At 41.0% G+C, this 144,179-nt stretch overlaps 1 protein-coding gene across 2 annotated transcripts; it reads left to right on the forward strand.

Moving 5' to 3' along the window:
* The first annotated feature begins 1,450 nt into the window (after positions 1-1,450).
* TUBGCP3 (tubulin gamma complex component 3) lies at positions 1,451-61,345 on the forward strand. Of its 2 annotated transcripts, none has more exons than XM_082065238.1 (22): positions 1,451-1,775; positions 11,017-11,124; positions 11,813-11,880; positions 15,201-15,278; positions 15,877-16,094; positions 17,386-17,558; positions 20,033-20,151; positions 23,316-23,441; positions 26,871-26,939; positions 31,916-32,048; positions 33,279-33,445; positions 35,347-35,457; positions 35,863-35,971; positions 39,924-40,113; positions 41,403-41,538; positions 42,338-42,406; positions 43,237-43,372; positions 45,863-45,951; positions 46,087-46,218; positions 47,235-47,375; positions 47,958-48,074; positions 60,950-61,345. In XM_082065238.1, the coding sequence occupies exons 1-22, from the start codon at positions 1,700-1,702 to the stop codon at positions 61,106-61,108; spliced, it is 2,724 nt and encodes a 907-aa protein (XP_081921364.1). In that variant the 5' UTR covers positions 1,451-1,699; the 3' UTR covers positions 61,109-61,345. The 2 variants fall into 2 exon arrangements, with proteins under 2 accessions (XP_081921364.1, XP_081921365.1); XM_082065239.1 differs by lacking the exon at positions 60,950-61,345 and adding an exon at positions 49,531-50,644.
* The last annotated feature ends 82,834 nt before the right edge of the window (positions 61,346-144,179 follow it).

Genomic DNA, 144,179 nt, shown 5'->3' on the forward strand with positions numbered 1-144,179 from the left:
TGCAGGATGGGAATCTTCCACATACAGACTGAGGAACAAGATGCTGGAAAGCAGCTCCATGGAGCAGGATCTGGGTGTTCTGGTCGACAGCAAGGTGGATGTGAGCCAGCAGTGTGCCCTGGCAGCCAAGAGGGCCACCTGTGTCCTGGGTGCATCAAGCACAGCATGGCCAGCCGGGCCAGGGAGGTGACTGTCCTGCTCTGCTCTGCTCTGCACTGGTGCAGCCTCACCTGGAGCCCTGTGTGCAGTTCTGGGTGCCACAGGATAAAAAGGATATAAAGCTACTAGAGAGTGTCCAGAAGAGGGCTATGAAGTTGGTGAAGGTTTTGGAGAGGAAGCTGTGTGAGGAGCAGCTAAAGTCACTTGGTTTGTTCAGCCAGAAGAAGAGGAGACTGACGGGAGACCTCATGGCAGCTACAGCTTCCTCACAAGGGGAGGAGGAGGGGCAGACGCTGATCTCTTCTCTTTAGTGACCAACAACAGAAAGATGTGCCAGGGGAGGTTTAGGTTGAACATCAGAAAAGGTTCTTCCCCCAGAGGGTGGTGGAGCACTGGAACAGGCTCCCCAGGGAGGTGTCACGGCCCCAAGCCTGACAGTGTTCAAGAAGAGACTGGACAACACCCTCAGACACATGGTGTGAACTGTGGGGTTGTCCTGTGGAGGGACAGGAGTTGGACTCGATGATCAAGAGTTCAAGGACAGGGAACTGCTGGAGAGGGTCCAGCGTAGGGCAATGAAGACGATTAAGGGAGTGGAGCACCTCCCTTATGAAGAAAGGCTGAGGGAGCTGGGTCTCTTTAGTTTGGAGGAGACTAAGGGGGGACCTTATTAATGTTTATAAATATATAAAGGGTGAGTGCCATGAGGATGGAGCCAGGCTCTTCTCGGTGGCAAACAATGATAGGACAAGGGGTAATGGGATCAAGCTGGAACACAAGAGGTTCCACTTAAATTTGAGAAGAAACTTCTTCTCAGTGAGGGTGCCAGAGCACTGGAACAGGCTGCCCAGGGGGGTTGTGGAGTCTCCTTCTCTGGAGACATTCAAAACCCGCCTGGACATGTTCCTGTGCGACCTCACCTAGGTGTTCCTGCTCCAGCAGGGGGATTGGACTAGATGATCTTTTGAGGTCCCTTCCAATCCCAAACATACTGTGATACTGCGATCCTTGTGGATCCCTTCCAACTCAGGACATTCTGTGATTCTACTTCAATTTGGGGGACTTTTTCACTAGGACTGGTGCCCACCACAGGCCTCACAGCAGTGTCCTAGGCCTTCTCACGTCCGCATCCCCTCAGGAGGCCGGGGCCTCCCTGAAACCCTCCGTGCCCTCTCCGCGGGGTGCGCCACGCCCGGCGGCAGCTCAGCCCCCGCACAAGGCGGCGCGGAGCGGCGGGGGGCGGTGTCTGCCCCGGAACCTCCGGGCGGCGGCAGCGGCGGCGCGGCGGAGCGTGTTGTTGGCGGCGCGCTCCGATGCCGCCCGGCGCGCAGGGGCATTGTGGGTGCGGGGCTGCCGCCGCTGCGGCTTTCGGCGGGTTCTGTTAAAATGGCGCCCTAAGGCGACGGCCCGGGCGGGAGGTGTCACCGGGTCCTTGCGCTGCTAAGCGGGCGGGGGGCGTCTCCTCTCCTCCCTCGCTCTGCCATCACGTCGTGTTCCCAGCTCTCCCCCCCTCATACCACCTCCTGCCTCCCGGGCGGCGATGGCGACGCCGGACCAAAAATCCCCCAACGTTTTGCTGCAGAACCTCTGCTGCCGCATCCTGGGCAAGAGCGAAGGTAACGGCTCCCAGCCTCCCTCCCTCCCCATCCCCGGTCGTTCCCCTCACCGACAGCCTTCGGAGCTCGCCAGCGGGGGCATGGGGGAGGGCAAGAGGGGGCGAGGAGGGCGTGCGGGCCCCGGAGTGGCTGCCCCGCGTGGGGCGAGGGGGTGACGGAGGGGGCGAGCGTCGTTGCCGAGGTGTGGAGAGGTGCCGGCCCCGCCAAGGGCGGCCCCCTCAGCGGGGAGCGTGTTGGCGCCCGGCGTGGCCAGGCAGCCCGGGCGATCCGCCCTAGGCCCTGGGGCGGCTGTGCTGCCGGCCGGCGGGGCCGTGAGGCGGGAAGGCGGGCGGGCGGGTGCCCTGCGGCGCGGAGGCGGCTTGTGGCGGCTTGGCGTCCTCCGCCCGCCGAGCGCTGCGCGGGCTCCTGCCGGCGCTCAGCCTCCCGTGGGGAGCGGGGCTTCGCTCCCGGCGTGTTCGCGGCAAAAGGTGGCTGCGCGCACGTTCGAGAATCTTGAGCCTCCGGTGTCTGCTCGAGTGGAGCCATGGGCATGTGGCAGGTCCTCTACAGGCCCTCTGCGTCTTGATGCTGCTGTGAATCCTCCAAGCAGGGGAATCAGTCCCTTGTCTGTTTACATAAGTTTTTATCTGTTGCAATCGAGGCAAAAGACACTGTTTTTAGTAAGCGGTTGGAGGGTGGAAAGGAAAAGGTGCATCTGCTAAGTCTCCTTTTTAAGTTGCTCTGTTTATATGTATTGCTCAGCAGACGAATTCATGCCACAGCTTATGTTCTGTCTGTTTTCTTGTATGAAAGATGTCTTTCTTCTTCATTAGTGGTGGCTGTAAAGCCTTTTATGCACTTTTTTCTCCTTCCATGTCAGTCTCTTCTGACAAGTCACTCCTGGTTACCTTTATGTATTTCTATGACAGTAATTTTGAGTATTCACTTATTGTAAAGAATTAGGTTCAAACTGACAAAAACACAGCCTATAAGTGAATGACTGCTATCTTAGAAGTCTAGAAAAGAAGTGACAAGGTGCAATTACACTTGCTATCTCCATCCCCCAAACTTGGTGTTTCCACCTGTTGGAGACAGCACCTCATGTTCTCACAGACCATCCTTGTCTCTAAATTGGAAAGGTATAGGTTGAATGGATGAACTATTTGATGGATGTGGAACTGGCTGGATGGCTACATCTGAAGAATTACAGTTAATGTTGAAATGGGGATCACTAACAAGTGGTATCCCCTCAGGGGTCTGTATTGGGACTGATGCTGGTCAATATCTTTATTAATGGCATAGACAGTGGGATTGAGTGTACCCTCAGCAGGTTTGCTGTTGCACCAAGCTGAGTGGTGCAGCTGATACGCATGAGGGAAGGGATGCAACCAGAGGGATCTCAAGAGGCTTGAAGAATGGATTCATGTGAACCTCATGAAGTTCAACTAGGCCAAGTGTAAGGTCCTGCACGTGAGTTGGGACAATCCCCTGTATCAGTATGGACTGGGGCATGAATAGGTTGAGAGCAGCTTTGCAGAGAAGGATTTGGGAATACAGGTAGATGAAAAATTGGTCATGAGCCAGCAATGTGCACTTGCAGCCCAGAAAGCCAGTTGTATGCTGGGCTCCATAAAAAGAAGCCTGGCCTGCACATGGAAGGAGGTGATCTTTCCCTCTGTTCTTGGGAGACCTCACCCGAAGTCCCCAGTGTAAGAGGGATGTGGCCCTGTTGGAATGAGTCCAGAGGAGTGTCATGAAGATGCTCAGAGGACTGGAGCACCTCTGCTGTGAAGAAAGGCTGGGAGTTGTTCAGCCTGGAAAACAGAAGGCTCCAGGAAGACCTTATAGCAGCCTTCTGGTACTTAAAAAGAGTTTATAAGAATGTCAGAAGGAGGCTTTTTACCAAGGCCTGAAGTAACAGGACAAGAGGTAATGGTTTTATACTGAAAGAGAGTATGTTTGGATTTGACATAAGAATTTTTTTATTTTTTTTTTTTTTTACAACGAGGGTGGTGAGGCATTGGAACAGGTTGCCCAGAGAAGTTGTGGAAGCGTTCAAGGTCAGGCTGGATGGGGCTTTTAGCAACCTGCTCTAGTGAAAGATGTCACTGCCGATGGCAGGCGCATTGAAACTAGGTGGTCTTTGAAGGTCCCTTCCAACCCAAAACATTTTGTGATTCATCTGAGAAGCTTGGGAGGGTTGGGAAGAAGTTGGAATCTCTTTGTGTTCACCAAAATGTTGAGTAGGGACTGCTTCACAGAAACATTCTGTTTATTGGTTGAACTTGAGCATCTTAAGGGTCTTTTCCAACCTAAATGTTTCTATAATTCCGTGATCAACAGCTGTTGATAGCTGTGTTTTGGTTTGGTGTTTTTTTCATTTTTCTTTTCTCCCTCAAAATAATTTCCCTCTCCATTGCATGTTCAAGTCTTCTGCAAGGCCATAATTTTCCTGTATCCCGAATTGTCAAACTGTAATAATTCTGTGACAGGAGTTCCTGGTGTGAGATTTTGTGAGTATGTGGCAAGTTTCTACTCTTCCCCTATCTCCCCCAAATCAATGATAGCTTCTGAACTGTTTAATACCTCTTGTGTTTTTATGTAACCACATGTTTCTTTTAGCAACTGGTTTAATTGTATATTAAAAGGTATTTCACATCAGCCTACAATTCTAAGTGCTATTATAGCTTTGCTTTTAACAATCCTAGGCAACTTTTTCTAATACAATTGATATATGTTCTTGCTTAAAAGCTCTTCAAAAATTTTGCTACAAGAAATCTCAAATTATTTTGCTAGTTCTACTTCAAAAAAGAAAAAGAAATTGTCTTGCTTTATTGGAGCAGTGGAGGCCTCTGTGAGGACGTTATTTATATATTTCCTTATCTTGTTTTCTCCATGACTTTTTTTCTTAGATATGAGAGGGCCTGCAATTTAAACTCAATTTAGGCTTATTTTTTGTATTGAGTATCTTATCTAGGTTTGTGGTGTTTATGGAACTTAAACTGACCACGAGAAGAAACCTCTGCATTTATCAGTCAAGGTATGAGTATTGAGGACAATGGCTCACTTCTACCAATTTTGGATCTAGCCTTCTTCTTTAAGCCGTAGTTTCTATATACCTCTGTCTCTTGTGACTGGAATGATAAGTGTATTTGCAAGCTGGGATTCTACTCACATAACTGAAATCTTGTGTATGTGTATGACTAGTGAAAGGGGAAATTTTGCCCCAAATCATGGTAAACTGTTGCGTGTAGCCTGTAGCCCCTTATGTCTGTTCACTTGTTGGTTATCTGAGGACTTCTTTGAAGTAACAACTTTAAAAATATTGTGTGAGTTGTCTGCCATGTTTACCACCACCCGTAATTTTATGCGTGTGACAGATAGGATGCCCATCCTTACCCTGCTTTTTATTCCTATGTTATGAGGGGCTCTAGCAGTGAAGGCTCACCCTTCTAACGTAAGACTTCTTTTGAAACAATCAACTGTAGTATGTGTTAGTTTGTCATCAGCTCAGATATTGATTTGAAGTGCATAGACTGATAAATCAAAAAGTCTGTGGAAGAAATCTCAGTCGTGAAAGGTGTCTATGGTGGTTCTTCCCCCTCGCCTACGGTTTCTGTGTCCAAGAAACAAATAAAGACAATAAGGAAATTTTGTTAGTAGCAGCATCCTCTGTGTTGAGGATGCATGTATCCCCTAGGTGGTAGGGAAACCACCAGCCAAGTTATTTAGCATCTTGCTGTTTTTCAGGCTTGTTAACTTTAATTTTCTTTCAGCACAGGATAAATTTGAAGTATGGTATTTGTGTGTGGTTAGTGCAGCTTCTCCCCTCCTTGTGTGCTGACATAGTTAGGCTGCTTTGTGTATACACATTCTCATTTTTGAGGCAAATTATACAAGTATTATCAGTTCAGTCTGTGGTAAGTAATTTTTGATGTTCAGTTACTTCTACAGAGTTTAGGGGGAAATAAGTTTAGATAATTAAGAGATCTTTAAATTTATTAGCGAAATTTCTAGTAAAAATCAGTAACAAGAAGCTGAAGCTAGGTACAAACAGTTGTCTTATCCATTTGTGCAGTTAGCCTGCTGTGAATTTCCTGAAATCTTAGCTTTTGATACCTTCCTGGAATAAGTGCTCTAGTGAAATACAAGGTGCTGCTGTAATTGGATGAAACATAACAGGTAAATAATAGAAAGGAGTTGAGATTTGAACATCTAGTGGTTCTTCCTGCTTGTGCGTTCCCTGAGCTTGTACTTCAAAAGGTTTGATCTACTATGTTCCTTCTCAGCACTTGTGTTGTGTTACATTTGTGAGGGAGCTATGACTTCAGAAAGAAGCGGGGGATTCTGTTTATATGTCCGTATCATAACAGCGCACTTACAGCTAATGTGGGATGAGCGGTCTTACTCTGCATCCATGTCTACATTTTGCCATCTCATGCCTGAAGTCATCCATAAGCCCAGCAGACAACAGGCTCCATCAAGGATTCTTTCGCTTCTGCCTGTGATGGCCTTAGAAGGCCTCCACCTTCCCCACTTGTTAAAGATTTATGTTGGAGTGAGTTATTGCTATGATGGAATGTGACTGCAGAGGCTCCCTGTGGTGGAGCTATCCCCTCTCTCTTCCCGCTCTTTTGAGACCATCCACTTACTGTATGGCTTTCTCAGTTTGCAAAAATCAGTCAGCTGCATAGGCCTACTTACTGGTTTTTAACAAACATCTCTGTTTCTGAGAAATTCATTGCATTGTCTACTGAGTTATGTGGAAGAACTCTATTTAAAAAAACCCTCAACCTTTTTTGTAGTGTGCTGTACAAGCTTGTCAATAATAAGAAGTCTTAGTGCCTCCAATGGAATCAAATTGTATTGCTATACAAATTCAAGCTACATCTATTTGTTTTTGAATCCTAGAAGGATTTTTGTGTGCCACAGTCTTTCTGGAGATGTATATGCTCTAGAAAGTAGTATTTCAGTCTCGAGAGAGCAGTTTGCTACATGGAGTCCATAAAAGGCCTTAATTTAATCTCTGTAATCTTAATGGGGATTTTGTTGTTGTTGTGTTTGTGGCTATTTTTATTTTACCTCTGAACTATTGGAATAGTTCTTAAATTTTCATGGTGGGGGAAAGTGCTGTTTCTCTGTTCAGCTGTATGGCTGGTTACCAGTATCATTAATTTTGTATGTATGTGTGTATTACTTAAGGAATACAGCCTGAGTGGGGAGGTGACTTTATCTGCATTCATGGCTCTGATCAGATCTCTGTAAAACAAGTCATGACCAGTATTGTTTTTCCTCCTTACCCTGCAAACAGTGGCATTGGTTTAATGCATCAGAAATGTTGAGTTTGCTATTACATGATAGATTCATGCCGTAATCACTTTTTGATGAAGGAAGATGTACACACACATAGATACATACCTGTGTATTTTAAGCCTATCTGCTGTCATAATGACTGCTCTTTGAGAAGGGAAGTTATTAAATGTGTCTATTAGTTACAAACCATGTGAATCTATATTTTACTGACAGATATCCATATTAAGTTATGCTTAATCACTTTAGGAACTGAAGTTATTTCACAGACTTATAAGAAATAATCTACTGAAGAAACTCCCACAGCAGGGAGTTTTGTTTGTAGAAGAGAAGCTGGACTTGCTATGAATAAAACATGAAAAGCTGAATAAAATATAATATAAAAATAGTCTTGCTACAATGCTGTTGAATTGCCTGTACAAATCTGTGTGTGTAAAGAGCAGATAACTTTCTTCCATATCATTAGTAGTGTAATTCCCTAATTGATATCTTTTGATGGAATTGTAGTCTTTCAAATAGAGATCTTTCTTAGATACCTTGTTAGGGCACTATGGAAAAGACTACTAAGTTTCTGTGCTTTAACTAGTCTTGCTATGGTTGGTGTTGAAATATAAGAGACAAATTGGAAAACACAGAAATGACAAAAGTCCATAATTTTCCTCTGTTGTTTTGAGGAAAATCCCTGTTCCAACATCATCAACAAAAACAAAAATCCCCACCTGATCCCTTGTCAATGTATAGCTGTCTTTCTGAGTCAGTTCTTCTGGAGACATGAAATTCCAGAGAGCCTCTAGAGCCCTTTTACACATATTTACTGGATTTTGTAACAGTAAGCCCTTTTGATTTCTCATTATGTGTGTCTTGGTTCACTTGAATTTAATCTAAACCCCCCAAACCACAGGGAACAACAGAGAGAAAACATAGTGCTTACGTCTTTTCGAAACACTGATAGGAAACATTTTGTTCAGAAACCAAAGAATTTCTAAAAAGTGAATCATCACAGTAAATACAGCATTGCTTTCATGGAAAAACTGTGCATTGTTGTTCAGTGTAAATAAATAAAATGTAACGCTTCATGTGGATTTGTGTCACGTCTTCTCTTCAGTAAACCCTCTCCATTCCTGCTTCGCAATACTGCCAGCTTGTACTTTCATTCCCTGTAGCTCTCTTCAGAAATCCCTCTTGCCTCCTTCTCCAGGTTTCTGTTCCTTCATGCTTGGTGGCTGCAGTCCGGGTGGGAATCAGTGATATTGCTAATTCTGTGCTGGTAGACCAGAGGGAATACTTAACCACTGAACTTTTGCTGCAATATCTCCCCCAGGGAGAGTTGCTTGGATATTTGTTCTACCAGTCCTCAGTTCTATGAAATGTGGTTAACTTCATATCCCTGAGACCTCTAGCACATTTGTTTAAAAAATAAAAAAGTATAAAGTTGAAGGGCAATCCCTGGGGGATAGGGTAGTGCAGGTGGACATAAAAGTTAATTTCAGAACAATTTTCCTTGGAAAACCAGAGTAATGCATCTATCTAGTGAGTGAGGAAGAACTGTAGGAGGAAGTTCTTGTGGCTTTGTTGTGGTAGGTGTGTGTGTGTCTCCATGTAATTTTTTTCTTTTTTTTTCCTAATGAAGACGTCTATTTTTTTCAAATTTGCTTCTTTCTTTTATATATTTTCCTATAGCTTTTATTGAACTAGTTTACTGGAAATCCATTCTTTCCTGCTTTTTAGTGGATAGTCAGTGAGGGAGTTTATTTAATCTAGATGCATGTCATAACTGGTAAAGTACTTTGGCATCAACCCTTGATCCTTCTCCTGACTCTAGTTCACCCATGATGCTTGACCTGGAACTCTTTTAGCAATTTGATTTTTTTTTAGTTGTAGCCAGTGTTAAGTCACTATAACAATACACCAAAAAAATGTAATAATTACTAGAAAAGCCTTATTCTTCCCTAACTGCTCTAGGTACACACTTGAGGAATTAATCAAAGATAAGACTTTTACTATTGTTTGGGACAAGTTAGTGCCAATATTTGACTTCAGTTGGCCTTGCAGAATACTTTTGAAAATCTTGAGTTGTTCTGTAATGACATGCATTATACATAAGAATTACTCAGAAACACTCATATTTACTCTTCCTAGTTCATCTGTTCAGTTGAAGCCATAAATAGCTGAACCATTAAATTATTTTAGAATTGTATTTTCAAGTCCTTATTGCAAATGAGAGATTGCTCAGTCTAACAGTAGAACTATTCTTTTTGAGAGGCATTTAAGTCACGCAGATCTGTGACTTAACAATAGTCTGGATCTTGACGTTATCTTCCTGGAAAGTAGAGTGATACCCTTGCTCCTTTTGTAATCCAGTGTTGTCAGATACAGTTAGAAGTTAATGATTCTGCCTGAGCAGACTTGTTTCCTGGTTGTGTTAAGTGCTGCTTTGTGGGGAACTGGTCTACAGTGGCATTCTGGAAGATTAGGACCATTTATAACACATGCAGTCAAAAACGGGTATTCAAAAAGAACATAGCACATTCTGATTTTGAATTTCTTCTTCCTTAAATTTGTGGAGATTTTAATGCATTTAATCAATAATTGACTCCAAATATCTCCCAGGCAATTTTTTCAGTCGTAAATATTAGTTAATTCAAGAGATGATTCAACATTTAAAATATTTTTGCTTCTGGGGGATCTTTATAATCTTCCATTTTTCTGTTCCTTTTATATATATTTGTCCAGACCGTCATCCTTTCTTTTTCCTTGGCTCAACCATTGCTGTGTTACTCTACAATTTTCTCTGAAAGTTCACTGCTTAACTGACTAAATAAAACACATGGGAAGTCTGATGTATCTGGAAGCAAAACTGTTTTTTATATATTTGTATTTGTATTTTTTATATATATATAACCAATAAGACTTGATTATTATAAACACATAATTGTTTGGATGATTTTTTTTAACCTGAAGTCAGGAATTGTAAGGATTTAAGTAGCTGACACCACACATTTACACCTAGTTTTTCTTATGTACCTTTCCCCTCATATTATTACACTTTGTATAAGAAGAGTAGAAATTTATCTGACACTTTGTAAGGGCACTTGACATGTCTATAGTGTTATCATTTAATTAATTTTTCAGGTTAAGAAGTGTGACCGTGACTGTGCTGTAGTAATACTGAGCTGGCCCTATCTCAATGTCACCATGCTGTTACCTTCTGAAAAGCAGAGATTCTTGTACTAAAACAATACTGTTGAGCAACAATATTAAAACCAGAATTATTGCATGGTGAAGGAGCAGGGGGGGAGATCACTGGCTTGTGACCTCTTTGTTAGTATCTATATTATGCTCTGGAATGTGATGCCAGTGTGTCTGCACTAGCTTTGAACCTAAGTGGTGAAACCATGTAAACTGGTTTAAAATCAAAATGGAAAACCTAAAGCCAATATACAGACTGGTAAACCACCATTGTGGGTATCTGAGTAAAGATCCCTAGGAAGGATCATCCAGTTTTGGTGCCTGGTGAGAGAGTCCTTGGTGGATGCGTCTGTGTCGCTCCTGTGTGTGAGCTGAATTGTGGGACTTTGTGCCAAGTCCCACAGCGTTTTGGTCGGTGGGGAAGGGGAGAGCCAGTTGAAGTGTGCTGATGCTCTCTGATAACTGGGTGGGCCTAAGTGCCTCTTCTGCCAGCACAGAGTAGGAAGGGCTTATTCACAAATTTAAGTGCAATTGTTTTGCAGAGCGTATACAAGTGAGTGTGTTTGAAGTTTAGCATTGATAATATGCTCATGGGTAAACTTGACTTTACTGCCTTCTGGTTAGAAGTGTGTTTAAGGATTTTAGTATAATGTTATCTGGTCTAAGCCGTTTATACCACATTGAGCCATAGTTTTTTCTTATTTTAATAGAACTTTAACATTGCTTAACTGAGTAGTATTTTTTTTTTTTTTTTTTTTTTTAGCTGATGCAGCCCAACAGTTTCAGTATGCAGTGAGAGTTATTGGAAGCAACTTTGCTCCCACCGTTGAACGGGATGAATTTCTTGTAGCAGAGAAAATCAAGAAGGAACGTAAGTGCATCTTTGTTTCTTTCTTAGAAACAGGAATGGAAGTTGTTCATTACCTGATCAGTTTATTCCTCTGAAAATGGGATAACCCTGCCTCACAGATAGTTACCTAATTAAAGCTCAGTCCCCGAAAGTCTCATGATGTCTGTTAATTTCCTAATTAGTATTTCTGAGTGGCTGTTTGTATTCAGAGCTCTGATTTTCTGAATGCTCAGCTTAGACTTCTCTTGCTGCCATTTACTTCATATCCTAGCCACCATGACAATAAAGAACAATTCATATTGCACTCCTTTCACTTTAATACCTTCATGAATTCATAGTTCTTTTTAGAAAATTGATATGCTTTATAGCATTCTTTAATCCGTGTCTGCTTTCAGTTATATTTTAATTCCCTAAACTTACAGACTGGCTGACTAGATGGTGTTTATTTAGAAGGTGTATATTTCTAGTGCTCTAAGAAAAAGAGGTGACAGGCGCTTACATTACATCACTTCTGATGCAAGAATTTTCAGGGCTGGAATGCAGATAACAGGAAAATAAGCAAAACTGTATGAGTAAATAGAGTGAAACAGTTAAGCATCATTATGCTTTCTTAGCTACGTTTTCCAATTCACTACACATGTATAATTTCAGACATTACTATTATACTTCATTCAATTTTTTAATCTGTATATTTTCTTTTTTTTAATAGTTGTGCGACAAAGAAGGGAAGCAGATGCTGCTTTGTTTTCAGAACTGTACAGAAAACTTGGTTCACAGGTAGTGTAATAAATTTATGAAGAGTAAAGATACTGAAAGCACACATGTGCATCTTTCTGATACTATAGAGTTGAAGAGTGCTTGGATTGTTAACAATGTTTTTACAGAGAGGATGGTTGAATACTGGAACAGGTTGCCAAGGAAAGCTGTGGAGTCTCCATCCTTGGAGACAGTCAAAACCTGGTTGGAGAGCAGTCATGGGCAACCTGCTGTAGATGACCCTGCTTTGAATAGAGGGGTTGGACTAGATGGTCTTCAGACATGCCTTCCAACCTCAACCATTTTTTAATTTCTTTGTGAAAATGTTTATATTTTTTTTGTTTTTTTTTAGTATGAGCTGTTCACTGTCAATTAGAAATTAATTTTAATTTAATTGTATATCAGAAGAGAATAAAGGATACATTTTGAGTACAGTTATGGAAAGGAGCGCTTCATATGAAAGAAGGAATTCTGTAAAAATAGAAGTGTTCCTTTTTTTATAAGTAAATATTGGTTAATCTTTTTGTAATTTATTTTACAGCTATGACTTGCAAGTATATTGTGTGGTGGGGTGTTTTGTTTTTTGTTTTTTTTTAATCTAGGGTTTAAACAGTCCTCGTGCTTCTGAATTTTTAGGTGCTTCAGGTCTTTAATGTTGAAGGTTAAGCGTTTGCTGACTTTGGTTCTGCTAGCACCAGTGCTAGTACTGCATGTTGATATTCTGACATACGATGTAGTGTGCAGAAAGTCCACGATGCAGGAAGATGGGTGAAAGGTGAAAGGGGAGAAAGATGCAAAGATAGAAATTTAGCTGAGGTATTTGAAAAGTGACTGCTGCTGATTTGTTCTGGATTCTCCATAAAACTGAGTATTTAGCAAGCTAGAATGTGGTGGCTAGTAATAAAATAAGATTCCCAGTTGTCATTTGCACATACCTGATTTTTGACAATAATAATTAGTTAATGTGAAGTAAGATGTTTTCTGTATAACAGAAAATTTGTCCTTATTTTGCTCTTTGTATTTAGGAGAATGTTTTTCCCCTGTTCTTCTGATTTTCATTTATCAATTTGTATGTAGATCATGGCTGAGTTTTACAGGACAATACTAAGATTTTAAGATTACAAAAAGGTGATTTTGTGGAGAGTATGACTAGAACTCGGTTCTGCCCCTCATCTCATCCATTCTTAACTTTCTAGATTTTTAATGCTTGGAGCTAAAGTTACTGTGTAACTCTTCCTGCTTTCCTGTGGGTTTGTGTATTATTTGTTTTGGTTTGTACAGTGAAGCAAGTGTCTGGTTTGCAGACATCTGTGCTGATGACAGTCACTGGTTTCAGCCTCTTCTTTCATGTATTACACTGTGTGATCTTGCTCTTTTAGTACAGATTTTCTGCAGCTTACGTAGTATATTGCCATAGTCTTGCATTTGGCAAGCAACATAGCTGCAGAGTATGATGGCTGTAAACTTTGAAAATGTGTTCGTATCAGTTTGGTTGTTATTTTGAATAGGTGATATGAACTAATGTCAGTTATCTCCTTATATTTTTCTGCCTGCTCAGATGTTTGAGGTTCTTTTAACCTTCTATCTTTTATTTTTTTCTATGCTATCATCTTGTTTACGTGAAGTGGTATCATCTGAGTACAACCATATTTAAAATTCACTCTACCAATAATTATTCTGTTTGCTGTAAGGTTTATTACTAATGGTGGACAATCATTTATTTTCCCTATGAACTTAGGGAAGGGCACAGGGGGAATATGTGTTTTCTGAAGCAACGAAGCATTTTCTTCCTCCATCAATTCTCTTGGAAGCAACTGGGAGAAAGAAAAAAGCTCGTATGAATGTGTTTTAACTTTGTTTCATCCATTACTCTAAAGAGAAAAGGAGGTCATCTTATTTTTGTGGCAGCTTGCCGGTTGAGCAAACCATACTGCTTGAGGCACTTAGACTTATTCTATCCTGGCCAGTAGAAGAAGTGGTAATATTGCTGCTTCTTCTTCACCAGTTGTTAGTGAGTTGCTGGATTAGTTATTTGCAACAGATGCAATATCTCTACTTTTTGTTTGTTGTTGAGATCAAAGCAGAAGATAGGAGACACTTGCTCTATATAATAGTGTAGCATGTCTCCTTCTAGTCTTACATAATAGTAACGAGCTTGGTAGGTTTATTTAGTGGACTCTGTCCTGAAGAAAAATGTTCTATGGCCAGAATTCTTATATAATACAATGTAACATATACACACAAAATGCATAATTTGAAGAGAAACAGGAAGAACAGAAAATGATGTGAATTAAAATGCGTTCTAAAAAGAGAATTTCAAAGTGAACTTGATAGTGCGTTTTGCAAGACTGAGAGCACTGAATTACATTGCCTCGTAAGGGCTGGAATCTGTGGAGTCTTGGTACAACTGAAGCTTCTTTTATATTCAGCATTACTTAGTATTCCAGACCATGGCCTCATTGATGATGTGAGGAAACTTGTATGAGTTTCTTTGACTTACTCCACTACTTCATCTCCATTATAAGGTTCTGTTTCCTTGATCAATTCAGGTGCAAGTGTCACAGAACTATGGAGTAACATACATACAAACATATGTATAGCGAAAATATTTCAATATCTGCCATAATTCTTCCTTTGAAGTGTTCTTTTTGTAGCTTGGGCTTTAGTGTTGTTTCGTCTTCTGCTGCTAAGCTTCATGCTGGGATTTAAAGCTGCTGAGAGTGTTATCCTAACAATCTGTATGTGTCTGTCTATTTGTCTGTTTACTAGAGACTATATTGCCTATTCCTCAAGTTTCATGTTAACAGTGTCTGTATCTTAAGCTGTGAAAATTTTGGTAGCTCTCTTCAATGGCATTTAAAGTAATAGAAACTGAAACCATCAAACTTTTGAAGCCTCCCTGTAAAGGAGAGTGAAGGGGAAAGTAGAGGAAAGACAGTTCTTTGCTTAAAATTGCACCAAAAGTTTTCCTTCTTCATGTTTAGGATCCGCATCTGAGATCTTTTAACTGGTGAGTGTGTGGAAATGGTGAGTGCGATAAAAGTTCAGCTCTGTATAAACCTCTTTCTGTGGAGTGATCAACTTTAAACTGAGTTTACTTGCTGATCTCAGAGCAGGTGAGGGTTCGTTGGACACAGTCAGTGGAGAAAACTCATAAAACTAGCAATACAGAGGCTGTACTGCGCATTTCCAGTTTCCTCAAGAACGTGGCTCTAAGGAGTTTTAATTTGGGTGGAAAATGGATTTATATGTGTACCTGTTAGTAGGCTGGAGAATTTTAAAAGCATCCATTATTATAAAGAGTTAAACTAATTTCTGTTTGTCTTCATCTTTTTTTAAAGGGCATTTTGAAAAACAAATGGTCAATACTCTACCTCCTGCTTAGCCTTAGTGAAGATCCACGTAAGCAGCCTAACAAGGTAGGTGAGACCACCTGTGTTACTCCTGAGAAACACTAAATGTGTGTCACTTATTTGAGTTGACATTAGGAACTGCTGTCCAGACTTCACAAACACCTCAGGTTGTGTTTGTGGTGGTTGTATGTGAAGCTGAAAGGAAGAACAAGCTTCACACAAGTGTCTGCTTTTTTTTCTGTGTAATTTTTTATACTAAATAAATGTAAAATTATGAGCTGTCCAACATTTGTAGCTGAAGTTGATACTTGATTAGGTGGATGGTGTAATGTCTGCTCATGTGCTAATGAATTTGAAATAGCACAAATTTCCTCCTTTTGTTCCAGCTCTACTAATCCCAGGGTGCTTTTTGCAGCTATTACTAATGACAATTTGAAGGCAAAAATAAGCTATATTGCTAAAAGTACTTTTGCTCACTGTAATGGACTTTTTTTGGTTGTTATAACTGTAAAAAAAAAAAAAAAATCTTCTTCGCATAAACATAATCTTCTGTTATTTTCTTGCATCTTTGAATGTTACACTTCCATTCGCTATATACATGACTTTAAGCAACTCACAGATCTATTCATTTTATTCCTCCCTTTTCAAATTCTCTCCTTCTCAGGTATCAAGTTATGCCACGCTTTTTGCTCAAGCATTGCCACGGGATGCTCACTCGACCCCTTATTACTATGCCAGACCTCAGAGCCTTCCCCTGAATTACCAGGACCGCGGCACTCAGTCTGCCCAAAGCTCTGGCAGCATGGGCAGCAGCGGGATCAGCAGCATCAGCCTGTATGCCCTGAATGGGCCAACGCCAACTCCACAGTCACTCCTTCCAGGGTAAATTAAACTGTTTTGCCTTGCAAATAGGTTTGAGGAAAATTAAAGATATTACCTTTTCCTTTTTTTTTTTTTTTTTTTCTTTTTGTTTCTTCCTTCTTTCTTTCCCTCACCCTTCCTGTTTATATGCCGTTCAAAATTCCACCGTAGGTGTTCCTCAGCTGAACAGTTCTGGATATTAGGTGACTTCACATGACCTTGTGAAGCCATAAATGGCCGGCCAGGTGTATCCATTCTTAGGCTTAATCTTAGCTATCTGCTGAACAGCTGATATATTACTGGATCCACTCTTCTGGATTCTAGTGTCCTTTTCCAAATTTCTCAGTCTTCTGAAACCGTTTAAAACAGTCTTTATCTTTGTTCCCTAAATACCTTGGATTTAAAGTCCTCGCTCAAGTTCCTTTTAAAGGATTCCTCAGCTAGTATCAAATCAGTAGAATTAACATCCTCCATTTTCAAATGGGTGACCTTTCTTGCATGGTCTCACTTTCTTTTAAGCATGTTCACAGCATGCTGGCTGTTGCATTAGAGCAGTCTTGCATCTTGAGTGGACAGGGGTTTTCCTGAAAAAAGTGTATACAAGAGTTGACTAAAAGATTTCGCTATTAGAAAAAAAATAAATCCTGAAACACCTACTGTTCAGCAGTGGTTTAGTTGTCTGTTCATAGAAAGAAGAGTCTACATTTGGAACTGAAACATTAAAATACCAAAGAGTTCAGATCTTTGAGTAGAAGCTAGCCATTGTAAACCATAAGATGATTATCTGAGTATTGACTTTGTTAAATAAGCCAACACAGGCAGTAACATGCAAAATCTGAGCCCTTCTTTTGCCATTGGATAGCATGTTGTATCACGCCTGCAGCTCTACAAAGCCTGACAGAGATGCACTGCACAGAGGGAAAATTAATGTGTTCATCATCTGTGAGAGGGAGAATATTTGCTCTGTATTATGACTTGTTTATTATTATTATAGTTGACCACTTTTGATCCAGTTCAGCCTATATACACAGTTCATTGTGAACAAAGTCAGTCTTTGATATGAAATAATATTTTTCAAATTTGTACATCCTTTCTTTTCTACCATTTGTTTTTTTGAAAGTGTAGGGTTATAAGAAGCAATAAATAATTTGTATATTCCGCACCATTTTTTAAGGTTCCTTTATTAAAACAAACAAACAAAACATTCACTATAAACAAATTCAAGCTTGAGGTGTTTTTCAAAATTTGTATACAACAAACCAGAGTGTAGAATCAAAGTTTTTAAAGATGTTTCTTCTTTTTGTCCTTTTAGACAATCCTACCAAGCTCCAGGAGTTGGAGATTGCCTCCGTCAGCAACTAGGGTCCCGTCTTGCATGGACTCTAAGTGCAAACCAGCCTTCTTTACAAAGCGCTACCTCAAAAGGCTTTTCGAATGCTGTGTCCCGTGGTGTGCCAAGGTCAAGGCGAGAAGGGGATACAAGCGGTAAGCAAAGATGCATTTGTTAAAGAGAGCTTCTTAGAATTGCTCTCTGCATCCTCAATTATTTTTTAATAATTTTGAAATAGCTTTATTGTGTGTCATATTTTTTGAGGAGTGTTTTGCTAGAATGTATACGGTAGAAACAAATACGCAGGGCTAGTAGACTGGGCCACAATCTCTTTTGCTGGTTGTTAATTCCTTTTTTGCAATGGTTGGTTTGATAATGTGTTCTAATCCTCTTAAGACTGACTCCATTGCAGTGTTTGTCAGCATCAAGTGATTGTGGCTTGTGAGTAATGATCAGTCTTTTGATGATTAGAAGATGCTATTGCTTTTAGAAGGTCAGAAAGAGAGCTCCATGAATAGAACTTGTTGAAATAGACTCATCCATTTGTTAAAGTCTGCTTTGCAAACTTGGAAATGTGCACTAGAATATAAAGCTCTTAAAAGTATTTTTATTTAAATTAGCACATTGTTTACAGTGGTGGTATTTAGAGCAACTGACACACAATATTGTCAGTAAAATAAAAAATATATATTACCAATTTATTTCCTTGATTAAGTGGCTACGAACTTGAAACCGATGCCTAGAGGGTCTATTCTTAGTTACACTCATGTAAATTCAGGAGAAATTGTTTAACAGATGATCTCTGTGGCAGTTGTGTAAGTTTCAACCCACTCTACTTTTACGGTAATAAATGGGAGACTTCTGAAGAAGAGAGCTAGTGGCAGATGTACTAATCCTACAGTGCTGTTACTTTGGCAAAGAAAGATAAGAGATGTGGGGTTTTATGGTTTTTGTTTTTTAAGAACTCCTATATAAAGAAGTGTGGATAATTGGAAGCTAAAATATAGTCTATCTAGCAGTGCCTATATCTTTGAGTAACAGTGCACAATGCAACAGCTTTTACACCAGAGTTGGACTGGTGTATCTGAGGGCAGCAGTTGGCATTTAGAAGCTAATTAACAATACTGTTCATGTGCAAGAGCATGCACATACAGATATGTATGTGTATATATGTGTTTATAAACATATAAACATCTAGCACTGCCTCTTATTTTTGTTGTACTAATTGCCTTAAAGAGCAGTACAGCAGCTGTGGCTCTTGGCTCTCATGTGGGGTGGGTATAAGGACTGACAGTTTTCTTAAATGTAGTCACTTGTTGATGTAGAACTGCATTCAGTATAGAAAAGGCTATTGTCAAGATGATGTATTTCTACAAATATGAAATTCTTCTAATTAAAAGTTGTGGGTTTTTTTCTTCTAAAGTTGGTTGCTGTTAATTGGAGTTTTCTTATTGCTGCATCTACGCAGACAGTATAATCAGGAGCATTGTATGGTTGATGTTAATACTTGTTCTATTATTTACCATTTAAAGAAAAGTGCACTTGAATCTTCTACCATTTCACTATGAGTTCCTAAGAGGGACTAGCTTCTCATGCACACCTTAGTATTATGAGAGGAGTCTGAGTTTTAAACAGCATCTTGAGGTGAGGGCTACTTTTGCCAAAATAAGAATACAATTTTTTTTTATTGTTTTTATTCTGGGAAAGTGGATTGTTGGGAATGCAAACTGATGAGAGTAAGAGTGCTGTCAAATCTGGGAGAAGCATGTTGTAGCATCTCAATTTCTGAATGGTCGTCATTGAAATTGTTTTGGGTTTGATATCTTACATGAAGTTACAAAAGCAGATGGTGCTGTTTTGCCTAGAAAAGGTGGGAGTAGTTGCAGTGGCCTGCATAGCACCTTTTCCATCTTTCCTTTAAATCAATAAATATCCTAAATCTCAAACATAATCTGACCTCTAACTAGAGTTACGAGCCAGAAGCAAACTGTATGCTGCAACAGCAAAAGCTTTACTAAATCAAAGGTATATCTATCTTCGGAAGCAGTATTTACACTTTTCTGTTTGCCAGTGTTATGGCTGTAATACAGCTGGCAGTCTGGTTTTGATCAATCTTTTCACTGGGCAGTAGCACATGTGATTGAAAGCCAGTTTTAAATGAGCAGCTCTTCCTTCTGGCTTAACTCTGTTTTTCTAGCTGAATGTAGAAGAGATTATTCTGTAAATCTCATTTAACAACTTCAGCTGTTTGGTTGAAGAAAGGTAAAGTTATTATGATGCTTGCCTTGGAAGTCACACTGATTGAATCAGAGAAGATAAGTTTAAGAACTGGCTGAAGTGTTGGTTAAAATATAACATGCCCTGTGTCATACAAGCTGACCTGCTCCGAGAGAATCCCAGCTACCAGTAGAGGCAAGTAAAGGGAATTCTTTGCTTTCCTGTCAGGTTGTTAAGAGGACTTAAAACATAAGTCATAAACACAGGCTTTCTCTTTTCTTTTTTTTTTTTTTTTTTTGGCTGGGCTTCTAGATAGCTTTTTGAAGTTGTATTCAAAACTAATTGTCCCAACAAATCTGAATGCTATTGTGTGTTGTGTTGTTTGTTTTGTTTTGTTTTTTTTTTGTTCTAGGCTCTGTTGAAATAACCGAAGCAAACCTTGTAAGAGATGTTTTGTATGTCTTCCAGGGAATAGATGGCAAAAACATCAAAATGTGCAATTCTGAAAATTGCTATAAAGTGGAGGGAAAGGTACTGTCTGGTGACTTGTATTTCATATGTGAACAGAGAGGTACATTGGAGAAAAACAGCTGTGAAAATTATGTTAAAAAGTTGAAACATTACCACAAGTCTTTATTCCCTCCCCCAGCTGCCTTTAACTTTGTTTGTTTTTTTTGTTGTTTTTTTTTTTCTTTTTTAAATCCAACAGGGTAGTTTCAATAGTTCTAATCTAAAATTGGTTGGGTAGATTAGGTCCCAGAAAGAAACCGTAGCATTTCACAAGGTGTGAATAGCCCCCCAACTATTAAGCCAGTACAAAGACTCCTAAGTTATGACTTAATTTGAGGATTCCTCTCCCCAGTGTACTAGAATGAACATGATGCAGATGCAGGCTTTTGATAACATTAATATTATTGGATTAAGTTTAACAGCCTGACATGTGGAATAGATGCTAGCCACTTGATGTTATGGTCTTGATTACAACTTAAAAGTGATTAGATGAGATAATGCAGCTCACCCAAGAATGGACTGCTGATAGAACTGAATAGAGTGCTTTCAACTGTTACTGCTGATAGAAAATCTGACTGATGCAAATTTGAAGGAAGGTGTTAAATAAGGGTCAGAGAAACTGAGAGAGAAAAGATCTCGTCTCTTTAAGGTGGTGAGATGTTAAACATATTTCCTTGTTCAACAGTACTGCATCTCAGTTCAGTTTCATCTCACTAATTGATTCTCATGTTCTCGTTCAAATGAAAGACAGTGCTTCTGATTTTCACTTGTATTAAGAACTTTATATTATGCAATATGACATAGTCCTAAAATGGTGGGGACTTGGATTTTTGGGTCATTTCATGTGCCAAGAGTATGGTAGACTTATCTTAATGTTGATGATAACTGAACTGATTTCCTTTTCTTCTCCATAATAATTGCAAACAGTGAAACATATAGTTGTTCCTCCTGTTACTTTACAGTAACATTTAGGGCTGCTTAGCGGAGGGAAAATATAAAAAACTTAAATCTTGTCAAATCAGTTAAATGTTGTTAATAAACAGATTCTTAACGATGCCATCTTCTGCACCTGTAGATGCTGCAAAGTTTAATTCCTCAACACCTGCACCAAGTTAATTATGTTCCATCTATAATTTTGACTATATATAGCAAAGGAAAAGTAGCATAATAGATTTTTCCAGAGGAATAGGGAGAAAACTTAATCAGTGATTGGAAAAAGGACACTATGGGTTTCATTAGTTCTCTGTGTAGTTTTCATATCAAACAGGCTATTTTGAGGTGAAAACCTGTTGTAGATAATTCTGTTTATACAGAGAGTGTGATTATTGACCACAAAACATCTGAATAATGCTTTTTTCTGAGAACTTTGTCTTCAGTTATTTCTGTGAAATCAGTTGTCTTCCATCCTTCCTCCTTATTGGCACTTGCACTGACCTACTGGACCCAGTGAGGATGAAATTATTTGACTGACTAGAGCTGCTGGTGAAACTTTTTCTGATGGACAAGGAGGACCAAGATCATACCTCCTATAGCTGTGTTGACTGCATGTTAGGCAAAATAGTAGTCAAAGCATGTAGCTTTCCCTCAGCTGGGCAAAATAAAGTTATTGTACACAGTCTGTTTTTTCCAGAAAGAAACACACTTTCCAAGCTGTTTTTCTTGCCTGAATGTTTTCTAATGTCAACATTAATATTAGACCTGTTGGTGACATTCAGCACTGTGTAAGTTAGCTGCTTCTGATTTGATCTCAGAGATACAAATGTAATAACACTAAGCCAATTTTGCTTGTTCCTCATTTGATTCCAGCGGATGCGTGTGGTACTTAATGCTTGCCAAGCGCTCTGTAGTTGCAGAATTCTAAATAATTCATATGTCATCGCTTTGATTTTTAGCTGCAGGCAGAGTTTTTGTGTCCAGTTTTGCTGCCTTGGGCTAGAATTTACCCTATAGAAGTTGTTCGAGAAGTTAAAGCTGTGCCTGTGTATCTAAACAAGAGTGCCAGGGACTGAACTCTGGTCTTAAAACTAGTTGCTGCTGCCTGGTTCAAGCCCCTGCTGCTGTGCCTAACACTGTAGCTGATTTTTATGTTAGGGAATGCCTGTACCGCTAACTAAAAGGCTTAATGAATTAACTTGATTTCTAGTTCTTTGACAACCTGTTTAGCTTGATAATGCTTTTCCTTATTTTGTCTTTGATTGTTCCAGCTGGCTTTCCAAGTTAAAATGGTCTGTAGAGGTCAGATAGGCCCAATCACTCTGGACAAAAGTCAATCTCTGCCTCTTGTCTTAGCATATCTGTCAGATTGTTTGTTTTTCTTTGCCCGATAAAATTTTGAAAACTTAATGATGGTGTTCTTGGGTAATGTGACAAAACGTCGTAGAAGCAAATCTCAAGTATAGGAACGAGAGGAACAGTGTTTTATCTGTTGGCAATTTAAAGAAAAAAAAAGTGCTGATTCAGATGCAAGTAGTAGTAGTTAAATAGGGTTTGGGACTAAGGCAGGCTTGCAGGGTGAAGTGAGATATGTGGTGTAGGAAAAGTAGAAAGATTAGAATTGCTCAGAGAGGCACATGATTAAATAGTTTATAAAAACTGTTACTGATGGATCTCACTTAAATTTGGAATTTGGATTCTATAAGTTTTGGTTCCTGATAACCTAGTCTGGCATTGGGTAATTTCTCTTCTATTAGTTTCTTTCACATGTAGTAGTAGCTAGTTATTTTCTCTAGGTTTCTTCATGACTTTCAGTCATTGACTCCTCTTCTAGAGCTCTAATATTTTCAGTCCTGCTGATTATCAGTATAAGATGAAGTGTGATTCTGCATCATGAAATTTCAGATTTCTTCTTTTCTGAGGACCTTTTATTATGACCATTATTGCCTAACATAAAAAGAGTGTATGAATACCATTACATTAAGATTTCTAAAAGAGAAGATCACAAAGTTGCTAATAGTTTGTTACTGCTGCCTTTTCAATGCTTATATGTATATGTACTTCTGTGTTTGCCCGGGTTGTTTGTTGAGGGTTTTTGTGGGGTTTTTTTGCACTATCTCTACTGTAGAATGTAAAATGATTGTTTCCTGAACTAGCTTGGTTTATGAGAAAGGGGCTTTTGTGAAGAAACAAGTATTGGCATGGTAGATTTGACCTAAAATTGCAAGTCATTGTTTCTGTTAACTTTGTAGGTGTGCTTGTCCAAATCTCTCAGAGATACTACAAGTAGACTTGCAGAGCTGGGATGGCTACATAACAAAATAAGAAAATACACGGACCAGAGAAGTTTGGATCGTGCGTTTGGACTTGTGGGACAGGTAGGTCAGCTAAAAAATTGATTTTGCTACAATAGTTTGGTCTTGTTTCCCTTATAAGTTACTGAGTAAAATGCAGTACTAGAATGGTGCATAACTTTGGAGCTTGGATTTATTCCTGTTACGGATTGCCGCTTTTGGTGTGGGTCATAGTGTGAAAGGAAGGGAAAGACATTTGCTCTTACTGGTCATAAGAAGGAGTTGCCCCCATCATTTGTGGCTGGAAAGTCTCAAGGCTCCTTTTCTTAATCTCTTTTTTTTTTAAAAAAAAAAAAAAGTCTTTTTTTTAAGTGGTCATGCATGTTTTATAAACAAAAGCACTGCTTACATGGGCTGGTGCATCTCTGAGCTCATTGATCGCCAGTTCATTTCTTGGGATGATTTATGCAGGAGGCACTCTTGTTGGCTAATGCTGATGTTCACATGTTAATACTGCACTAACTTACATAAAATGTAAATACCCCATTATCTTCCGCCCTTTCTTTTGATTACAGCATCAAAAGAATGTCAATTTTTGTTTTTATAGGTTTCATCATCATGATTTGTAGTCTACAGTAACTTCACAGCTGCTGTAATACCCAAAACCACATTTACTGCTAAGGCATTCCCGTTTCCTCTCACTTGCTCCCTCTGTAAAACTGGATATTATCCCTTCTGACTCGACAAATGTTATCCTTGCCTCTAGCCATAACATCCTACCTAATCTGCCAAGAAATTGAAGTGCTTCTCCCTTCAATCTAATTTTTCTTAAGAGGTCAGTAGAGACACTGTAGTGCTTCCTACTTTTCTAATGTTTTATTCTGTTCCCTTCTGTCTCTTTTTCCTAGTAACCCTTTTAGTTACATAGAAATAATTATTTTTCTAGTGATCCAATGCTGATATTCATGTTTTATATGGTAGTGCTACTGTATATGTATCTTTTATCAGATTCTCCCCCTTACATCTGGCTGAAGTTTCTTGTTCTTTATGTAGTAGCTCCCTGCTTATGCTTATTTGTACCGTCTCTGGCTTTAATTGTCAAGTTTACAGCAGGGGGAGAACTTCAGTGAATTTAAATGTGCAATATCTTAGCTACCATATGCAGATTTCAGATCCTGTGCAGAAGGCTGTGCAGTTAGTTAGCCGAATCTGCATAGCTCTAATGCTGTTACTTTTGCTCGAGTCAAGCACTTACATGTATTTCTAGGACATAAGTGTACAAATAAAAGCATATATTCTACTCCTGCTCTCAGTATCTAGGCAAGAAGAGTATATACTATTGCTCTTCGTGGTTTTATAGCTGACAATTTCAGGTACTGCACACTATGCGTTAAGAATTTAGCACAAGGATATGTGTGTTTGAAAGCATCTTCTGCTTTTTAAAAGAACACTTTTGTAAAGCCGTGCTTAAACCACATGCAGGATGACATGCCTGTCACCTCTTATGATTCTGGTGACTGTTTTTACCATGCCAAACGTCTGGTATTGACAATTATTAAGAGTAAAGATAGAATAATATAAAGTGCAGTATGTTGTTATACTTTTGCTGCTTAGTATCTAAGTTCTGAGAAAGCAAAAAAAAGTCAGCAATGAAGTGTAACTTGCCTTATGTTTTGACATGTTGCCCATTTAGATCCAGTTGAGATAGTGGGCATTTTCATTTTTTTCCCTTGAACAAGCATTCTCTTTCCTCCCTGATTTCTCTTTTTAGACCAAATCAGAAGTCTAAAATAATGTCCAGTTTTTTGTAACAGTTTGGGAAGCAAAAATCTGTAGATTGTAATGCAGGAATTGGCACTGGATTTAATTTTTAACTTCTAAGTCTTATCTGAACAGTTGATGGCCAGTTAGATCCTAAATCTTCTTGGATACTAGAGTCAATGATTACTGTTCTTACTTTTTGAGTAGATGTATAGTGCTTTTGAATATTTTCTTGGAGGCTCTACTCTGCCTTCTGTCTTGGCAAGTGCTGCTTTAATAGGTTCAAAAATGTACTGAAGAAGCAAGTGAGAAGAAATGAGAAGCGGGGTTACATGTAAGGGGATTTCTTTTTGCCCTTCAGTATCCTCTGGAATAAAATTAATTGCAAATTTCTTTCTCATTTATAACGTTGAAGAAAGGAACTCTCTTTCTTTATAAAGGATATAATGGCAAGATTAATGATATTTTTTTCCTAGGCTTCTTAGCCTCTTAGCAGATAGGCCTCTTAGCAGGAATGAAGATGTATTTTCTCCTTGTGCTTGCAGGAATAATTTCTCCCTTGTACATGCTCTAGTGAATAAACGTTTTACTTCAAGCTCTTGGGTTCTTTTTGTGTGAGGCTTTCCATATTTTTTTCAAATTACTTAGACTGTGATGATTTGAAAAGAGATGGAGGGGATCGTCCTGGGGAATTTCCTTTTTTTTAAAAAAAGTCTGTTAAAATAGATACCAAAATGATTATCTGAGAATTGCTTAAGAAATCAGTTCTGAAGAATTTGTGTGTGCAGGGAAATACTATTAAAAAAAAAAAAAGTGCTTCAAGTCAAAAATTCTCAACTCAGTCCAAAATTAATGAGCCATACTTTAAATTCTACTTTAGAAAATGTGTTGCAGAAATATCTTTAGTCTGTGTTAGGTTAAAAACGTTACAAAACTAAAGCAAAACCCCAGGACCGCAAACTGTGCAGAACCATCCATTACTCCATTACTAAACAAGTATTCTTTCAGGAATTGTTTTTAAAATCTACCTTCATTTGTTTATTTTTGAATGACCCAAAGCAGCTGTGCTTAGAATTGTTTTACAAAGAGGAGTCTTTGCTTTAATTCAGGCCTGTTAACTTCTGCACATTTTATAGATTTCTTGGGGTATGCTTAGAGTTATGCATTTTTTCCATGTCAATTCAAGAATAGTGTATGACTGTCAACTGATAAAAGGCCAAGAATATAGAGTACTTGATCCAGCAGCTGTGCATCATACAGTCTGTACTGTTAAATATAATGATGGTTGCCTGATGTCTGTGTTCTGTTATTAGAGGCCTTCCTGAAATTCAAACTCTACTACATACTGTATTTTAAATAATTATTTAGAGAAAAATTCTTCTGGATCGTGCAATTATTTGCACATTCCTGTGGTAATTATTAATGTCTTTATTGAGATGATGTGTATCTACTTAGAAAGTTAGCACTTGTCATAGTTTAATCTGTTGGTAGAATTAAGACAGCAAGAAAACAAAGTCACTTGACAATGTGCGTTCTTGGAAACACTCTGCATTTCTTAGGGAAGTGCTTGTATGTTGGCCAGTTGTAAGAGTTGGCTTTTATGCTGAAACTTGTAGCTTGATTTGTTTTAATGAATTTCTGATTACCTTCACAGTGTGGTGATAGGATAAAAGTAGTTCTAGATTAAACCAGAAAGACTTTTCCTCATTTGTTTTCTTTTTTCTTTTCTCTTTTTTCCTCTTTTTCTTACAGAGTTTTTGTGCAGCCTTACATCAGGAACTTAAGGAATACTACCGACTTCTGTCTGTTTTGCATTCTCAGGTAAATTAAGTGGTTCTTATTTGTCTTTCTTATTTTGCTTTATTTTACCCAAATATCTCCTAAAAGATATACCTAGGTATCCCTTTAGAAAGGGAAGGAAGTACAGCTCTTTCTGTGGACAGTGGGCACAATTCTCTGTAAATGACATTTCTTACTCTTTGGATGTATGTGCCAATGAATATTTTTCTCTTGGAAATTCACTGTTAATTGATTTCTTACCTAAGCAAGGAATATAATGTTAATTCCTAAGCCTCTCTCCCTTTTTTGCATAATTTTTCTCAGTTTCATCTTGCATGATATCTTTATCATTCAAATCCAAAGCAGCACGATCTTTGAAGGGAGAAAGAATATCCTTCTGTATTTAAAGTAATGCACGGTTCAGCAGTTAGAAACAACAGTTTCAACTTTTTGTTCTGTCTGGGACAGTTTGTGTATTTTCCTTGTCTCTTCTGTTGTATTGAGAGAGTAAGATGTTTCGGTGTTCTGTTAGTTTTCTTTGATGTATAGAAGAACTCAGTGCTGATAATTTTGCAGTTTGTCCACAAATGTTTGTAGGTATGTGCACCTAGATGCTAGCTCTAAAATAAATTTTTTTAAAAATTGAATTTTTATCTGCTTGCTTTTTTATAAGGGACTTTCAAGGAGTTCATTCTTTGTAACTGAGAAAAAATTATTCTGAGAATAACCTGAAGTTAAATTAAAATGCCATTTAAAATTCTGATTTAAAAAAACCCTGTAGATAAGTCATAGGCTTCTATAAGCATTTCCAAAGTATCTGTTCCTTTTGAATCACTTGCAGTTCTTTAATATTCCTGACTTTTGGAATACCTGTCATACCCACTTTTTGCTAATTTTTCTTTTTCTAATTATTTCCTGCTCTGTCCAAAACATGTTTGCTCTCTTGGTTTGCTGGAACACTGATGTATTCCAACTTCTAAGACATCTTGCCCATGAAGATATGTATGACTTCTTTGAAATGTAGATTCTACTTTTCTTGCCCCACTAAACCTTTCAAAAGAAGAGATGAGTCTGATGGGAGGGGAAGCATGTAAGGGGAAAACAAAAGGAAAGTTCTGGCATCACTTACTTTCAAACTGCATTTTGTCTTTGTGGTGGGTTGACCCTGGCCAGCAGCCAAACACCCACCCAGCTTCTTGCTCACCCCTGTCTCTTGGGGAATGGGGAAAAAAATAGAAGGAAGGCAAAAACACGAGTCAATCAAGTTAGTCACAATTTAGTAGTGAAAGGAAATGTTGTGTGTGCAAGCAAAGCAAAGTAAGGAATTCGTTCACTGCTTCCCATTAGCAGGCAGATATCCAGCTGCTTCCTGGCAAGCAGAGCCTCTACACACTTAACACTTGCTTGGGAAGACAAACTCCATCACCACAAATGTGTCCCCTTCTTTCTCCTTTCTGTGAGCTTTTTTTTCCTGACATTTTTGTCCTCCATACATTTGGAAATGGTTTCCAGGATTAGTCGCTCTGTCAGCATCCCTGGGAATGAGGTGGGTCTCATTGGTGTGTAGTTCTATGGATCCCTCTTCTTGAAGAGAGGAGTGACATTTGCTTTCTCCCAGTTGTCAGGATCCTCCTCTGATTGCAATGATGTTGCGAAGACAATTGAGAGTGACCTTGCAGTGGCATTGGCCAGCTCCCTCAGCACTTGTGGGTGCATCCCATCAGGTCTCATAGACTTAGGTATATCCACTTTGTTTAATGTTTCCTAACGTGGTCTTTCTCCAGTTGGAGTAAGGCTCCCTTGTTCCAGACTTCACCTCTGATCTCAGGTGATGCCTGGTTTTCCCAGTGGTAAATCCTACCCAAAAAAAGGAGGCATAGAAATCATTAAGTACCTCATTTTTTTTCCATTTTTCTGTCACCACTCTCCCAGCACCATTCAGTAGTTGGACCCACATTTTCACTAGTCTTCCTTTTTCTGCTTTTCTTCGTGCTCTTCATGTTCCTTGCCAGATTAATCTCCAGTGTTAGAGTTTGTGAGTGTATTCAGCACATTGATTGTCAATACAGTGTCTGTAACGTAAAGGTTTGCTCCACTAGCAGACTGGAGCTTCTGGGGATGTCCCTCAGCACCTTAATTAAGGGGATCCCAGAGGTATATTATGTTTGGATTTTCAAGAAGCCCCTGGCAAAATTCTTCCTCAGAGGCTGTGAAAGAAAGGAAGGAAGGAAAGAAGGAGAGAAGGAAGGAGGGAGACCCAGCAGTGGAGGAGAGAGTCTCTTTTGACTTGAAGGCTGGGAAGCACAAGGTTACATTGCAGGATGGGGAAGGGTCAGTAGTGTGCTCCAAAGGTACATGCTGGCACTGGTTTTAGTTGATGTTGATGGTCTGGAGAAGATAAGGCAGAGTGAAATGTTCCAGTCTGTCAGTAAAAGGTTGCTAACATTGGTACTCTGGATGCTCTGTCCATGGCAAGGAGCAACATGAAATGGACTGTGTGAGCAAATAGGCAACAGCGAGCCCCTGCGTGGGAAGTACAAGGTTTTTTTATAATATCTGAAAGGAAGCTAATCTAATGTGTGCTTCCCTGGTGCCAAACTTGGCATCAACAGGCCCAGTTTGGGAAAAATCTTGGTGTCCTCACAGGTGGTTGTCTGCACAGTCGGACGTGGCATGCAGTTGGGTGTCAGGGAGATGGGCACTGAGAACAAGGCAGGGGGTGTCAGTGTGACACTGGAGCACGGTGTGCCGTCCTGATGGCAGCCTCTCAGACATCGGGGAGGTAGCGACTAAGGAGGGAGAAAGTCAGATAAAGTCCTCAGGAACATGGGACAATTGCTGTGTGAAAGAGGGAAGATGGGCCGAGTCTCTTGAGGCTGAAGAGGAACAGCCGCAGGGGGGCTATGGCTGGGGCTTCCAAACTAGGGAAGGAAAAGACAAACACAAAGTTGTGGCATATGGTGAATGGTGACAAGAGGAAAGGAGGCGCTCTGAAATTAGCAGGAGGTTAATATAAAACAGAGAAGAGGAGCCAACTTCCAAAATTTGTTTCCCTAACATGTCAATGCAAAAGGCACTATCAACAGGTTGAAAAAGGGATTATCCAAATTTATGGAAGGCATGTCTGCAAACTGCCATTAGAAGGGCTGCACAAGGATTCATCCTCTGATGTCCTGAAAACTGCAGCTGGGCTGCACGGAGCCTAAGTGGGACAGACTGCAGAGAGCGATCAGCTTTGCTTTCTCTTCTTGTACAACACTTCTTTTTGTCATTACTAGAGATAGTGTGGTAGATCATCTAGCCAGGGTTCTGACAGAGGATGACATTTCTTATGTTCATAATTGATGGAGCAGAAATCATTCAGAAAGAAATCAGCATTCTCAAGACTTGTGCCAGATCATCCCAGAGGTGAGCTTTGTAACTTACAAGTTTTAAAATAAATGTGATGGAAAAAAAATCTACTCCTTTGAAAGACATTTTCTTTACAAAACTGTACATCTCAGTTGCTTGATAACATGTTCAAAATTATGTCTTGGAATTAAATGCATGCTGGATTCTTGTATTCAGGAGATCACACAGGCTGCCAGCTTAAAAGTTGTTAGCTGCAGTTCCAGTTATCATTTCAGGCATAATAAGAATACCATCAAAGGGTTCTGTGTTGTCTTTTTCTCTGTAACTTTTTATTATGCCTTCAGAGCCTTCCACAGATGTGTTTCTTCCTTTGAAAAGAGTCTTCCCGAGTGTAGTGTGTGCTATTCCATAAGCTTTTAAGGTCTGTTCCATCAAGACTGTTCAAATAGTCACCCCTTTAAAACTTCCGTGATGAAAATGCGAGTTTATAATTTCTTCCCTAAAGACAAAGGGCAGTTCTTGCTCATATATCTTTCTTGTTGCCAATTTCCATATTTTTACCACATGAGTTTAAAAAGACAAAGCAAAATGTGGATGCAGGAACATCCAGAAGCTTCTGAATTTCTTCACCGTGAGGGTGGTGAGGCATTGGAGCAGTTTGCCCAGGGCGGCTGTGGATGCCCCGTCCCTGGGAGTGTTCACGGCCAGGCTGGATGAGGCTCAGAGGAACCTGGTCTGGTGGAAGGTGTCCCTGCCTATGGCAGGGGGTTGGACTAGGTGATCTTTAAGGACCCTTCCAACCCAAACCATTCTATGATTCTATGAATTCAACTGACTTTAAGGCTCAGCTTAATGTGGATGACTTTAGTCTTAACTGATACTTTGTATTTGGCAAAAAAAATGTGCTAGACCTGGAGGCATGGGGTGGTGGATTGGTTGTGGCACAGAAGAAGAAACAGAGCATCTTTTCTTAGAGTTGATCTGCTTGGACTGCTGGAACTTGCCTCTGTATTCTTAGGTTGTGTTCTTGACCTTGCTTACCCATCTGTATTTGTATGAGTTATCGGAAGATTCATGGTAATCACATTGTGGCAGATTTTTCTTTTCATAGCTTTTAATTTTTTATCAGTGGTAGAAATTCCTTAATCTCTCTGTGTACCTAGCTGAAGTTCTGATGGCTTCTGGAGGAAGACATTGAACAGAATTTGTCCCATGTTGAACTAAAATAAGCTGGCTGTGCAGTAATAGAAATTTTACCTCCTGCACTGTTCCTCTCCTTTAGGTGTTTGTCTTCACTCTTTTCTGAGCATCTCTTTGGCCAGTAGTTGCTGTCTTTCAGGATCTCTGTTCTGTTTTTCTTTTCCTTTTTCTCTTTTTTGTTACTATCTGTCACCTTGCTTTCTTTAACTTTCTTGTCCTTTGTTGTCTGTTTGCCCTGTTCCACTTCTGCTTGTCTCCATCCTTTCAGCTGCACTTGATTCTCTATTACCACTCGTGTGGCTTTTGGGTTTTGTCCCAATGGTTTAACGTGGGAACATATAATATGGGGTATTTCGAGTGTATTAGTAGAAAGCTAACTTTGGAACAAAAAACTATGGAACAGCAGTTCTGCTTCAGTTTTGCCATTTTTGTTCCTTGATATGTCTTTCTGTTTCTAATTTGAACAGTTGCAATTGGAAGATGATCAGGGCGTGAATTTGGGACTTGAGAGCAGTTTAACGCTTCGCCGTCTTCTAGTCTGGACATACGATCCTAAAATAAGGTTAAAGACCCTTGCAGCACTTGTTGATCACTGTCAAGGTCTGTTTAACATTCATTTAACATTTCTGGAGAAGCTATGTAACTTTGAGTGGTTGTCATGCCAGAAGTGGATCTCAGTAATGTTACTGTTATGTTTTAGAAATTTTTGAGTAGCTAATCCACAGATTCTTTCTCTTTTAGTTTAAGAAAAAACATGATGAATTATAGTGGTTTTTTGGTACACTTTCTGGATTTTTTTTTTTTTTTTTTAAACCTGAACATACTTGAGAAATCAGTCAAATTTTAAGCACCTACTTTTAGTCATCTTGCACTGTGGAAAACTCCCCACTAATACCGTATGAAATGGTTGGCTCAGTCTCTTTACTGTGTATGAGTACTACTCTATTCCTCTCTATGTGATGGCATATAGGAGTGATTTGCCACTTCTCTGCAGATTAATGTGAAACAGTGAAACTTTACAAATCTGTGAATAATGTGTGGCTGTGTTGGCAATCCACAAAAAAGAGCTGAGCAGTGGTGTTAGAGTTAGCTAGAACTTTGGCCAGCAGGCTGTGCTTCTTGAGGGATACTTCAGTTTTGCTGCCTTCAAAAAATAGTGGAGATTGTGGCTATTGGGAAAGAGTATCTTGAACAAGAAAGGCTCACAACATCTGTTTTACATTGATTATTGGAATTGGTAATGATTTAAAAAAAAAAAAAAAAAGAAAAGGCTTTAAGACATTCATGAAAAATTTTAATGCTACAGCCTGTGCTGCAAGAAGCTTTAAAGCTGTGCAGCATAATAACAAAACAAGTACTAGATCTATTTTTTTTTTTTTCAGTATCTTACTCTTCAATTGCAAGAAGAGATATTGCTTAAAGGAGCTTTTGGGGGGAATGATAACCAAGAGGCAGGAAAGGTGTGTTTGTATGCACTCAGAATATCTGAGACAGCATCAGGTACAGGAGAGAAGGAAACATACTAAGGTTCCTTAAATACTCTTCTGGTGGGGGTGTTGAGGAAGAAAAGAAGCATAAAGTCAACCTTTGATTCCTCCAAGCTACCATAAAGTAGACAGAACACAGTGTCAGAGAATTGTGCTTAATGCTTCAGTGAGATTCATGCCCTAAAACCTGGGAATTCCCTGTCAACATTAAAAAAATGTGCTTTTGCTGTTTTTTTTAGAATTGCTGTTCAGCAAGCTCTGAGTGACATATGACTAGTTAAAATCAATGGCTTCGGAATTTAAGTCTAGTACATTTCTGTTCTTTTCCACTATGATCTTACAGGGAGAAAAGGGGGTGAACTTGCCTCAGCAGTTCATGCCTATACTAAAACAGGGGATCCCTACATGAGATCTCTGGTTCAGCACATTCTTGGCCTGGTATCCCATCCTGTACTGAATTTCCTTTATCGCTGGATTTATGATGGAGAGCTGGAAGATACATACCATGAGGTAATGTATGTGATGCAATAAATATTTTGTCATCTGTTTGTTGGCTTTGTGGGAGTATAATCTGTGAGAGGCTTAGAGGAGAATTTGAAAAGTAGACTGTGGTAGAAATGTATAACATATGAGTAAGTAACATATACAATAACAATGTGAAATGTGACTCTCTTAGTGGATTCAGTGAGTGTGATATCTGGAGGTTGCAGCGATGTGTGTTGTCTTCAGTGAATCATATCCTGAATCTGTTTATTAGAGGCAGAATGGTGGACTAACAATAGATGCTTGCTTCTGAAGAGAGAAGTGTGTAATGTGTATAGTGTAATGATAATAAATATATGCAGAGTTCTTTGTACTCGTTTAGAATGCAAGCCTTGCATTTGGAATAAAGTTCAAAATATTCTGCTCTGACTACTTACTGTTATCCTCAGCTTCATAAATGACTTGGGGTTGTCAAATTGGGTAGAAAAGGTTTATTGTTCCGGAGTTCCTCTAGAAACTCTATAGAGTTATTTGTTCTGACTTCTGTAACAGCAAGTTCTAGTAACTGCCCTTTTTCTTCATAGAAATGGTTTTATGGCTTTTTAAGCTCTCCTAACTCTTAGTCCTGTCTCCAATCAGTACACTGTTGTTAAAATGGCTTTTTTTTTTGTCTGAAAAAGCCAAAGAATCATTTTTTAAAATGAACTGAGCACTTCTGAGACACATCTGAGTAACTTCACTTGAGTGTGAAATATGATGTGTGATTTCTGAAACTGTCCATCTGAGTCAAAATTAAAATGAGTACAAATATCACTCACAGCTGATCTTTAAGGTCAGCATTAGGAGACTTGTGTGAAATGTCTATGAATCTTTCTGGCTGTAAAATAGTCACTTTTTTTTCTCAGCTACTCCTCAGTCATGTGAGATGGGGTTTTTTGCTTTTTATGTAATTCATTAGCTTTCAACTCTTTGTTTAAAAATTTACATTTGCACTGTGAGAGTGTTCTGAATACTGAAAATCTGTTGGATGTGGTCTACTGAAAGCTACAATTTTCATATCATAAATACAGTTGTTGAGCAAATACATTGGTCATTCTTGGTGGAAATGGTATTTGGAGGCAGTGAAAAAAAGGTCTTGTCCAAGAAATGGTTATCTTGTTTTACAGGATGAAGACAGAATCCATCTACAAGTCATTTTAACAAAACTAATCATGTAGTTTTAGTTTCTTACAGATGAAAGTATCCTGTTATATGGAGTTGAGGACCTTAGCATTTGATCACCAGTTCAATTGCAGGATTTCTTGTGTGTGGTGTGGGGTTGTGTGGTTTTTTTTTTGTTTTGTTTTGTTTTTGTTGTTGTTGTTTGTTTTTGGTTTTGGTTTTTGTGTGTGTGTGGGGTTTTTTTTGTTTTTTTTTTGTTTGTTTTGTTTTGTTTTGTTTTGTTTTTGTTTTTTTTTTGTTTGTTTGTTTTTGTTTTTTTGTTTTCTGCATCTATTACAATAGGAGGAAGTCCAAAAGTGCTTGGCTAAAAATAGGACCAGTAAAATAGAAGTATATCTTGTATTCTGAACTTTATCTCCTACCATAACTGTAGAACTAATTGCTGGAATAAGCTATACACTTCCATATTTCATAGTGGATATTTTACAGATAGTACCCTTTACCCTCAGGTCATCAAGGTTTCATAATGTACAGGGGAGATTAAATTATGCAAGCTGTTCTTTAACTTTTTTCTTCAGAGTTCATATTGGGCAACATACAATTTACTTATCAATTGCTAGGACAACTCTGCAAATTAGCTCTGATTTTTTTTTTTAAGTTAGAAGAACAACTTGGAATATTTGTACAGTTTTCTGAATACAGAAATGAAACACTAGGGGAGAGTTTGCCTTCATCTTTTCTTTTTTAATATTTGTTTCAATCTACAGTTTTTTGTAGCTTCAGATCCTACAGTTAAAACTGATCGGTTGTGGCATGACAAATACACTTTGAGGAAATCAATGATCCCTTCTTTTATTACAATGGAGCAATCAAAAAAGGTATGAATTTGAAAATTAGCCTTCTGATTTGTTTGCTCTATGCTGCTGTTAGATTTCCATTAAGAAAATAGAGATGAAAATTAACAATTAAGATTTTTAGAATTGTTTGTTGAGGAAGACTGTTTCTGTGTTTGATTCTCGAACTGATAAACTTTGTTTAAGGTGGTCTCAAAGGGGGGAAAGAAGTTTGTGTTTAAAAAGATTTTGTGTTGGCATTGAAGTTCTGGGTTGCTGTGCTTGGGATTGTGAAGCTAAGGCCACAGAAACATGACAAAATATCCTGTTGTCCTGGTGGTTGTGGGTGGCTTTCTGTTTGGTGTTGGTTTTTGTGTGATGTTGCAGGTGTTTTGTTTTGTTTGGTTTATTATATGCAAATCACTTTAAAAAAATCCTTTTTTTGTTCAGGTCCTACTAATAGGAAAATCCATAAACTTCTTGCATCAAGTTTGTCATGATCAGACTCCATCCACAAAGATGATTGCTGTGGCCAAATCGACAGAGTCTTCAAAAGACGGTAGAGTATCAGTGTTGTGAACTTCTTCCCTTTGAACTGAGCTCTGGGCAATATGCGGTTTAGACTGTAAACTGACACGGGGTTGGAAAGGAGTATGAAAATCCCATCTGCGTTAGAATACAGGTATTCTAATGGATATTTGCATTTAACGAAAGATTTATGAAGATGCATGTGTGTCAATTTATTTTCTTAATTTGATGGGTTTGCTGGGTGTTGGTTGGTGTACTGGATTTCTGAATGAAACCATTCAGAAACTAGTCTGCCTTCAGCTGAATTTTGTTGAGAGGGCTGAGGTGGGGGCAGGGATATTCTTGAGTGCCACAATAACAATTTAGTACTTGTGACTTCTCATCAAAGATACTTCATTGGATGATTCCATAATAATACTGAATTAATTCTGTGATTAAAAAAATAATAAATAGTGCGTTAGTTATAAGTAAGAGAATGAGCATTAAAAACAGGCGTGACAGAAGCCTTTCTGTAAATGAACTCTAACACTATAATATGTCTGAAGAAAACTGAGTATGTGGAAGGTTAATAAAATTATTTTTGAAGATTACTTAAAATTGGGGATGCCAACCGAAACTTAACTATCTGGATTCCTTCAGGTTCTTCTAAAAAGAAACAAATATGATTTCAGTCTTAATGAATGAAAAGTTATGTATCATTTGTGTTTATTCTTTGGTGCCATTTTCTTTGTAATTAAATGAACATTGTTATGATGAAAGATTGCAAATAAGAAATCTGTAAAAAATTGAGACTTCTTGTGTAAATACTAAGAAGGAGGGTAAGGTAATGCAGTGGGTGCTGGGAGAAAAGACAACTTGCTTTCTTCTGGTGAAGGTGATACTTTACTACAATAACTTCTTTTTATAATTCATCTAATATATCAAAAGGAGTCTAATAGTTAAGATGTAGATCACTGGGATAATTTCTCTGATGCAATTTTGTTAATAGTTTTTAGAAGTATAATGATGTCTTACTAGTAAATACACCTTTTGCCAAGAGAAGAATTATCTAAACATTTGTTTTTCTGTCTAGTTATTGACTTAGTTTTCTAAGAACATCTTCCTTGCACTTTGGACACCTTGTACAACGTCTTCTCTGTTATTCCTCTTCTCAGATATGTTTTTATTATATGTGACTTCAAAGCTTAGTTTTGTGAGATTTTTTTTTTTCTTCTTCTCCAGATTAATCTTGGACTAGTTTTTATATTAACTCTTCACGGCATGGACTTTAAGCATGAATGAGTACCTCCGTGAAAGGTGTTCTAATAATAAAATCCCTTTCACATCTGCAAGAATATTTTGTCTAGTAGTGTGGTATTTGTACAATGTATGGTGCTTGCCCAGTCAAAGATGTGCTTAAAGTGCAGAAGGGGGTCAAGGTTAAGTGAATAAGGGCTGTAAATGCATTTGAATCATCATCTTGCGAGCTACTCCTGAAAAAGGCAAAACCATTCTTTGGCTACACTACTTCCACCACTTTACAGGGTTTATGGCCGTGCTATTCCAATATTTTTTTGAAATTTTCACTTGTTTCTCTCTCCTTGAGTGAATGGATGATCCGCACAAATATAGGTTCTCTATTATGTAGGGGATGAGAGCTTCAAAGCAAGCACATTATCTTAAGTGCTGAGAATATGTGTTTCCAAGAGAAGTGTAGTTTTAGAAACGGGTGTTACCCACTCTATCTGCAGTGTGCTGCAGGCGTGCTGAGCTTATGGGCTGCAGCTTAAATACCTCATAGTATTGCCCTGCCTTAATTCTGCATGGAACTGCATTTGTGTTTACGGCACTTTACCCATTCAATACAGAAAGAACATTATGCATCACTGGTGCTGGAAATGTCCTGTTGTCCTTGTCTGTGCCATATGACAATATCTTGAGACTGCCCTTTGGATATTTACTTGTAATAAGATGATGGAAAGCTAGGGTGATAGCCTCAATTCTGGATGCTTTTTTCATTTTTAATCCGAATGTTTGATGAGTCTGGCTGATTTTGGGTGGATTTGGTTTTTGTTTTGATTTGATGGTGTGTGGGCTTTTTTATTATTATTATTATTTTTTGGTGGTGGTGGTATTTATTTCTTTAATTTGCTTTGGAACCTTAACTCATGTTTCCGCAGTTTCCTTTTGATGCTGAAGGAATCATGATGTAAAAAGCTGTTTGAACATTTGTTAGAACAGGAAGCCAGAGGTGAAGAACAGTGTAGAAGTTGGTCATGTTGCCTGACAGGGGATTGTAGCAGGCACTTAGGGAAGAAGGACAGTAAAAAAGGCAGATAAAGTGATCCCAGATCTGACCTTTAGCTGTCTGCAGTTTGGGAACTCCCAAACCAGGCATGACATGAGACCATTACATTTAATAGCAACCCATGGGACCTGTCTGTCAGTGCCTTTTGCCTGACCCTTTCTTGACCCATTTCTGTCTTTTCGCAGTGTCCCGAGATAACTTTTCACAGCTTTATAAACTTGGGCTTAGGCCTCTTGGTTGTTGATGTAAGCGATTTACTTTTTTTTTTTTTTTTTTTTTTTGTCGGTACTTTTGCATGTCAAACAGGGATGGTGCATCACTTGTGTTGGCGTGTGTGTGTGTATGCAGAGAGATGGTACATTACAGCTACACATGTAATCTTGAATTTTCCAGTCTCAGAGATAAAGGGCTGTGGCCAGGTCACTTCCCTCCAGGCAAGGGGCAGCACTAAGGAGAGGAGAAAGTTTGTGGTTTGATTTTTTTTTTTTTTTTTTTTCTGCTTGGGATAAAAAGAAATTGAGGCTGCTCCATGTGTCCTTAGCCATAGGTGCTGCCTTAGACATGATCACCCCTACTTGAGCGGAGGCAGGACCAGCATGTGTGACTTGGTAGGCTTGCCGTGGGCAAACTGGGCAACTGCCTGCTGGCTTTGCCTGTGCCTTCAGCTAGTCCTAGGCCCAACCTCTGTGTCCAGTAACTGAAGGTGTATTAGCTTATAACTCTTTTTTGGTTGTCTTGTTCTCTCTTCTGCTTTGTCCATGAGGCTGAGAGCATCTCATGGAAAGATACTTAGAGCAGGGGTGTCAAACTCATTTTAACTGGGGACCACATCAGCCTCATGGTTGCCTTCAAAGGGCCGAGTAATTAAATTTATACAGCCCTAAAATTACATTTGGCACTGTCCTGTATCAAAAATAACATGGTCAGCAGGACAAGGGAAGTGATCCTTCCCCTCTACTCTGCATTGGTGAGGCCACACCTGGAGTATTGTGTTCAGTTCTGGGCCCCTCAGTTCAGGAAAGATATTGAAGTGCTGGAGCAGGTCCAGAGAAGAGCAACAAGACTGGTAAAGGGATTTGAACACAAGACCTATGGGGAGAGGCTGAGGGAGCTGGGGTTGTTTAGTCTGGAGAAGAGGAGGCTTAGAGGTGACCTTATCACCCTCTGTAACTATCTGAAGGGAAGTTATAGCCAGGTGGGGATTGTTCTCTTCTCCCAGGCAGTTAGCAATAGGACAAGGGGGCATGGGCTTAAGCTCTGCCAGGGGAAATTTAGGCTGGATATTAGAAAGAAATTCTTTACAGAGAGAGTGGTCAGGCATTGGAATGGCCTGCCCAGGGAGGTGGTGGACTCACTGTCCCTGGAGGTTTTTAAACTGAGACTGGACATGGCACTTAGTGCCATGATCTAGTAAATGGACTGGAGTCGGACCAAGGGTTGGACTTGATGTTCTCTGAGGTCTTTTCCAACCCAGTTGATTCTGTGATTCTGAGAGTACAAGCTGGGCACAGGTTAAAATAATGTTGAAGTATGGGCTGCTTTAGACTTGCTTTCACTTTTGCTGTACCAAATGTATAATATAGTGGATCAGAATAGATAACAATTTCTCTATTCGTATGTTTTGATTCCAGAGCTTGTTTGCCCCAATTTTGGAATAATACTAATTTAATTTTAACTTTTTTTTTTTTTCTTTTAGCTGCTGATTTGTTCACAGATCTGGAAAATGCATTTCAAGAGAAAATTGATGCAGCTTATTTTGAGACCAGCAAATACCTGCTAGATGTTCTCAATAAGAAGTACAATTTACTAGAACACATGCAGGCCATGAGGCGCTACTTACTACTTGGTCAAGGAGACTTTATCAGACATTTAATGGACTTGCTCAAGTAAGAGAGTAGGAAGGGTAGTTCTGTTGAATTTCTGATGCTTGCAAATATGCACGATCAGCACAGAAATTGTTTTCCTTTTGGAAGAAGACCCTTTAAGTATCTTACTACTCGAAGGTTTAATTGAACAACTTTTAGATTCTATTTTTGTGTTTAATTTCTTTGACCCTGAGGCTTCAACTTTGTTTTTCCTTTTTGATGGGAATTATGTACAAGTACCATTTCACAGTGTCTTGGGAAGCTGCACTAGTACAGATATCTTTATGCTTGACCTTGTGAGAACCTCAAGGATGTTAGCACTTCTCTCGTGCTTGTCAGCAAGTTTAAGCAGAAATGTTTTCTTGCTTTTTATGCCACTAGTTAGCGTTACTGTGACTGTTAGGCTTCTCTATTTTGCAGGTATTTGGTCCAAAACATTGTGTCAATGCCTCAGTGCATTTTTAAAAATTTAATTGATGCCTCACCATCCTCTGTTTTAAGAACTCGAGTGCACCTACAGGTATCACTTTTAGTTCTGAAAGTGTATTTACAAGCTCAGTGCTTGTACATGCCGATGCTACTGATGAAACTTAGTCTACCGAAGATGTCTCTTACAAAGCTTTCCTTTGGTCTAGAAGGCAGGCTTTGTAATAGAGCTCCCATTAACTTGTTTGTAAATCAAAATTAATGTGGTCTGGTGGTGATTTGTACATGACCATGCTTTTTTAAATGAAAATCAGTGTGAAACAGAATAAGGTTGGTTTGTGGAGTAAGTATCACATTTGAGGAAGTAGTAGTGAGGGTCTTTCTAGTAGCGATCATGGGAGAGAGGAGCAGCACAAGGTGCTTGTTGCAGCTCTTTGGAAAGTTTAAGTTCCATAGAGGGGGTGTGTTTGTGTGCTTTTGCCAGCAGTTCTAGGCCCGTGAGGTGTCTATCAGTAGATCTCTCAGAACTGAAATGAAATGAAATTATTGGTTTGGTATGTTAATGCTGTCATCTGCCTCATTTTAGATATGAATGCAACTAAAGTTACAGAATAGTTATGCTAGCAACCCTGGTAATTTCAAGTTACTGTTATTAAAGGAGGATAAAATTACTCCTCATGCTGATGTTTGGGTGTATAGCTGCATGTGAACAGACAGTTGGAAATATTTTGCTCATTGATTATTTTTTTTTGTGGTTAAGAGTGAGGGAGTAATATGAGAGGCTTTGGCAGAGAAGTGTTTCACTATGTGTTGCAGTTACTACCAAACTGCTGCTGCAGAATATCTCAGTAATATACCATGACTGTTTGTTTCATAACCACCAGACCGGAGCTTGCACGACCAGCTACAACCTTATATCAGCATAATCTGACTGGAATCCTTGAGACAGCGGTGAGGGCAACTAATGCCCAGTTTGATAATCCTGAGATTCTCAAACGACTGGATGTTCGACTTCTGGAGGTCTGTTGCATCATGGTGACTCTGACCTGAAACATAGCCTTTTTTTGTGTGTGTATACATGTGGACATCTATATGAAACAAGATTTTAATATCTGCATATAGTAAATACATTCCCCCCCCTTCCACTGAAGTCTACTTTGAATCATGTAAACCTCATTTAATAAGTCTTCTCGTGTTCCCATTTCCTTCCTATTGTCTATTTGTATTTCAAGCGGTGCGTTTACAGCCATTTCATTGACAATACAAAGTTGAGTATTTGGGGTCTAACAGTAACTGATGTTCTTGGCCCTCATCTGAGGTTCTGCAAACAGCTCCTAGTGCTGTTGCTCTTACAAGAACGTGGGGGATGGTCTCTTGGTCACCAGTACTTACAAAGAGCAAAGCAATGATAGTGTGTTTCATAAAACAGACCTCTGGGTAAGAAACTTGAGTTAACAAGAAGCTCCAGTCCCAGAGGTGGAAGTTAACTTAGGTACTGTAGCATCTGAAATAAGTCTATACCTTAGGCTGAGTCCTGCCTAAGAAGTTTTTCCTTCCCTTCATTTACTTTACTAGCTCCAATGGAAAAACATTGACGTTACAAACATCAACATTTTGGTGAGACGAATCCTATCCTTGTGTCAAACTTCATCCGTTTTTGCTTATGGTACTACTTTTGACAGAGAAGTCCTGTATTCTGTATGGATGTGGATGTGTGGGTTTTTTATAGGCTGTGGAGAATGAAAAGTAAGCAAGAGTTGCTCTTTGGCAATGGCATGGTCTGGTTATACACTGAAAGTGGTGTATCTTTTTAATACAGGTATCTCCTGGGGACACTGGATGGGATGTCTTCAGCTTAGACTATCATGTTGATGGGCCAATAGCAACGGTAATGTATACTGCTGACTATGAACATATCTCAGATACTGAGTTAAATTGCTAAATATTTTTTTAATGAAATAACCTTTTGGTTTTTATTCCCAAGTGTAAGATCAGAGCAACTTCTTTTTTCTTTTTTTTTCTGGCATTTAGGATACACCCACTGTATAAACAATTGAGCCAAAATCTCAGTTTTTATAAAGTAACTGTGAGTGCCAAAAAGCTAAGTTTAAAACAATAATTACTGAAAATTGGTAATTCATTTGTTCCAGCAGAGATTTTAGCAAGTACTTAATAAATGGAGTGCTCCCCTTCTTCTATTATTACTAGTCTGTAGCTGCTAATTCAGGATAATTTGCAGGGAACTGAAGAATGTATATGAGGATAACCTATTTGTACTGTCTAAATGACATTTGATAGGTAGTGTTCATTAGAACTACCGAGAAAATAGCTGGAGTATTGATCAGAAAGCATTTATCCTCTATAAAGAATTTGTGAAGAACTTTTTTTAACAAGACATCAAAATGTGAGTCTGACCAACAGAAGGAATATTCACATACATACATAGTTTGAAAACAGCGGAATGTTTAGGCTTTGTCATGTTCACCCCCTTCTTACACTTCCCACAGTGTTCTGGGCCTATGTGAATGTTGGGTGACGCAGTTCAGCCCTTGAGGGAGGATCTTCCCTGAAGCTCTGGGGTTTCCGGGGATTTTGTTTTGACAATATTAACCAATAAACTGCATGGGTCAGATAAGATGGACTGTGAAGAGGTTCTTAGTCCTTCTGAACACATGGTATGTGTATTAAATTTGGACTGATGTTTTGTTTGTGTTGTAGGTATTTACACGGGAGTGCATGAGCCACTATCTAAGAGTATTTAATTTCCTTTGGAGAGCAAAGCGAATGGAGTATATTCTTACTGATATATGGAAGGGGCACATGTGCAATGCAAAGCTTCTGAAAAGTATGCCAGGTGAGAGAGGCCCAAAGGAATGACATGCTTATAAACTGGAGTTAGCTGACTGCATCTTAGTTTAAACTGTATTAAGAGGCAGGGGGTAAGTTTATTGGGACAGGTAAATTTTATATTTTGTTGCTCCTCTTGATTGACTTTAATTGTAGATGGTGATGAAGATAAAATAACATTACTGGAAGTGGAGGTTTTCTATTTGTTTTACTTAATCCTTGGTTGTGAGTTCTTGTAGCAGTGAGTGAACAAAACCACCATGTCTCTGGAAAGAGATTGTTACTCTCCCATTGCCTTTTGTTCATCTCTGGTTCCTTGCAATCTGTACTCTGTGTCTCCCTCTTGTGCTGGAAGTAGTTAAGTCTTATACATGCACCCTTCTGAATTTACTAGTTTTACCTTCATTCATTCCCTGTGCTTTTGTTTAGCTAAGAACAGGAGAGGCTAAGATAAGAAAAACTGATGTTTGAGAAGAAAAAAGGAAAACTACTAAGTACTCTTTTCTCTCAGTTTCACTGAGGGGTTTATTGAGGGTTACACTTCTTTATGGCATAGTCATATTTACAAAAATATATTTATCTTTTCTCAATTAGAAACTGTTTAGTGGGTGGGAGTGGACTCCTTGGCCTCAGAAGGTCATGGGGAAACAAGCTCTGGTAAAATCTGCTCCAGTGCACAAGGCTGAACTCTGGAACTGTATGGAATGACTAGATTTCCTTTCTGTGAGACAGGATTCAGCTTACTGACTTTTCCCTGGCCTAAATAAGTGCTTGTTTGACTCAAAACCAGTGGTCTATTGCATTCTTGCTTTCTGTTCCTTTGAGACTGTGGTGCAGTTAGAAGATTTTATTCTCATCACCTGAGGGTCTTCAGGCTGAAGCTCTTGCCCATTGCTAGGGTTTTGTTATTTCCTTCTCAGAAGGAAGTTAGGTTTTTCTTCCTTTCTTTCCTCTTCCCCCTGGCTTTGGGAGGTCTTTCTTATGCTTTGCCATGGAGCAATCTTCTGCAAATAAAGGCTCAGTTTTTTGTCACATTTAGGCTTGGCTGTGTTTTAAGTAATGGAGCAGTTTAAAATCCTGCCCAAGCTCTTATGGCTATTGTTGGCAGAAGGAGTGAGTGTTGTATTTCTCAGTTTGTGCCTCTGACAAAGAAGAGTATGTTTATAAAGACATGTCCCTCGAGGCAGAAGGCAGCACAGGAGTTTTTCTTGCTCACTGGCATGTCTGAGTTGGAAGCTGTGAGTAGGATTTTTTCTGAAACACATGGAGAGTCCACTCCAGCACTGATTTATTAAGAAGTAGTAGAACTTGATTTTATTTTCTCTCCCTCTGAAACAGTACCTTGGCCTTCCAGTCACAGAGCACCAAATGGAAGACAGGAACTGACAGGAGGAAGCAGCTGCAGGGTCTTTTGCTTTTCAGCCATGAAGAAGTAGCATTGGCTTTCAAGGATACCTTTATTCGTAATTCCTAAAAAGGCCTAACAGCCAGAGATTTTAATGCTTTAAAGGAGTACTTCTAGAGACTAGTGTCAACCTTGCTCTTTTCCTATTGGGAATTTGAAGTAGAAACACAGATATATCCAATGCACCAGTGTTGAGGAATTTCTGTTGTTTAACCAACCCTGAAGGTTTTTTTTATTGACTCTGTTTAAAGCAGATGCAGCATAATGTCTCAGGGATAGTCTTCCTGCAAAGACATACGAAATGAAGAACAGAGTAGCTTCTTGTAATATCTGTCAGATCATTGGATGGTTCTGTAACATCTGAAGAAAATGTAAAATTCCTTTTGCAGTAGTCTCACAGCTTGTCTGCAGTGGCAAATTACTTTAACAGCTTTTTAGAAACTGCTTCCTCTGTTTGAATATCTGCCTGATTCTAGAAGGCTGAGTATCTTCATTCCAGAGAATTTTTGCAGTTGATGGTGATCTTGATAATACCTTTCTGCAACAGAATTACCTTTGCTTACAGGTGAGCAGCTGAGACCATTAGTGACTTACTTGTGAGTCTCTGTGGTGCATCAGGGAGTTGAACCTGGACTGTCTGAGACACAAATTCTCTACCCCTATCACAGCCGCCCTCTCTTTTGGTCCCAGTGTAGCTAAGTAACGCAACACATGCTCTGTGTTTTGAAGGCTAACGGTAAGAGATGCAAGAGGCTGCAGAAGCAAGTGCAAATCTGAGGCCTCAGATTTTCAACCAGAAGAACACATGGGGCATTAACTGTGTTTTTGGTCTCTTGAGACTTAGAAAGTGTTGTTCAGTTTCGAGCACTTTCTTAGCACGCAGTTGGTGTCGTCTTAAGCTCACATTTTCTTGAAGTTAATTGTGCAATTTTCATTGCTCATCTGTTGCCAGCAAGTATTGCTGCTACCATCCAAGATTAGTGATTGTTTCATGAAATATTTGATTTGGTAGAAAAAAGTTTACCAAGCTGGTTTGATGGCTGTGCCTGTCCTTGCGGTCCTTAACATGCCATCTCTTTGGATTTTTTACAGAGCTTTCTGGGGTGCTGCATCAGTGTCACGTTCTGGCATCAGAAATGGTCCATTTCATTCATCAAATGCAGTATTACATTACATTTGAGGTATACTCTATCCACCCAATTAGTTGCTTAAAAATGAAGTACTTTTTAATACCCTGTATATGTTGTGTGTCTTAAATTTTGAAGAGCTTGTCATCTAGCAAATCAAAACAGCCCAATCCTGAATCATTGTTCTAGGTACTTGAATGTTCGTGGGATGAACTCTGGAACAAGGTCCAACAAGCACAGGACTTGGATCACATCATTGCAGCTCATGAAGTTTTTCTAGACACAATCATAGCTCGGTGCTTGCTGGATAGTGATTCCAGGGTAAGTCTTCTCCTTTGCCTTAAATTGTAGCTTTCTGATCTTGGCTTATTTGTTTAAGGGAAGACGCTGAGCCAGCAGTGTGCCCAGGTGGCCAAAAAGGCCAACAGCATCCTGGCTTGTATCAGGAATAGTGTGGCCAGCAGGACTAGAGAAGTGATTGTGCCACTGTACTCGGCACTGGTGAGACTGCATTTTGAATCCTGTGTTGAGTTTTGGGACCCTCATCATAAGAATGACATTGAGGTACTAGAGAGAGTGCAGAGGAGGGTGACAAAGCTGGTGAGAGGTTTGGAACACAAGTCTGATGAGGAGCTGCTGAGGGAACTGGGGCTGTTTAGCCTGGAGAAAAGGAGGCTGAGGGGAGACCTTATCGCTCTTTGCAACCACCTGAAAGGAGGTTGTAGCATGGAGGGGGTTGGTCTCTTCTCCCAAATTACAAGTGACAGGATGAGAGGAAATGGCCTCAAGTTGCACCAGGGGAGGTTTAGATTGGATGTTAGGAAAAAAATTATTCCTTGAAGGGGTTGTCAGTCATTGGAACAGGGTGCCCAGGGAAGCAGTGGAGTCACCATCCCTGGAGGTGTTTATAAAGCGTTTAGATGCAGTTCTTAGGGACATGGTTTAGTGCTACAGTTAGGTTATGGTTGGACTCAATGATCCTGAGGGTCTCTTCCAATTGAAATTATTTTATTCTAGTCTAAGATGGTTCCTATGTTATAGGATTAAGTGGAGTAGTCACTTTTCTTCCTCTAAGACCTTTATTATGGTAGACTCTGCACACACTTCCCACACATAGTGACAGATGCTGATTATGAAACTTGTTATGATGTGGGTCAGTTGCTTTTGATCCTAAGAAGCCGTGTGATCGTGCAGCAACTGACTTTGGGCTTTGCAAAACAGCCTCTCCAGCTGTGTGAAAAAGTTTTAATTTACTCCTGTTCTGAGGTGTCTTAGTAGCTTTAATACACTTTTGCTGTGCAACTGTTTCATTGTTTTGTTGCTAAACTGTCTCACAGGTACTTCTCAACCAGCTTCGAGCGGTTTTTGATCAGATAATTGAGCTCCAGAATGCCCAAGATGCGATGTACAGAGCTGCTTTGGAGGAGTTGCAGCTGAGGTTGCAATTTGAAGAGAGGAAGAAACAGCGTGAGCTTGAGGTACAATAAGGATATTACTAGAATATGAAAACTGAGGCAGATATACTTGTCTTTTGATATATGGAGGATTTTTAGATAACATGTAGAAGTACGGGAAAAATGAAAGATGTAGTTGGGACAAATATGAAAGTCATCAGCAGTAGCTAGTGAATTCAAAGCAAGCAGCTGAATGGTAGTTTTCATTTTGGTCTTGCCCAAAACATCTAGGTGATTAGGTTCTGCAGTGGGATTTGAACGATGAGAAATTTAGGGCTGTTTTAGGTGAAGGAAATTGAAAAGGCTTTAATGTTCTGACCTCTTTTGCAAAAAATGCCATAGTTTCATGACTGCTTCCCTAGTATCAGTCTGTGGGACATACAGTGCTGATGTGGGACTCATCTACTTTGCTAACCTCAGATTTCTTTCATGTACTGGTCAACCACCGCAGGAACTGATAGTTTAAATATTAGAGGTTGTATGTTTGACTTTCTATGGCAATGGTTGGTTTATATAAGCATTGTGGTTATCTGGGCAGAAAGTGGCCCAATTAGCAAGTTTCATTATGTGATGCTTGACCTCTTAACTCATTTGGTCTCTGTCTAGGGCAAGTGGGGTGTTACAGCATCAGAAGATGAAGAAGAGAGCAAGAGAATGAAAGAATTTCAAGATTCAATACCCAAAATGTGCTCACAGTTGCGAATACTCACTCACTTTTACCAGGTGCCCCTTAGATTATATTTTTTTTTAATATGGATGCTGAGCTTTCATATGTAGAAATTAATTTCAAATATGAAGTAGGTGTAACTTCTGTACTCGTGTGCAGTTTGTGGATCTAGGTCTTCATTTTTTGCTTCTCTACTTAGAAGCCTGTATTTACTGTTCCTCAGTAGACAGCAGGTTTTGTGATCATGTATGTTCCCCTGGCAAAGATAAGATGAGTAGTCTCTTTATGGAAGCCTCTTCCTTCTTCCAGGAGTAGAAGTAATAGCTGTCTTCTGGTGTAATCTGGAAAAAAAATTCCTTCTGCATTCTGTTTCTTCTCACCATCTTTGCAAGTCACTGCTATTAAAGACTGCAGAAAGGGTCCTTATTAAGGGCCCAACACTCGATTTTTAAGCACACTGCAATGGATAAGCTCTTTGGGGGAACATGCACAGGCTGTCTTCTTTTCCAATCCTGAGCTTCGTTGCAAGAACTTCAAATCTGGGAGGAGTTTGCTTCTCGATCCAAATATTGCAGCTCTCCCTCCCAGAGGAAAATGGAAATAAGTGCAGGCTGTAAAGAGACAGCAGGTTTGGGGCTCTGCAGGATTGCTACAAGTTGACCGTGTAGCTTTTGGCAGCTTGGACTGTATTCCTGCTGAACCCTACTATAGATTTCCCATGCAGGACTTCTCCAGCCAGCCGTGCTCATCTCTGGAAGGGGTGCTCTAGTTATGGGCGTGTCCACATTAGTATTTAGTGGAGAACAGGAATGAGCTCTTCAAGTGATTCCTCCCAGAGTCCTTTCCTGCATGCTGTGGAGCTCATGCAGTCCCTTGGCTAGAGCTGAATGGGAGGATGAGCTCCAGAAGCGCACCTGCCACATGCCCAGTGCAAATCCCGTATAAAAAACACTCCAAACACGTAGAGTTTAGTGACTACGTCTGTAGCACTGACTGCCCTAACTGGCAGATGCTCCGCTGTGCTGGGTGCTGTATAACCAGCTTTCTGCTGTATAACCTACATCAAGTTACGTATTTTTGAAGCAAGCAGTGGGCTAATGCTGGCCTGCAGTGTACATGCAACGTGGATAAAAGGTGAGGTCTCCTGTTGGCACAAGTTGGGTCCTGAATGGTCTCCCGGGTGTGATGGGGCTGCCCTGGGAGAGCCGGGGCAGTGGCAGCCCGGGAGCCTTTGGACAGATGGAAGGTGCCAGCAGGGCAAGGGAGGGTCTGTTAAAATGACTGAAGATTCTGAAGTGCATGGCAGGTGTTTGAAGATAAAATGAAGCTCTGAGTTTTTTCAGGAGGAATAAATCCAGCATAACTCATTTGCTAACAATTGGGTGTAAATGCTTGCGCTTGCCCTTTCCCAGATTCCCTCTGCCTCCTTGCCAGGACTGTGCAACACCTGGCATTCCTGTGCAAAACACTCGTTGATGTCAGCTGTCTCTTGGGTTTCTTTTTCTCCTTCAGGGGATCGTCCAGCAGTTCTTGGTCCTGCTGACAACCAGTTCTGACGAAAGCCTTCGGTTTCTTAGCTTTAGATTGGACTTCAATGAACATTATAAAGCAAGAGAGCCGAGGCTTCGGGTGTCCTTGGGCACCAGAAGCAGGCGAAGCTCACACATGTGAAACGACTGCTAAGGACTGCACCTCGGTATCCGAAGGTTGTTGAACCTCTTGTTGGACAAGGCAATCAGTGTTGAAATCATACAAGCAAATCGTGCATGATCAGTGTCTCCCATTTCTGCAGGCAACATGTTTTCAGTCATGTGGTTGTGTGACACTGTATAGCAGAAAGCAAAAAAGTAGAGTTTTTTACACTGACGTTTCTAGAATTATCAGACTAAATGGGCTGATTGAACTTCTTCCAATCATAAATCATCCTTTTAAACAAATGCCAATTTTATTTGAAGCTTTCTGAGCTCTCTTCACTGTAACTTATGTCTGTGTCCAGGAAATTGCATCTTTTGTTTATAGAAAGCACCATTTCCTTTTTTAACAAGAAAATAAGGAGGTTATTTTTTCTATATGTACTTGTTGTATTTGAAGAGAGCTTTTGTTAAAGCCAGCAGATTAGGACCCAGACCTAATGTCCTTGTTGAGAAGCTATACAGCATTTCATTATGCTGATTTTCAGTCTTGTGATGTGTTTGTGTGAGAAACTTTGTATCAGGAGACATAAACTTATATTTAATTTTTTTGTTGTTTCCAGAGTTAACAAATGGAAATAAAAAATTTAGTAGGGAATTCTATAGTTACTTTACAGGAGAAAGCTCTAGAAGCAAAGCAGGAGTGTATCTGTTGCATATAAGATCTAAAAACATGAAGTTAAAGCCTCAGTACTGCAAAAGTGGATTGAATGAAATTATTGATGTTCAAAATCGGATGTGTAGAAACAAACTGACTTGGCTAATGTTGACTTCATTTTCTTCTTTTCCCTATTTTTTCACTGTAAATATTTATATATTGCTGTCCAGATGTTGGGGAGAGGGGAATTCTTCTTTTGCAAAGTTGTCATTATATCAGGTCATTTATTATGTTCCACAAGTGCAAACTTAGAAAAATAAAAACACAATTATCTTTCAAACAAGTAGTTTGCTTTTTGTAATTGAAAAATTATGATTTTTCCACAGAGTAAGAAAGGAGAAGCTTCCAGTTAGGAATGTATTGATTTACAGATCCCTACCCCTTACAGGATTTTGATACTAGTCTTGTCTCTACTTACGAGTTGTGTGCAATTCATTAATTAGCAGCTGTCCTTAGATCATCCAGGTCTGTGGCCTTTTTTGCCTTCTGCCCATACTCCACATGAACCCTGGGAAGCAGTGGCACCTGCCAGGCCCTGCAGGTGAGGCGGTTGTGAGTTGTGACAGAGGTGAACTCTCATGGGGATGATGCACGGACTTGCAGCCCTGAACTAGTGGGTTTGACCTCTGGACACCAGGGTTCCCGTTACTGTGCAGGCCTTGGAGTCCTTGTTTTTGTTAAATAAAAGATGTGAGGCTTTTAACCCTGTGTTCTTAAAGGACCTGCCAGTTCAGCCACCCTTATGGGAATACCTGCAGGCAGCATTGCAGCTGTAAGGAAATATGGACCCTGAAGCCAGGGATGTTCTGTGTGCCAAAGGAGAGCTGAAGGATGCTGAGCTTGCCATCACAAAATCACAAGTCACTTGATAGGCAGGAGGAACCTCTGTGTGTGGTGGGAGCATATTGTTCTTTTAAAGTCTGAAATAACTACAAAGCTTATGTGATTGTATTTGGACCTCTCCTCCAACTGAAACTATTGATTAAAAAAAGTTCAGCTGCATGAGCACCTTTTGGACATTGCCTTGAGAGCTGTGTTACCTGATCCCGTGTGTCATTAGATAACCCACAGGACAGAGATGTTGCATCAGTGTCAGAACTAGAGGATGAGTTTCAGAGAAATTTTCTGCTCAAACGAGAGCAGAAAAGTGAGACTTGATGCATTTGTGAATACTTAAAAGGCAAGACATAGAATAACCTGAGTAGCTCTGCAGGAAAATCCCATGGAAGTGGATGAGAACTGTTCCTTAGGTCTTCGGTTTCTCAGGCACTGGCATCTGTTCTGTCTTTCTCAGAGATTGCTTTGCCCGTGCTGGAAGATCTCCTGGAAGTGGACAGGAGCCACTGATGTCATCTTTGATTTTTATGGCAGTTCCAGCCGTTTATTTTCCTTTGACTGATTTATTGCCTTCACCTGCAACTGGGTGTTCCCTCTTTGGGGTACTGGTGGCATTACCTAGTACTGCTTCTCTGCAACACAAAATATGGCTTTTGTGAAAGGATCTTCATCGATATAAGGGAGGAAACTCAATTTATAAAGCTCTTGCAACAGAAATGCTGATGGCGCTGCCCACAGCGAGCTGCACTCTAGGATGCTGTCCCTAGAAACATTACACTGCACGGAGCAGCCATCCGGCCAAGAATGCTGAGAAAACCAACTCAACCTTTTGCTTAGCAGCGATTTAACCAGGTGACCCAAAGGTGATTTGGGAAGGAGAAAGTGTAGGGAAAGTAGTGAGATATGCAGATACTGGTCATGTGTGAACAAGGTGCTGGACAGTATGTTTTTCTAGCCTTACCCCTTCACCTGATCAGTGCAGCCTGTCCTGTCTCCTTACAAAATCTGTTTTCCTGAGTGTGTGGCTTGGGGCTGTGAGTGCACTGACTGGAGTGGGATCGCAGGTGGGAGGTGTCCCTGTGGTGCCAGACGCTGTAGCAAGAGGATGTGTATATCTGGATGTGGGATGATCTGGGGGTCAGCTACTGCCTGAACTAAGCCCAGCTACTGGAGAGATCCACATTTGTACTGCAAGCCTTGCAGAAGGTGTAGTATTCAAGGAGTAAGTGATGTTGAACAGATGTGTCTGCTCCACTTGGCCTTATACCTGGCACCTGCAGCAGCCTGAATGTCACAGCATCTGCTGTGCTGGGAACGTGATGGAAAACAACCTGTGTGCCAGGGCAGGGGAAGAAGGAAAGTCCCCACGGATCAGATCTGCACAGCGTACTGCAGGAAAATCCACCAAGGCTCCGTCCAGTGCCGCACAAACACAGGGTGCCCAGGATCTGGAAGGGCCTAAGTTTAACATGCTACCTGTATCCCTCTCTTTATGCTACTTATATTCCTGGTTTTCTTCTGTCATATTAAAACAGCTATTTTGTTAAGCCAAGGCCAATGGCATCCTGGGGTGTATTAGAAGGGGGGTGGTTAGTAGTTTGAGAAAGGTTCTGCTGCCCCTCTACTCTGCCCTGGTGAGACCACATCTGGAATATTGTGTCCAGTTCTGGGCCTCAGTTCAGAAGGACAGGGAACTGCTGGAGAGAGTCCAGCGCAGAGCCACACACATGATTACGGGGCTGGAGCATCCCCCTTATGAAGAAAGGTTGAGGGAGCTGGGTCTCCTTTAGCTTGGAGAAGAGGAGACTGAGGGATGACCTCATTGTTTGTCAATATGTAAAGGGTGAGTGTCATGAGGATGGAGCCAGGCTCTTCTTGGTGACAACCAATGATAGGACAAGGGGCAATGTGTACAACTGGAACACAGGAAGTTCCACTTAAATATGAGAAGAAACTTCTTCACAGTGAGGGTGCCAGACACTGGAACAGGCTGCCCAGGGGGGTTGTGGAGTCTCCTTCTCTGGAGACATTCAAAACCCGCCTGAACGCCTTCTTGTGTAACCTCATCTAGGTGTTCCTGCTCCAGCAGGGGGATTGGACTAGATGATCTTTCAAGGTCCCTTCCAAGCCCTTACATTCTGTGATTCTGTGATTTGTTGTGAGGCCTTTCTTGCTGAGACCCAGAAGGAACCCTGCATCCCCTTTCTTTCACTGACTTCCTGCTGCATACCAAGTTGTGTTTATGTCTCTATATATGTAACTTATTTTTATATATTGTATATTCGTGGGAGGTATCTTCCCCTAATATGTATCTTTATCTCCTGCTAGTGGACCTCCATCCTGCTCAGTCAGTGAGGGGGCAGACAGGGCCATTGGTATGTCTACAGATGTGTGTATGTGTGCTCTGTGTGCTCGCGCCTATGGGGGATGCAGCCTGCGCCTTGCTACTGGTGAGAGCTACAGCAGCAGCTGTCAGGCTGCTGGATTCAGCAATTCCTAACAAAAGTGAGAGAAAAATTATCTTATGTGTCATTTGTGCTTGGAGACCAATATCGAATTCTACATACATGTGCAGACATAACGTAAAAGTTGGCAACCTCCTTCTGCTGTGACTGTACGAGTCACTTACCTTTCAGTGTGTGGCAACAGCCAGGTACATAGTTCCAAAGAGAAACAGGAGTTTTACAATTTTATTTTTTAACACTGAACTGCTTATCTACTACAACTAATGTTAAAGAGTATAATTCCTAACAACAGATTGTCCCGTTGTACTTGGCGCTGGTGAGGCCACACCTCAAATCCTGTGTTCAGTTTTGGGCCCCTCACTACAAGAAAGACATTGAGGTGCTGGAGCGAGTTCAGAGAAGGGCAAGGAAGCTGGTGAGGGGTCTGGAGCACAAGTCTGATGAGGAGCAGCTGAGGGAACCGGGGCTGTTTGGCCTGGAGAAAAGGAGGCTGAGGGGAGACCTTATCACTCTCTGCAAACACCTGAAAGGAGGTTGTAGCATGGAGGGGGTTGGTCTCTTCTCCCAAGTAACAAGCAACAGGATGAGAGGAAATGGCTTCAAGTTGCACCAGGGGAGGTTTAGATTGGATATTAGGTAAAAGTTCTTCACAGAAAGGGCTATTGGGCATTGGAACAGGCTGCCCAGGGAAGTGGTTGAGTCACCATCCCTGCAGGTGTTTAAAAGATGTGTAGATGAGGTTCTTAGAAACGTGGTTAAGTGCTAGATTTAAATTATGATTGGACACAATGACCTTAAGGGTCTCTTCCAAACAAAATGATTCTGTGAACACGTTTACTCTTTCAAGGCTCTTCTTTATTTTGTGAGGTTTGTAATGCGAGCTTATGGCTGGCGATTTCAATGCTTTTCTGTTGGAGCCACAGTGTCTGAAAATATAAACACAGCTGAGGGCCAAAGCAGTCGCGTCACTGGGCTGAAACAGGCCCAGCTTCTCCTGCTGTCTGCATCCTGTGCTGAAGCTGCTGCAAACTGACCCTGTATGCTCGGCCCCCTCCTTTTCAGTGTTGCCAAGGACTAAAGAAATTTCTGAGAAACTGCAGTAAAAAGCAGATGTGCAGAAACGGAGGATAAAATTAGCAGTCACCTTAGGATGTCATATAGTATGCACAACTCTTGTGGAGTGAATGTGGTGCTACTGACATCATAAATACATTTAAAGGAAAAGAACTGGAAAGCATTTGTGTCTTGTTCTTTTAAACCTCTAGGAATATTTATCCTGGTAACACATACAGAAATTACATCTTAACCAATATGAACTCTGAAGGCAAAAAATGTTAAAAAACAGCCCCATAAAGTTTAATCTCCCTCTATGAGTTACAACACTTGTCTGCATCAGGGTACAGTGCGATGCAATTTAATATTTTTCAGACATCCACTAGGAAATGCAGAAGCCCATGATAAAATGCATTTTTCAGTGAATTATAGATGTGGGACAGGAGATAAGAATGCAATAAAATCATAATCTGTTTTTATTTTTCACTCAAGGCCCTGTGGATTTTCTTCTCTTATACAAGATGCAGTAAGCAAATGCTAAGGTCTCTAAGCTCTACATAGGAGGATACTTTTCTTTATAAAAACCCCTAACTCTACATGATTTATTTTTTTTTAAATTAGTTGTGGAAGGATTCTATCTTCCTTGTGTCACATATGTAAGATCTCAATTTTTTTGGACAAGAACCTTTTTCATCCCCTCAAAATAGCATTTCTATCAAGAATGGCCAGTCATCTTTGTTCAGTGTGAAAACTGTAACTTCCAGTATGCCACATCTAACAATGATTTTCAGTATTAAGGACACTCTTCAAGTGCACATGTGATTTTTTAAACACATGCTAAGACATGAAAGGTATTGATTTTTAAAAGAGGGAGGTATCTGGACAGAAAATTGAAGGTTTTTTAAGAACTTCTAGACTTAAGAGTAGAAGTTGTCTCTGACATTTCATGCACATTTCCTAGTGCTGACCTTAGAAACCAGCCGTGGTTGTACACATTTGTACTTATTTCAGTTTTCACCCAAACGAGCAGCTTGAGAGAAGACAGAGAATATTTCACACACAGATAAAGGTGCTCAGGGACTTCTTGGAACTGCCTAGTTAATATTGAAAATTGTCTTTTGGCTACTTGAAACTTAAAATATCACTTTAATCTCTAATGAGATTCTGCTGATTGGAGGGAGGACGAAAGGGTTTGGAGAGCTGAAAGAGATGTGCGAACATTTGCAGGTAGAGCAGGGACAGGTAGAAGAATTTCCTGTTTCAAAGGTCAGAGGAAACAATTTTTTATGGTTTCTAGAAGGGCTGTGTAACCATCACCTGCTCTGCCCAAGTTAACAAACGAAAATCACTTCCAGTGCCAAGGATAACGAAGAACAATCACAAGTAAGATAGTCTTAGTCTGCAGTAGTTCAGAGTGCAGCACTTCTGCAGCCATTTTTGCTGCTTGTCATTTGTCACTCTGAGGGCTTGCTGAGCTGCCCTTTAAAAATATAATGAAAATGCAATAGGTTTATATTGACAGGGAATACTACAAATTTAATATATGAACCACTCGGTCTCCTTAAAGTTTTAAGCCAGGGTCCCTGATGTAGTGTTTTAACTATTTTATATTAGCTTGGAGCACTGCAGTCTTTAAGGCATCAGAAGTACTTGTAAGAGTTAACTCGATACTTAATCTCTTTCACCGGAAGAGCAGCAAAGGTGCCTCAGTCAGTATTTTTTTTCCTTCTTTTTATTCCAAACTCAGCTTTTTGCTAATGCATTTTAACTACTACATTTTGCTAATGCATTTGTACATTCTGTCGTAAAATCATTAGGCCAAAACCTGAGCTCCACACAAGTGGAAACAGAGACTCGATTGCAGGTGAAAGGACAGAGCTGAGGAGAGGTGCCTCAGGTCAGAGGGAATACAGAGGTCACAAAAGGTAAAGAAACCACAGTGATGGATGGTCCCTCACAAAAGGAGAGAAAGGCAGAGGAGAAGAGAGCAGGGATCCAGAATGACAGCAAATGGTGACCAAAGAGTAGAGAAAGAAAAACAGTAAAAAAATATATATATATCTGAGGAGTGTAGGATGTGAAATTTCTATCACTGCACAGTTAATTTACTTCAGCTCTTTGTGGGGCAAATTCTGTTAAACCTTTTCCTCCAGAAGTCATCAGAACAGCAATTAAGTTAGCTAAACATTGGAGTATGGAAAATGCAATTAGAGTGATTGTTACCATCAATCTGAATTTTAAAAGAGATGCTAGGAAAAAGGAGTTGGAAGGTGATTACCCCTGTATGAAATCTTCCACTGCCACAGAGAATGAAAACCAATTATTTCCATTTGAGATACACACCACAAGAACAAGGTAGCTGTGTGTCTAGGATCCCTCTCACTTCTACAATGGGAACATTCCCAAAACTAGTCAAGGCCACTTCATCTCCCTTTGGTTTTTTTCCAAAAGTTTCCAAGAGAAAGGCAAAGAACGCAGTCGTCTGCTTTGCTTTCTGACAAGGTACTCCATTCCCTTCTTAAAGTGGGTATTTGTACTGAGTTTTACCTCTTGCTTCTAATGAATGGTGCTGAAGGGCATAAAGAAAGCATACAGAGAACACAAAATGTGGACTGAAAATAGTGTTTGATAAAGGAGGAAAACAGGAGAATTCCTACTCATTGTGACTTTATTAACACAGCCAAAGTTTAAGACAAAAACGGAATATATATTTGACAGCTGTGATCCACATTATTAAATTATCCATAAATAAACTGAATTACTCAATTTCTTATCCTGTAAAAGAGATCAATGCAGTATAAATTTCTACTCTTTGTGTACATATGTATGTGTATATATAATATATGCACGTAATTAATGAAAGTGCCAGCAGACCACTATGAATACAATTATTACATCATGTTATTTGCTAAGGAAAAAGGCACAATACAGATTTCTCTGCTACAGTGGAATGGATGAGCCAACACTGTTTCTCTCCGAAGTGCCAACTAGGACATTAGATGCTACAGAAAATGGGTTTCATAAGCACCACAGACGAAACAAGCATTGCGCTTCTGCAAGAGCCATTTGCAATGTAGCCGCAAGAACAATTGGAGATCAGTGCTTTCCAAAACAACTGAAGAAGAAACATGTAGTGACTTCACTACTTAAACCTTTCAGGATTCTTGTTTTCAAAGACGACTGAAAAATAAAGAAGGCAGATACATTCTGACAGTAAGTCATGTCACAACTTCCCTTTCACCTTGGTTTCCATCCCCACCAGCCTCATTTCTCCCTTTCAAAGATCTGGGAGAATTCTGGGATCCTTGATACAGATTAGGAAGGAGTGTTTAAAGGATGCTGTAAATACAGTTCCTGACAGATTAACTTAGTCAAGAGTTGCAGGAAAGGTGGATCCTTTAGAAAGTCATAAGTGAACAAATAATCATAACCACAATATTACGCAAACATTGAATTTCCAAGAATACCCTCCTAACAGCAGTCAAACACTGAAAATCCCTGCACCCAAATTGCCTTTGTACTCCAGCACTGCATGGTAGAGGCTTTACAAGCAATATACTCCAGGTCTTTCATATTTCCATGAACCATAGTACCTCATTGCCCATAGGAGCAATGAGTTGATTAGATATAGTCTTTAAGCATTTCAAAAATTCTTTAGGGCCCACCAAAGAAATAGGGAAAAAATAGGCTGGGCATCATGAAGAGACACTTTTACTGGTATGATGTTCCACTAGGGCAGTGATCATCCCACTGCACTCAGCACTGGTGGGGCTGCACCTCGAATCCTGTGTTCATTTTTGGGCCCCTCGCTGCAAGAAAGACACTGAGGTGCTGGAGCAAGTTCAGAGAAGGGCAAGGAAGCTGGTGAGGGGTCTGGAGCACAAGTCTGATGAGGAGCGGCTGAAGGAGCTGGGGCTGTTTGGCCTGGGGAAAAGGAGGCTGAGGGGAGACCTTATCGCTCTCTGCAACCACCTGAAAGGAGGTTGTAGCATGGAGGGGGTTGGTCTCTTCTCCCAAGTAACAAGCAACAGGATGAGAGGACATGGCCTTGAGTTGCACCAGGGGAGGTTTAGGTTGGATATTAGGAAAAAGTTCTGCGCAGAAAGGGTTGTCAGGCATTGGAACAGGCTGCCCAGGGAAGTGGTGGAGTCATCATCCCTGGAGATGTTTAAAAGATGCGTCGATGAGGTTCTTAGGGACATCGTTTAGAGGTAGACTTGGAAGTGTTTGGTTAATGGTTGGATTTGATGATCTTAAGGATGTTTTCTAACCAAATCAATTCTATGATTCTATCTTTTAGGAGAAAAGTAGCAAAGCAGCTCTGAGAGGTGGAGCAGCAGAGGAATGGAATCTGTGAGATCCAGACTTACCCTTGAGTTAGAACATGCGCGGAGTTTTGAATATTTCACAGGCAAAAAGTTTTGGAAACTAAAATAAATCAAAGCTCCTGCAAACCAAAGGAGCAAAACAGAAATTAACAACAGAATAAGAAATAATTACAAAAGGAATAATTGGATGGTATCCAGGAAGTATAAGAAAAGAGTAAGTGTTACCATTTCCTTAATTAAGACCGTTAAAGGGCAATACGGTGACTCAGAAGTAACAACTGCATAGACGAAGTTTACATGAGCTTGTGACTTAAACTATAGGTTTTCTAAACAGGCAATTATATAATTGTAGGCTTATTTTAAGGTTCGACCTTTCTCCATTATAAATAAAGAACTCCTCAAGAGCACCTTATGAAGTTGTAAGCAGGAGCTAAATAAGATCAAATTTTTAAGTTCACCCTGGCAAACTGATTCGGACGTGGGCTACTATTTGCAGCAGGTGCTCCAACAAGGGACTTACAGGCCTCACCAGCAGAGCGAACTGTATCAGATGCAGAATAATAGAAATCCTGCTGATGCCACCATCTCTTCCCAGAGACAGCAATGCTGCCGGAGCAGCATCACAGACATCACAGACATGGTCTCTCCTTTCTTCTGCTCAGACGCATCTCTTGTAGCATCTTGCAGAGCTACAGCTGAAGCTCTGTATAAACCTCCTGCTTTTCTTCGACTCACTGGCCTGGGCTCTAGTACACAGACACAGAGCAGAAGCAATTTGCTGTTCAAACTCCGAGGCTGAAATTCCTGAAACAGCCTTTAGAGGACAGCGGAGAATTGCAAATGACACATATTTGGCTCTGGCCTCATGGTCTGGAATCCTTCTGTGTTTTTTCTATGAATTATGAGCTCCGATTTGAAGTGCAGATGAAGTGTAACTTCTGTATTAATGTTGCCTGGTTTTGTACTATGCCTTACATATATAAGATTGGGGCATCTAACAACTGTGTATTTTTAATTATATTGTAGCCTTTACACTGATTAAGAGTTCCAGCTTCCACCTGGCAAAGCTATAGCCTCACTGAACAAACTTTTGCGTTGTCAAAAGGATCTCAGTGCTTCATGGTCAGGTCTAATGGAAAAGAGAACAGTGTCCCCCGACAAAAAAACACTGGTGACTGTTGGAGACTGTAGTGACCCTGTGCTCCAACATGAGGACTTCAAATCTGTGAGAAATTTGTCATCTGGGTGCATATATTGAACTTCTCCTTCCCTGGGAAAAGTTGGGCCAAGATTTTTACGAGCTGTTGGCAATAATTAGACTGTAGTTGGGTTTTGCTCTGAACTGGTAGAAATCTGTTGGGTCAGCAGCACCAACTGCCCCACTGGGCAGATGCTCTGCTGCACTGGGTGCTGCTTGCTGCTGTATAACCTACATCAAGTTACGTATTTTTGAAGCAAGCTGAGGGCTAATGCTGGCCTGCAGTGTACATGCAACGTGGATAAAAGGTGAGGTCTCCTGTTGGCACAAGTTGGGTCCTGAATGGTCTCCCAGGTGTGATGGGGCTGCCCTGGGAGAGCCGGGGCAGTGGCAGCCCGGGAGCCTTTGGACAGATGGAAAGTGCCAGCAGGGCAAGGGTAGGGTCTGTTAAAATGACTGAGCTGTTCACACTGAAGATTCTGAAGTGCATGGCAGGTGTTTGAAGATAAAATGAAGCTCTGAGTTTTTTCAGGAGGAATAAATCCAGCATAACTCATTTGCTAACAATTGGGTGTAAATGCTTGCGCTTGCCCTTTCCCAGATTCCCTCTGCCTCCTTGCCAGGACTGTGCAACACCTGGCATTCCTGTGCAAAACACTCGTTGATGTCAGCTGTCTCTTGGGTTTCTTTTTCTCCTTCAGGGAATCGTCCAGCAGTTCTTGGTCCTGCTGACAACCAGTTCTGACGAAAGCCTTCGGTTTCTTAGCTTTAGATTGGACTTCAATGAACATTATAAAGCAAGAGAGCCGAGGCTTCGGGTGTCCTTGGGCACCAGAAGCAGGCGAAGCTCACACATGTGAAACGACTGCTAAGGACTGCACCTCGGTATCCGAAGGTTGTTGAACCTCTTGTTGGACAAGGCAATCAGTGTCGACATCACAAAAGCAAATCGTGCATGATCAGTGTCTCCCATTTCTGCAGGCAACATGTTTTCAGTCATGTGGTTGTGTGACACTATATAGCAGAAAGCAAAAAAGTAGGGTTTTTTTACACTGACATTTCTAGAATTATCAGACTAAATGGGCTGATTGAACCTCTTCTAAGTAACTTCTTAAATCATTCTTAATGAATGCGATATTTAATTCAGAACTTTCTCAGCTCTCCCCACTGTAACTTGGGTCTGCGTCCAGGAAATCACATGTTCTTTTATTCAAGGAAGCACTCTTTCCTTTTTTAGAAATACAATTCTTTTTCTATATGTTCTGCTTGAAATCACTTTGTTTAAAGCCAAGAGTTTTGGACTCAGACCTAATGTTCTTGTTAAGAAGCTATAAAAAGCATGTAATTATGCTGACTTTCAATATTGTGATATATTTTTGGCAAATTTGCATACCTTAATTTTTTCTCTGTTTATTTTCAAGGTTAATTTTACAAATAAAAGTAATTTAGTAGGGAAATTCTACAGTTACTGTACAGGAACAACCTGTAGAAGCAGAGTAGGAGTGACCTTATTGTGTTTGAAAAACCCTAAGAACTGAAGTTAAAACCTCAATACTGTTGAAGGGAAGTGTAGTTTATTTTCAAAATCTGATGTGTTAGCAAGAAAATGTCTTTGGCAATCAAGACTACTTTATTTCTCTTTCTTTTCCTACTTTTCTTTTGTAAATATTTATATATTGCTGTCCAGATACTGGGAGAGGGAAAAGCTTTTTTTTTTTATTTGCAATGTTGTCAGGTAATTGAAATATCCATATATTATGTTCCACAGGTACAAATTAGAAGAAGAAAAACACAATTATCTTTCAAACATGTTTTGCCTTTTGTGATTGAAAGACACTAATTTTTGAGCAGAGTAAGCAGGGAGAAGCTTCCCGTTCAGAGTGCAGTTGGTTTACAGATCTCTCTAGCAAACAAAGGCAGTACAAGGCTTTGGTACCAGTTTTAATTGTAATTACAGTTGTGTGCAATTCATTAATTAACAATTGTCCTCAAATACACTATGTCTGTGGCCTTTTTTGCCCTTTGCCCTTACTCTGAACCCCTGGGAAGCAGTGACACCTGCCAGGCTGTGTAGGAGATGCTGCTGTGAGTCATGACAGAGGTGAACTCTTGTGGGAATGATGTTTCAAACCCACAGGTGTAGACTAAGAGGTTTTCCCTCTGGACATCCAGACACTGCTGATGGCAGGAACAGTGCTCCCCAGTGGGTTATCCTGCAGGGCAACCTGCCTTTCCTAGATGGGATGGACACAGACTTTTCAATTGCACCATGTGGTATAAGATAGATGGACCTGTAGAGAAGAATGGAAGTTCAGGTGGAGAGCAAGTCCTGGGAACAGGGGTGGGAGAGTGCGAGGGAGGTGGGGATTTAGCTGTGATGTCCTGTTCTTTCTGGACAATTAGACTCTCAGGAGGAAGCCTTTAAAATTGAAATCAAAAGAGGCAGATTAACTTCTTACTGGGCTGCCAATCCCTTAAAACAAATCAACTGACCAAGACTTTGCAGATTCTGTAGTTGAGGCAAAGATGCTGTTTTGTCTCCTCCCAGCTCCAGTATAACATGCCCTGTATTTTTCACCAGAAGAATCTGGATGATACAACCTGCAAATTACACTGCCAGTCCTTTCAATTTGTCTGTCATTTTGCCATCTCACAGAGAAAGGTCATCTCTCAGCACTGAGTAGCTGATTTAGGCCAAGGAGGAGCAGGTCCCTGATGATGCAAAGATCTGGCACAGTATAAACTTAGGCTAAATTGTCTTTAGGCTTCTGAAGCAGTCAAAGGTCAGCCTCTAAGGTTAAGTAAGCAGTTTTACTACCGGGAGAGGGACCTGCCCTACATCAGCCTGCTCACTCTGCTGATAGGGGTAGCTTCTTCCTCAGCTACATTATGGGATGGCTGAGCTCTGTCCTGACCTAGGTGAGCTGTGATGATCTTTGCTTGGAAGCAGCTATTTTTGGTAAGATAAAATGTAAATCTCTAAGTTTTGCAACAAAACATCCATTACGGCAATGCATTTGATAAAACTAAATGTGACCTATTTAGAGGATGGAGACCTATAATATCAAACTGCTGCATCTTTCAGTGTCACTTGCAGGTGTTGTGCTTATTTAATGAAGAGAGTTCAACTCATCTTTTCTCCTGCTCCCTTCCCTCTGTTTTGCTCTTCTTCACTTCACTCAGCTATTGTATCTTTAACTGAATTGTTGCCATGTCCTCCCTTGGGTGGCAGTACAGCCCTATGATCTTCCCTTGAGCCTTGGAGATCTCTTGCAATGAGCTCCTGGGACTTGCTCAGTGCTTTGCTGATGGACTTCAAAAAGTCTTACTTCCCCTTCTCTTCTGATTTCTAGTTTTGTTCATTTTAGCTATAATAAGAGCTATGTTTCTCCTTTAAAGCAGAAGTCAGGCTTGTTGCCTCCTTCTTCTCACTCTTCTCCTCACCCAACTGGCTAAATCCCTGCATTTTTATTAAGCCACTTCAGCAACTGCCTGGCTTCACCAATTACAGTAATGAGTACAGACATGATTTAGGGAATGAATTCTTCACTCCTGTGAAAAAAAAATCCAAAGTTTTTCTTTCTGTTCCACTTAATGGACCTGCCAATGCAGCTTCATGGGAGCACTTGCAGACATCGTTTCGGCCCAAAGAAAATTTGGTCCAAGAGGCAAGTGTTGTTTTGTATGCAAAGGGCAAGCTGAAGGATTCAGATGATTCTGGTTTAAAGAATTGCCAAAGTAAGTTGCCTCTGGAAATCAAAGTGCATTTACAGACCTCCGGCAAACATTGGTGACCAACTCACTCTCCAGTATCACCAGTACAGTAATTGTGTTGCCATATCAGCTCTGACCGTTTGTAAAAACACAATATTGATTTACAGGAATGTTTAAATACTTCAATGGTCTCTGTATGTGCTACTGTAACTGTTGCAGAAGCGTCTCTGGAGCCCCAAATATTTATTCTCTGCCAACTGTTCTCATGTAGCCAATGCTTGTAACAAGTTCTACGTTGGTGGACCCAAATACCCAGGCAGAAATCACTGCAGCCACCTAGAATATGCTCCATTTTAGCCAGAAATATTTATTTTGGAGAGGAAAAGGGAGATTGGGCTGGTTCATTTCTCACTGCTGCTTAAGATGTTCTTAACATGCAATTAATTCTAATATCAGCAAGCACCCAAGCCTGATAGAAAAACTTTTTCTTTTTATTTTTTTTTCATTAGTATGATTACAAAAGAAAATTTAAATTTCAGCACTTGTAGTACCAAGCCAAAATCACACCAGGCTGCTAAGCCCTCACAGTACAAAATGACTAGTATTAAAATGGTGAAGTGAGATCGCAACTTCTCCACTGTCGTGAGGCAGGCACTATGGTCCTTGTCAGTTTTCATTTCTGAACAGCAGCTGTGGATACTAGGTTTTTGTGAAAGCTGTTCATGGTTTTGGGGTACAGTAGAATTGCAGAAGTTCTGGTCTTCTCATCATTTGTTTTTGATGCTGAATTAGTGTAGGATGTTTCATGAAGAGGCTGCTCTTCTGAAGCTGCTGAGTCCATACTGTTGCCCTAGGATTTATCTGCTGACAGCCACAGATATTTGACTGCAGTTATTATTGAGATTCACATTTTTACGGCAATCACATTCTCTTTTTTAATACATTTCTGGGGTTTGCCCGTGTTTGTCTGCTTTTGATTATTTTCTTGTATAGACAATGTCAGTATCAGTTAATATTCATCCTCCACAATAATAAAAATGTTTCAGAAAAGGACACTCAGTGATATGAATTAAGAGGCCAATTAAAACTAAAAAACCTTACAGCAAGGATTTCAGTAGATTATGGTTAACAGCTAATGTCACACTCCAGAATTCAGTGGTGAATACTGTAACTATAAACACTTAATTGCTAATATCAACCATCTAATAAAAAATTATGCGCATGGGGTGGGACCAACTGACTGTTTTATCTTCTCCATTGGTGAAGTAACTACTGAAGTCAACACTATCCCAAACAATACAAAACCAGAGAATACTGTAGAGACTACTATATGGTGTTTTCATGTGTCTTTGTGATCTGCAGTCTTCACGTTCCTGCTGCCTGGAGGAAATAATGCAATCTGTATGTTAGAGGGAGAGTCCTGCACTGCTGATAATCTCATGGAGTTTTCTCATTCTTGTGTAATCTGTCTTGACATTGATGGGATTTTTTTTTTTTCCACTTTGTTAGTGACTCTGAATGAGTGAAAATCCTGGTACAGTAACATTTTCTTGATTTCAGTAGCAACAAAGGGAAATTACAAGTCATTGCAAAGTAATGTGCTGTGGAGTCTCTCTTTAGACTGTCTGTAGAACCAGTTTCATGGCTATGGCAGTTTTGACTGTCATGATGATCTGATTTGGTAGAGATTCATCCACGTTCCCTCTTGTCCTTACAGCCTATCCAAACAGTTACAGAGGGTCAAACAGAAGGGGAGTCATCATTGTGTTCCTATGTACCTCATTCCTGTGTCAGGTGTTAATGATTTAAATTTGCTGTTTTATTTAAAGTTGTTTGTTTGTTTGTTTGATCTATTGATTGTTTGTTTTAATATCTGCACATGCTGTCTGGGCTCTGGAGCTCACACCTGGGCTCAAAGCTTTGACAGCTGCTCAAAGGGGACCTTATTGTGTAGACTGGGAGGCTGTAGGAGGCAAGACCTTGAAGGAACTTTCTGGTGCAACCATCCTATTGCTACTGCCATGTTAAAGGATCTTCTTCCATCAGTGGACTCAAGAGTTCCAGGAGCACCTAGACAATGCTCTTAGTCATATGCTTTAGTTTTAGTTAGTCCTGAGAGGAGCAAGGAGTTTGACTTGATGATCCTTGTGGGTCTCTTCCAACTTTAGATATTTTATGATTTTATGACTCTATGAGCTTCACCCTCAAAGCAGTGAATGCCATTTCTCCCCACCACTCCCAGTGGAAGACCCACCTGCCACTGAATTACTTCAATGATTACACATCATGGGTGCTAAACTTCTCCATGGGTAGCACAGAGGTATGTGTTCCTATGCCAACATCAGCCTAAAGGGTAAGTTTCTCTTCTTCCTTTCTTGTTTTCACACAGGACCACATGAAGCCATGATTACCCTCAGCCTGCATTTGGCCTTTAAAGTGGTTTTGGACAGTTTTAAATAAGTCAATATATTTCTTTTCCTACCCACTTTGGTAAAACTTCCATTCCTTTAATACAGCACTACTCTTGCTTAGTAAAACCAGAGACTACAGTAACAAGTTCCCTCCTTTCCGCTTTCAAGTTAATTAATTATTCTTTCCATATCTCTTCTTAACTGCTTTATTGTTCTTTTCTATGCCATCTAATATTTTGGTATTACCTCTTTTCAACACCTTTTAAAAGTAAAAAAAGTGAGAGACCTTAGAGCACTCTTTTTCTTGGGTTTCTTGGGTTTCTTGAAGAATAATTACTATCCTTAAGAGTTTGCTATAACACTGACCTCAAGCACTCACTTTGCTGCACAGTCTTCCCTGCTGAATTAGCATCCCCAGAAATAATCCCTGCGTATGGAAGCCAAGGCACTAACTCTGACTCACAAAAAAATATTTTTTGAGTTTCTTAGGCTAATTCCAGGGCAATAGCCATACCTGGTGGTATAGCCACGGCTAACAACTAAACTCCTACCCAGCCGCTCACACGCCTCTTCAGCAGTATGAGGCAGGGGGAAAATAGGACAGAAATGAGAAAGCTCATGGGATGAGATGAAGCTAGGGAGATCACTTACTAATTACTGCTGCAGGTAAAACAGACTGGAGTTGAGGAAAACTAGTTTCTTGCCAATTAAAATAAATATTTAATTACTGTACTGGGTAGTGGGAAACGACAAGGCAAGCCCTAAAACAACACCTTTCCTTCCCTCTTTCCCATGCTCAGGTTCACTCCTTCACTTCAGGCTCCTCTCCTTCTGCCCTTGTTATCACTGTAGATACATTCAGTCCCTTCAGTGAGGCAACAAGTGACACAAGGGGGGGTCTTTATGGCCAGTACATGGTGATTTCTCTCTGTTGCTCCTTTCCTCACACATCTTTCTTCTGCTTCAATGTGGGCTCTCCATGGGCTTCAACTTCCTTCTGGAACATCCAACTAGTCTGGTGTGTGCTTTTCCCCGCACAGTCTGCAGTATGGGCATCTGCTCCAGGCCTGGAGCACCTCCTCCTTCTCTGGCCTTGGTGTTTGCACCGCTGCTTTCCATTTTCTTTTTTTATTCCTCTGCCTGTTCAGCGTTTTTTTTCCCATTTAAGATTATATTATCACCAAGGCACAACCAGCCTGACTGATGGGCTCAGCTGTGGCCAGCAGTGGGTCCCTTAAAGCCGGCTGGATGCCTCTGCAGCCTGTCTGCTGCCAGCCCCTTCCCATTTATATCCAACACACCATATCACTTTGGCATCCAAAAATCATATTCAAAATAGATCTCTATGGGGAGGGGGAAGGGGGAAAGGAGTATAAACAAAGATAGCTCAATGTAGTAGAAGGAGACTTCCAGGATAAGCAACATTTCCACTGCATTCTTCCTCCCTCTGTTTAATAAATACTGTTCTTGCCCATTTCTCCATAGTCTACTACCTACAAACTAATAATTGTACTATTCTCATTGAAGATGTGCCACACGAGTATCATATGCTTTTATGCTTATGTATTATTATTATTAAGAGCATTACTGCACTTTCTTTGTTCTGTGGAATACATTTCAGCTGAAAGATATTGCTCAGCTAGACACATTAGTGAGCTTTAATTTGTAAAGTGTTTTCTTAGAGTCTATTTGATGAATCCTGAGACCAAATTTGCACAGCTGGATCTCAAAATTAATGCAGCAAATAGGCCATCAGCTTTGTGCAGTGTCTCATTCTCAGTTCTCATGTCTTGCCTTACCAGAGTTTTCCTTTGTATTCTAAACAACTTAATAACAACAAAAAAATCTGCCCTGGTATTTCTGTAGCTGAGGTCATATAGCAATAGAAAAAATGTTTGCTGTCTTTCAGCTGAATAAAAGCCAACTATAAGCCACAAAACAAGTGTTCAAAACCAGCATAAGAATAGCTGTGTTTTACTAAATTAAGAAATACAGGACCACAAGGACAAAATCATACCCCTCTTGTATTATGTAGCACTCATTTTAACTGCACAATCCTACATTACACAGAGATGGGCAGGAAGGGCAAACTGAAGTTCACCAGTTCAGTTAATTAGCTTACATGTTGGTATGTAAGCAGTCTGACTGGACGGCCTCAGAAAATACTTACTCTGCCTAGTGAAATGTGAGGAATATTTCAAGCAGAAAGACCTTGAAAACAGAAGGAAGATGAATAGTATTTGAGTTGGGTTGAGTTGTACTTGGAGGTGACTATTTTCCACATTGGCCTGATGATGTCTGTGGTGACCAATTAGCTTGGATACTGCAGCTGAAAACCTAAAATGAGGTTGGACACCACAGTGCTGTTCCTTGCACTGAAGTGGTCTAGTTGCTTTTATTTAGGACTAAGCAGAGCAAGTAGAAGCTCCTGTCAGCCCCTTTCTTCTCCCTGCTATAGGGACTTGGAGGCTGGTGGCATGCCACAGAGAAGGAGTTCTACCCTTTGGAGAACCAAAGGGCAAATCTCTCCTGTCAGGCTTGTCAAGGGCAAAAGGAGCAGAAATGGTAGATTCCTCCTTTTTCAGACAGGTGGTTCAGGTCCAGCTACTTTGCTAACACTCAGCATCTATCCACTGCTGAAGTTTCCATCGAAGTGCACCATCAGGCATCACAATCCCATGTGCAACTTAGTGCTGTTTTCGCTAGTGGGGAGATTCATTCGCAAAGATTTTGTCTGTCATGAATTTAACTGACACCAGGGCAGAGGGTGCTTTCATAATGTAAATTGTCATTTCCCTTTATGCAATGATGTTTTAAAACACAAGTCAGAAGTCAAAACACTACTTGAGCAAAAGACGCTACTGCTGCAAGTACAATTTTAAACTAGTATGTAGTATCTAGTCTTCTGGGAAAGCACAAAGTGCTATTAAATCCAACAGAGATGGGGATAAATAACCCCCAGCCCATGTAACTGCAGGGGAACGCAAACCATACTCCAAGGCTGGGCTAAACTTCACCTTCAAGCAACCTTAGCAAATTGTCCCTGAGGGCATTCTAATCACCACCTGCATCCCAAACAGTGATGTTAAAGAGTGACATCTCTGCCCCAGATACTGAGGAATGACAAAGACAGCCTCTCCGAAACTAAAAGCCCATGCTTTAGTAGGATCTGAATTTGGGTTCTATTTTAACACATTTCTTCAGATGTGACAAAAAAAGAGAGACCATTGACAAATAATGTGAGATGAACAGCTTACTTGCTTCAGTAAATCTTGAAAAAAATGTAGCTGAAAGTAATGAAAGTGACTTGGTGTTTATTCTTTTAACTTTGGTCTTTGGAAGCCATGATGGGATAATATATCTTGTTGACAGTAGGTTTCATTAGCCAAGAGATGCTGTAATTCCATGCTTACTAAAATGTAGACAACCTTTTCTTCAGTTGTACCATGAGCTTATATTTCCCTTAACTTTACCAGATTTTAAACACTCTAATTTCACAGGGACAAGGCTAGAAGCTGAAAGGAGAGTAAGGCTGGCAGTCAGTAACCTGCATGGGGACAGGATGTGGAGCAGGAGTCAGCCTGGTGAGCCAGCTGATGCCCACGCCTGGCTCTGTGCCCTGACTGCCTCTCTTGCTTGTACCAGACCCTCACACTGTGGCAATGGGTGGGTCTACAGCTTCCTCAGAAGGGGAGGAGGAAGGACAGGCACCAAACTCTTCTCTTTAGGGACCAATGACAGATTCCAAGGGGAATGGCAGGAAGATGTGTCAGGGGAGGTTTAGGTTGGACATTAGGAAAAGGTTCTTCCCCCAGAGGGTGTTGGAGCACTGGAACAGGCTCCCCAGGGAGGTGTCACGGCCCCAAGCCTGACAATGTTCAAGAAGAGACTGGACAAGCCCTCAGACACATGGTGTGAACTGTGGGGTTCTCATATGCAGGGACAGGAGTTGGACTCGGTGATCCTTGTGGGTCCCTTCCAACTCAGGACATTCTATGATTGTATGTTTCCTTCTAGCAACCACTGCTTTCTGACAACCACACATCTGAGGAGTCTGAAGGTCCCTGCAAGTGCAAAAACAGATGGAAGCACAAAAGCAATGGGGGATCGTGTCTCCAACGTGGCAGGATTCTTTAACCTGGACCCCACAGTATGGGTGCATGGGTAGCATCCTGCTCTGACATGTTGCTGAATGTCCCCAGAGGTGATGGAAAAGAAGAGGGCCGGGCCAGTCTGGCTCACTCCAGGCTGGGAGACTTCCTGCAGGCCAGGCAAAGTCTGCCAGTCTCAGCAACCCAAACCTGGTTGTGCATCTTCTCCGAGGCTTGAGGTCATTCTTCCCTTGGGCAACTGGAAGACTCCTTGTCCTGTGACAGCTAGTAAGGAGCTAGCCCCTCATCAAGTCCCCTGTGCACTTTGGTGTAAGCACAATCAACTGCCATGTTTGTTCCATCACAATTATAGAATCACAGAAGAGTTTGGGTTGGAAGGGGCCTTCAAAGTTCATCTAGTCCAACCCCTGCTATGGGCAAGGACATCTGCAATTAGATGAGGCTGCTCAAAGTCCCATCCCACCTGACTTTCAACACTTTCAGTGATGGTGCATATGACAGTTTGCAGAATGCAAATTAAGCACTTATAGCAATGCCTGCAGTCAGCATCATGACCTATATTTCCAGCATTAGGAAATGGCAGACAGTGTTGTTTTCAACATTGTTCCTACCTGGAACTCGTTCAGATATAGGCAGGGCTCATGCATGAGCTGAAGACACTCACCAGTTCCTGACATCTCAACACCAATGTCTGCAGAGCACAAGTCTGAGCAGTAATTGTATAACTGGAGTAGGAACAGACTCTGGGATCAGCTTGGGCTGGAACTGGTAGAAGAGGCTCTGCATAAGCTCTGTAGCTCACCAGCAAACACAAAGTGTGACATGGACTGTCATTGCAGCGTGGCTCTGGTTGACCCCTTCCCACTGCATAAGCAGTTTATCCACACGTGCTTCTAAATGTTCAGGTTTGTGAGAATTACAGGTCAGACAGTCTGAAATAGACCCATCGCGCTTGCCCTGATTCCTACAGTAACTTCTCCATCCTTTCAGCTGGCACTTCAAAATGTTTTGATTTTATATCTTCATAATCTGCTTTTTGAGTGTCTTAAGAGAACATTTATAGTTAAATCTCACCTGAATAAAATATTTAAAAGTAAATTTTTATTCTTTCAAATAAATAGCTTTTTTTACCATAGAATCACCCCGGATCAAATAAGTACAGAAATGATTCCCAGTGTAAATTTACTTCAGTAAATTGTAGAGTATTAAACATATCTTTGCAGAACTGAAATTGAGAAGACTGCACCTTCATGTAATATTGTATTTAAGGGTCTTTTAGAATACCTATGAATAGATCAATGGTCCTGGAATCGTGTACTGGTTTCCTCATTTATAGGATTAGCATAAGACAAGTGTGAACACTGACAGCAGCAGCAGGGATATGTGTGAGGTGTGTCATGGGTCTCTTGTACATCTAAAAGACCCCCATGACAGGGAAGCAGATCCTAAAATATGTTACTTAATGAAACTGCAAGGGCATGTGTTGGTTATTATCAGTGAAAATGCTTGCAATACAATGGCAAGATGGCATAAAACTCCCACTGAAGTGGGTATTTGGAAGTATAAGCAAATTGCAACTTTGTAATAAGAAATGGGTCTGTTTATGAAGAAAAAAAGCAAAAACTACAAAGGCCTGACATCTGACATAGCATGTCTCCATTGCTATAGGTCCATGTGGTACCACCTACTCTGCAAGCAGCAGAGGGTGTGGGAAGCAACACATCCCGCTGGAAGAGAAGCTGGGACATCAAGACACGGGTGACCCTGCTATTCAACATCACACAGATCAAATCACTTGCACAGCTCCTACTCTGTGTAGTGTCAGCATTACTGTGACTGGCCAATACTTTCTCACTGGCCAAAACATCCCAAGTTTATGGGATTATTGTACTGCATTATTCCTAGCTTAATGAGTGATGACTTCTTTAGTCTTTGCAGTGTTTTATGCATGTGCCCATTTTGGGTAGTTTTCTTCCACGGGACTGAAAAGAGAATCTCTCCAGACAGAATGTCTATGGTGACTGGGTGTCTGGAGTAGTGCATGGAGTCTTGTCCTTACATAATGCTATGCTTTTTCAGGGGTTGCATTTTCATTAACTCACCCGAGATGGTGCTACCAGTGGCTGTTTATTTGCCTGACTTAGATTTTTTTGCATGGCTTGCATGCTGCTTTGCCAGTACTGTGGCAGAAACCATAGAAATTACAGAAAAGTCTGGGTTGGAAGAAGGATTCTGTAGATCATCTGTTCCAAACTGCTGCTGAGCCTTCAGTTAAGTCTTCTAAGGCTTCCAGAACTCAAAATAAGTCCTGAATATTTCTAGTGAAGGAGATTTTACCATGTGTCTGGGCAACCTATTTCAATGTTTAATTCTTCTCACTGTGAAGGTTTTTGTCTTGTACCCAGACAGCATTTCTCCTGAAGCAATACCAGTCCACTGCCTCTCACCCTGGTACTGTGCATCCTCGTGAAGAGAACACCTCCATCTCCTCCACAACTCTGTTTCAGGTATTGGAAGACTGTGATTAGATCTCTTCTGAGCTTTCTGTTCTCTAGGCTGAAAAATCTCAGTTCTTTCAACCTTTCTTCATATCATGTTCTCCAACCCTCTAATCATCTATTTGGCCTTCCAGTTTTTCAGTGTTTTTCTTGAACTAGGGGGACCAAAACTGGACACGATGTTCCAGGTGCCAACAGGAGTGCAATAATCACATCCCTGCAATTGCTGACTGTGTGCTTGGTGACACATCCCAGGAGGCTGTTTGCTGCCTTTGCTGGCTCATGTTCAGCTTGCTTAACCCCAGGTCCTTTCAGCAGAGCTGTTTTCCAGCCAACCAGACTCTGGCTTGTGCTGCTGCTTGGGATTAGTCTGTCAGGTGCAGGGCTTTAAATTTATCATTGTTAAATTTAATGCAATTCTCATTGGTCCGATCATCCAGTTGAGGTCTATCTGTATCTGGCTTTTTCCCAGCTTGGTGTTGTCTGCAGTTTTGACAAAGGTGCATTTAATCTTGTTCATCTATATTGTTTGTAAAACTTTGGATAGTGTTGAACCCAGTATTGACTCCTGAGGAACTCCACTGATGAGATTTTACCAGCTTGACTTTTAATCATTGAATGCCACTTTTGGTCATAGCAGTTCAGACAGTATTCCATGCATCTTCTGGTCCATCTGTCCAGTCCATAACTTGACAGCTTATCAACAAGGATGTTTTGGGAGATGTTGTCAAATGCCTTACTAAAATCAAGGTAGTGTTCTCCACAGCTCTCTCCTCATCTACCAAGGAACTTGTTTTCATCACCCACTGTATGGCTTTTATCAGTCACCTTCTTGTCCTTCATTTGCCTGGAAACACCTTTCATGGGCGCTTGATCTGGAGTTTTCCCAGAAAAAGAAGTGATCCTGACTGATGTGTAGTTCCCCATACCTTCCTTTTTCTTCTTCTGTAGATGAACATAGTATTAGCCTTTTCCTACGTGTGTGGGACTCCCTGACCTGCATGATCTTTCAAAGATGATAGAAAGTGATTTTGCAATGAGGTCAGCCAACTCATTTAGCTCCCTCAGCTGCATCTCATCAGATCTCATAGACTTGTAAATACTGGGTTTGTACAGATGGTCCCTAACTCAGCTCTCCTCCACTATTGGTAAGAATTGTACATCTACATTTCCTGTTCTTCCAAACCCCCTGATAAATTGCACATTGTTAAAATGAACATTTCCTGTCATTGAATCTTTTTGTATAAATGTAGTTTTTAATTTTTACTTTCATTTTATTCTGATTGTGATTATATATCTCACATGTTAAAGAGAGAAGACTTTTATGCCATTTGACACATCTACAATGCAGCTGCAAATAAAAATACTTTTTTTTCACATAGATGTCATTAAAATTTTTTTGTAGATGAGTGAATCCAGGTTCTACACCAAGAGCTTGTGATACTTGAATATGAACTGCCAAAAAAAAAAAAACCAACCCAGAGGAAGCACTGAATAACTGTGTGCAGATAATAGAAAAGGCAAGTGGCCTTTCTTTTTTGAAGCACTCTTTCTTGCTCAAGGCTGAAATTCAGTCGTAAAACCAAAGCAGAACACTTTGCTATAGTTGCATGTGAATTTTGTGTATGGGTGATGATGTGGGTTTGGTACCATCAGCAGTGGAGGCAGTGCTTGTAACTGCAGGAGCTATGCCACTTGATGGGAATGAAGGACCAGCTCCGGGGCTGACACCTCTTCCAAGGTGGCCAGGAAAAACTTTTGCAGATTTTTCAACAAACACACACTGAGGCAAAACACAACCCAGAGAATAGAGGAGGAGTGGAGGAAAAGGCACAGGCATTGATATGGCCACACGTAGCCTATGTAGTTCACAAAGAGAAGGTGGTGTAAGCAGAGGACATCGGCTTGCAGGCCTGACCCGGGGAAAATTTCCCTTTAATGCAGTGGAAGTTCTGCCAAAATGAAAACCAGAAGTGGTCCTTCGCGAGGGTGGCACAACCACCTCACCGCATCCATGCAGAACAACGCATTACATTCAGGAAGGGTATGCAAGCTCCAGCGCTAAACCAATGACAAAGCTGATTTTGAAATGGTTTTAATGATAGACAATCTGCATACCAATTGACTCATTTGCGTATACGATAGCTTAGAACAATACCAGAGAAATATGTAAAAAGTCTGCAATGCTGTATGACAATAGCTTCCAAGTATGCTGACCTTCAGTAAACGAAACAAAGGGAAAGTACAGTACTCTTTTGATGAGGCATTAATGAAGGATTAGGAGCGGATACAGCTGCATCACACGAGCACTTTGTTAGACACACTGTTTTCACTCTGCGCCTTTTCCGTAATTACAACAGAAACACTGTGCAAGGCAGTCAGCGAGCGCACACTCTAGCATATCTCTATTTTGCAACAACCAGGCAGCAGGGAGCAGCCTGACCCCCCCCACTGGCCCTGCACTGAACGCTGTGGCAGCCGCTGGGCACCCACCAGGGCTGGCTGCTCTCTGGACATCCCTCAGAGCAGGGACCAAGGGGGAAGTGGGGATGGCAAAGGTCCCTGCCTGCTTCTGCCAAGGGGACACCTAAAATGAGTCCCAGCCAGCCAGACCACTGCCATGATGGAGGGTAAACAGAAGGCAAGAATATGAAGCCTAGGAAAAAAAAATATTAGTAAGTGAACAGGAAGGACATGAACACTTGTGCAACTGCTTTGTCACCAGGGCTCTGGCGTTGAGTGCAACAGCTGCAGAGAGCAAGGCTCACTAATAGTTTGTGGGCTGGACCACCACCTTTCTATGTGTGAAACAACCTTCTAGAATGCAGCTGCCCAAATCCATTTCAAGAGATTCTAGCTCTTTGAAGTGATGCTCAAATCCTCATTGGCTCAACAGTGTCTACTTGCATTTTTGCTCTTACCTTGTTGCCTTCTTTGGGTATCCACATCCAGAGTAGGGAGGCATGCCATTTATGTGTGAAACATAAAGTATATATTTTTCCTTTTTTATATCCTTATACCCTGTTTCTTCCAAGGCTTATTTGCAAGGAATGAGTTGAATAAAACTGAAGTTGCTAACATGCCAGGGTGCTTTCTATTTTAATGAATTGACTCCGGCTCCGTTCAGACACTGCAGGTCTGCTTCCTGACCCTTCCCACTGCCACGTACCCAGGATAACTACCACGGAGCCACTGTTTCAAGGAAAAGGTTGCCCTTTCTTTTTTTCCTATTTTTTTTCCTCCTTCTTTTTTCTTCTGCAGAGGCATATGCCCTGACTGGGTCCCAGATATGTCTCTAGAGTATACCATCCAGACTAAGAATCATTAAACCTAATTTTCATCTCAGTTTGTATTTGGTACTTCTGATTCCATGCCTTGATGTTGCTGGCTTTAAAAGACTATTAGAGGTCTAGATGGGAGCTTAATTCTCGCTGGCATTTCCATTCCCCCAGTACCAAGTGTGGATGATACTTGCTCTGGCAGCAAGTGCAAGCTTTGGCAGGCCCGTGGTTCTGTCATCTTTGTGGTAGAGCAAGGGTACCCGCTGCCTTCTTGAGAGAGTACTGACAAAGATATTTGGGATGGTGTGGTGAACCTCTTCATTTATTTTCATTGCAGGTCACTTCAGTCATCTGCCTTGGAGCTTATTCAGGTTACCAGCAATGCTGGCACAAGTGCAGTGAGTGCAGCGAAGAGGCAGGAACAAAAAGTTATACATCTTAAAGGTATATGTTTTAAAGTCAGTTTTGATGTAGAACAAAACATTAGTAGCAACACCAGGAACCCTTTGAGCCACAACCACCACAACGTTTTTTGAACCGATCTTCAATATCTGTATTTGAGACAGACCTGTTTAGGAAATGATTTCTAGTAGAGTACAGCTTGCGCTGAACAGGCTGCAGGTACAAGATAAAATCAGATCACCGAGATGTGAGTACTCATCATGTTTAACATATTTGAGGATTTCTGAGCAGTTTGACCTTTCCACTATTTAATTTACTATTTAATAACTTCCTGGTGAGTTTTTCAATGTAAGCTGTTCACATACATCTTTTCTATGTTGGTGACTACTAAGTAGCACACCTCAAAAAGTGCTCAAATTTGTGGAAAATGATCAGGGAAACTAAATGCTCCATAGTGCTACACAGAGCTATATGGACGGATACACGTATACTTTCCTGTGCTGAAGTGGTACACAGTTTTTTCAAGCTGTTCAGTTACTATATTCACAGTCAACATTCATACAATATTTCAGTTAGCTGCCTTGATGTTGAAAGACAACATATGAGTATAACATTTTCATAAGATGAAATTTGGGACAGTCTGCAAGCACTTTGGAGGACAGGTTCATAATCTAGAATTATTTTAGCAAACTGAAGAGATGATCTGATGTTAAAAAAAGAACAAATTCAATGTGAAGCACATAACACTGCATGTAATAAGAAGAAATCAATGCATAGATGTGAAGAGTAGAGATTATCTCTCGAAGTAGCAACATCCTATGGTGAGACCATGGGTTTAGCAGAGATCTGAAGCCTAATCTGAATCAGTGACACTTGTGACACTTGAAAATGCTTGTGACACTTTGTGGTAAAATCCCATGGCCGGCTTTGCACCCTGGACTTCAAGAAGAGGTAAGCAAGAACAGTGCCATGACAGTGGTCTTGCAGTACCTAAGAGGACAGATGATTATCCTTTCCTGTCCTGTGGGAAGTTGTCAAGAAGCTTAATTTGCCATAAAAATTTCGTAGGCTAATTGTAAAGAAAAGATTCTTAAAATAATTTAAGCAAGTTGGTTTTCTGAGAACAGATCAGCTTGGCAAACTGTGGACTCCTTGTGAGGAGAGCTGAGTTGAACCCTGTTCTGGAGCTGTGTAGGTCACTTGGTCTCAACACCCTGCCTGCCATTACTTCTTATGTGAATGCTCTGACCATGCCTGAATGACGTCCACCTGGAGGTCCCATTTTGATCTCACAACAGTCCGCATGAAATGAACTAGGTGAACTCCTGAGGCACCTTTCAGCCTGTCATCATATAGTCTATGCTTACCCCAATAATTGCTAAGAATTTTTCAGTCAACATGAATTCATCCAGAGCTTTTAAGATAATTTTGAAGCTTAAACCAGTTCTCAAATGAGCAGGTAGCCAAAGGTGAACAAAATTTACATTTTTGTTGTTCCTGTAATTGCCTTATCTTTGTACCCAACTGTTTAAATAATAACAACAAGAGTCAGAGTTCCTAAGGTACTAACCCAGAGCATCCACAAGTTTGTGGCAGATGAGCTTTCTAGCAGACAGTGTCAGCTCTCGGTTAGCTATTGTTGTTACTCTTGAGATGTGTGCTGGGTGTGAGGTTACACCAGGCAAATATTTTCAGGCCATTTCCTACTTTTTCCAATGTTTTTCGGTTTTAATATCATCTCTATACAGACTTATAGTTCCACAAAAGAAAGTGAAAATTCAAGATAAACTAGGTTCTCATTCCTGTGGAGATGATAGAAGTGGACTAGAGTCAGGTTCAATTCCCTTTTGCAGGCTGCCAAAACTTGTTAACTTCATTCACGAGTCTGTCAAACTTTACATTTCTTCTCTTTCTTTTAATCTGTTTTATCTCCAAGGAAACTTTGTCCAATAAGGCTTTTTGGCACACTCAGAGCTCTTTGATAAGAGGTGTATGGGTTTCTATTAGGATAATACTGGATAATGCACCTCATAGAGAGCTTATAGTCTAGGAAAAACGATCAGTCGAAACAGTAGGGATGTAATTTCTGATTTTGGCTCAGTTATGGGAGTAGTTTAAGAATACCTTGTTGTGAAACCCACTGGAAAATTAGTAAATGAAGTAGAGGCATATGAGTGGATAGATTGACAATAAAGACTACAAATTGTAAACTTCTAAGAGTCCAAAAAAGTGAAAGGGAAAAATAATTTCCATCTAACCTATTCAGACTTTCTTGGTAGGAAACAGGATTAACCACATCAGTTGTGAAGACTTGTCCAGAACATCCTTGGTCTTTCTTAGTAAACGGTGAATACCTGAAGTTTTAGAAAAGCACAGAGAAATCTCAAAATATAGACTTCCCTGTATGATGGTGAACAAATCATGACCATCATTTCATTTGCCTCTATGGCTGGAATATGAAAATAAGAATAAAAGAGAAAGCCGTTATCCACAAAGTAGACTACCTTTGCTCTTAACAGATACTACCACCTAGGCTACCTTTTGTGAATGAGTATCACCTCTTTTTAAACAGCATGCTTTAAAAAGACTGAGCTGATTTTCCTCCTCTCTTTGAACACCCTCTGAAACACATAAATTGCTGCACTGGCTCAGCCCCAGGCTTCATTTACCACAGCACTCTGTGCTCCCAAGGAATCCTGGAAATGCAGCCGATGATGAAGTCTCACCCTGTGCACTAAAACAGGATGGTGTATACTCAAACTGTTCCTGAGAAATGTTTGTTTATCCTGTCACTAAAGAGCTCCAGCAGTAGAAATGCTACAGTGCACTGAGTTGCACCTTCCCAGTGTTCTGCTGTTGGGTTGGAAAGTTTGTTTACTACCTTAAATCTCCAGAGCAGAGTAACCTGCAGGGGCTCTCTTGCCTCACTTGAGGGATTTTCAAATTAACCTGGGATTTCCAAGTAATTCAAGCAGGAAGGCAGGCCTGAAGGTCACTAAATTGTTGAATGTCCAAGAAAGAAGGGACAGTGAATTTCGTCGCTGGAGGTGGATGGAAAACAGAAGGGATAGAGGTGATTGATGAGAAAACATGGTGAACAGAGATTGCTGTGATGGAAGCCAGAGGCTTTGGCTTCCCACATTTCTTTCCAAGCCACTCCACACTTGTTTCAAGTGAACTGAGCAGAAGCTAAGCAAAGCTGTATGGATGTGGATCCAGGCAGTCTCATGCGTTTTGGTAAATGTCAAGGTGCTGCTGTTTGGCATCATTCATGCTCCTGACAACTTCTGGGAGGAAAAAGGCCTGGGAAAAGTGTCCAGTAAGACGGGGAGTAACAGTTTGTTGAAGTTTAAACATTTTTTTCATAGAAAAACAAGTTAGAGATAACTTGCATTACTAATTACTGGTTTTATTAACTTTGAAAGTATATTTAGATATATATAGAAAGAGACCTGCAATTTGGCAATATACACTGAATAGAAGGCAATTGCTTGTTTTAAAACACAAATGATGCTGACTATTATAATGTGAACTGTTTTCCAGATGAAAAGAATTAAAGGGATATAATTGGAGAAGTATGCAACAGTGGCTAATATGCTATTACTTGCAAAGAGATATTACAACTTATAATCTTCTTTCATGGGTTTATGTTGTTAGTGTTTAATCAGGCGTGTGAGTGTATTCAGGTGTTAAACCATTCTATTAGCTAGAAAAAATGCACTATTATTTACTGAGCTGTTTGTGATATATTGTTGTAGGCTTTTTTAGTTTATATTTCTTGTCTTCATGCAGTTTATGTAGTTGTCCTTTCTACTTTTGTCTTGTACAGATGCTTGTAAAGTGTCACTAGGGCAGATAAGCTATGTCAAAAATCAGGACTTTTTGAATCAATTATATGAATTATTCTGATTTCCTATCTTGTTTTATTGGAAGGTACCACAGAAATGGGCTAGTGCTTTTGAGCTTTTATCAGCTTTCCTCTGGGAAACAGAAGATCCTCTGGCATCCCCAGTCGTCTCCTGTGCTCAACACTGGTGACAGAGAGAGAGAAGAAGAACTTGGTAAAATAGCATTTGCTCCAGAGCCTAGGTCATTGGGAAGTTTGTGGTGATAAGGCTGGGCCAAAGCCAGCCCATGGGTTGGGCGCCAAGTGTGGGTCAGCGGCCACATGGCCAGGCAGGGACAGGGCTGCAGCACAGGAGGAAAGATGTACTCTGGGATCTTCTAGTGCAGGACATCATAGAGTCATAGGGTAGTTTGGGTTGGAAGGGACCTTCAAAGGTCATCTAGTCCAACCCCCCTGCAATGAGCAGGGACATCTGCAACTAGATCAGGTTGCTCAGTCTCATCAATCTCATGCTTGGAGTTAAGTGGGAAGTATTCAAAGCTGCCTCAGCATCATGCTGCGTGTGGACATAAGAGATGACTTTGGGCAACCTGTGTCTCTGAGCAGCCTTCCCATCTCCTCGGAAGAAAGGTGATGAACTGGAGGCACCAGTCCTCCTCCCACTGGATGACACTGATTTGTAGTGTTGTATTTGGGACAAGCTTCCCTGTTGGTTCCTGAATAGGAATGGCTTCAAGCATGTGTTAAATCCTTTTCTGAATCAAAACTGGGCCCTGAGAATTTGTGAGTTCAGGAGATGACAATAACAACATTGCCCACGCTTGTCCTGGACGAGTCAACAGGACTTATAAGCAGACTCGAAGTGTTTTACTTTAAAAACCCTAAAACAATTCTGTTCCTAATCAAATTCTTAGATCTCTCTCTGTCCTGAAGGTTGTGCTGCAGTTTCAGTCGGGACTACAGTGACAGGTCTGAAGGGAAAGGCAAGGTTAATGCATGCAATGTGATATAGAAAGGGTCTCCACACCTTCTCTCTGGTTGGAGTCACTGCAGCTTTCTTCCCTTTCGCCTGGGCAGCCTGTGACACTTTGCAAGAGTTTGCTTCTAACCTTAAACATAGAATAATATTTCCAGTAGATCCTCTGTTATATTGGATACCACATTTCTGTGAGTTGTTCATGCAGCCATATTCTTTGACTTCATCACACACCACAAAAACCAGGACAAGCCCTGTGATTGTTAAGACCAAAGTCTTATGAGTATAGGCAATTCAGTTTGAAACAGCCTTCCAAGTATGAACAGTCAAATCAAGGTTTGTCTTTTGGGGATTTCTTCCAAATCTCTTCTTTAAAAAGGCATTTCCACTAAAAAAAACAAACCCAAACAACACTAGTACCAACCCTTGAATTGCCAACCTTCTGTCCAATCCTTCCAAAAGACAATAGAATTGAAAAGAAAGGAAATGAAAAATATTCACTCAAAGCAGAGATTATTTATTTTCCCAAGGGAAAAAATTCCATGTTTCCAGTAAATCTACTCCCCTATGCTTATGCATTTCTTCAGATGATTAGGAAAAGCTCTCTCAATGCCTGTTATACACTTGAAGGAAGCATCAAGGCCTGTTCTCACTAACACAAGGATTTCAGGGTCAGAAATACTGTTGTTTATCTCTTCACTGTGGAGAAAAAGGCCTGTGTGAATATTTTTATTAATTACTGTCACTTTTTGACCATAATGGAAATAAACCTTCAAGTTTATGAATTTTGGCTAGCGATTTATGCCTAGAAGGGCAACAAATATTTTGAGACAACTGAGAAAGTGTTGGTCAAAGTTGAATACATTGTTAAGGGAAGTGTTTTAATGGAGTGAGATTAAAGCAGTCTTGAAAATTAATTTGTATGAATTTGAAACTTGCCTTTGCTGACAGAGTTCCGTCCTCATCTGCTTTACTAAGAAAATCTTCTGAAATGGAGACATTTCCAGAAGCTACTGCAATATTCTTTATAAACTCCAGGTTTCTTTGCTAAACCTCTGTTCTGTCAATGTGATCCTAATTGTCTGACGTTTAATGTCATCCATCAGACCAATTTTTAATTCCTTACATGCTGTTTCAAGAACTCTGATCCCTAATTCAATTAATGAATCATTGTTTCCTGAGGTATTAGCTGCATCTGTTCCTCTTCATTTTTTAAACAATTGCAATATTTTTTTTACTTGTCTCCTTGAAAATAAATGCTGTGAATTCATTGTGATGCTCTAAAGTGCTGTTGCTTTTAAGCCATTCTTCCCTTCCATGAGGGGCTAAATGTGACCCCCCTAGTGCCTCCAAAGCTCTCGTGTGGTCAGAGCTTCTTGCAAGCTATTCTATCTGTAGGTTTCTTCTGTGTAATGACATCTGGGCCCCAATAAAATCTGTGAACATTTTGACATCTGATATTTTTACTCATATTACATTTAATTAATTCATTGCTGTGAAGCTCTTTGAAAAGATACAAACACTTAATATCATTCTCTTTTATGATTTGCCATTCTTAACTCACATGAACTTCAAATTAGAGGATTTACCTCTTTGTAATCTGAAATCGGTCTTATCAAAGATTGACAGACTGTTTCCACTTTTCAAAACGTGCCTCCTCAGTTTTGGTTTAACTTTGCTTCTCACTGAACGAAGAATTGTGGAAGCGTGACCTGACCGAAGTCAACAGAGACCATGAGCCCATAGAGAAAATGTCACCTCAGGCACGACTGAACTCCTAAAGTGCATGCAAGAAAGATTTTAGGAAGTTGTATGAAGAGCCAGGGTTTAACTTCCCATCTATGGGATGCAGTCAAGCTTCCTGCCTTTGCTTGGTCTGCTTCTTACTCCAAGTCTGTGTATTAAAAGACAAACTCAGCCAACTTTGGCTGTCATCAGAGTCAGTGATCAGGCAGAGTCAGTGATCATGGTTTTGGATTTATGCCTGGTCTAGCTGTGCTTAGAAACTAACACTACAGTAACCAGTTAGGGCAAATTGTAGTTTCATCCAGAACTCTCAAAAACTTGGCCATTTATATTCAGTGCGTGAAGAGGTGTCACAAATCACCAATTGTGTGAAAAAAATTATTTTGCAGGAATAAGGCTGACCTCTTTACAAAAGTAAGACAAGGATTTAAGATCAGAATAATTTTTATAGAAAAGCTGTAGCTTTCTTTAATCCAGTTGCCCAAGTTCTGCTCCAAAGAGAAACCAAAGTGAATGTGGTGGGATGAGGTAAAACATTGTGTTTGGGTCTTACTCCTGGCTGGGCATGGGACATAGCCACACTGGCACCTTGGACCACAAGAACATTCCTCTAGACTGGGATGAAGAGGCACTTCTCAAAACCATATTTAGAAATCATCTTAATTGTGTCCTTTGTTAAAATAGGTGTTTTTATCTTAAGCAGTGATGTATTATTATTATTTGTTATATATATTATCATACTGCCTACTTATACGTGCATGTTATTTGAAAGTTAATTATACCTCCTATCCTTTCACAGTCTTCACTAATGTTCAGTTTTCATGCACTAACATGTTATTCTTGCATGACATGTATCCTGGATGCCAGAATAAAAATTAAATTGAAGTCTTAAGGTAAAAAGAAAGCTCATTTCAGTTAATTAATATTTACCTTCAACAAAACACTGACTAATTACATGGATGTTGTAGCAGAGGGAGAGACCCGTAAGGAGCTGGTTACCAATTTTCTGCCCAGAGTAAGGAGCTCTCCCAGCCCCTGGGAGCTGATGAGAGCCCTTGAGAGGCTTCCAGCCACAGTAATAGGAGCACAGATGCTTTCTGCCTCTTACCACACCTGTGTTGCTGAAGAATCAGAGAAGAGCCAGCACCAGCAGCTTGAGGCAAGCAGCTGGAGGCTGGTGGACAAACAGATTTTGTGTGGAACCTTGCAGTGCCACAAAAGAGGGTGGTGGATCACTGGACAGGCTCCCCAGGGAGGCAGTCATGGCCCCAAGCCTGTCAGTATTCAAGAAGCAATTGGAAAAAACCCTCAGAGGCCTGGTGTCCTTCAGTATTTGTTTGGTCTGACCTGTAGTCTGTTCAGGTGAATGAGGTTCTCATATCACCAGGAAGGAGCAGTGGGAGAGGAGTGTTCTTGCCACAGATCAGTCTTTTTGGAGGGTCTTGGCTCTGCTGCCCATTCACTGTGATCCTCCAGCACCACAGCACCGCAGTATGGCAGTCCAGCAGACACAGGGACTTGAGCTTGGGGAAGGAGGGCATTGACGCTGCCCTGCTGATCATCCCTGCTGATGCTATTTTGGGCAAATTATTTCAGCTTCATCTACACCTACAGCTTGCCAGCTGTAAAATCAGCTGTTTGCAGGTTTTTCCAAGGTCTGCTGATAAACAGCTCAATGGTAGCCCTAGGAATGTGGAGGTTCTTATGCAGATGGTCTTGTTAGTGCCACTGAGAAGCTGGCTGTCACCAGGAGAAGACCTGAGTCCACAGCTATGAGATTCCCACAGCTAGAATGAGGGAAATGGCTGCAGTCTTACTGTACTTTCCACTGGCACTGCTGGGATGGGGATTCCTTTCCCCATGCCCATCCCCTCACTAGAACTAGGCCATGTAATTGTTACACAGCCAAAACAAAATTCACTCTATTTTCCATTGAAGAGATCATTTAATATGTATCTCAAGTAGACTTTCTGACTTGATGGCCTAACAAGCTCAGGACTGAGTAGGTATCATTTCTCTAAATCACTTTTAACGGTTCTTCTCATTAATCTTTGCTGATCTGAATGATTTGATCCCACTGAAGTATGTAAAGCATACATTCAGTGACTGACTTACTTATGGACCCACCATTTAGTTCAGAGTTTAAATGCGAAGTTGTATTACACATAGAGTATTGCAAAAATAACCCCAGGCTTTTAGTTTTGATTTCCACTTTATTGATTTGCACTAGGTAAATTTAATTCCAAATCTTACAGATGGCTGAGATATTCATTCAATTTTGTCATTGTAGTGAAGAAACCATTAGGAAAATGGAGAGGTAAAGGTCACAGTAATCTTTTCTGGAATGAAGAATGAAAAACCAATTTTATTCAGAGGTCAGATTTGTACCAAAAAAATCTGAAGCACTCACACTATGTCATTCTTTAAGAAGTTATGAAGTTTCATTAATAAAGAACATTTGTGAAACACAACATTGTTCAACAGAAGGTGGAAAAGTGGGAAGCAGCTTCTTTCCTTTCATGCATGGGTTGTGAATTTCCCATGTTATGCAAGCAGGGTAATTATCTGTAGGCATTTCTGTACTCATTCATTCCATGGAGGTGTTCATATTGGTTCTGTGATCTCTGGCTGTGATGTGGAGAAGGACCTTGGATTTGTCTCAGACACATACCCATAAGCTCACAAATAATCACCATTTTTTCTTCTGAGTGATCGCTTTTTTCCTCCAGGGGTACTTAGAGGAAATACTTTCTGCTATATGAGATAAACTGAATGTATTGTCTTTAATTTTAAGTTTCTTCTTTTTGCACATGAAAGATATCCAATGTGTTTTAACAAAACCATTTCACACTTAAAAGGAGGCAGTATAAGTATGAAAGTCATATATTTGTTTCTTTGAAGAAAGGCTGGCTTTTACAACCACAAAGTTCTGATGAGTGCTTGAGAACACTTTGTAAGCCCTTAGCATCTAAATGCTGGGAGAAATTCAGGTGGTTAAAATAAAGGGGTCTAGAACCCCTGCAGACAGCCTCAGGATACCTGACTTGATTCCCCAGCTATCCTGTAAGGATGAGATGAAGTCTCCAGTATGTCCTGGATCAGACCTGTCAGCCTTGCAGATGTTCCAGGTGCGCAGGGTGCTCAGTGGCACGAGGCACCCCCACCACTTTCCATGGGGCTTCTGTGCTGAGAGGTGAGGGATGGATGAGAGTCAGTAGCTGGAGTTGGAGCTACTAAAACCTGATGTCAGGCTGTGCAGAAGGCTGTGTTTCAGAACCTGCTTAGTTTAAGACCCAACTTCAGACATTTTGCCTGCTTTAGTGTGCCCCACCACTTGGGAGTAGCCATACTGGGAACAGAATTTGGATGACTGGATTATTAATAGAAGACAATATTCACTTCAGCCACAGCTGACAGCTCCTTTTCCATCACATTACCAGCTCAAACATCAGCAGCAACTGAGCTTCATGTCCACATGAGGCTGTGGTGAACCATTTCCACCCAAAACCTGCTACCAGCCATGCCACGCAGAAGGATGTTGCAGCACCAGCTGTTACAGTGCGGGCTTTGCTCTCCTCTGACCGCAAGGATGCAGCCTTGCTGAATTAACAAAGTGTGGTTACAGAACTTAGAGTATTTGAAGTTTCCTCCTTGTTGTGGTACTGCACAAAAGGCCACTCACTACTGAGTCATTTTGATTGCTCCTCTCACAGAAGTCGTCACCAGTAGCTGAAGGTATCATTGGCTACCGGGACTAGAAACAGTTGAGTAAATGGAGCATTTTCTGCATAATTTCCTCTCTCGGTCTTTCAGTCTTCCAGGAATTATATCGATTTCCCACTTGTTGTTGCTTTAAATTCTTTCACTATGAACATAATGCACTTTGCCTCATTTGGTTCTGCTTCTTACACCTTTTACCTTCAATCAAAATGCTGCTGTCCTTCCTAGTACTCCTCATTGTGTCCTGAGTGCCAACCTTGAACCTGTGGCAGACTGCACACTCACAAAACAGAGATAAGTTTGTGCACTTTATTATAAGAAAATATTATGTTCGTTTTTTTTTTTTTTCATAAATATATATGACAGTCATAGAATTTTCTGCAGATTTTTTTCCTTTGGAAGAAAGCAGTAGTCCAGAGAAAACCAGTGGAGTTTTAGTTGCATTTATTGAAACATGATTTAAAAACAGACGTGGGCAGAACTAAAGACAGTAATAACCACAAAAGTCTTAAGGAAGTCCTCCCAAATTCTACTCTGTGTGTATTAATGGAAAAGTGTGCTATAATTGCACTGAATTAAAAAAAAAAATAACAGGGCAAGCAAAATAAGATCCCATTTTACATTTGGTATGATGGCAAGATTACAAACCTTATTACACTTTTATTTATGTGTTATGGTCCTCTGACTCTGTTCTGAGGTGACATGGGGCTGGGAACTCTGGAGAGGAGAAAGCCCCAGTTCACACAGGAAACACAGGCAAAGGAGGCACCTGTGTTTGGAAGAAGGGGGTGATTAAAATCTGCTTCATCTAAGCTCTCCGTGCCAGCTGCTCACAGATTCCCATTTTACTCTGACATATTCTGGGTTCACATCTCTGTTGGTCCTTGAAATATCCTGCTATCTTCCTTGAGCTCTTGAATTTACTGTATTGCAGCACTTTACAACAGCAAAGCTCTGATCTCAGACATGTTCCCCGGCATGGTGTTAGCAATACATGTGTTAAAAGAAGGGGGCTGGTGAGGACTGGGCCTCCTCCTGACTTTTTTGCAGACTCCTTGTTTAATTCCAAGTGAGCCCCACAGAGGCTTCATTTCTTCATTGGCCAAAGCAGAGTTAGCAATACCTGTGTTTCCTGATCTTGTGATAAAGGTTATCATTTTCTGAAAAGAAATGTGTATGAAGGACTACGTGCAAAGTGTCACACACATAAAAACCTGTAACTATACCTGTACCTCCTCATTTGACACTGAGCTATCACTGAATCATGTCGTTTTAATTCTTACATGACTTATTATCATGGGTGGGCAGTGCAACTAACGATTATTTACTTAATAATGAATCGCATGTGTTGAGGATTTCACTTTCTGCTTACTGTCCCTTCTGCTAAGGCCTCCTTCCAAACTTGCACCCCACAGGAATGCGCCCCTGGTTTCTCTGTTCACTCAGCACTGAGATAAACGCTCCTGTTTGTTTCATCTGTTGTGTCTTTTTAAAGGCAATAATCATAACCACAGAATCACAGAATGTTAGGGATTGGAAGGTACCTCAAAAGATCATCTAGTCTAATCCCCCTGCATGTATAAAGGCTAATATTCTACACAAATTTGATGAGATTTTTTTCAGTGGTTTCTAAGAGTGCCAAGATCAAGTGCCTAGAAGTGTGTGAGAAAGGGCGCTTTCCCAAAATTTCCTTAAAAGTGGACTGTACCTATGATGCAGTTGATATACTAATTTCTTCAGTTACTTCTACTGAATAAAAGAAAAAATACTTTTTAATTATGTCAATGCATTTTCATTAATAACATATTACATTAAATTTTCTGGTTTAGATTTTAAGCCCTTTTGTGCTATTGATGTACCAGTGATTTTCAAATGTTACTTTGGCTGAAATACATAGTAAAATAGAAAATGGTTTCAGAATCCTGGATTAGCTGTCACTGATGGCATAAGTCTGTCAATAGCAGCCAGTAAATGTGGGAGACTGACTTTTTCCTCTTATTTTTATTTATAAATTCCATTTCAGAATAGTAATGAGACACTACAGGACATGCATTTGAAAGGATTATTGCACTTCTCTGGTGACCAAAGTCACTTGCCCTTTAGCCTTATGTCTTATAACACCTCCTGAGGTGTTTAGAAGTAGTCCACAAATGCACAGCATGCTGTGTCTTATATCTCAAATATATTTAGCTTGATCATACGGAAAAATATTAATAAAGTAAGAGAATCTGCAAGGAACCCACCCATCTATTCCATTCTTTTTCATTCTTCTTCAATCAACTTGTAAGGAAAATAATTTGCATGTTACCAACTGTTTGTTAAAATGTACATGAACCATGGAAGAATTATTTCCCTGTTATGGTTGTGATATTTTGCTGTATATATAAAACACTAACCTTTTAATACAGTTTGGATTGTTGCATGATACAGAAATACAGCCAAATTCTTAAAAGGGTTAAACTGTTCCATTCTGCCTTAAATTACCACTGTCATTCAATTCATTAGATGAGTTTATGGAGTTATAATATGTCTGTAATTTATAGCCTGCTTACTGACAAAGCTTAATGCTAACATATGCCTAATTTGCCAAGGTTATCTCAAGCCCCATTCATCTCCCCCACTAACAATATGCTCCTGATTCCATGCTTCATGGATGAGGTACATGCGGTTTCATATTTAGTGCTATCAATCACAAGTAATTGCCTCCAGCTCCCCGCCTCAGTGTTCAAAGCGATTTCTCTTCTTTCTCCGAAGCTTGATGAGAATGGGACATGTAGCCAGAGGAGGGCATCCTCCTCCAGCCTTAGCAGCGACAGATCTGAAGGAGCTGGAAATCAGAGAGGAGAAGTGTACCTGCAGCTGACATCTCACTACTTTTGTCTTTTACATTCAGGAAGGTGCAGTCCTGACTATATGCTTGTGCAGCAGTGCCAACCCTCCATAGAAGCGAGTCGGCTTCTGGACTGGTGCCCTCAGGATTTCCCCCGTGATGTGCTAGTCTGATCTGGGACATCTCCGGCCCAGCTCCCCCAGGTCCCAGATCACAGCCTGGGGATCCACCACTGTGGTCCTGGGCCCTCCATGTGGTTGCACTAATGTGTGGGACGTGGAAGGACCAGGGTCTGCCGGATGAGGTGGCAGCTCACATGTGCGTTTTCAGTATCCACTGAGTCTTCTCAGTGGGATTGCTATACTGCAAACAAAACGTACCTTCTGTAGTATACATTTTTACGTTTTAAGAGCCTTGGTCCTAGCAACTCTTAAACCTGTGCCCAACTTTGTTTCTGGGAAGGATCCCATTGGTGTGCCTTGCAGAATTGTTTACAGCGGGTATGTCAAACTCATTTTCGCCAGGGGCCACATCAGCCTTGTGGTTGCCGTCAAAGAGCTGAATGTAATTTTAGGAGTGTATAAATGTAACTACTCCTACATGTATACAGCTCGAAAATTATGTTTGACCCTTGAAGGCAACCACGAGGCTGATGTGGCCCTTGGTGAAAATGAGTTTGACACCCCTAGTTTACAGTATCAGGGTCTAGGGAGACTGATTAACCCACAGTTCCCTGTTTTCTTCCTCTTTGCCTGCTTGCTAGTATTTTCTGCAACTTCATATTAAGCTATAATGACCCCTTGTATCAGTATGTACCTATGCCTCTCTCTAAGTAGGCTTTTTTGATATGGTCATCGTAGAAGCTGAACACTGAACAGAAAACTCAGCTGAAGAGTCTGATCCTGAACTGTTTATGCATATTCTTACTGCAAATCATGGGGATTACTCACATTCGTGTATGAGCACTACCATTTGTATTTATAGTACACGGATCAAAATCTTCGATTTTATGAACACGAACACACATACATGTACACACACATGCTGTCTATCAAATGAGCTGTAGAGCCACGTATCTGTGTAGTTTCCTGAGCCTTTAGATACATTCCAGAGATCTCTTAGATTGTGTTGTCAAACACAAAGGATGATTTAGCAAATACGTTTTGCCTAAAACACATCTCCTACTTCACTTTGGGATTTGACAATCAAGAATATATAGAAAAGGTTTGTCCTTGGATAATGTCCTATCAACCAACTGTAATCACAGATTTGTTGAGGATGTTGCTGTGCTTGATATTCAAAAACTTCCCCAGGATAATGGAGAGTGTTTGGCAGACCCAGTGAAACTCTCAGTTCATGTGAATTTGCTGTGATCTGCAGTACTGAAAGAAGTGACTGCAGCTAAACCAATCCTGAATAGATCAACAGATGTATAGGATCTAAGACCAGAGTGATATTCATTAGTTTTACCATATAAGAACATCATCATTTTAACATTCACCTGGAAAATGAAAAGCATTCTGGAGCAAAAATAAGTTTCATTAAAGAAATGGTTGATGCTGGTATTGGGTGTTGTTGTTGTGGGGTTGTTGTTTTTTCTATGAAATGAAAATCACTGTCCTGTATGGAAGTGACAGCTGATGATATGAAAAACAGTGTTAACTTCTCTTAGGGGTTTGGGTTTTTTTGTTTATTTTCTGTGTTGTGCCACAACTCAGGAGCATGCCATGAAAGGATAGTAATCATGGGTTTCTCATAAGCTTACTTAAGAAAGAACTAACTCCTATAACAATCAGAAAAACTATTGCACTTGCAGAAGAAAACAGTAACTCTGTGGCTGTGTGGTTGATTTTGGTTATGTTTGTTATGAACTGACATTTGGGTGAATGGCACTGTTTTTTGCTTGTACTTAAATAAGCTTTTATTTCTAGAGAGTCTGACAAGATGAAGTCAAAGAATCTGCTAATAATTTGTATTCATTTTCCTTCCTGCCCTCAGATAAAGGGCTAACCATTTCCTTTTCATAGCACAGTTCTAAGTTTACTTTTTAGTGAAATCAAATGAGCAACAGAAATACATGTAACACCCTTTTCCATATCATTTGTATTAACATGGTTTACAATTCAAGAGGACTGCTCCAGAAGGGCACCAAATAAATTACATTTAAAGAATACAATATTAGCTATTAATTAGTAGAGGTTTGGGGTTTTTTATCTAGAATATCTGAAATAAATACAAAAACAAATAAATCAGAGAATTTATAGAAAAAAATCTGAAATAGGAGAACGTTCTGTGATTCTGTGAATTTTAAAGATTTTCTTTTTTAATAGTAGCGTTGTAAGTCTTCAGAAAGGTACACATTTATCTAAATATAACTTAAACAATAGTAGCCAGTAAAAGAAGAGAAGGTTTCAGAAAACGTAACTTTTTGTTTTAAAGACTGTTTCTTAATCAGTGTTTGGAAGGAAATTTCTTTGTGAATCTTTGCATATATTCCAAAGGGCTCTAAGGCTAAGTGGCTGCACTTTGCATTGCGTCTGCTGACTTCCCATTCAGAGCCTCTCTGACAAGCGGGAGGTGGAGGGGTGCTGTGCTGTGGTTTGTGGGAATAGGCTCTTTCAGTTCTGGTTTATTACATGGCTAATTAACCAAGGTCACCAAGCTCCTTTATAAGTCTGCCAATAGAGACATCATTGGTGCTTTAACAGAACTGTTTATTATATTGCATGCCCTGATAATATGACAATGGTAAAAAAAAGAACCTATGGGGGACCATTTACCTGGAGCATCGTATAAACATGCAAATGTGGGAAGCAAAACTTCAACTGAAATAACAGGCACCTCAATAGTCTGGATTTTGACACATTCAGTCTTAAAACCATTTATTTTCTATGTTGTTCCACAATGGTTACGTTTAGCAAACATGCATAGTGACTATAGTAATTTATAAGCTGTAACAGTACCAGGTCACAGTAACAACTTGATTTACCTGTGACACAGGATTTTTGGCTAGATTACCACTCTGTATATGAATTAATTAGGAATGCATGGTGGTGAATAATTAGGGAGCAAGACAAGGGACTGAGTCTCAGGTTTATGTACCAGGTTAAGATAAGCCTCGGTGTCCCCAAAGCTGCCATGAATGCAGAACAGCGTCGCTTGCTGCTGACTCTGCACAGAGTCATCTTGCAAGTTGTCATCACCCTCATTTGAGCAGCTAAGGGCTCTCTTCAAACTAATGAGACCAGTGTTGTGCTCTGGCCCAAAAGTTCAGTGGTCAGAGGCCTCCTCAAGCTGTCCTTAGTATACATACCATTCTCGCTCCTGCCCACACTTGGGATGTAGGGCTCTTCCCCCTGGGAAAAGGACAGCTCTGGGAGGAATCCGCCCTTCCTATCTAACCTCAGCATCCTGGGGACTCCCTGCTACACCCTGCCCTGCCTGAGGCTCAATTCACCCTTTTTTTCTTAATGTGAGAGGAGCTGAGTTGGTTCCACCCTCAGCTGCAGGTTCTTGACTCCTCTGCACCCCCTACTCTGCTGCTAGGGCGTAGGGGGGCTGAGGGTGGATCATCAGTGGGGAAAAGGAGGAGAGGGAAGGGGGGGACTGCATGGCTGGGGGTGTAACACTGTTCCTTGGTCCCCCCAGCTTGTGGGGACCCTCTCCCCTCCCTCACTAACTCTGCACCCTCTTCCTGCGCCCCCTCCCCAGCAGCTCAGCCCTTGGCACCGTCTCCTCTCTTCCGTGCCAAAGTGTGTTTTGCCTTATCACAGCCCTTAGCTGTGATACCGTCCCTACATAAATGACAGGTACAGCACTTTCCAGGGGAGCTTTGGCAACAGCTCATCAATCCCACAACACCCAGCTTGTACCTGCTTCTGGGAAATCTTGTGACAGCTGTGCATTGCTCCCTTCTCACCTGCTGAGACCAGCTCATGGAGGTACTGCTGTTACATGGCAGTATGCCCAACACCAGCAAGGTATTCCTGTTCATCATGGCAGCCTCAACTCAGCTTTGAGATGAGCTTCAGCTCCTCTGTCTGAAACTGCTGGGTCACTGGTGGTTGTTGGTCCTGCATCTGAGCTTGCCTGTATGGATCCTGTTTGCTAGTGGCTACAGGGATATGTGCATGTGCCTCCAAAAGTCCCATCTGGGTGTCACACAGGGTGGTTTGGCCCTCACAATGCCACTGACTGAACTGGAATGGTTTAAGGATTGTCTTCAGGAAGGCAAGGGACGTGTAATCCCATCTTGAGTGATGGTGGAGGGGACAGTCTGCGCAGCCTTACCTAGGAGGTATTAATCTGCGCTTCTTATGCTGTTGGATCACTTCAGGGTTGCTTTTTCTAGGAGAGGGCTGGCAGGGCCCAGTGTGCACCCCAAAGGCCCCTTAAAAACTTCTGTAATGTTCACAGGAGTTGAGGTCTGTACTTTTGGTTCTAGTCCCCAGCTGCAGGTTTCTGGGCTGTGGTCTGAGAGGTCAGGTGCCTCTGCAGCTCCAACTGCATGTATTGCACTACCAGGGGGCTTCAGGGCAGGTGGACAGCTGTGATTCTCTATTGACCTTTCCTGTATTTCTTCTAGAAGCCTCCAGTGCACTATGGGGACCATCTCTAGGTTGACCTCCTTAGTATCTCTCTACATGCCATTCCCATCCTCAGTCTCATATTCTGACTTGGTATCAACAGGTGAGCTGTTTCCCTGTGGAAGGCAATATTCCCAAAGGGTGTGTAGTCTACTGAAAAGGTGGTCTCTTGGACCTTGACATCTCTCCACTGACTTGCAACATTTGCTGTGACTATTCCCCATCTTATTTGGCGCTGCCAGAAAAGCTACTACCTCAATTACTCACGCAACATTCAAACAAGCATCTTCCTGCTCTCTCCGTTTTATAAGAAAATTCTTCCTAAAAATTTGTAGTTCACCTCCTTTGATCAGATCTCTTCTTCAAGCTCTTCTATTATGCCAACAAAGAACCTGAAAGTGGCTAGGCTGCTGGTGTACAGAAACCATCACCTCTTAGATAACGCAGAAAACACCACCCTCTCCTCATCCACTTCTTATGTCTATTGTATTCTAGACTTACAGGGTTGGACCTTAGCTCCGAGTTAGGATATATGTACTTAGATATGTTTGTGTAGGTGCCTCATGTGGTTTAGAAGCCCAGGCCTCCCATGTATTCTTTTACAGTCCATCAGGCAAATCACATCATTGTAAATCACACCTATATCACTTGGTTTCTCTTCCTTACTGAAATAATTTCTGATCTTGTCTTTCAGACACAAGTATGCTTCATAAATATATGTTGTCAGAATGAAAAGAGAAAAAGCCCAGAACCAAAAGAAAAACAAACAAATTGCTAAACCTCCCAAACCCAAAGAACTACTCCCTGTCAGAGTAAAGTGTCAGTAGGAATCAGAGATCTGACTCCATGACTCCATGAAAATCAGGCAAGGAGAAAAAGTTTTCCTTTCTACCCCCTGCACTTCACCATTCAATAACCTTAGTGGATGAATCTGGAATTATATTTTGCTCTTTGGCTGTTTAATGTCCTGTTATGGTCCTTGGAATATGGGTCAAAATACTGTCCTTTATTTAACACGCTCTATTTTAGGCGTTTCACAGCCGGCAGGCTACAGAGTCATGCTGGTGACTTGGGTTAGATTACAGAGTGACGCTTATCACTTTGCAGCTCCTGTGTCACACATAGATTTGCTTCCTCACTGCCAAGAAAGAAATTCAAACACTTTGTTCATGTCCTGGGTGAGTGAAAGGATGGAACAATTACCTCTCACATTTTTGAAAAGGAGAGGAGTGATGGGTTCTCCATTTTTTATGAAACAAAATGAGACACCTCTGATTTTATTTCAAATTTAATGATGTTGTTACTTACAGGGCCTAAGTATTTCTACATGTACTGAGAGCAAGCAAGTTGTTCTTTTGGGGTAAGGCTTACAGGGAAGTTTCCCGCATACTTGTATCCTGCGACATCCATACAATCGTACCAAAAATTTAACCCTCTCGTAATGACTGTGTTTAAGGGAAATCTATGAGTAGTTTAAATTGGAGGTAACCTAAAATATTGGCTTGTTCATCACCAGTATAAAATACGTTATCCTTACCAGGATAATTTTTCTGTGATGTGCCATATTTTTGATTGTGGAGCCTTGGATGTAAAGACTGAATAAGAACATCTTTGTTGATATCAGTACTGAAAGGTCAATAGTAGCACCAAATACATCCAGTTCTTATTCATTATTATAGTTTGAAAGGGAATCTCACTGTTGCTGCCAGTCCAGTTGTAAGGACACTGTATTTGTAAACATTTAATTTCTTACTTTGTAAAACGTGAACTAGTGTTTTGTAGGAAAAATCAAACCATGATGTTTCTGGAGAGAAGAATGTTGAAAATTCCATTGCTTTTATTTTCTTCCAGCAGTGCTTAATATCTAAATGGCATAGATTTAAATCGCTTCCACAAAGCTGTTGAATTGAATAAGTCATGCCAACCATTTTACCAATAATCGCTTTTCCTTTCACATATATATTTTTCCCAGTCATGTGAAATCTGCTGTGTTTGGTATTAACTTTCTGTAATTCTTTGGGTAAAAAGATCAAAAACCTCCTTATCTTCATCATCTTTTACCCTGAACACGATTGTGCCTGGCTAATAATTTCATGCAGTATGAAAATTTAATCAGTTAATGTCTGTTCCCACTGTTTTTCAAGAGTCCTTTTGGTTTTAGATGCCCACACGTGGTCTCCTTTTGTAAAAATGGGTGCTATTCCCTTAAGCCACCATACATTCATTGTTTGCTAAACCCTCCATGAGTTGAGGGTTTTACGCCAGCAGGATTGGTACATAGTCCTCTGAAAGCTGCCATTAGAGCACTTCATAAATGTGGATAACAGTATAGTAAAGGCACTGTGGGTTGTAAAATATCTCCACATCTTGGATTTAAAAGTTCTGGTAAAGCACTCTGTAAATGCAGTTTTCACTTCATTATCAATAACAAAATGGTGAACATTATGTTATGTTAGCAAACTGCTGAAAGACCTGCTTGGAAAGTTCTGTAAGCCTCTCAATCTGTAATTTCTGAGTTTTACTTCTTTCAGCAAAAAAACACTTTGAAAGACCTCTGAGCCTACATTGCCCATCTAGTCTGCTTATCCTAAAGCCCCGGCACATTATATAAATATATGTATAACTATAAATATAACTATAAATATAACTATAAATATAACTATAAATATAACTACAAATATAACTATAACTATAAATATAAATATAAATATAAATATAAATATAAATATAAATATAAATATAAATATAAATATAAATATAAATATAAATATAACAACTCTGACATTGAAATAATGCAAATATTCAATGAATAGAAAAATAGAGATTTCATTGTGTAATCCATAACTGTGAATTACTCATCTCCATGAGGTACATAAGAACATCTGAACTTGTTTTCATACTCTTTTGGTGATCTTGGATAAAAGGCCCTTGCATGTTTTATGAAACTTTTTAGAGAGGGGGCATTGTACTAACAATGGAGACAGCTGGTTTTGAGACATTTTTACACCACTGTGTTGAGGAATCTTCAAAACTGGCACATGGAATATTTGAATTGTGTCACCATTCTGTACGTCTCCCTTCTCAGTACTTCGCAGGTGGTATTGGTGTCTCTCTGTCTTGTGGCCTGAAAGAAATGTTTATACTCTGAGTGCTTCACAGCCACCATTCTCCAAAATGGCCTGTAGCTCTATTTACTCAGTTCTGCAGGCAAGGGAAGAATGGACTCTCATTTTCTCCCTGTTATGTGTACATTTGCTAGTTGTTTGTTGTAGTTCTATTCTGGGCTTTCATCCAATACCTTTTATTAAATATTTTTCTTGGCTGTCTTTCCCATTTCACATCCTATTTTTAATGTATTTTTATTTTTAACTTAGTCCCACACTTGTGTGTGTGGTTTCTTTTTTTTCCTTTTTCTTAGCATGTCCTGCAGTCTTTTCTGATTTCACTAAGGCTGTTTCCTTCATGACATCCCTCAGCAAGGGCACCACATCTCAATAGCAATGTTCCATTCAGGCTGTCTGAAACAACTTAGTCATGTTGGCATCCACTGACCTAGGATCTCCTTACCCTACTGCTTTAAAATAGAGTGTGTTCTGGCATTCAGCTTAATGGTGGTCTTCAGTGACCAAAGATTTTATTGCCATTGTACAGAAATAACCTACAATTGGAAAATGTATTTAAAAAAAAATGCTAGGCTGCTTATTTAATAGAGCTCTTTTCCACCTTCTAATAGGATATTGGGGAAATGTTGTGGCCAAACCTGACACACCGATAATACTTTTTTGCAGACACGCTACCAAATAAAGGTAATACTAGGGCAATGGCTAAGGCAAAGCCACAGTGTGCCAGAGATATAGCATCTGAAAATTAATAACGAGAGCTGGCATGTTTTCCTTGAAATAAGTGTTGTGCTGTTCAAATTTCAGTCCTCTGAGGTAATTAGAAAAATGACCAGCAAACCCACTTAACAAGTATATGGACTTCTTAATCTCTTCCTACTGAGTTTTGTTCAAAACAAACAAACAAACAAACAAACAAACAAACAAACAAACAACCTCCAACCAACCAACCAAAACCAAAACAAACCCGAAACAACAAAACAAAATACAAACAAACAAAAAACGACAATGAAAACCAACCAACCAACAAACAAAAACTCCAAACAAATGAACAAACAAAGGGCACAGTACTTTCACAGACACCTCACCCAATGAAGAAAGAAGGAATGAGAGGGATAGTACGAATATTGGCTAAACAGGATAAATACTGTTAGTCCAGTGTTAATTTTCTGCAGTACCGTTTATTTAAGAGGTTTTTGGGGATGCACAGGACCATCACTTGAACACAGTGTGAAAATTAATTATAGAGAAGGGGGATCTTTGAATTCCTGATTTCTGGTACAGTAATTCCTCAGCTGCTTAGCAGACCTCTGCCTCATACTGTTAAAATGTTCCTGTCCTTCTTTAGGGGAAACACCTATTTCTCTGTAGAGTCTAAAGTGCTAGGGAGGCTTGGCTCTGCTTTTAGTGTGAGAACTCTCATATTCCAACAAATATAAATACTATGTGCCCCTTGTAGTCTCTTTGCTTTCCCACTAACTGGTGAGACTTGATGCATTTTTCATAAAGAGGAGGTCTGCAACTTTTGACTCTGAAGTAATTCTAACTCCACATAACTCCACATGGCTGCAAAATTTGGAGTCAGGATGTAGCATTCCTATTATTGTCTGCTTCTGTACAAAAGATACAAACTGGGCAGAAAATAGGTCTGAATATCTTTTAAGTTCTTTGTAAAACATACCAGTTTATGAGCATTTTTTAAATTAAAGACAGACATTTTCATTTTTTTCCATTTCCTTTTTTTTTTTTTTTTAATTTGTTTTATATTTCTATTCCTATTTTTCTTGTAAGAGCCTATCTCCCAGACTGGTCAAAACTCCAAGATGTACCGTGATAAATCATAATCCCAGGTATATGATGCACAAGCTCTGGTTTTCCATCTTTATTTTGTGATTCCCTGTGCCCTACTTCTGGTAGGGGAGGTGTTGAAATGGTTTGGGCCACTGTGGCAACATAGCAGTGCCTAGCAGCAGTTTGTCTACTTCAGGGCGAACAGAATCATTGCCTATCAAAAGCCTGACCAAGCTTGAAAGTAAGGTGTGAGCAAATTCACTCATTTTTAATCTAGGTGAGAAAGATCTGATTCTGAAGAAGGAATGTGCAGGAACATGTGTAACCTGGGGGAATAGAGATTTCATTTCTTGGTGAGTTTTTGCCCATCTTTCCACAAAGCACTGGCAGTACAGGAGTATGTTTATTACCCTATGTCCATCTTGGGAAAGGCGTGCCAAGGTAGGCATTGCCTTCCCAATTTCTAGAGTGGTCTATTTTCTCCTCCTGGGTGCATCCTTGGGGCTGGCAAGCTGTCAGGGAAGGCACTGGCAGGTGTGCTACCTGAGATGTGCCATCGTGGGACAGAGCACTCCCCAGGACTGTGTCTACGCTAACACAGCTCACCAGCCCTCCAGATGGAGCGCAGCAGTTGAACGGTTTGAAATCTACCTATTTCATTTCTTCTTCCTCTACAGGACAGAAGAGGTTAACAGGCACTTGAGCAGGACTTTCCCAGGGGTTTCACTGTCTAGCAGTCTAGTGAGACATTTTCAGTAGAGGACTCTTGACTCTGGAACTCTCTTCCAAGGAAGCCCAGAACAGATTCATTGACCTGTGGGGCATAGCCAGGCTTTCACCTGAAGGAGAAATGGGTGAGCTGTTTTTTTTTGGACTTATGTGCAGAAAAAAAGAGAAAAACTATTGTGCAATGGTGATTTGGTGAACTTTGTGCACCCAGGTTGTGTTAGGTGCGTATTATATGTGAAATGGATATTGAATTACTTGTAACACAAACCGTATATTAGCTCCCTATTTCCATCTTCCAATTTGTTTGGAACCCACCATTTCCAAAGGTGGGATTAATTTACTGTTCCTTGAATTCATTCATCCATTGTACTACCACCCCAAAAGGCTCATCCTCTCAAAAATGGAACAAAACTCAGCTGAATGTTCCCCAATGGCCTTTCAATTAGTTTGCAATTTGGACAACGATATTAAAAATCACTCCTAGATGTAAATGTCGGTAGACAAATGTGCTTTCGTAACCTGGGTGGCCATGGTGTCCCATTCTGAACACAATTTTCTGAAATCCATTGGTATTTCATGAACTCCAGATGGCAAAGAGTGTCAGAAAATCTATTCGTCTTCTTCTTCCTGAGATTTTTCATTACCTCAGGTAACTTAGAGTCACTCTGTGTAATTTACTCTGTGATGGATAGACTACATAAATCTGCTAGCATGATCTGCTGCTGCGGATCATTATTGAATCAGAAATGCAGGCAGAAGAATCTGAATGTCAAGTAATGCCAGAATTTATAACCCATTGTTTGATCTTGGTTAGTATTTTACAGCCCAAGCTTGTAAGTAGGTATATCTCCAGTGACTTCATTTTTTTCTGACTTCACTAGAAATTTGTCAAAGAGAAATCTGGCTCTTTCACACTGTCAGGAGCTCATAAAAAACAGTAGACAGCAATCTCGTGGTAACACTGATGATCAAGAATTGGAATCTAATGGACAATAACTCTTGCATGTGCAAAAATTCAAGCAAAAAATTGAACAACAACTCTTATTTTCTACAAAGGGAGAAATCAGCGTGGAATACAGAAGCATTGTGGGTTTTTTATCTAGTTATGTTTTTATCTAAAATTTTATTTAAATTATTACAGTTGGCTTTGGTAAAGAGTACACACGTTTTGAGAACTCCTGAGCTACAGTTGAACTGGATGACCCAGAAGTGTTTCCAGGCTCCTAGGCTGGGATGTAAACTCTTGCTGCATTTTTACTCCACGTTGGAGTGAGATGTATGTGCCCATCATAACATTGCTCATTCTTTATCAAAGGAACATTTGTGTATGGGCTAAAAAGGAGCTATACCAAGTTCTGAGGGATGGTCTCTGTGGACAAAAGGTGTTCAGTCAGGATGCAGACTTCATCAATGCAAATGGTGCAGAGATACAAGCTATGGCTGCTTTATTCACAACATACTCATAGGATAATAATGTTATTTTCAAGGTATCTAACCCCAGTAACTTGAAGCAGCTTGACGGTAGACAACACTTTGAATTACCTAATTAATGATTTTGCATTAGCAGATATTGTCAAGTATCATGCCAGTGGTGTTGCTTCCCATTAATAAAACTGTTCATATTTTACATGTCACAGTACAAAGGTGTACATGGAGGGACTTGGAGATCTCATGCAGGAAAAGGCATGGTGTGCCCAAGTTCAAATGCCCCCAAATTGCTTGTGTCTGTAAATGTGCACCTTGGGATTGATCCTTTGTCCTTTCCTTTCACATTGAAACTCCAACTTGCCAAGATTCCCAAAAGCCCTTTCTAAATGAAGGGATGAGGCTATAGAGGTTTGATTCTGGATGCCAGCAGCTCCTGGCTTCATAATCTCCACTGATGCCTGTTCTTGGAGCAATTTGCATTCCTGAGCGATTAAGTGATGCTTTGTCCTTCAGGTTTTGTAGGTCATTGAATTATTAGAAGCTTGCAATATTTTTGCCAGACTCTCGCTATCCTTCCTTTTCTCGAAAGAAAAAAAAAATCAGATCCTTTCATCCAGGACCTTATAAGAGTCATTGGTGATCTCAGAAGCTTTAATGGAGTTGTTTATTGTAGTTCAAATAATCTCTAGCGGCAGCTTCCTGGAGCTATAACAATGGAATGGTATTTTATAGCTTTGAGCATAATAGTGTCCTATGGAAAAGAAAAAAAAAAAATCTTTATTATCTCAAACTCTGTATCTCAGACTTAAGAGTACACTAGAGAGACATTTTTATATATCTTTAACTCAGTACTTAACAAGAACAGAAATAGACCCAAGAACAATCCTTACCTAAATTACTGAGCCTGCAGGACTTCTTATCTCACCATGTTTGAATATGTGCAGACAGTCTGAAAACAAGCCACCGCTTCCGAGAGGAGTAATTATTTTAATCTTTGTCTCAGAAACTCACCGCATTTAAACTTTGCTTGCAGAGCAGCCAGTCGGGAAATGTGAGCAGCTCAAGTTTGCTTTTTAAGAAAGCGTCCCCATGTCCTGCATCTCAGTCTTTGGCAGGAGCCCATCAGACAGACACCTGTGCTCCCAAACCTGGCCTGCTAGAAGTGCCCACTACAGATGTCAGAGCTCTTTTGTTGACTTCCTATTAGTCGCCACTTAATGGATGTGAGCCCAAGCACGGCTTTGCCTAAGCACTTATCAATAGACAGCAAACATTCTTCTTTCAGTGCGCAAAGGGTCAAACTGTTCGCCTAGTTATAAAGCTGTGCCAGATAATTGGTGGTGATTAGCAATTTTAATTACCAGGTGCTAAGGGTCGTTGCTTGTGGAGTTTGTTTTTGGTTTTGGTGGTTTTTTTTTTTTCCTGTTATTGTAATTGGGCAGGCTTTTAATAGGTATGGCTTATTGTGCGCATGGTGTATATTTTACAGATACATCGTGCATCCTTTTAAAGCAAATAAAAAAAAGTCAGTAACATAACCTGCTTCTGTTTGCATCTGATTAGCTGCATAGTCCTCCAACAGGTTTTTAGATAAAACTTGTCTGATAAAGGAATCTTTAATACAACTCGCTAAAGCAGCTTTTAATCCTCTTGTAAACACTTGTATGTACTATTGTTATTGAAGAGAGGCAATGATTTTAAAATCTTTTCCTGCTACATTGGTCATGTTGGAACTAAGCTTGTCAAACATGTTCTACCTCATTGGTTTTGCATGCAGACTTTTAGGGGGTTTTCATAGAATCACAAAACCAACAGCACAATTAGCAGTGAACTAATCTCTTCCCATATTCAGCAGCGAAATGGGTTCAAAACAAAACTGACACAAAAGACTCTTCTCCGATCTTCCTCACAGCAGTGAGAAAGTAAGAAGCTACAATACTTCCGTTTCTTTTTCTTTTTTTTTTTTTTTACTAGAATTTCCATTTATTTCCTTATATTATTTTACATCACAAGCCCTACAGACATATTGAAGGTCTCTGAAAGCCAAATGTACTGTATACTTATCTACTTGTGTTAGTAGATCAGGCTTGTTCTTTGAGGGAATACAAAGGATGAATACCTCTGCAGTACTGAGTTCTAGCTCTATTTTCATTTGTTCTGAAGTAATACCTCGTGTCCCAGCTCAGATCAGAGCTTCATTTATACCGGTAATAGCCAGGCTGTCAGTCCTGGGCTGCTTCCTGGTTGACAGAACAGGGCTGTGCAAACCGCTCCCTGGTATCTTCTGGTATCTTCTCTCCTGGGGAGCAAGGAAGCAGAGGCTATAGCTGGGCTGAGGACTATGTCACTTGTTCTAACCCCTCCACTCTGCAATACACCTTCTTGAGTGCTCCCCAGAAATCAGGATATGCAACCAGCCCTGGGGATGGGATGCTGGTGTGTCAGATGTTGCTGGATCCATGCCTGGGCTACGTGAGCAGGGAAGTGCTGCAGTGTGAGGCCTTGCCTGAGGCTGTTCTTAAGCACATAGCCCTGCCCTGTAAATAAAGAAGTGGAAAAGGGTCAGATTTTAGTATTTTTTTCCAGAAGAAAAGGCAAACAAGCCCCTCATCCCATTTTGATGGGATAAAGATTCACTTGAGTCTCAGGACCAACTGCTTTCACCTGAGAAGGACATTGCCTGGGATCAAATGAAGGGCGGCAGGGGCTGGTGCCCCTGGCTTGCCCCAGCACCCCACCAGCCTGTCCAGTGGCAAAAGTTACAGCTCCCTTCATCATTTCTTTGTCCCTAGATATGGATGTTTATGGGTCCTTGCCATTATGGCAAATCCCAGCCTAGGAATCTGGGAATTCCTTCTGGAGTACAGAAACACACAAGAGTGAAGGAATATAACACATGAAAAACAGGATTTTGAGCCAGGTGTGAAAGCATCGGTAGAGGGCAGATCCCATCTGGCCTAGCAGCTTGCTTTGAAAGCAATGCCATTGGATTTGAAGGCACCATTTGTTCACCAAGTGCTACTGACAGTTGAAAATGTCACTGGTCCGCAGCTCTAGGCGCACATGGCCATAACCCAGCTTCTGTGTATTTATGCATCCAGGATGTACATTTTCACTTCCAGAATTGAAAACGTTTTGTAGATTTTTCCTTAGGAACTGCCAGACAAAATCCTGTGGCAGCAGCTACCATTGAAATTGAGGGCAAAGCTTTGCTTGGCCTGAGGAGCTTTGAGACCGTACTGTCAGGTCACTTATGTGTCAAAAAAAATGAAGATGTCTTAATGCCCAAGATTACTATAGCAGTGGCTATGAAGCTCCTCAATCTGACACATTCTGCAGATACAGGTTAGCCATACTGGTTCACCTTCTGCTGTTAGTTAAATCAATCAGAGCTTTGAAATCATTGAAACCTGGGGCAGAAAAAAAAAAGAAAAAAAAGGCAGTTAGATAGTTAGTGAATGAAGAAAGATGCCACTGGAGAGAAGGATGCAGGGCTCAGGGTTCTCCCATGCCCTGTATTTCCATCGCACAGCAACAGGCCCTGACACCCTGTGGAAAATACGGAGCCTTCTGCTTTCCTCTGACCCCAAAACCTGTGGACAAGCCACAAAACCCCAGTGCAAGGCCTGACACCACTCCAGAGAAAGCTGCACATAACCCATATTCCTAAGAAGTGAGTCAGCCTGGGGCAGAATTTGTTTTCCTGAAATCAGTCTTTGAGCAGTGGGAGATGTACGGCCCTGGCAGCTGGTATTTTTGGCAGAGGCCAAAAATTTTGGTGATAGGAGTAACACACAGTCATGATAAATTGATGGATTGATTGATTTTCATAAACAACCTCTGTTTCCAGGGTTAAAATACAATCTTAGTTGTAGAAACAAATCTATTTGCTCAGGTATTACTGAGTTTGTCAGGATTCCCCCTGCACTTTCATGTGGAAACAGATTGTTTTGCTTCCTACCCTGTATTTTTTTTTGCCTACAGTGACAAGCTGAAGAAGTTCCTAATATTAAATACCACCGAAACATTATATATTGGTTTCAATATGGACTTACATCACCTCCTTTTTCATGCTCCTGGTAACTACAGTTCAAAAAGATGCAGAAACTACTGCTTGAGAGACAGTCCCTGTTGCCACAAGAAGAGAGTTCAAAAAATAGGTGTTTCCCCACCTCTGCTGTCACAAAACTTTGACAGACCCCAAGGAGCAACGAGAAATGTACAGTCGTTTAAACCCCACTTGTCCCAAACACCTTATGCAATTATAGCAGCCTGCCCCCAAAGTCCCAGGTTTTGGGCTCAAGTGCAAATACCAGTAGACAGTATCTTTACCAGATATTAAAAAAAAAATGATAGGAATCTGCATATAATGATGAGTTTGCTTTCTCTGACCATCTTAGTGGCAACACGTAGGCAAACAGACTTGACATGAGAGTTCAGATGCATTCATAATGCAATTCCTAAAGACAGTGGATTGTGGATAGAGTTTAACTTTGAATTGCCTTGCTTTTGTGGATTGAAGTTAGACCCACACAACATTATTTGAGCATAGTCTCTGGTACTCTGTTGATATTAGTTACCTGCTGTGACACACAGCACATGGCAGTTTCACTTTTGTACTCGGTAAAATACAGGTATTGTACACCTGAATTATAATCTTGCTGTGATAATATGCCTCTATTGATTCAACAAAACAAGTTGTCTATTTTGTCTTCGCTCAGACATCGCTAGGAAGGAAAGACTGACAATCAGAAAGGTAAATATTTTGGACTTCACACCTTGTAGCTTGATGAAAAAGATAAAAGTGCAATAATTTTGAAATGAGACCTTGCAGACAATGCCACTCCATTTGAACCAGTGAGATGAACTTCTTACAAAAAGTGTTTATTGTATAGTAGTGATAAAATGTTGTAGACCAATCATTTCAAAACCTACAAAGTGAAAAATGGTCTATTTAGTGATGTTCTACTGTCTGAACTATAAATATGCAGGCACTAAAATGTAAAATAAGGCTGCATTTTGAACTTTCACAAAATGGATGCTCTCTTAACCAATGAACTGCAACGCTTCACTTTCTTCAAGGATTTTGTACTTATTGTAATACACTGAACTCAGATAATGTACAGGTTCTGAAGAAAGAGTTGTATTCATAGGCCACTAATTTTAGTGTGTTCATGAAAATTAAAGTTAAAAAAATAAAGACTGTGTAGTTTTCTCATGAAAGATTTCAGTCTCATTTTGAAGTGGCTTAATTTTCAAATTTTATTTCCATACATTCACAGTAAATGTGTTGCAGTCCTGATGGAGCTGTACCCAACAGGGTGCCTTGGCAATGCTGGTTTCAAAATACCCTTATATCCAGAGCATGTGAGTTGTACTATAAGAAGCCACAATTCCACCTGGACCAGTATTATTTGACAAGAAATATCGGAGTGCCTGTAGAAAAGATCTGTGGAGCCATGAAAGGATGTGTCTTGAACCATATTTTTTATGCAGAATTTTCAATAGAAGGGTGGAGGATAGCTGGAGGCTACACAGCAGCACAGCTGGAGGCTGCACAGCAGATCTGGCTATCTAAAAGTAAGTGCGTGAAAAAATACTGCTACAAGCCCAAGGGTACTCAGATTTCTGCCTGGGCTTACCAGCTGCGGGGTCCAAAGGCCAAGTGGGAGCAAGCTGGGCAGGTGTTTGATTTGACCCTCCTGTCACTTCAAGGGCCATCTCGGAGTCTGTGAAGCCTCAAGAAATACCTTTTTTTCTTGTCTGGCACCACCTTATGCACAGGCTGCCTCTGTTACTAACCTTTCACTAGTACTTCACCAAGTCTGTGGTGCAAAGCAGTTAAGTGCATCTTTCAGTGGATATTCTTGCAGTGTTTTACTGGCTTTTTCAAGAACAAGTGATATTTAAATTACATCAATTGAGGAACAGGTGTTCTTGAATAAAACTTGAGTGGGCAGACCAGGAAAAACAGTCCAATAAAGCCATTTATAACAAAGCAATGAATCACAGAATCACAGAATCACAAAATCAACAGGGTTGGAAAAGACCTCAGAGATCATCGAGTCCAACCCTTGGTCCAACTCCAGTCCATTTATTAGATCATGGCACTAAGTGCCATGTCCAATCTGAGTTTAAAAACCTCCAGGGACGGCGAGTCCACCACCTCCCTGGGCAGGCCATTCCAATGCCTGACCACTCTCTCTGTAAAGAATTTCTTTCTAATATCCAGCCTAAATTTCCCCTGGCAGAGTTTAAGCCCATGCCCCCTTGTCCTATTGCTGACTGCCTGGGAGAAGAGACCAATCCCCACCTGGCTATAACTTCCCTTCAGGTAGTTATAGAGAGTGATGAGGTCACCTCTAAGCCTCCTCTTCTCTAGACAAAACAACCCTAGCTCCCTCAGCCACTCCCCATAGGTCTTATGTTCAAGTCCCTTCACCAGTCATGTTGCTCTTCTCTGGACCCGCTCCAGCACTTCAATGTCTTTCCTGAACTGAGGGGCCCAGAACTGAACACAATACTCCAGGTGTGGCCTCACCAATGCAGAGTACAGGGGAAGGATCACTTCCCTTGTCCTGCTGACCACGCTGTTTTTGATACAGGACAGGATACCATTGGCCTTCTTGGCCACCCGGGCACACTGTTGGCTCATGTTGAGCTTCCTGTCAATTAGTACCCCCAGGTCCCTTTCTGTCTGACTGCTCTCCAGCCACTCTGCGCCCAGCCTGTAGCGCTGCAGGGGGTTGTTGTGACCAAAGTGCAGCACCCGGCACTTGGCCTTATTGAACTTCATCCCATTGGAATCAGCCCATTTTTCCAGTCTATCCAGATCCCTCTGCAGAGCCCTCCTGCCTTCCAGCAGGTCGACACTCCCTCCCAACTTGGTGTCATCAGCAAATTTGCTGATGATGGTCTCAATCCCCTCATCTAAATCGTCAATAAAGATGTTAAACAGGACTGGACCCAACACTGACCCCTGGGGAACACCACTAGTGACTGGCCGCCAGCTAGACGCAGCCCCATTCACCAGCACTCTCTGGGCCCAGCCCTCCAGCCAGTTCTTAACCCAGCGTAGAGTACACTTGTCCAAGCCATGGGCTACCAGCTTTTGCAGGAGTATATTATGGGAGACAGTGTCAAAGGCCTTGCTGAAGTCCAGATAGACCACATCCACAGCTTTCCCCTCATCCACCAGGTGAGTTACCTGATCATAAAAGGAGATCAGGTTGGTCAGACAGGACCTGCCCCTCCTAAACCCATGCTGGCTGGGTCTGATCCCTTGTCCATCCTGAAGGTGCTGTGTGATTCCATTCAGGATGATCTGCTCCATAACCCTGTCAGGCACCAAGGTCAGGCTGACAGGCCTGTAGTTGCCAGGGTCAGCTTTGCAGCCCTTTTTGTGGACTGGGGTAACATTGGCCAATTTCCAATCATATGGGACCTCCCCAGTGAGCCAGGACTGTTGGAAGATGATGGAGAGCGGCTTGGCAAGTTCTTCTGCTAGCTCCCTCATTACCCTAGGATGGATCCCATCTGGTCCCATAGACTTGTGAGGATCCAGATGGCTCAGTAAATCACCAGCTATTTCCTCCTGGAATACAAGGGGCCTATTTGGCTTCCTATCTCTGTCAACCACCTCCAGAGATGAGTTGTCCTGAGGGCCACCTGTCTTACTGGTAAAAACTGAGGCAAAGTAGGTATTAAGTACCTCAGCTTTCTCCTCATCTTTGTTAACTATATTTCCCTCAAAGTCCAACAGAGAATGGAGGTTTTCCTTGCCCCTCCTTTTGTCGTTAACATATTTGAAGAAGGACTTTTTATTATCCCTGACAGAATTGGCCAAATTAACTTCAAATTGCACTTTTGTTTCCCTGATTTTTTTCCTGCATGATCTAGCTATTTCCATAAATTCTTCATAAGTAGCCAGCCCTTTTTTCCACAGTCGGTAAGGTCTCTTTTTATTTCTGATTTCATTCAGAATCTCCTTGTTTAGCCAAGCCGGTTGTCTTCCCCGACGGCTAGCCTTTCGGCACACTGGTATAGCCTGTTCCTGTGCACTCAAAACCTCCTGCTTGAAGCATGTCCAATGCTGGTGGATTTTGAATACCTGATGAAAGTGATGTTCAGGTCCCACGAGGACAAAGAGGGCTCAAGACCTCCTCAGAAATGGAGAGAAGCCCAAGGCATGCTTGGGAAACAGGAGGACATGGAGTGCAGAGGCACACTTTGACTTAGTATGTGTCTGCTGAAGTTCCGGCAGTTATGGTCCACAAGCTTTTTACTTCCTCACAGCTGCTATGTACTAACACCTACAGAGCAGAGGGAGAAGACCAGATCAGGAGGTCTCCTCCATGTCCTTCACTGTGCATGCTAGCAGCCTACCAGAAAGTCTGGGTTTTTGTTCAAGGCTTGATGAAGGGATAGAAGGGCACCCAGCTCTGCGGTGCCATGAGAACCAGGGCAATGGCAACCTGTACTGGGACAGTGTATGCCAAGAGGACATGGAAAGGAGTTTTATTTTTTGTTCTTCTGTGTGTCTCTTACACCATCTCAAACAGAAAGATAATTCCACTGGAACATGCATACCATGTGTTTCAGCCACCATCTATCCCCCTATATGTAAATTATTAACTGGAGTGCTCACAAGGTAAATGCTGAGAGAATGTGTACCAGCAACTGAGAGTCTTGTACAGGGGATTCAACACTAATACCTGGCCTTGAGGGACTATTACCATGGGATGACAAGACTGTACTTCTAAAAATGGTTGGCACACTCTGGGTCCTGGAAGTGTGCTAGAGGAGAAAGTGCTGTCACCTGTGCCTGCCAAAGTAAACTAAAAGCATCAAAACACAGCAATCCAGTGAGGCATTCAGAAGAAGACCATGATGCAGTGAGCATCCTTAAATAAATTGGGCTAGAGAAATGGGAAACCTGACCTCTCAGGATGCCTTCTCTCTCATTCCCCGTGGTGAAAGAAACAATAGAACACAGCTGATGGAGGCACTAGCCACTGAAGACAGGTGACTTGAGAATGATGACTGGGTCCACAGCAGGAGAAAATCAACAGAAATGAGATGATATATTAGTAGGACTTTCAGAGGTTGGAGGAGGAAGCAGAGTTTACAAGGTGTGAGCATAAAAGTAGTGTGATGAAAGAGGTTAATGTGGTAGACATCTGTAAGAAAGGATAAAAGAAGTGGCTACAAAGAACGTCTACTTTTCTCACCAAGGCTTTTTCTTGAAATGATATAAGGAGCACAGATGGGGCCAATTCTCTTGAACATTTTTATCAATGATCTGGACAAGGAGATTGAGTGCACCCTCAGTAAGTCTGCAGGCAACACCAAGGTGGGTGGGAGTGTTGATCTGCTAGAGGGTAGGAAGGCCATACAGAGGGATTCTGACAGGCTGGATCATTGAGCTGAGGCCAATTGTATGAGGCTTAACAAGGCCAAATGCTGGGTCCTGCACTTGGGTCGCAACAACCCCAGGCAGCGCTACAGGCTCAGGGAAGAGTGGTTGGAAAGCTGCCTGCAGGAAAAGGACCTGGGGGTGTTGGTCAACATTTGGCTGAATATGAGCCAGCAGTGTGCCCAGGTGGCCAAAAAAGCCAACAGCATCCTGGCTTGTATCAAGAATAATGGCCAGCAGGACTAGGGCAGTGATTGTTCCCGATACTCAGCACTGGTGAGGCTGCACCTTGGATTCTGTGTTCAGTTTTGAGCCCCTCACTACAGGAAAAACATTGAGGTGCTGGAGTGAGTTCAGAGAAAGCAAGGAAGCTGGAAAGGGGTCTGGAGCACAGACTGAATATTAGGAAAAATTTCTTCATGGGAAAGATTGTCAGGCATTGGAACAGGCTGCCCAGGGAAGTGTTGGAGTCACCATCCCTGGAGGTGTTTGAAAGATGTATAGATGAGGTTTCTAGGGACATGGCTTAGTGGCAGTGTTAGGTTAATGGTTGGACTCAATGATCTTGAGAGTCTCTTCCAACCAAAATGATTCCATGATTTAATGATTGTATGTTTGTGTACAAAAATAATATACCAGTGATTTTTTAGAGACTCTTAGATATGTGTGAGCCATAGTGACTACAGGACAAATGTGTCATGGAAAGAGTTACCTTAAGGTGTATCTACCAGAAATGTCAAGGAGATAGTGACAATAATCTAAATTGAGACCTACGTGTTGCCTTACTTATTGCTCTGTCTTGGTCCTTACCTTTTTGAAAACTCTTGGTCCCTGCCTTCAGTCTTCTTTTCTGGTCACTGCAGTTCCTCCAACTACTCCTTTCCTAGGGCCCTGGTCAGGGGTCTTCTCCCCTCTAGACCCTTTCCAACTTCACTGAAAACCAGTCTCTGTGACTAGACCCAACGCTTTAGCTGAGGCTTTTCCAGCATAGAGTAAAGCAGAAGGATTAGTCTGTGTGTCTTAGAGATGACCCTCCTGTTTACACATTCCAACATGTTGGGATTTTTTTTGTGCTGCCACATGATGTCTTTGGCTGACATTCAGCTTGTGATAGCTCCAGATCCTGCAAAGCTTTTAAGTAGTTAGTAATTTCCCACTCTGTATTTATGCAGCTGAAATACAGAAATGAATGTAGAACTTTGCATCCAATTTTTTTCAGACAATTCTAGTTTCTCAACACTCATTCAGATTCTGACTCCTGTCCTCCAAATCACTTCCAGCACCTCCCTGCTTAGAGTCAGCTGTAAATTTACAAAGTACGCTCTCTATTCCATCATCCAAGTTGATAATGCAAATATTGAATAGTGCCAGACACCGGACAGACTCCTGGGAAACCCCTCTCAATGCATCCTTTTAATTTGATGGTGGAGCATTGATAACTAATTTCTTAGCACAGCTTTCTGGCCAGTTTTGCATCCACCCCATGGCTGCTCTTTTGTTACTGTCCTGCAACTGGGGCCTGTTCCTGTAAGCACCTGCTCTTTTGTCCAAAAATGCTTTATTTTTTTTTCCCTCCCCATCCTGTACTCTCATGCTGGTAACTCCAGAGAACAGTAGCCAGAGAGGCAGCCAGCACACAGCATCTGAGGAGCTCCTCCGGGCCCGTAGACAGCCAATTAGTACAGGATGAAAAGTTGGGGTGCCTGTGGGCAATTTGTCTTTTCATTCTGTCAATTCACTCCTATTCAGTGCTCCAAGGAAATGCCCTCAGTGTTTATGCAGGCTTTTTTTCATATATTGCTCTTGTGTCCCTCAGAGGAAAGAAAGTATTTGTCTGTCTGAGAGTGAGCTGATGTTAACCACAAGTTTGTGGTTGTTTTTTGTTGTTGTTGTTGGTGGTGTTTTTTTTACTTCCTAGTACTTGATGGCTTTTTTCCTTAATATTGATATTCTAATACCATCTTTACTATGAAAAAAAGAATGTAAATAAAGGCTATGTGAACCCTGATACTCAAATACACTTTGGTCTGTAAGCCTGAAATGCATGTTGGAAACTGATTGCTCAGGTAAAGAAGTAGTATTTTGGAAATTAGAGGAAAGATTTTTGCTTGGAAAAATGATTAACCAGGTATAAGATCAGATTTTTTTACTATTCAGCTTTTTTGTAACAAAGTTGAAGTCATTTTTCTGGATGTTTTAAAGCCCTGGATTGAGTCCTATGCTTTAAATGAATATACCATGTAAATTAAGTAATAGGCAGCATTTCCCAGAGAGGACTGATAATATTCTTGAAATAAACATAAAAAGTTTGGATAGGATTCAGGAATAACTGGCATTACCAAAGGTCAGACTGTTGTTATAACCGTCCAGAGCAAGTGGAGATGGTTAACCAGAAGATCTTCTACATATTAAAAAACACACTTGTCAGAAAGTTGGACCATGGCATTTTAATTCCTCATCTTTTACAAGAGGAGCAGACATGAGGTGATGAGAGATGTTCTGAGACATAGTTCAGGAGTCCTTTACAATTGGCAGCATAGCCTGTAAGAACACAGCCCACTCTGGGCCCCACTTTGAGAAAGCAAGTGTTTGTGAAATGGTTTGATATTTAGAAGTACCTCAGATCTTGCCATTACAACGTTTTAGATGTCAAAGGAATGGATGGATAAATGCGAAGAGCCTTTAAAAAACGAGTATTTCAGATAGTGAAGTTGTAATCTCATATTCAATGAATAATTCACTCTAGAGATGTGAAAAATATTTACTGAACAGCTGGAGTGACTGCAGTCAATTCATCACTGTTTTAACGGGGTATAGAGGTCAGCAAATGTTAACTATGTTTAAGCAGGGATATGAAAATGAGTGTAATCAAGAATTTTAAAAAAATACAAACCATCTGCTTAAAGCAAGAGAATTAGAGGATAATTTCACAATATCAGAAGCTAAGCTAAGGGATAATTAGGAGAGCAAAAATATGAATTTTGAACTGCTGAGAACATTTCAGCTATCAGCAGAACACACAATGAGGTTAACACTAGCCCTAGCTCCAGTTCTAGCAGGGCGGGGGACTGACATACTCATTTTCACTCCAGGCAGCACAGCGCTTCCCTGGAGTCAGTGAAGCTGCTGGTATATTCCTATTGCTGGAGAAGTGGCTTCCTGCAAATATCTTTCTGGCATGTTGCTTCAAGAAAGAACGACACTGGGACTTTACAGAGCAAAGCTTCAGCTGGGCTGTCAGCATTGGCCAGATACACCTGCATCGTTGAAACGGGTTCCTCTTTGACATTTTTACTTCAGTTTCTTATGGGCTTGTGTGTTTTCCCTCTGCAGTGATTTGATCCTAAATGAGTAACACAAGGGTTTGCACAAAATTAGCAGAATTGTAAATCACCACCACCAGAAATGATAAAACTACTTCTAGCATCTTTAATTTCCAATCAATGAACAAATTAGTTTATTGGCTGAATAAGGGGTAGAGGATTGTCAGGCTTTTTAATTCAACCATTCTTCTGGTCTGACTCAGCTGTCAGAGCTGACTTGAAGGGAATGGTTGAGACAACACACAATCTGAGTTGTTAGAGGGCAAGGAAATCTATAGAATGAAAGCAATGATTATGACTTCCCAGGGACATTGATATGCTAAATCTGTGTGCGAGAAAGTTATCTTAGATAAGAGTTTTAAATAAATTCAAGATTTTTGTAAAAAAACTTAGCTTTTGAGGCCCACGAGAAAGGCTTGCATTTGAAATGGTGGCTGCCTGGATACACCTCACCTACGTGAATTGTCTTGTGCGATTTTTGGTTGCTAAGGATGCTATCACAAATAGATGGAATTTCAATTGGAGCCTGGAGCAGGCAGCCTGCTATTTCTGGTGGGGTGTGGAGTAACCTGTTCTCATCTATTTATGATTACTTTTGTAGCAAAGTTCCTGGAACTGGCAAAGCAATCTTTCTTGGGATGAAATGGGGAGCTGAAATTCAGATGGGGAGATTCAGAGTACCACCACGTGAGTTGAATTATTCGCTAGACCTATATAAAAAAATCAGAGCATAGGGTGTTCCCCAGGCCCAGGATATTTTAGCTTATGTCCACATTTGGGTCACAGCAGGTCAAAAAGGCATATTCGGACATAGCAGGTTATTATTAACAGTAGAACTGAGACAGCACAAAGCTCAGGACACACGTGGGAGAAAACCCCCAGTAAACACACTGAAATCAGTCCTATTAGGTATCATGGCATCGCAGTTATTCAGCCATCAAGACCCAGTTAGTTTTAAGCTAACTGTAATGTAAACATATCCTTGGTGGGGATTTGCTGGGGAGGAATGATCTCAATCCTTTTTTTCAGAATATGTAAGGACAGGTAATACCTCAAGTATTGTGTTTCATAGAGACACAGAGATGTCTGTGAGTTCCAGCCTCCCACGGGGGCTTTGAAAGTTTCCCTGCAGCCCCACAGTCAACAGAGAAGAGCAGGCTTGTTCTGTCAGTGGATGTTAAGAAGCCCCATTAAAGCAGTTTTCAGTATCTATTCTCTTTCTGTTGCTCTAGTGTCCTATAGTCAGGCAGCTTCTTTTCTCTATATATATAAATTTAGATCTAACCAAAGTACCAGAAATGTTCCTCTCCATGCCTAATTGTTGGCAACAGGGCTTACAATAACTCTTTAAATAAAGCTATTTAGCATAATATCTTGCAAGCAGCCTCCCCATTTAGAGTCCTCTAATCTCATAGTGATGATTCTCACCATTTCCAAAGGCCCCTCTGGAGAGGAGGAAGGAAGAGGGTACACCACCACCTCACAGAGCTTGAGAGCTCCTGCCCCTTCGGGTCTCTTTTCACTCTGCCTCACCTACCATCTGCTCTCAGATTACACTGTGACAGACAGCAAGATGCACATCGGCAATTGTTGCCCTTAAACATGAGATTCACCATGTAAATTTTAAAAGTGTTAGGCTGTGGTTGATCAGTTGGTCTTTTTCTGCTGCCGCCTCTTTTTCCCCCATCCTCTTCCAGATGTGCTATTGAAAGTCATACTTGAAGGAAGTTTGTTACTGGTGACAGCCCAGTTTCTTAACTAACAGTGACTCACCATGGTGACTCGAGAGGCATGGAATTACTCTTTTTTTTTTTTTTAATCTAGATAAGCTTATCTTTTCCTATATGAGAACCTATACTCCTTGTTATTCATTCAAAATGTATGTAATTCAGCTTAAGCAGGGGGAAGGGGAATCAGAAGGAAAAGGATGCATCCTGTTAGAAAATGGAAAATACTGTATTTATCATCTTTAAAAGAACAAAAAGATCTGCAAGTTATGTGGGTTTCTGTGACAGTAATTATCCTTCTATTCAAGAATGAGTAATTACATTATTCTGCATGCTAACTTCCCCCCCTCACTGGTTATGTGGCATGTGCAGGCAGGTGCACACACACACGCAATGTGGTTGTACTCTGAAGAATAAAAACAGGGTGCACTAGAGAAGGTTGTTTCTACGAATAATGGTGGTTATGGTACTTTCTTCTTTATGCTCAACACCAGTGGATGAGAGGAAAGAAAGCTATTTCTTACGTTAGGGAAGAAGGGTACTGCTCTGCCTTGGCACCAGCCAGCATGGTGCTTTGGAAGTGTCCCCTCCCTTCTCTCTGCACTGAGGGTACAATGAGAAAATATAAAGCACTGCTTAACTTAGAAGACAATTTGTGAAATGTATATATAAAGAGACACTTTATCCACGGCCCAGAACTTCTGAAGAGCACTTTCCCTTTGGTGCAAGGAACATGTTACCCTCGCCTTTTACATGTCCTGACTCATGTAAGGTAAACTGCATATTGTACGTGCCTTTCAAGGTCAAGTCTGCTGTAAAAAGTTGAAAGTCTATAGTCTAAATTCATTAGTTACATAGAATCATAGAAATATTTAGCTTGGAAAAGAACCTTAAGATAATTGAGTCCAACTGTAAACCTGACGCTGTCTAGTCCACCACTAAACCATGTCCCTAGGAACCTCATCTATGTGTCTTTCAAACACCTCCAGGGATGGTGACTCCAGCACTTCCCTGGGCAGCCTGTTCCAATGCCTGACAACCCTTTCCATGAAGAAATTTTTTCCTAATATCCAATCTAAACCACCACTGGTGCAACTTGAGGCCATTTCTTCTCATCCTGTCACTTGTTACTTGGGAGAAGAGACCAACCCCCTCCATGCTACAACCTCCTTTCAGGTGGTTGCAGAGAGCGATAAGGTCTCCCCTCAGCCTCCTTTTCTCCAGGCTAAACAGCCCCAGTTCCCTCAGCTGCTCCTCATCAGACTTGTGCTCCAGACCCCTCACCAGCTTTGGTGAATCTTCACAGATTAAACCTCCCCAGGGATGTTTGGCCTGCTTTTGCAGAACTCTTCTTGCTTTATGCAATGATGTGCTGCTGAGTAGCCTCTCATTTAATTACCTCTTTCTTACTTGTCATTCACCCACATCAACCCTCGTAAAACCTTAGGTAGAAACATGGATGTGACCTCAGGGGCTGAGCTAGTTCTTCCCAAGGTAGAATCACCTAGCCACTCTAATTCTTTAGGGAGTCTCATCCAGCTTGCTCTTAAGCAACCCTGATATTGGAGGTCCCATTGTCTCTTCTGACAATCTGTCCAACCGCTCTTCCATTCTTACTGATACAATGTCTTCTGTCATTCCTAATCTGATGTTTTCCTGCTACTATTTAACCCCAGTGTTGTCCAGCCTTCACAGAACACATATCAATAAATGTGTGGAGAACACATATCAATAAACACAGGTATTTATAGTAATTCTCTACATATTTGAAGACTGTTGCTGTATCTTCTCTAGGATAAATCCTTCTTCATTAGGAAGTGCATTTAGACCTCAGACATTCCTTTGCCTTTTTCTGGAAAATCTGCAAATATCCTGGATTTTTCTGTAACTGAGGGACACAGAACTTGACTCTTCTCTAGGCAAGTCCTCACCAGCTCACCTAATCTGCTTACCCACCTTGAACCTACATTTTAGCAGGTAAAGAGGCAATATTCTTAAAATCATTCTCTAAATTCCTAAAACTCTTGATCTCCAGAGAAAAGTGAAGTATAGGTCAGATATCTAAACATAGACTGCAGATTTCCTTTTTGGAAATCATAAGAACTGCCTACTGACACTCTGATAAAGCTTAAGCCGCTCCTCAGAGCTAGTCTTTTCTAGAACACATTAGCCACATCCATTTGTGACAGGTCACTGGTATTTCTTAGACCTAGTTATTATTTTTCTTGTGTTTCTTCAGTTCTAAACATCAAAACTGATGGGAGGGTTGTATCACATTCTGTCAGAGCAGTGGTTTTACAGCACAAAACTGAGCTCGTGTCAGCGTGTGGTGTGAGGGTTTGCAGGGGTGGGTGAAGGAGGCTGGGGTTTTGTTTTGGGACCAGGTAGGGCAAGTGAGTGCAGCCTTGCTGCAGTGTCTCCCCGCCTGACTGCTGGGACCAGTCTCCAGAGGGAACTGTCCCCTCACACTGGATGTGGTTGTTGTTTTAGGGCAAAAAACAGAGCTTAGGAGCATGATAACACAAGTGCAGGACCTGGCACTTGCCTGGGGAGCGAGGTCAGTCAACAGCTTGGTTGTGCACCGTGTTAGGAGATGAAGTTCTGTTCATAACATTTTTAGAGACATACAGTAAAGAAAGAACTGCAGGACAAACCTTGTGCCATGTCACAATAAAACAGTCTTTCTACATGTTTAAGCATCTATCTCAGCAGCTCAATGTCCACTTAAGAGAAGAACTCATCACAACTCTACTCTTATCTGTGGGAGTTTGATTTAACTATGTCAGAGAAGACCACAGAATAATGATTGAGATGATTAAAGAAATGTCTTAAGCAAGAGTTTGGTAATGATCTGCATCTAAGCTCCAACTGCACTTAAACCCCAGCTCTGTATTTAAGCCCAAATCCAATTGATTTAAACATTTATTTACTCTACAAGTAAGTTTGTTAGGGCAAGTTTCTCCCAGATAGCTATTTGAATGATTAGATAACTCATTTTCTCTTACAGTTTGTAGTAAAATAATGTGGGTTTTTTTCATTTCTTATAGTATTCTCTCTCTTGCCCAACTATTAGAGGGACAGACTATCCTTACAGAATAAGTTACTTACTCCTAGTCTTGAACACGTTTACCAAGCAGATACGAGTTTTAACAGGTAATTCTCAAGTCTGTTGTAACAAGTCCCTCCATTCTTTGATTTTGGTGGCTGTTTCCCTTGATCATATTCATTCTGCGCTGAGAGTCAAAGCAAAACAAAAAAAATGGAAAAAAACCCACAACTCTACAAAGCAAAACCCAGGCTTCAAAAGTATATGCATAGAGTATTGATAAAGTTCTTGGGATGTAAAAAATACAGGCCTGCTGTAGGTAATTCCATTACAAAAAATGGTACCAAAACATGCATATTCTGATATTAAAAAATAAGAGAATATTTTCTGTGTTTTCCCACTACAAAATAACAAGTTTCACCATGCAGAAAAAGAACACCTGAGTGTCAGTGATCTGGGTCAGTTTTCATTAACAACCTAAGTGATAGCACAGCAACTGTATTCAATACAATTGCAAACAAGCAAAACTTGAGAGGGGCTGCTGATGTGCTGGACTAGGAATAGAATTCAGACATTCTTGATAAATTGGAGACAAACTGAAAAAGCCAGATGTCATCCTGCAGTAAATAAATAGGAATACATCATGCATGATATGTCAAGTTCTTCTGCTCAGCATTGGCAAGGTCTCATGTGAAACACCATGTCCAGCTTGGGCTGTCACATTTTGGGGAGAGGATCCCGTGGGAAGCCCATGCTGGAGCAGGCACCTGGCAGGACCTGTGGCCCCATGCAGAGAGGAGCCCACGCTGGAGCAGTGAAGAACTGCAGCCCATGGGAAGGACTCGCGTTGGAGAAGTTCATGGAGAACTGTAGCCCATGGGAGGGACCCCACGCTGGAGCAGGGGAAGAGCATGAGGAGTCCTCCCCCTGATGAGGAAGGAGCAGCAGAGACAACGTGTGATGAACTGACTGCAGCCCCCGTTTCCCATACCCCTGTGCTGCTGGGAGGGAGGTACAGAAATCAGGAGTAAAGTTAAGCCAGGAAGAAGGGAGGGCTGGGGGAAAGGCATTTTAAGGTTTCGGTTTTGTTTGCTCATTACCCTAGAGTCTGTTTTGCCGGTGACAGTAAGTGGTGAGTGATCTCCCCATCCTCATCTCAAACCAAGAGCCTTTTGTTGTATTTTGTCTCCCCTGCCCAGCTGAGGAGGGAGGGGAGTGACAGAGTGTCTTTGGTGGGCACACAATGTCCAGCCAAGGTCAACCCACTGCAACACTGAAGTGTGACATGGGGGGTGTGGACTTACCTGGAGGGCTGCTGCCCCTTTTTGTCTAAGGCAGATGGGAGATAAACAAAGGGCTTACACTGCATCAAACAAAAATTTAGGTTAGACACAGAAAAAACCCTCCAACTACAGATGCAGAAGTGCTGGAATACATTGGGAGATTCCATTATTACTAGAGGTATTAAAGAACGTGTTAGATTGGCATCTGTTAAAAACTATTTGGGATGCTTGAGCTTGCTTGGGCATAGCGGACAGGGGTATAACAGGTATCCCATCAGTCCCATGGTTTTATGACTATATAAATAGCCTGTAGAGATAAGAGCATCAACACCAGACTAGAAGGTAGGTCCAACCTTACTGTTTTGTCATATACCTGTTATCAGAAATAAGCAAGGAAAGAGGTGCTGCCCCCACCCCCCCGCCTTAAAAGGCATTGGCGACTGAAGTACTGAAAGCTCTACCCTAACTTGCAAAGGCAAAATTTGCTTTCCTGCTGCTTTCACAGACACTATGTGATGGTGCAAATGTATTTCTGAGTTTCCATGTAAAAGCATACAGGATAAAAATAAAATTACATTATATCTGGATCCATGAAAGCTGTGGGTGGGTGGGAAGGCTGCTGCCAAAGCCCTGATTTTAAGCTTCATGGGAGAATTGGGGAGAAATTGTGGCTCCTCAGTGAGATTGATTCCACGACTGCTCAGCTTGATAAGCTCAGCAGAAGATCAGCAAGAAAAAAAATCCTAAAACCTGTGGGGTTTTTTTGTTTGAATAAAAGCCCATGTTATGAAACTGTAGTACTGCTTGTTAGTAGCTTTGCTTTGACACAAACATTACTCATCAACTAATAGTGTTAGTAATTATTTAGTATTTCAGCCTCTAATTAACAAATAGAGTGATAAATTCCTGCAGAAAATACAGTTGTACACTGGACACTTTTAAAAACTCGTTTTCTGTTTTCTCGCTAGGCATCTAAATAGGATTCAGCAATAGAAAGTTTTTTGTATGTGGTTAGGGTAGAAAAAAAGGGTTGTGTATATTTACTTCATAGTTTGAGAATTCAAGGGCTCAGAGAAGCTTTTGGCATGTACATCTTAGCTTTAAAGGGAACTGGGAAAGCTACACCAGGCTTCATTGTGCTTTTCCTGTAGATCTCCATTCCCTTTGCCATCTCTCCTCCCCTTTTTTCAGACAGGCTTTGAAACTCCTTACGGACCCGATACAGCGTTGCTCTAGGAGTTTCCTCATAACCAAATCCTGTCACATGAGGATACTGCTAAGAGGAGAAAAAGCCCTAACAAGTTCTAGCAATGCCAAATTACATTCAGTTCTTGTATTTTCACTTGGCATGGTAACACTTCCAAAGACCGATTGTTTCACAATCAGAACTTCTGCAGCCTGTTCATTTTCTTTCTCTTACTTAGCTGTTCAGAGACCATCAGACACCAGGCAAGCCAATAAATGTCCATCTGAGCAATTATATAGCATAAACGCCAAGTGACACAAAGTATTTCTTTCTTGCAAGTACAAATTAAAGGGACAAAACTGATAGCATCACTAGAAATAATGCGTTTGTATGGCAACTGTTTTCCCCTTATTGAGCTTCAGGTAGAAATAAAATTTAAAATCCTGGTTTTAAGAAAGCTTTTCTCCAAAAATATTCCCTCTGTCATGACAGATATGGGACACAATTCTCTTAAAGAAAAATCAGTACTAGCTGCCATGATTCATGTGACCTTTTCAGTAAATTACTCAAGAATATGCTAGTTGTTGCTAGGCTGCTTGGACTTAAACATGCTGAAAGTTGTATTTATTAATCAGGAGCTTGCGCCTGCATCATTTGGAATAGAAGCAAGTCTCTTTTCAGGCTAGTCCCTGGAAGAAACGCTGCTCTGCATAGGGATTTCGATGGATCTTCCATTAGGGATCACCGGTAACATCATTTAAGATGCTCTGAATAAAGAGCTTGAGTGGTTTACAGCTCTTTCCTCTGATCAGCATTAAAAGAAAATAAATTCCTTTACACAGCACAGCAGATGTGCAAAAAGATGACTGATGCTTAATATCCACGCTAATAGCCATGTTACCCACAGGGAAGTCCCGAGCAAGAGGGATTTCTGAATCATAGAGCTCTGAGGAAGGGGGAAACCTGATTTGCTAAGAAATTGATTTTGGTGAGATACTTGTGAAAAAGGTCAGAAACAGCTGGGTCTGGTTAGAGTGTCTTGCAAAACTGCAAAAATTTGCTTCATCCTTTGTTTCAAGGTCTGCATGCAATATGGAGGTGAACAAATGACATCAAGTGAATACTATTTGGAGTCTCAGATTAATTGCTGTCCTTAACAGGACACTGTCATTTAATCATTCTCATCCCAGTAAACTCCAGGTGTTCAGCAAATGGGTCTGTGCTGATGAGCCACAAAGGCTAAAACTCATATCTGTTGTCTTCAGATATCTGCAGTATAAATATCTATGTCCACTAGTCTCCCTAGGCTCCCTTTATATTATAATAATTGGAGTAGAATTTGACCCTATTTTTGGTATCTACTTTAAGATGGCATGAATCACACCTTGAAAATGCTTCTTTCTCTTTTTTTATTAGAAAAGCAGCCAGCAATGTCTAGCACAGAAACAGAAATTTAAGTAACAGGCCCACGAGGGTGGGAGAGATGGGTCCCAGCCAAAAGCACAAATAGACACGGTACACGTGGAGGCACATCTCTTTTGTCATGGTCCTCTGCTGATGTCCCATGACATCTGACTGGGCAATGTGAAGGGGCACTGCTGGGCTGCCTGTCTGCCTTTCACTGTGAAATCAGGGGGAGGAGAGGGACTGGATGCTGGCCAGCTCTCAGCCCAGTACAGAGAGCGGACATGGCTGCAGAACCCATCAGGTCCACGAACTCACTTGTGTTTTGGGTCCCCACAGTGCAGAAACAGCCAGAGTGCCTGCTATGAAAAGGCTGTGGTTCGATTGCCAAGAAACAACTTAAGCATTAGGTTGGGACTCCTCAGCTGGTGGCCTCACTTCCTCCTTTCATGATACTTGTCATGGCAAAAGAAGTCAAAGGCATCAGAGCACCAGCTTTCTTTCTCTTTTCATTTTCAGGTATAGGAAATTATTCCTCAGCAGGGGAGGCAGTGTTAAAGCAAAACCTTTGCTTAAAGGCCCAAGTACCTTCTCTGGTTGCAAATCTATCACTGTGTCAACACTGACAGTCTGGCAATGCACGAGGCATTGCTTCAGCTGAGGATGTTTGGTGGGAGCAGAAATAGTGAGGCAGGTCACCCTTCCTCATTGTTCTTCGACTTCACTTTCAGGTTATTTCAAAGAGAGGTTAATAAAGACTGTTTTTCTTTGAGCAAGGCTTGTTTTCTGTGATCATTTTCTGATAATATCATTTGTTTTCAGCCTGGCAGTAGGGCCATGGAATGAGGTCCCCTTGGACCTCCATGACTTTGTGTTTTACCTGGCAGTAAACATCTCAGCTCCTTCCCTTGTTATCTGATCTGGGATAAAAGAAACCTACCCCTTTCTTAAGACAAAAAAAAAAAAAAAAAAAAAATAAAAATTCCTGAGGGAAGGAATGGAAGGTGAGATGTATACTGTACATTTCCTGGCAAAGCAAATCAAGCCCCGAACTCAAACTCTGTTTGTTAAGCAAATAAAATATTTCCCCATGTGCAGCATGCCTGAGTCTGCAACAAACAGCAGAAACAACCTTGAAAACACCTCATGTGCCAAGCAAGGGGTGAGATAGCATTACAGTTCTTCAAGCTCTAAAAAGAAACCTTTGTGCCAGCTTTGGTGCAATATTTGGTTTGCCTGTAAAAAACCCAGTCTTCTGTAATTTATTGTAGGTGTAATGAAATACATTTAATTTGATGGAAAGTCCTTGATAAGATACCAGCAGTGGCAGCATGTGGATGTTTCCTAACTAGCATTTGAGAAAGCCAACATGATTTAATCAGGGCTCATTTTAAGTTGACTTGTAATTGCCTGCACAGGAAAGGTAGAAAGTGAGTTCCTCTGTAACTATGAGATTCTGTTCTCCACATCCAGCTGGAATATAATATTGCTGCATTGGCTTGTAGGCCTGTGGGGTTTAAATAGTGTCTGCAATCTGGTGCCATGCTGATTTACTAATCCTTGATCTTAGTTGAACATGATCACAGTCCCTGCTTCTGTTCATAAGGGATAGGCTTACTGTTAATTGACAGGCTTTGGCATCCTACCAAAAGAACTGCAATGTAGAGAGGGAACTAAAACTGAGCAGAGGATGTATCGGACAAGCCAATTTGGTGGGGGGTGAATCTATTTAGTAGATCTTTATGCCAAAAATTATTTTCTGTTTTATTGTTTCATTAAAACTACAGTGTGTGATTTGCATTTTAACATGAAACTAATAAAAACTGAGTAATCTGAAATGTGTTTGCAGGGTGATTAAGTAACTAAGATGTGGTGTTTGGAATCTTCCCAGCTGCTCTGCTTTCTATTTATTTAATTATTGTATGAACTTCCATGTTGGTGTCTGCTCAATGAAACTCGTGTGCAATGTTACATGCCATGTGTACCCAATCTCATTTTTGTGATACTGCTTACAGTTCTCAAAGAGGGGTTGGGACCATGTGCCATTTTACCCAGTGCGTTTGAAATTTGATGGAAAAATGTTAGTACACTGTAGTTTCTTTTCCAGTAATGCCCCAGAGGTTTCAGGCTGTCTTCTTTTTATCCAGAACTACGTTTGCCCGAAGTTTTTCTCCCTTTCTCTAGTTTTCTAAACTTGGAGAAACTTCAGAGAAAAATTACTGTGAGGGTAGGCTGAAGTCCTTTTAGATACATCTGTCTGATTTCTGCACTGCTGACCTTGTGGTCCTCATATTAAATTGAAGGGCAATGTCTTTCGTACTCCAGGAGAATAAAATCTTTCATCAAACAGTTTGCAGCCTTCAGTATGGCTGAACTTGCCAATATAAGTGTGCTTGTTTGATGACAACTTTAAAACTTTATTGTATTTTAGATGTGTCACTCATGCTGATTTTGAGCCCACCTGCCTACAGACAAGTGCTTTGAATTCCCTGGAAACTTGTTTTTACACAGTGAGCCAAGCTTTGGGGAATGTCCTGCCTGGTTTCATAATTTCATCTAACCAAGGGAAAAGACAGATGTTTTTTGAGGATTGTTTTGGGGATCAGTTTTAACAGATCTTTCACTGCTGTGTAAGTGAGCAGTAGGCTGGGATCCTTCCTTCTTGTTAGGTAGTTTTTGTAGGTTTAATAAAGAGGAGTGTAAGACTGAAAACCGAACAAATTATTTCATGCTGAGCCAGGGCCGAAATGTGAAGGAGGACAGTGCGTGGCATCTTTAAAAGTCTCCAACTAAACTCAAGCCAGGTGATACTACAAAGATATGGAGTCAACTTTGAACCTTTCTGGTTCTTGACTGCCTTGGATATTCAGGTGTCCCTCAGATAACCAAAATGACACTGGGCCGTGTCTATTGATAGTCTTCCAGTTTTGCCCAATAGACTGCATCATTACCTGGTGCTCCAGCAACACTGTGTTTTGCTTCTGCCATGCAAATCTCCAGCTGGTGTATTTCCCATGCTGGCTGTACAGAAGGTTCCTTCAAAAGTGGCTGTGTAACTACCTTGCACTCCCCATGCCAAATAATTTATCCCTGACTATATTATTACTTAGGGTATTTGGACGTGAAGACAGTGGTGTCAACAGTCATCTCATCGGTGTATGTGTAACCCACCTGTGAATCCTGTGGATAGTGGGAAGAGATGTCCACACCAACATGAGGGTTTTGCTCTAAGGATATGTTAGTTCAACAGAAAAATCAAACCTTCCTCCAAGCTGTTCCATGGCCTCTTTGGTGGTCCTAGGTCTCTGTGGCCACAACAGGCTACCAGAGCTATTGCCATATAACTGCAGGTCCTTGTAAGCCTCTGTCTTAATGATGTGCCTCAGTTTATATTGCCAAGTGTTGCACATGGATGAAGGCTTCATGTTCACTCTCACGCCTTTCTACTTTCTCGAGCCCTGTCAAGGCCTTCCAAACTCTGAGGTCAAAAGCTTACTATCTCAGGCTTAGTCAGCAGTGCCACAGCAATTTTTCCTTTGTCATCTGAGCAGCTGGGTAACGTCAATGTTTTGGTATCCGTGGAGTTACTGTACACCTCACTTGCATTTGGACTAGATGCTTTTAACAAAAAATTCTCATCCCTGCCATCCCTGCCAGCCATATCCTTATGGAAAGGATGGCTCTTTTCGTCCACCTCCTGTGAAGGGTTTTCAGGAATGTGCTCTTTCATGCTTGGGGCCTTGGCCTTCTATGGGACCTGAATTTGATGTCAATCAGAATGAGAGAAGTCTTTCTTCGGCTTACCTGTGGTGGTGTCCGTGACTTTACCTCAGCTATTCTGCAGCATGCCCTCTTCTCTGGCACCTTGACTGTCTGGATTATGCTGAAATACAGCACAGCTCTTCCCAGTCTGCGAGCCCTTGTTTTTGTCCATGAAGATGAGAGCACTGGAGTGAGGAACTGGGGAGAGGGGATACTGTACACCAGATCCTTACCCGGATTCAGATGCAGATGGGGTTCAGAGCTGAACACAGGAGCTGGGAGTCATTCTTGAGTTCAACACCAGGGAAATGAGCTGGACCATTTTACTTGTCATCTAATTATTCTTAAGCAGGTTAAAAGCAAACAAAGACATAAGCTTTGCCAGTCTTGACAGACCAATTTATGCAACAATTCATAAGTTGATATTTAGATAACAGTGCAACGTCAAGACAAGCATGATATTTTTGTATCAGACAGTTGCCACTGGTTTTCCTTACTGGCTCCTGGCATCCTGTGGTTGTGACAATCCAGATATTAAAAGACTTTTGTCTTCTAACCAGAGGGGCATGTACAATGGAAACACCAGACGGGCTATTTCTGGAGTTGTAAGAGAAGCTAAAGCCTCACATCTTGTCTTAAGGCTACTGGACTGTCCATGTGACTCTGAACTGATAATGACAGTTGTGTATTTTTGAATAACCTGAGAATGATCTTGTTGTAATCACTCAGAAGAGATCATTTGAATCAACAGAGGTATGAAATTGAAGTGGATTAGCTAAATCACATTAAAACTCTACGTGTACATTCTCATTCAAAATTAAAATAGGCTTAGTTCTTAGTTTCATTTATTTCCTGCTGTGATGGTTGAAAAGTGTTGCAAATCAGGGCAACTTCAATTCTGAATAGGAAAGCCCACAGGGGAGGTGAATATGTTTTACCTAAGGTGCATTAAAAAGTCAACTTGAATTAACTTCTTTAAGAAAATCTCTTACTCTTGTCTTGAATGAGAAAAGAACAGATTTACTTCATGCTAAAATTTGAAAAATGGTTTGTCATGAGAAGAACATAAAAGTGTGAGGTGAAAAATAAGACCTATTCTCAATAAGTTATTTTTTTTAAATCCCTACAAAATTCAGGAGAGTTTCTAATTAAACAAATTGCCTGGAAAATTCAACTATCCCATAAAGAACCATTATGTTCAATTTGGAGACAACATTCAGGCATTCTAGTGTGGAACAGTTTTGTTTTAATTGCAAACCTCAGAGCAGTGTCCTCCAGGAAGTTGCTTCCTACCTTTCATTAAGATTTAACTGTGAGGGGCATCTGCAAACAGCTGACAACTGCCTTATTCTAAATATTTTATTAAAAGTACTTATTTTATAAACAGCTTTATGTATTGGCAGAGACCTTTGACTTGTGTTCCTAAATGTTAGCGACAATTAAGTAGCTCACTAATAAATCAAAGCTGGGGAAAGTTATCAAAAGGATGCTTAAAAAATAAATCTCAAGTTAGAAATGAGGACATGTATGCTTAAAGACAGCCATGGGGAAAAAAAAAGTATTGTGGTGAGAATGTAATGTATTTGTAGAGCTCAAAAGGGTGTGCTCTGTGAAGGTATTGATAGGCAGTCTGTCCTTTTTTCAAGTCTTATCTTCAGGGTAGCAGAGCTCAAATGTGCCAAACACTTCTCGTGTTCAACTCTGATTGCATCTGTGCAATTTTCTCTGAGATTTATGTCTGGTGTAAATGAAAGCAGTGGGCATTCAATCTCATTGTCTCATTATATTTAACATATTTGTTAGATTAACCGATTGCTTAAATGTTTTTATTCTTATCACATCTGCAGTGCCAAAACTTCACTGATCAACAAAAGAATGCTGGCTGGACAGATAACGAAGTGACTGCTGCTTTGGGCAAGAAATGCAGGCTCAGAAGTGTAACTGCCTCAGCCAGGAGAGAACAGAGCTTGTGTGCCTACCAAAGCCACATTTCTGGTATTGAGAGCGAGGGACAAGTATGGTTTTAAGATTTTTCTAAGGGGTTTTGGGTATGCACTCCCTCACACACATTTTGCTTCTTCATTTAGGAGATACTGTAGAAAAAACAAAGACATCTGGAGCAGGGGAGGCAAAAGAAGCTGCAATGTGGCAAAAATATTCCCACCTTAACTTTTGCCGATGTTCTCTCAGTGAAAATGTTCTTGCAGAATGCTTCAGTACCATGCTACTGGCACGTGCTACCCCAGCACGCATCCAAGTTAAATGAATGTGGCTGTGGATCATGGATATAGGAAATCAATTGCTGTTGCTGTCTCTGTGTTGCAGCTCTTAATTCTAGAAGCTTTTTGGTAAGTGGCTGTAGCAGTTTGCTTGAAGTCAGGCTTCTTTAGCTTTCTGATGTGACTTACGGGGTGTGGCATTCTCAGGGCACATATCAGGGTCAGAAGAATGTATGTCTGCTTCTTGCTGGGTGCTCCTCTCTCTGGTTCGAGTTGGTGCTTCAGGACACTGCGCTGTTGGCCTTTCAGAAGAGGTGAGTAATTTACTCCTTGACTATGTTTGGTCATAAAAAGCCTTTCAGCATTATACAGTATGACTACATGCCCATCAGTAGCCTCTTGGCTGTTGGGTGATTAAGTGATCTTTATGTACGTATTTGCTGTATTGTTCTTGCCAGGGTGCTGGGAGACTGAATTAAGTACTATATTTACTCTTCAAGTTCTGCTCTGAGAAGTGAGCTGTAAATGGTGGATGTGGGAGACAGAAACCAACAACGTACACACTTTTACTTGTCCACTTTCAGTTTATCAAGTGCCCTTTACCCCTACCATCAAACACCAGTTCATTTCTTGTAACTGCTGTGGCGGAGAGGGGCTCAAGAGGGGTTTTAAAAGAGAAGTAAATATAAGCCGTATGAATCAGCTCACTTTAGGACCTTCTAGAGCAAAAAGCACTTACTGTGGTAAGAGGTCAAACCAAAGCTGACATCCCAGCCAGCAAGGGGAATAGATCAACAGGATGAGAGAAACAAGAGGGAGTAAACAGAGAAAGGCACAAGGTTAATTAGGAAGGATAAGACAAAAGCAGTGAGCTCGACAGAGGGAAAGAAACTGGTAAACTGGTCCTGGGGCAGAACATCAGGCAAGGAAAAGGACACCAGCCATTTTACCTGTAAGACTGTAGTATAAGCCACTTATTCTAGCTTCACCTTTAGTAATCTTTTAGAGCAACAATTTTTTGCCTGGGTTGTCCCAGAGTTTGCACTACCCTTTTCATGTTCAGGGTGATCAGGGATTTCCATTCTTTCTAGACTTTAAAATGTGCTTTTCTATTAATGTGAACAAGAGAAGTTTACAGAGACATAACGGGTACCATCGATGGGGTGGCACAGAAGCAGAGGCTATTTGTTCCAGTATCGGGCTCTGTGTGTGTAATATTGAGCTTCATGCTGCATCCTTCAGTGCCCTGTCTGTGCTTCTTTCAAACACAAACAGAGGGTGGAGCCTGAATATTGGAAAGTCTTGGTAATTTTAAAATTGCTTCTCATCCAGTTTAAATGTCATTGTTTAGACTGTGGGGGCCTCCTTTATGTTCCTGCACATAATATAGTTTCTTACCCAGAAAACAATGGAAAAACTTTGAAACCACATACATTTCACAATGCCTCCAAAATCCTCAAAAAATTGACACCTTATAATGCCCAAATATGCTCATTTGAAAGTTGGTGGGGAAATGGTCTAGGATGTACAATATCACACCGAGGTTTTGTTCAGAGCATTTTTTTTCATGAGGCTTTTGTTCGTGGTGGTTTTGTTTAAAATCTTTGAAAACAGGATTTGATGCTGATCTGCTGGAAGGTTTTATCCAGTGGTACTGCTGGCACTAAGTCACAGTGTAAACACAGCCTGACGGTACAAGTCACAATGGACCACAGCTTGAAAATTATTGGCTTAGCAGCCCTGGACAGGGAGCTCTCAGAGCTTTGCCTTTGAATCTCTTTTCCATTTCCTTTCTAAATTTTGCCATGAACAGTATTAAAACCAGCATTTCTGCTTCTTGCTTTTGCCTGTGTAAAGGGAAAAGTGCAAGCACAGAAATACATTAACTTTTTTCCCCCTATAAAGTCTTTATTCAGATGCTCATCAGCTTAATAGAATCACAGAATCACAGAATGTCAGGGATTGGAAGGGACCTCGAAAGATCATCTAGTCCAATCCCCCTGCCGGAGCAGGAACACCTAGGTGAGGTTACACAGGAATGTGTCCAGGTGGGTTTGAACGTCTCCAGAGAAGGAGACTCCACAACATCCCTGGGCAGCCTGTTCCAGTGCTCTGTTACCCTTACTGAGAAGAAGTTTCTTCTCGTATTTAAGTGGAACCTCTTGTGTTCCAGTTTGAACCCATTACCCCTTGTCCTACCATTGGTTGTCACTGAGAGAGCCTGGCTCCATCCTTGTGACACTCACCCTTTATATATTTGTAAACATTAATGAGGTCACCCCTCAGTGTCCTCTTCTCCAAGCTAAAGAGACCCAGCTCCCTCAGCCTTTCCTCATAAGGGAGATGCTCCACTCCCTTAATCATCTTTGTTGCCCTGCACTGGACTCTCTCCAGCAGTTCCCTGTCCTTCTGGAACTGAGGGGCCCAGAACTGGACACAATATTCTAGATGTGGTCTCACCGGGGCAGAGTAGAGGGGAAGGAGAATCCCTCTCAACCTACTAACCATCCCCTTTCTAATGCACCCCAGGATGCCATTGGCCTTCCTGTCCACAAGGGCACAGTGCTGGTTGATGGTCATCCTGCTGTCCACCAGGACCCCCAGGTCCCTTTCCCCTACACTGCTCTCTAATAGGTCATTCCCCAACTTATACTGGTACCTGGGGTTGTTCCTGCCCAGATGCAGGACTCTACACTTGCCCTTCTTATATTTCATTAAATTTTTCCCTGTCCAACTCTCCAGCCTGTCCAGGTCCTGCTGGATGGCAGCACAGCCTTCTGGCATGTCAGCCACTCCTCCCAGCTTGGTGTCATCAGCAAACTTGCTGATAGTGCACTCTATTCCCTCGTCCAAATAGTTGATGAATATATTGAATAAGATAGGCTCTTCCTTCTCCTCTTTGCTCACAGGCTTCCAGCTCTCCTTCTCCATAGCATTGTTAGCATTGTTAGCATTGTTCCTTTCTGCCTCACATAGTTTCTCCTCTCAGCATGGCCTACTGATGTGCCATCATGCCGAGCAGAGGAGCTGGAGCAAGCAAGAGCCTTGCTGACAGTGGAAGAGGCAATGCTGTGTCTCAATCCAGTGCCACATGTTCACTGATATCAAGAGTGGCTGGATCCAGCCAAGCTACTTCAGCTTGGTGTGACAGTGTATCAGCAAGGTAAGGAGAGAGCCCCAAGCCCCAGCGCACCTTGATTCAGGAAAGCATCCCCCAACAGACATGGTCTTTCCTTCTATAGAGAGGGGACTTCATTCTCCTTGTGTCTGTCCAGCAAGATACTTTTGAGTCAATGTGATTGTACTGCATCACTTGGCTGCCTGGTAGCACAGAGAAGATGGGGCTAAAGGTTTTTCTCCTGTATGAGTTCCTTGGATTACCTCCAAAACACAACAGCTGAGGCTCTTGGTTGAGAACATCACCTTGTAGCAAACATCCCCTCTCTCTGGATTAGTTGAAATTCGAATTCAAATTCGAATTAGGAAATGTTGAGTGTAAAGGTCTCCCCAAGGATTAGGAGAACTATGATGGAAATATAAAAAAGTACCATGGAAAAATCGCAGGATATCTTTTCTTGTATGACAACTTCATGTTTCATCACAGAATCTGTTATGTTGATTTTCAAGGTTCTGTCTTAGTTCCCAGTCCAAATCTAACACAGTAAACTTTTCTTAAATTGCAGGCCAGGCATATTTCTAAAGCACCATTGGTAATGTGAAAGTTTTGTCACCTATTCTTACTTGCTGTTTGTTTTAATGGATTATTTTGTGGCTGGTCAGATGTCATTTTTATTTACAGGTGATTCTGCAAAACATTTAGTTGGGGCAACAAATAGCTCCCAGCTTGTACCCAGGTAATCCATTGATTCACAACCATATTGACTGAATCAGAAGGTCAGATCCAACACTGCAAGGGTTAAATAGTCAGGTTTGCCCAGCCATGCCAAAAGGTGAGTGAGGTGGGAGCTATTAGCAATGAAGAAGAGTAAATGGACTCAATTTGCAGTCAATCCCAGATGCTTCTGAATCGGTTGGACTCTGTCTGGTGCCAGCTCAGGGACAGCAATACCTGTGATGGGGTGGGAATGCATGAGCGTGTAATTCTCCTTGCTGGCATGATAATACAATTTCCTTCTGTGGATGGCTGCCAGTGTCTGGAGAGAGCAGGGAATTGCTGTTGGCTCTTGATGATCCTGCTCTGGGTGGGATTTCAAGGGCAAAGGCTCCCTGCAAGCTCCCTTGTGTTCCCAGGAGAAGCCATCTACCCTGCCCCTGACTCAGCCCAGGATTATTAGTGATCTTGGTACTGCCCCCAGCAGAGCCTTTAGGTTAAGAACCCCTTTTGAATAACACAGGTAAATCTAAAAATAGTCCATAAGATTTGGTATAGTTTTTTCATATCAATGTGGAGTCTGCAAGAGAGAGAAAGAGAAAAGTAGAACAGAAGGAAAGCAAGAAAACCTGACCAAATCTGACACCAGGGGCTGACTCCACTCACCGCAAAACTTGACAGCACATGTAATTCCCCTCACATTACATGTGAGAACATGAAGTTCGCTTGCTCTCTCACACGCTCTCTCACAGTCTTCTCTTTTCCTAACGGTCTCTGTGACTTCTGTCTTTAGTCAGTAATCCTTTCTCTAGGTTTTTATAAACAGTAACTGGACTGTCTTCTGAATGCTGGACAAAACCTTTGTCAGAGGATTTGCTGGACATATATCCCCTATTTAATGAGATTGAGATTTGCTAAATTAGCAAAGGACTACTAAAGATACAATTATTTACCTGTAGTAGAAATCCTGTTTTACCAGCAACTATTTTTAAAGACCCCTATAACAAAATATATATGCTTGTCCATTCATGTTCCTGTATTTTATTTTCTGCATCAGTTTATTAATATAATGATCTGCGTGTGAGTGTGTTCTTGCAAATTTGGACATTAACTTGAGTACTTACTAACCTTGACCTGAAAGATCCCAAGTGTATAGGGACCATTTGAACACATTCCCCTGAATCAGTTTCATTTTAGCACTCTCTCTGAGTGTGCAGGTGGCTCTTAGCCACATGCAAAAGCCCTACACATAACAGTGTTAAGCCAAAACCAAGTACCATTGTAATTTGGGCTTCAGGTATTTCTGCTTTTATGTACTGTAATTAGTTAATGAATTCTTATCTCAGTAACTTTATTCATACTTGCCTTGGCATTTTGCTTGCTACAGGTTTTGGACTGCAAAAAACTCTTCTAGGAGCTCTTCCTTCAGATTCAGCATTATCATATGGATTTTTGTGGACTTCAATAATTTTTTTCAGATGTATGATTTTCCTCGTGATGCTATGATATTCCTGTGTTGAATTTCTGTGGTGCATTCCTTCATACCTGTCCTGGAAGAGCTTCTTTCCCTTTCAGCGTTATTGGGTTTTGTTTCTATTCATTTGGCTTATTTTTTACTCCTTTTCTGTCTGGGGCTGCCAGTAGAAAATGGTGTCTATCTTATCTTCAGCTTGTGCTAATTTTTTTTCTTCACATGCTGTGACTCTTTCTGCTAGAGCACTGATTTGTCATGGTAAATTATACATAGCACAGTGTAATGTGGATTTCTGTGCAGAGTTTGTTCACTATTTTCATTAGAGTCTAACACCTTTCATCAAATACTTTATTTTGCAGTTCAAAAAAGAGTAAATATCATTCTGCTTTTTCCTTAGCTGCTTTGTTGCAGACCCTACGTATTTTTTTTTGCAGCAACATCTATGCAAACTACTGTTTATCCAGAGTGTGTGCTGAGAAATACCACAAACAGGTTTTCAATGAAAAGTGGGAATTTGAGAAGCACTGTTATATTCTCCTTTTAACTCTTGACCCTGGCTATATTTCTCAATTACTCTCTGAGGGTTTTGTGGTGCAATTGCTGTTATTTGGTATTATTTATTTTGGCTCTGGGGGGGGTGAGCTGTGGACTGCTCAGATGGTTCAATGCCCTAAAGCCTTTTCTGGTGGAATGGAGCCGTTCACAGAATTGCTCTTTGCTGAGTTACAAGAGCTGTGCCCGTACTGTGCTATGTAACTGAGCCCATGTTGTTCTGAGCAAGTGGGGAAGCATTTTCTCATTCCCCTTGAAATGAAATTGCATGAGGGGAAGTTTGCTACTGGGAAAGAATGGATGAGGTGGGACTTGGTCTGGTTTTTACCTTAAAGCTTAGAAAATGAGCTTCTTTTGCTAGGTAACTCAACCTTTTTGCCAGGCCAAGGGAGGAACTGAGCCAGTGTTTGCTGATGTACATGGTAAGGGAGGCTCATAAAGAGTGTTAGTTCCACCCTGGGGAAACTGAGTCACTGAACAATGGAGTGATATTCCTGCTGAGCTACATCAGCCCTTCACACCATCCTTCACCACTCCTCAGCCTGCAAAAGCTGAAGCAAACTATCCCTCTCATTGAAAACAACCAGTTAATGGACTATTTTATACATGGAATAATTGAATAGGTGAGCTGAAGAAAATATTTTTTGTGGACTTCCTGGCTCCAAATTATAATTGCTGCCTTGTAACCAAGCAATTTTGCAGTGAGACAGGGAGGGGCAGATAAATGTCAAGTAAACAGTGTGTACATCTCTCTAGTTTAGCACAGTAGGACGAAAGATGAAGTAGGAGATGTGTATCAAAGAATAGTAGTACCATGATGAAAAGTGTCTTGATTTACTCTGAGGGTATAAGCTTTGGTCCTAACTCTCAGAAGAGGGTGCTATTACCTCATCTGATTTCTTTGTATTTTATATGTATATCTATATATTTTACATGCATATGTATGCATATGGAAACCCACTGAGGTTTTAAAAGCAAACTAAAACATTTGTTTCCCTTTGCTGTCTGTTTTAGTTCAAGTTTTTTTGGAACAATGACAAAAAAGGTGCTGCTTTTTTTGTTTTAGTGACACTCTAGTGCAGTATGCAAAAAAAATGAGTTACATTTCCAGCAATATGGGATTCGTTTGAAAAATATGAAGATCCTTGAAAAAGGAAAACTGGAGGAACAAAAGGAAAAAAGGCATGGGGAAAGTGGAGTATTTATTTCATATTGTACAGTGACTAGAAAAATCTACTGTCTTGTGCAAGAAGTGAAAGCAAGGTATTCGTATTAAGTGTGTATTAATAAGAAACACTGGGTTGAAAACTATTTTACTCAGCAAAAAATGTGATATTTTAGATTAAGAAAGCTGAAAATTTAAAAAGTCTGGTTATTGCTATAGTATTCCCACTATTTTATAACTCCTGAAATTAATTTTTTTGATATTAACACTGACTTGTTCGTTGCTTATGTCATTTGGCCATTCATTTAATTTGCACCTCTAAATTAAAAAACAGTAGTCATGTACATCCATCTTGGACACATTGCTAATGAACATGACTGACTTCCTTTTCTCACACCTGTCTGCCCCTGCTAATGCTTAGAGACATGTCACAGTTCTTCCCTACTGAAGCCCTGGTTTGGAAAATGATACCTAGGAGTGGATCCTCTCTCTCTTCATGGTGACCCCAAGGTCAGATGGAGGTCAGGTACTGAGCACCCTAGTTAGAATGGGCACAGTAACCAGAGAAAGCTGTGCAGGCAAAGGGCCCTGCTTAATCTGCAAAATTCCTCCAGGCATCCCTGGCAGATACAGCAACAGGAGGGCTGGGCTCCCTGGCAGGTATTTGTGACCATCCATGGGGTAACTTGATGCAACTTGTCTATGGGCTGCAGCTGGACCTTTGAAGAACAACCTTGCCCTCATGCTGCTGGTTTGCTGTCTCTCAGATGACTAGGTCACGATCCTGATTTAGGAGCCAAAATGCGGCCCTGGTATTAGTTGATAATAATTAAATCCCATATCCTGTGGCATTGTGCTTAGCAGCAGGATTTCTGTTTATTTGGGGTTAAGGCCATAGTCATGCTCTGGGTCTTACATGTGAACACAGATCATCCTAATCTTTCCATAGTGTGGAGCACTGCTTCCCACAGATGCCTACGATACAGACATCCTGCAAAAAACAGCCATTGGCTTCAGTGGGTGCTTTGAAAAGAAGAATTTTCAAGATGGTCTCTATTTTACATAGGGGCCTTCCTTTGCAGATATTTGGCTAGTATTTCTCAAATATTTTAAAAACAAAATCCTCAGTGCCCTGAGGATTGCTCCTTCTAGGTTTCTTATGCCCTATCTCCTTTGTGGTAATTTCATGGAAATGATTACATGGAAAGGGGTGTGAAGACAGTGTTAAAATTACATCAAAACAATAACCTTGTCTTTTATTCCTCACTTATCCAAAGGTCACATTTGGAGTTTGGTTGAAAAATGAATTGAATGTGGAACTTCGGAAGAACAGTGGCAGCTCCTTGTAAGTATTTCTCCAATACTAGTCTCGTATGTCTGTGAATTGTTTCTTCTCACCAGGGATAGATCACAACCTTAAATACCTACCTTAATATCAGATGAAGTACCTCTGGATGTGCACATTTCTTTTCAAGATAGCAAAGGAACCCTAATTTTAGACCTAGAGAGATATATTTTAACACTAAAACAGATTAATCCTATCATGTCTGACACCCCTGTGAAGACAGTTTAGCAAGTTTCAAGTGATTTTTAAAAGTGTCTTAATCTAGCCCCAGACAACTGACTAGCATCATGTTGACTATTCCATTTCTTAGTTTATGCTTCCTAAGTGACTTAGTAACCTCTGTATGTTGGAACTAAGCTAGGACAGTAACTATACACACACTTCATATATGCATTTAAGCAAACACTCAAGTGTAAGCAAGAGACTACTCATGTACTTATGGTTAAACCCATGAATAAATTTTTGCAGGGCTAAGACTTAAGGGGATTAGTTTATATGCTCAGGCAGTAAACTGATTTCTTCACGTCTTGGATGTGCTTGTGTTCTGGACAGTATTAAAAATGCACAGGATGAACACAAAATTGTCATCTCCAAGGATACAGGGTCTAGAGAGAGTCAAAATGTGGTTTCACTTCACAAGCTACTTGAATTTCTCCCAGTGGAAGAAGGGGAGTTTGAAGGAGATGAATAAGAGAAGGCTGTTGTTGTGTATTCAGAGGAGTTGCAGGAAGACTGACAGGGAATAAAGTCGAACTGTTCAGTTTGGTAGTTCTATTTTCTTTTACCTTGTATATACATATTTCAAAAAAAAGTGAGTCTATTTTTTAAGGTCTAAGTTTAAAGAACATCCCATGACATCTGTAATAATCTCATCTAGAATTGCCCGCTATTAAGATTTTTGTGATTTGTTCTAGATATCAATGACCTTGTTTGCACTTTGTATTTGTTAGCAAAATACAGAGGTTAAAATCCTCAGCATAGTTGTGGAAATTTGCTGATTTGTTGTCTGAAAGAATCATTCCACCTTGCATCACTGAAGAGAGCCATCCATGAGAGGGAGGTTAAGACTGTCTGTACTAGAGGCTGCAGGCCTCTCTAGGTGATGGAGAGTCACGGCTGGATGGATGGTCATCATGCCTGGAGCACAGCATATGCTCTCCCCTGCCTTGTGCTTTGTGCCATGCTGTGAAGACTCACTTTCTGTCCTCATGTCCAAGGCCCAAAGACTTGCTCCTCCTGCCCAGGAGGTGGGTGAAGCTAAGCCCTGCTCCTATCCTGCACAGGACCCAGGGGAGAAGGGCTCTAAGGGGTGCTGGACCAGGCCATACCTCTTAAAATACAGACTCCTTGGGAGGTGCTTGGTGGGGAGCAGTGCAGTCCTCCCAGTCTACACTTGGCTGTGCCAAAATCCCGTGGTCTGGTCATCTATGTGTACATGAATGGCAACCGTCTGTTGCCTGGTAACCAAGGTATCAATAAGCAGGTTAAGATGAGATTTTGTGCTGATGAGATACAGTTAGTTAATAAAGAAGATGTGGTAAAATCAATGTGAAGCAGAATGTGCAGTCTCCTTCTCTCTTTTGCTGATGCCAGCACAGTACACATTCCTTGCTCAGCTTGCACACCCGAGTGTGGAGATCTCTGTTTCTCATCACTGACAGTGTTGAAGGATGCAGGAATAAAACCTTACTGGATGCCCTGACTGGTAGGTGGGGTGGCAGAAAAAGTAGGTGAGTCCGTGTTGGAGAGGACCGAAACAAATCCTCATAGGTACCTGAGTGCAAAAGGATGATGCCTCCTTACTCCTTCTGTCATTCCTTATAGCTGTGCCATAGTCTTGGGCATCATCACCTTGGTGTTCTGGTACAGGCCACACAACTCAGTGCATAAGCTGGCACAGCACCCATTTTCCTCTCTGTCACCTATTTGTAATTCTCTTCTTGGCTTCACCTGCAGCTGACATTATTGTGTGCGTATATCACATATCAGATAGAGTAATCGGACCCTTCATGTCTGACACTTCTTTACTACAAGGCTGAATTCTCCAGTTTAGGTTGATAAGAGTGTGTAGTAGAACAGTCCATGGAATTTAGTGCAGAGTAGTTTCAGATACTTTCCAGCATTTTACTAGCATATAAGCAGTTAGCTGCTGTTGGAAATCCTAAGCTACAGACAATGGGAGATGGTAACCTCTTGTGCACAGGATTTAAAACTGTAGGAACATTGACCTTGAATCGTGCATGTAGCCTGGGAAATCTAGAGTTAAGCAGCTTGCAAAACCGTAAAAGCCAGACACCAGTCTGAAGAATAGAAGCCTTCTTCTAGTTTTCCTGCTGATATTCAATGTTGTTTCAATCAAAGTACAGGTAGCACTTGAAGAATGACAGATCTTGTGAGCTTTATATACCAGTAAAATGAGATTATGCTTCATGACCACACTGCATTTGACTTTTATGATTCAGGAATTCATTTGAACAATCCACAAAAATATAAATGAAAAGGTTGTTTTTTTTTTTTTTTAATTGCTGCTTTCTCATTAATTGCACATTGTAACTGACTCACAGGAAAGGAAGAATCATAATGAAGAAAATCAGAAATGTGTATCAGTGTATCAGAAAAACCTTAATGTGTACTGAAAAAATTACAAAATATATCATTAAAAGCATAGAAAACTATAGTTCTCTTACTAGCTTTATTCTTATAATATTATCACATTTTAAAAATACAATTTTAGAAAAAAAAAATGAACTATAGCTTTTTGCAGTGATAGGCGACAGGTCAGAAAAGCATTTCAGAATAATTTTACACCTTTTAACCTTAAAAAATACTTTGCTGACAATTGAGAAAGGGCCTTAAAAGAAGCGCTGATAGGCATTCTCACAGCAGGGTTGCCATGTCCCATCACATAGCAGAGGGTTTCTGCATAATGTATCCTGTAATAAGAAGTGTACTGCAAATCACAAGGCTTGAGTAGCAGTTTTAAGAAAGTAATCCTTGGCATGAACTGCTATTAGTGATGACACTGAAAGTTTGTTACATAAAACTCTTCAGAAGACACAAAGAAGGTAAACTGCTTAAAATTTTTATTTGAGCCTTGAAAGAACTACTTTGTCATAGAAATTTGTCTGCATTTAAATATATATTTAGTGTTCTCTGTTTTTTCATTTTCACTTGTGCTTGGACAGGCTTGTTAAACGAAAACTGCAGAGTTTAGTTAAATGAATGTCACTTTTCTCTCATTCTGTGCCTCAAATGGTAATTGTTCAAAAAGTGTCTTAACAATTACTGGTGTTAATTATGAATGCTAATACAATCAATGATCACTGAGAGTCCCCATGTTGCAAACCATTTACAAATGTGGTAAAAACTAAAAAAAAAAAAAAAAAAAGAAAAAGAAAAAAATCCAGTATAACAAAGGGTAAATCAGTCCATCAAAGCACAGCAAGCTATATTCATGTTTTAATAGCCAGACTAATCAAAATGGGATATGAATCTAGAAGAAACCTTCTTGTTGAAATTAATTTTATTTTTGTCTGTAAATGTAAATAAAAGAAAACGTGAAGGGGCCATTTCCAGGCAAGTTCTTTTCAGTGTTAATGATGCAAATCAGTGAAGTTTCTCAGTCCCCGGGGAATCTTTTTGTCTTTCTCATTTCCATGAGAATGATTTTTAGGTGATTAAAATAAAAATCTAATGGAAATAAAAATTCTTTATACTTTTCTCACAATACAGTTTAGTAGATATCTGAAAAAAAACAGAGCTGGAATTGACTTTAGAACTATAATAAACCTTCCTAGGAGAGGATTGGTCACAAAATGTTTTTGTATTTCTAATGGAGACATTTTTCGTTTTCTTTAACAGCATTTGAGAGAAGTTGCAGTCATCTGAAAGCTTGATGTTTCGATGTATCTATCGCCAGCATTTTCTCAGCAGTTAGTAATGGGGAATGAAATGTTTCATTGTGTTGTTTTCCAAGTGAGCAATATGAAAAATGGGCATCCACATAATAATTAAAAATTTGGCTTGCAATGTTCTTGGCAAATAGGGTTTTTTCAGAGCTAGATTTTTCTCACATATCAAGGACTGGACTGATAGCAAAATACTGGAAAAGCATTAATAATTTTAAATTATATTTACTCTCATCTCTCCTCCAGAAATAAACTACTTGAGTGACTCATTAAAGGGTTGCTGTTAAGCTGTGGCTTTGTCACAGGCTCTGTTTAAGGCAGGATACACCGCAGAGTGGCTCAGGTTTGATTTTACATTCCCTCTTTTTTTCAGGGAACACGGAATGGCAAAAATAGAGATTAATGTAGTCCATGTCAGCCCCACATTCGACACAAGTAACAAGTCCCTCCCTCCCGTGTTGGTGTATAGGGGAAGAACTAAAGGATCCCCTTGCCTCTCCTGATCCCATCTGTGCAGAGAAAGAGGAGCAATGTCGCAGGATCTGCTCATGTGCACACGTGCACACGCTTGTGCAGATAAACACATGTGCATGTACACCTCCTCCTTGTGTGGCCGAGGAGAGTGATGGCCTGTGGAGGAGATGGAGGAGCACCATCCCTGCCACCACCTCCCAGCACACAGCACAACTCAGCCCCATGCCGGCAGGAGAGGGCAGATCACAGTAATCACCACTGAGTGAGCTTGGGGGGCCTTACACATGTGCAGGAGCTGCTGCTGAGTTGCATGGCCAGGAGCAGAGAGAACATGAGAGGGAGGGTGCTCTTGTTTTCCAGGCAGTGCTCAGCAAAAGCTCTCCATTGTCATGTTCTCTGGCTGCTATGAGTTACTTAGGCCCAAACAAAGTAACTTTGAGGGTGCCAGAGCACTGGAACAGGCTGCCCAGAGAAGCTGTGGAGTCTCCTCTGGAGACATTCAAAACCCACCTAGACACATTCCTGTGTGATCTGCTCTGGGTGAACCTGCTTTAGCAGGTGGGTTGGACTAGATGATCTCTAGAGGTCCCTTCCAACCCCAGTCATTCTGTGATTCTGTGAAAGAAGCAAGATGGTGTCCTTGGCACACTCAGAGCCATGTTCTTCAGTGAGAGCAGGGCAGAAATAGGCAAGGAGAGCTGTGCCTTGCTTGCTGTGCTGGGGCAGGCAGGGGGCCCCACCACCAGCTCTACAAGGAGTCAGGGCTGCATGAGGGGGTTGGAGGCACATCAAGGAACTAAGCCACCATGCCAGCTCCAGACCATGCACTCCTGTAGCCTTGGCACCAGTAGTTACGGAGGCTACAGTCCTTCAAGAGTTTCATGTAGAAATAGAGCTGGAGATTATTGCAGCTTGGGACTGGATTGCTTCCCTCTGGGTTCCTTTTCAGCTGTTAATGAGCCACCAGGGAGACCCAAGTTATCTCCAGGGCTGGTTGGGTCCTGCATCCAGGTTGTGGAGGAATGAACAGAACTCTAAGGCTGGAGGGGACAGGGAACGACCGTCCAGGGCAAATCCACAGATGTCTGATGCCTCTGTGATTCTGAGAATTGATTTACCCCTTGATCCCCCATAATTCCTGGCTAAAAGCTGCCACTCCTGTCTCAGCCTGGCCCAGCCCTGAAGGGAGCCTCCCCCAGCTCCAAAGGGGGAGACCCATGAAATGTTCTCATCAACAGTGAAGTCAGAGGATTCCCAAGCTCTGCCATTCATTAGATATGAGTCAAAAAACAAAACCTGAGATGGGATCTAAAATCACAAACCAAAACAAAATGTCCCTTATAATGCTTTTTAATCAATAGTACTTTCAAGTACTTTTTGATGTTGACTTATTAACTGCTGTTTACTGTCTGATAATAATGTTAGAAAAGTTATTGTCTCCAAGATGTTCTCCAGATCCTGAGGACACTTCATTTTTTGTTTCCTTGATGCTGAGAGTCCCACTGAGTCATCTGAATTAAAGAGCCTGAGCTTTAAGAAGAAATACTACATACCTGATGAAATCACAAGTTTTGGCAACACCATCAGTCCATAAGTTTAATGACATTATTTCTCTGTGTTTGGGTGAGGTAAGGATCAAATTCCATGAAAGCTCTTTAAAGCCTTCAAGGGAAGGAATGAACACTACGGGGAACCCCTTCCGACCCCCAGCTCCTCCTCATAGCAGGGTCGTGAGCTTTATGCCATACAGTGTATGGGAGACCCCAAAACAGCCCACGCTGCCTGCCGTACCCAGCATGATCGAAGCGAGGTTCTTCCCAAGGCACCTTCCCCTGGCCCCTGGGTAGTCAGCCCTGCCTGCCTGTTCGCACATCCTTACTCACCCCCCTCATCATGGGAGACTAAAACACTTCTTCCAAAACAACTAAACAGTCCAGATTTCTAAATGTAGGACACAGCCAGTGTTTTATATAATCCTTTTAGATGTCTACTGTCCAGTGTATTTGCTGAGGATTTAGGAGGGTCCAGTCCCTCCTCTTTCTGGGAAGACATTCTCCCATTCCCAGGGTGTGCTTACTGCCTGGCTAGGAGCTTTCTTGCCTCAGCATTGCCACCCGGCATCCAGGCATTCACTTTCTGTGGTATGCCAGAGGGAAGGAACATGACTCTGTATTCTTGGGGCTGAGAGAGGAAATCTGAGATCTACTAATGTTTCAAGGAGAGATCTGAGGGCTAAAATGAGCCTTGGCCCCACCTTTCCTGCTGAGGACATACAACTGTATAGAGCTTGAGATTCCCTTTAGGAAGAGTAAGATGTGTTTGATTTCTTTCAGACAGAGGAAAGGTTGCACCTAAATTCCTCTTCTCTGAGGGAAGCAGAAGAACATTGTAGATACTAAACAGGTACTGGTGCTGCATTTTGCAGAGATCCTGATCTAGCTGGTGTGTAAGAGAAGATCTTATGCACCACGGAGGCAACTTGCTCAGTCTGCCAAGTCTTTTGCTGGATGCTCTCTGAACTCTTCTCCCAAAACGACCTGAACTTGGAGGGCATCGCATGGAAGGGGTTTTCAGTGGCAACTCATGAGCATCCCGTCTGGCCTAGGACTCTCAGTGCCCTGGTGTA

The sequence above is a fragment of the Streptopelia decaocto genome (assembly GCF_964273445.1).
Source record: "Streptopelia decaocto genome assembly, chromosome: 1".
Lineage (NCBI taxonomy): Eukaryota > Metazoa > Chordata > Aves > Columbiformes > Columbidae > Streptopelia > Streptopelia decaocto.

Excerpts from the sequence above, each read along its gene's own strand:
- TUBGCP3 (XM_082065238.1), top strand. The coding sequence starts at position 1,700 with ATGGCGACGCCGGACCAAAAATCCCCCAACGTTTTGCTGCAGAACCTC. Across the intron at positions 15,279-15,876 it reads CACGTAAGCAGCCTAACAAG|GTATCAAGTTATGCCACGCT; the intron begins GTAGGTGAGACC and ends TCTCCTTCTCAG. Across the intron at positions 41,539-42,337 it reads TGGATGTTCGACTTCTGGAG|GTATCTCCTGGGGACACTGG; the intron begins GTCTGTTGCATC and ends TTTTTAATACAG.